The sequence below is a fragment of the Stegostoma tigrinum genome, chromosome 18 (assembly GCF_030684315.1).
Source record: "Stegostoma tigrinum isolate sSteTig4 chromosome 18, sSteTig4.hap1, whole genome shotgun sequence".
NCBI lineage: Eukaryota > Metazoa > Chordata > Chondrichthyes > Orectolobiformes > Stegostomatidae > Stegostoma > Stegostoma tigrinum.
In genome coordinates, this window is record NC_081371.1 from 23,759,838 (window position 1) to 23,882,635 (window position 122,798).

The 122,798-nt window shown below is 41.1% G+C and overlaps 1 protein-coding gene across 3 annotated transcripts; it reads left to right on the top strand.

The window, feature by feature from the left end:
* Window positions 1–4,365: 4,365 nt before the first annotated feature.
* On the top strand, window positions 4,366–103,256 carry LOC125460821 (protein kinase C and casein kinase substrate in neurons protein 2-like). 3 transcript variants are annotated; one of them, XM_048548842.2, is made up of 11 exons: window positions 4,366–4,473; window positions 58,787–58,890; window positions 69,304–69,460; window positions 70,724–70,959; window positions 71,823–71,978; window positions 79,352–79,524; window positions 83,668–83,788; window positions 94,831–94,958; window positions 96,293–96,400; window positions 97,953–98,143; window positions 102,336–103,256. In XM_048548842.2, exons 2-11 carry the CDS (start codon window positions 58,837–58,839, stop codon window positions 102,446–102,448), a joined length of 1,437 nt encoding a protein of 478 aa, XP_048404799.1. In that variant the 5' UTR covers window positions 4,366–4,473; window positions 58,787–58,836; the 3' UTR covers window positions 102,449–103,256. The 3 variants fall into 3 exon arrangements, with proteins under 3 accessions (XP_048404799.1, XP_048404801.1, XP_059508381.1); XM_059652398.1 differs by lacking the exon at window positions 4,366–4,473 and adding an exon at window positions 4,621–4,726; XM_048548844.2 differs by lacking the exon at window positions 96,293–96,400.
* The last annotated feature ends 19,542 nt before the right edge of the window (window positions 103,257–122,798 follow it).

Here is a 122,798-nt window from a genome sequence, read left to right on the forward strand (position 1 = left end):
TTTTGAGCAGTTAGGCATGGGCAATAAATAAATGCTGACCTAGCCTGTGATGACCACATCCTATGAACATTTTCTTTTAAAATGAATACAAAAGTAGGGACGTTGTAGAATGTACAAAAACGGTGCTGGAGAAAGTCAACAGTCTGGTAGCATCTGAAGTGAGAAAAACAGTTAATGTTTTGAGTCAGTGATCCTTTGCCAGAACTGAAAATACCTAAGAGGGGGTGGTATGTATGCTGCTGATGGGATGGGGGCAGGAAATGAATAGATTATATGAGACAAAACATCTAGGGTGTGGGGGTAGGTAATGAAAATGGAAGGGAATGTTTACGTTCTGAAATTATTAAACTCAATGTTGAGCCTTGAAGGCTGTAAAGGTACTTAGGCGGAAGATGAGATGTTGTTCCTGCAGCTTGTATTGAGCCTCACTTGGAGCATGCAGTAGGCCTGAGACACACATGTTGGCATGGGAACATGGTGTGTTGAAATGGCAGGTAATTGGAAGCTTGGGATCATTTTTACAGACACAGCATAAGTATTTAACAAGCAAACCCCAAATTGAATGGAGGACACCACGTTTGAGTAGCGAATGGGGTAGATTGAAGAGGTGCAGGTAAATCGTTGCTTCACCTGACAGCTGTTCTGGGACCTTGGATAGTGAGGTGGGAGGTGGTAAATGAGCAAGTGTTACACCTTCTGTGATTGCATTGTAAGGTGTCATGGGAGGGTTGTTCAAGGTGAAGGAAGAGTAGATCAGGGTGTTCTGGAAGAAATGGTCCCTGCAAAATTAGGATAGGAGAATGGGAGGGGAATATATGTCTAGTGGTGGTACTCCTGGAGATGTCAGAAATGGCAGCTTGTGATCCTTTTGGATATCGAGGCTGTTGGGGTTGAAAGTAAACACTGTTGAACCATTTGTTGCTGTGAGAGAAGGGAAGGGTTTGAGGGTAGACGTGCAGGAAATGTGTCGGACACAGCTGAGGGTCCTGTAAACCCAGGTGGTTGGAATCCTCAGTTGAGGATAAAGATCGGCAATTCTCTGAGGCCCTTTTGTGGAAGTTGGCACCATCAGATGTGATGGAGACAGATGTTGGGTGAATGAAATGGAATCCTTACAAGATAATAGGAAGTACTGGGGCTTCTCCTGTGGCACGTGTCCTGGCAACACAAATTGGCTATAATGTGATTGACGAACAGGGGAATACTTCCTAAAATGCAAACGTTTAGCTATAATGTAGTTCCATTGAGCAGGCATTTTGCTGTCAGGAGCTAATGATACCTATAGTGTACTTGTGATCAGGAGGAGGCTGGAAGAAGGACATGGAAGAGAACATGACAATGATCAGAGGATGACACTTCCTACAGTTGACTGACATCTACCTGCGCTCAGGCCAACACTCTGTGGCTTGTTGTGGCTCTACTGGCGTTGCTGCCCTTCACCCTTTTTGACTAGCCCTTCAAGCGAGTTCTAGGAGGTCATGGTTGAGATGTACCTCAATTCTGTTTACCTATCTTTGCTCCATAACCCTTACTTGTAAAATTCTCATTCTTCTTATCAAATCTTCTGTAGTCTCGCTCATCCTGATTTCTGTAATCTCAAACAATCCTACAATTTGCCTTATAGATCTGTGTTAATTCAATTCCAGCCTCTGGCACACATGATTTTCATTACTTTACCATACTTGCCTTATTCGTACCTGCCCAACTCCAAAGTTTTGTAATTTGCTTAATAACCCTTTCTCGCCTTCTCAAAAACATTCCTGAAACTGACTTTGACCATCAGCTATCCTCATCTGGTTTGGCGTTGATTCTTGTTTAATATTCCAGAGTAACTGGCTGCTTCATTAGAAACACTGGTGAAGAATATCCTGAAGGAGAAAAAGGTCCACGGTAAGGAAAGCTGTACCCAATGTGCTGGCTCATTACACGTAGGGTTGGCGGAAGTTTGAACTCAGTCTCACCATCATTGATTTCAAACTGCTGCAAAGCTGCTGTCATAGTTGGGCCAACTTGTCTGAACAGCTGCTGACAGTATTGTTACCTTTTTGTGTTAATGCTTCTTTGGTGGTCTGTCCCTAATCCCTCTTTTTCCATAAGCCCAATTGTTTACATAGCATGATTTTCTATAACACAATGTTGCATCAGAACTTGATAGCAGAACCCTTGTATAGTCAAGGTAACTGTGGGATTAAGTAGATTTGTAATGGAAATCAGTGATCAGTCTATACCCAGATATGGGAACAGGGATGTCGAGGAAGGAAAGTCGGAGATGGAACAACTGAAGGTGCGAACAGGTTGTAAATCGGAAGCAAAATTGATTATTTGTTCCAATTGCAGATGAGGGGGAAGCATCACCAAAAATACATTTGTACCGGAGAAAGAGGTGTGCAGAGGGACCATGTAGGACTGGGTCAAGGAATGGCAGAAGAGAGTGATGGTGGGTGGAGACCTTCTAAATCTCCTCTAAACCTGCTGCCCTTCACCCTAAAAGTATACCCCATTGCTATTGACCCTTCAGCTGAGGGGAGAAGCAGCTTTCTACTCGCTCTGTCCATTTTCCTAATGCACCTTAATTTCTATCTTCTTTGTTCCAAGGCAAAGCAATCTGAGCTTATCCAGCCTCTCTTCACAGCCAAAATACTCCATCCCATGCAGCATCCTGGTGAATCTCCTCTACACCTCATCCCGTGCAATCACATCCTTCCTATAGGGCGGTAACCAGGTTGCACACAGTACCCACATGTGGCCTAACCAAAGTCTGTACAGCTCCAACATACCTCCCTGTTCCTATAATTTAGCCATGACTGATAAAGGCATGTGCCTGTATGCTTTTTAATTACACTATTGACTTTTCCTGCTGCCGTTAGAGATCAATGGACAAATCCCCCAAGATTTCACTGTTCCTCTGAGCTTCCTAGTGTTTTGTCATTTATTGAATATTCCCTTGTAACTGCCTCCAAAATGTATTACCTCACACTTCTCATGATTAAATTCCATCTGCTCCTGATCTGACCAATCTGTCTCTATTCTCCTGTAACTTAAGACTCTTACTCAATGTTGACCATCCAGCCAGTTTTTGTCATCTGCAAATTTAATTATACTTAATATTTTCTTCCAAATCACTTTATATATAGCATGAACAATAAGGAACACAATTCTGATTGCCATGGAATGTCATTGTATGTATAATGTAGTTCCATTGAGCAGGCATTTTGCTGTCAGGAGCTAATGATACCTATAGTGTACTTGTGATCAGGAGGAGGCTTCTGATTTATTTTAAAAAGTCTTCAACCACCTGTCTCTATCTCTGTTTCTGTAAGCCAATTTTGGATCCAACTGGTATGTCACCTGGGATCCCATGGGTTTTTAACCTTCATTTTCAGTCTTAGATGTGGGACCTTGTCAAAAGCTTTTCTGAAATCCATATAAACCACATAACTGTACTTCTACACATCTGGTCACCACCTCAAAAATGCAATCAAATATGACCTCAGACAAAGCCATGCTGACTCTTCCTGTGGCCTCATCTCCTGCAGCACCTGTGAACCAACTCACCTGAACATGGAGGTTTGTTCATTCCTCTGTTAATCTGAAGAAATTTTATTTTCCTTTTGCCTGAGTTCTATACCTGTGTTCTCCTCCTAAGTGAAAACATGTGAAATACTTATTAAATACTACCACAATCCTTCAGTTCTATTTTGTATTTCCCCTTTGTCTCTGGCTTCATTTGTTCCCTGGTTATCGTCTTCCCCTTGATGTGCTTGTAGAATATTTTGGGATTCTCCTTAATTTCACCAGCGCTATTTTCATGCCCCTATTGGGTCTCCTAGTTGCGTTTTTAAGCTACCCCCTGCATTTTTATACTCCAAAAGGGCAGTTTAGAAGAGCTCCTCAAGTCTTTCTAAGGTCTGGTGCCCTGAGTTGGATGCAGTATTCCAGCAGGAGGCAACACTAGTAATTTATAAAGGTTGAGCATAACTTTATGATCGATGAAGAAGTCCAAAAGCATTAAGTATTTTGTGTTTCTCAACTTGTTCTCCTATCTTCAAATATTTGGTTTCCTTCGTTCAGATCAGCGTTGTATATGAACAAGTTGGCTAGAAGTAAATGAAATTAATAATACTCGAAACAAAAGTGGAACCTTTAATAGTATGCGGCTTCCTCCGGCCAGCGGCGATGCTATGAGGCTGTCCATATTGTATATAAGTAACGCACTAGCTTGCTGTTAATTTTCGCGATGCTTTATCGTCAAAGGTATTAAAACATTCGCAGAAGCAGCTTTGTTGCCCACATAATTACAGGGCAGCCGGAGCGCGCACCGCTCTGTAAGCGGCTTGAGTGCGCGCGCGGGGCGGGGCGAGGCGCGGCATAGAGAACGCGCGGACGCGGTGAGAGCTGGAAGTGGCTGAGGGGAGTGGATCTTGTCAGTCAGTGCGGAACTAACCCGGCGGACATAAAACCAGCCTTTTGTCGGTGAGATTGTGGAGATTTTAATAATTCGGGATTTGATCTTCGAGCTGCTGGGTGGTTTTGTGAGAGAGTTTCTTGCTGTAGGGAGTTAGTGAGGTGTGGAAGGGGAGAGGGAGGGCAAAGGCCTCGATAACTCCTCGTGACTGCAGAGGGGCAGGTGATCGTACTGGAGAACAGGATACTGTAAGCGAATGTTTTACAGTGTTAATGAATTGAATCCATAGTGCCCCGTTCTACCAGAGGAAAAAGTTTAAAGGTACGAGTTTGTTCCGGAAGTTTTGTAGTTGCATCAGGTGACGCAACTGTATTGGTATGTTCTGGGCTTGGCTGTGCCTTGTGTGCTGCAAGCGCCGTGTATGTTACAATCTACATACTGTACTGTACTGACACTGCTCACCAGATTGTATAGTTTCAAATAAAAATGAAGGCTTCTTATTTATTCCAAGGTCACAGATCCCTTGGCTAGGTCATAAAAGTGTATTTGAATAACAGGAATGGAAGTTCTCCGCCTCTTTAGATCTTGTGCACAAAGGTTTCAAGTCCACTTCAAGGACTTGGACGGAATGTGTTTTTGGATGCCAAAAAAACGGCAGTGCAGCGTTGTTTAAAGGCCGCCTGCAAAATGAACTAGCACGTTATTAATTTCCTCATTTTAGTGAAACTGAACTTAAAGTGGGGCATTCATTTATTTCCCCGTGGGGAAGAAAAAACATGCTTTTGCGATTCTTTCAGAAAGAACGTGCTCTTATTTCAAAAGTGTATGTTTTTACAATTCTTTTGCTCAAGTATACAGATAAATTTCGTACATGGGTGTCTTTAATGTTGATCAATAATCAGATTAACTGATGTTAAATAATGCGTCAGTACTCCACCTTTATTTCTCAAGTAGATCACCTTGAACTTAAGTATTTTCATAGCTGTAGCGAGGTGTGTTCCATCGAGATCGTATTACATTCATAGGGATGATTGAAACTGTAACTCGTATTCACTGAGATTCTAACTTTTCTTTTACTATACTACCACTATGTTTTGTATACCTTTATTCAGTTGAGATTTTTTGTCATTTTACTGGCACCATGCATTTATGCTCGAAGATCTACATGTTTTTTAACAACAGAAGCTGAATTCGGTGTTCCTGAGATGCTGCTGGGCCTTCTGTGTTCATCCAGCCTCACATTTTATTATCCTGAATTCAGTGTCACCTGATCTGTTGGTTCTAAGTTCAAGCTGATTCTCTTATCCAAACATGCTCCTGTATCAGGATCAAAACTGTGCTATTCCTTGTGCCAATATTACAAAAAAAATGAAATTATCTCAACCAAATGTACACAGGCTATTTCCACTTATAAGCGTGGGCAATTTGGAAATAAGATTGAGATCAGGGACATAAATTACTTGTTTTAGTTTTGTGGTTTAGGATATCTTTCAGAGATGTTGATGAAACTGAAGATTAAAATTTCTTTGAGATCTCCATTGTTTATGCTGTCAAGTAATTTTGTTTACATTCGTCAATCCTCTGAGTTGGATTTTATTGTAGTAATGATGGTGGAACTTGGTTCATGCTGTCACTGTTTTTCCAAAACTACACCAACTTCTGGAGGCTGCTTGTACACTGTGTGAATATTAGAGATGTAGAAGTTGCTGGGAGTCCTTCACTGCATTTTCAGGAATAGGCTATTGAACCTTTTCCATGTAAAAAACAATTATAGAGTCATAGAGCTGTACAGCATGGAAACAGACCCTTCGGTCCAATTTGTCCATGCTAACCGACTATCTTAAAATAATCTAATCTCGTTGCATTTTCCAGCATTTGGCCCATAACCCTCTCAGCCCTTCCAATTCATATACCCATCCAGATGCCTTTTAAATATTGCAATTGTACCATCTTCTGCCATTTCCTCTGACAGCTCATTGCACACACACATCACCCTCTACATGAAAACGTTGCCCCTTAGGTCCCTTTTAAATCTTTCCCCTCTCACCTTAAACTTATGTCCTCCTAGTTTTGGACACCCCCACCCTAGGGAAAAGACCTTATCTATTTTACCCTGTCCATTACCCTCGTGATTTTATAAAGGTCTATAAGGTAACCTCTCAGCTTTTGATTCTCCAGGGTAATAGCCTGAGCCTATTCAGTTTCTCTCTATAGCTCAAACCTTCCAACCCTGGCGATATCCTTTATATCTTTCTTGAACACTTGCCAGTTTCACAACGTCCTTCCTGTAGCAGGGAGACCAGAAATGCACACATTATTCCAAAAGTGGTCTAACCAATGTCCTGTACACCCGCAACATGACCTCCTAACTCCTATGCTCAAGACACTGACCAATAAAGCCTTAAAAATCACTGACCGCTTCCTATTTTTTAAACTGTAGCAAACCTTTGAATTCATACAAATTTGCCTAATTGGTGAAATCAAATTAATTTTTTCATTTACATGAAGTCATTATCACAGGTGAAAAATCAGTTTTTTTTAGTTTAAAGATAATTTAGCAATCAATCTATATTTTTTATTTCACACTTCATAATTTCTAAAATGTTAAGGGCAATCAGTGTATTTTACTTTGTGGATAGCAGGATCTGCAGATGCTGGAGAATCTGAGATAACAAGGTGTAGAGCTGGATGAACACAGCAGGCCAAGCAGCATCAGAGGAGCAGGAAGGCTGACATTTCGGGCTTAGACCCTTCTTCAGAAAATGAAGGGTCTTTTCTGAAGAAGGGACTAGGCCTGAAACATAAGCCTTCCTGCTCCTCTGATGCTGCTTGGCCTGTTGTGTTCATCCAGCTCTACACCTTGATATCTCTATTTTACTTTAGTGTCTGAGAATTCTTTAATGTGATTGCCTATGTTGATGACATCATTTTTGTGGAACACCTCAAGATCCCTTGGTCTTGCCTTCGGGTTCAAGTGTGTTGGAAAAGATGCAGCAAAGAATGAAATTGGAAGGAAGGAGACTGTTTTGACCCATAATTCCTATGTTGGCATTTTCTAGGTACTATTTTTCTGCTGTATATCCCATTTTCAACCAGAAATGTTTGTCCACTTCACTGTTAAGAGTCATTATTGAATTTGCTTGCTTTTATGTTATGCATGTCATACCCTGAACTTGCTGTTTTAGTCATGTTTTCCAGTAATTTTAACTTTGCAGAAAGGCTGGTAAAAAGAAGACAAAGTCACATCACTGAGATTGTTAGAACCAGGCAGCTTTCTTCAAGATTAGCAGTTACCTTATCACTGACAAAATCCAGGCCACTTTACAAAGGGTAAATAATTTGACTGCAGAGGAAATGTTGTGTATCTGCATGGTTGTAAGCAAAATAGCTACATTAGTGAGCGGTTGTGAATTTTTTTCGACCATCCAGTGTGTTTTGCTCTTTTTAGGATCCCATTTTGCTGTGCAAGGTTCAAGCTTCTCTGGACTGCCTCCAATGGCAATAGATCTTTTGTTGTATAACAGGCCCAAACCAGTTCACAGTATTCCAGTATTAGTTAACCAATCCCCTACCCTAATAAACTACCTCCAACATCATGAACCCTTATTATGTGGCATAATGTATACATTTATTAAATGCCTTCTGAAAATCAAATATTTTACAACCACACCTTACCCCTTATTAATCCTGCATATTACCTTCTCAAGAATTCTAGCAAGTTTTTCAAAAATGATTTTTCCTTCATTAAGTCGTGCTGACTCTGCTTGGTCATTTCTGTATGGCCTGCTAATACATGCTTTATGGTATACGCTAACATTTTCACAATAATGGCTGTCACCTACTGTTCTGTAGTATAAAGGTGGGCTCAACTTTACGACAACAGGTACATGTTAGATAAGTCATTTAATAGAACCCTCCAAACCATCATAATATGACCTGTTGATGCTTTTGTAGTTTTGCTGGGAACAAATGATGGACTATAATGTTTGAGGTTAAATATAGATAATTGATTCCTATTTGTACACCACATTGTGCTTTCTAATATTTTGTCATGCTATGAGGAGATCCTTAAAAGAATTTGTGCTGCTGGACACAAAGGCAGGAATGACTGTACAATGTCAGTCACTTTCAGCATTTGAAAGTATCTTTGTAACAGTACCGTGTTTGAGTATTAATTAAAGGGATGGAGTTTTATCTATTATGTATAGGCCTGAGGTTTTTGTTAAAATAACAAGCTTGTCAAGTTTAAACTTGCGCTAGATTTTCTTTCTCAAATTTGAGATTTTTGGGAGAGAAAATAAAATACGCTGATATGGGAAAGATTAATTTTATTTTTAACTGTTCTGTCATAAGGCTTGATGACTCATGGCGATCTCTTCAAGTTGAACTACATCACCTCTCGACTCTAAATTTTGCATCCTTACTTTAGTGTTTTGAGAAAATAACTGAAATATTACTACTCAATTTATTCTTTCCATGCTATTTTGTACTTCAAAAACTCTTACTTCAAATTTCACTTCTTGTTATGTTGATCAAATTGGATTGCAAATCAGTTCAGTTGTGTAATTTATGTAACTTAGCAAATGAATTTTCATTCTAATCTGCAATGAAAAAGTGATATTTATAAATTTTTTTTAGAAACTTCAGCTTTCTTGTGCAGAAAAAACAGCATCAGGTGTTTCTTCTCTATTTATCATTCATTATTTTAATTTAGTTACTGATTCCAGAAGCAATTCTTTCGCTATTAAATGCGTGTGGTGTTTATCCTGCAGATTTTGTTTAGTTGAAACTGTGACTTTACACTGACTTCGGTTGCATTGGTGAAGCTATCTAAATTAAAGAAGCTTATTTGTTTTGCTGTGTATAGGAACCTTTTCATTGAGCACTGATACAATTATATAGCTTTATTTGTTCTATAGAATACAGAATGGTTCAAACTGTAATGACCATTAACCTTGAAAGATTTAAAATATTCTCTAATAATCTAAGAATTCTTGTTTTTATAGTGTAATATCGTAAAGGATAATGTAGCCTATAAAATGTGGCAGTTGTCCCCATGTAGCAAAAATAAGAGAAATGAATGTTGTGAATAGTTTAAAAATAAGGAGTCTTCTATTTAAGAAAGAAATGAAAGGAAACCTTTCTCTCTGAGAGGGTCATGAGTCTTTGCCACACTCTTCCCCGGAGAACAGTGAAGCAGTATCATTGATTGTTCTTAAGACAGAAGACAAATGATTCTTAAGCTACAGTTCCCTTGTTTGTTATCGTAGGTAGGCAGGAATGTGGAGTTGAAGCTGCAATCAGGTCAGCCATAATCTAATCAAATGGTAGAGCAGGCTTAAGGGCCAAGTGGCCTACTCTGAATTCATATGTTCATATTTGTTTGCTCCAAATCTTAGATTTCAGTAATTGCTGCACATGTAGGCTATACAATCTCTCAACTTATCTGACAACTCTTTATCACAGATCTTTTTTATAAAATGCTTTTAAGATTAAATGCATTGTTGATTTTTCCATAACACAGAACAATCTCAGTATGTCAGTTCTCTTTCAATTCAATATATATATCCATCAGTACGTCAGGGTATGATAGAATTGTGTTTACGTTAGCTAACTACTAAAAATTTCTTAGGCTAGTACTCTTGCTTACTTCCTATATCTCTGCAAAACGTTTTGGAACATTGATATTGATATGAATGTGCATCCTGTTAATCATTTATTGCCTTTTTAGAATAGCTGCATAAGTGGTGTGGAAATGATTGGTAGCCAAGTAGCACATTACCTGAGATAATGGGAACTGCAGATGCTGGAGATTCCAAGATAATAAAATGTGAGGCTGGATGAACACAGCAGGCCAAGCAGCATCTCAGGAGCACAAAAGCTGACGTTTCGGGCCTAGACCCTTCATCAGAGAGCTTTTTTTTTAAAGATAGAAACGGGCCGTGCGGGGTTGGGGAACAATGAGGTTGGAGGCTGTGGGTGGGAGGTCCCCTGAGGTGATGAGGTCATGAATGGTGTTGGAGATGATGGTTTGGTGCTCGGGTGTGGGGTCATGATCGAGGAGGCGGTAGGAGGTGGTGTCGGAAAGTTGGCGTCTGGCCTCGGCGATGTAGAGGTCAGTACGCCATACTACCACTGCGCCACCCTTGTCTGCGGGTTTGATGGTGAGGTTGGGGTGGGAGCGGAGGGCTGCCCGTTCTGCGGGGGAGATGAAGGGTCTAGGCCCGAAACGTCAGCTTTTGTGCTCCTGAGATGCTGCTTGGCCTGCTGTGTTCATCCAGCCTCACATTTTATTATCTTAGCACATTACCTAATGTGACTGGGTCAGGTGGAAATTTTTCAGTGTCATCTTCTGCTAAACTTTATCATAAACTTGCTTAATGTTAATTGGTGACTATCATTTGGCTTTTGTATAGCAATATTTACTCTACAAGAATTTTTTGCTTGGCAGTGATGCGCTTGATATCTTGGTGATGTGAAATCCTGAGATCAAGTATTAGCTGATATAACAGAGGGAAATTTGTCTTTCGGTATGCCTGTTTAAGCAAGCCCACTTTATCAAGGTCACAAATCGGGCTTTGTCTTTGTCAGTTCTCTTTCAGGGCATTGCAGTCACTTCCAAGTCTGTGTAAGTGCCTAACTTCAAAGACATGGATTAAAAATTAAAACACTCTGCAGAAAATAAACAAAAGTATTTTTTAAAAAAGCACAAAATTCTTGAAGTACGCCTGTCAGGCAACGCTTATGGAGAGGGGAAAATGTGTAATGTTTCACATTTTTGCTTTTTTCATCTGTAGCGTCTTTCCAATGTTTTCTTCAGATTTTTATCATTTACAGTATTTTACTTTGGAATAAAACATTGTTTTTACATTTCCAAGGCTATAAAGTAAAAACAACAAATGCGGGAACTATTTGTCAGGCAGCATCATTGGAGACAAACGATTCATATTTAAGGTTATTGATTTTTATCAGAACTGAAGAAAGGTTGAAATCTAAGGGTTTTTAAATTAATAGAGGAGGGCAAGGGGACAGGAATAATAAATAATTTCATTTCATTTGGTTGTGTAAAAATCAAAAGTGTAAGGAGTGTAGTAAGCTTTTGTGTCCAGATAAGGCTTGTTTGGTTATATAGTAACCGGCTGAATGCGTGATGTATAGTTCAGTTACAAGCCAGCAAAGGGTTCTGGTTGCACAGCAGTAATGCCTCTGCCTCTGAGCTAGGAGGCCAGGGTTAAAACCTCACCTGCTCCAGAGGTGTTTTAACCTGGAAAAAAAATCACTGATTTCAGGAAAGAACAATTTCCTCGCTGATGCCTTGCCCCATGTGTAAACTCTCAGAATGCAGTAGAGAACTGTCATCGCACCCTGATAGTTGTCTGTTTGACTTTCAACAGTGAATGACAGAATTAATCTGTTTCTGCAAGAAAACCTGTTCTCTAAAAATAAAAATAGAATGTTTCTGAGTTTTGGAGGAATGTCATGTTCACATATTATGAAGCCAGGTCATACGTTTAGAAAAGCTGTACTTTTCTGGTTTAAATTTTAAAATTTACTTCAAAGAAAATTACAGCACAGGAACAGACCCTTTAGCTCTCCAAGCCTGCACTGACATGCTGCCCGTCACAACTAAAACCCCCTACCCTTCCGGGGACTCTCTCCCTCTATTTTCGTCCTATTCATGTATTTGTCAAGACGCCCTTTAAAAGTCACTATTGTATCTCCTTCCACGACCTCCCCCAGCAGCGAATTCCAGGCACCCATCACCCTCTGTTTTTCAAAAAAAAACTTGCCTCGTAAATCATCTTTAAACCTTGCTTCTTTTACCTTTAAACCTATGGTCCCTGGTAACTGACTCTTCCACCCCAGGAAAAAGATTCACACCGTCCACTCTGTCCATTTCATTCATAATCTTGTAGACCTTTATCAGGTCGCCTCTCAACTTCCATCGTTCCAGTGAGAATAACCCAAGTTTCTACAGTCTCTCTTCATCGCTAATGCCCTCCATACCAGGCAACATCCCGGTAAATCTTTTCTGTATCCTCTCCAAAACCACCACATCCTTCTGGTAGTGTGGCAACCATAATTGAACACAGTATTCCAAATGTAGCCTAACTAAGTTTCTATAAAACTGCAACATTACATGCCAATTTTTAAACTCAGTGCCCTGACTGATCAAGGCAAGCATGCTATATGCCTTGTTGACTACCTTCTTCACCTGCATTGCCACTTTGTGTATCTCTAAGTGTACACCCAGATCCCACTGCCTATCAGTACTCTTAAGGGTTCTGCCATTTACAGTATATTTTCAATCTGGATTAGACCTCCCGGAATGCATTACCTCTCATTTTTCCGGATTAAACTCCATCTGCTATCTCACTGCCCAAGTCATCAGCTGATCTATATCCAGCTGTATCCTTAATGGTCCTCATTGCTACCTGCAATTCCATCAACTTCTGTGTCATCAGCAAACTTACTAATCAGACCAGTTACATTTTCCTGCAAATCATTTATATAAAATACAAACAGCAAAGATCCCAGCACTGATCCATGAGGAACACCACAAATACAGCCCTCCATTCAGAAAGGCACCCTTCCACTGTTGCCCAGTGTCTTCTATGACCAAGCCAGTTTTTAACCCATCTTGCAAGCTTACCTCTGACCCCATGCAACTTTACCTTGTGTTGCAGCCTGCCATGAGGGACCTTGTCAGAGGCCTTACTGATTTCCACGTAGACAACATCCACTGTCCTACTCTCATCAATCATCTTCGTCACTTCCTAAAAAAAATTCAACCGAGTTAGTGAGACACTGCCTCCCCTCCACACAACCATGTTGCCTTTTACTAATACACCCACTGATTTCCAAGTGGGAGTAAATCCTATCTCGAAGAATTCTCTCTGACATAAGGCTCACCTACCTGTAATTAGCTGGGTTATCGTTGCCACCTTTCTTAAATGAAAGAACAACTTTGGCTATTCAACAATCCTCTGGGACCTCCCCTGTAGCCAGTGAGGATACAAAGATTTTCCACAAGCCCCCAGCAGTTTCCTTCCTTGCCCCTCTCAGTATTCTGGGCTATATCCTATCAGGCCCTGGGGGCTTGTCTACCTTGTATAAGTGATAATGGGAACTGCAGATGCTGGAGAATCCAAGATAATAAAATGTGAGGCTGGATGAACGCAGCAGCCCAGCAGCATCTCAGGAGCACAAAAGCTGACGTTTCGGGCCGAGACCCTTCATCAGAGAGGGGGATGGGGAGAGGGAACTGGAATAAATAGGGAGAGAGGGGGAGGCGGACCGAAGATGGAGAGAAAACAAGATAGGTAGAGAGGAGAGTCAGGACATGGTCGAGCAGTTTCAAGGCTGAAGAGATTACAAGAGAGTTGCAGTGGGAGAGAGATTCCCTGAGGTTGGTCAGAGGGAAAAAGTCATGTCATTTCTGACTAAATCCAGAAAACCTGTGGAGGTTCTATTCCATAGGAATACGAATGCAGGCAGGTGTAGTTGACTAAAAGCAGAATTGTGGCAGAATTCCGTAGTGATTAAATTAGCAGCAATGAGGTTAATCCACCTTTCAAATGAATAAAATAAAATATTCCTTCTGGGTTGACATAGTGAGATCCAGAGATTACAGTTAACCTTTCCAGAAATGAGGCATGGTTTTATCATGTGACTGACCCTGGATGAGTCAGATCTCAGTCTAATAAGGAGTATCTATGCCTCTGGTCAGGATCATTGTCAGTTTGCAGAAGATCAAGGGCGAGTCGCTTTCACCACTTCAAACATCATGAAGTTCAATAGCTCCCTTTTATTCAGTATTGGCTGGGGGAGACATTGCTTCTTCTGGACTTCTTATATTTGTGGACGGCACGGTTCACACAATACAACGGTGAGAGATTACAGGAGGATAATGTTGGAGTTCTGTCCTGGCAACTGATTGGAACCTTGACCGGAAGTAAGTAATAATTTGCATCATGTGATCAGTGAAGGGTGTGTAGATAGTTTGGGTCATGTTGAGAACAAAAGGAATGAGGTATTGGGGATCTTGAAAAACATTAAGGTAGACAAGTCAATAAAACGTGGGGCTGGATGAACACAGCAGGCCCAGCAGCATCTCAGGAGCACAAAAGCTGACGTTTCGGGCCTAGACCCTTCTTCAGAGAGGGGGATGGGGTGAGGGTTCTGGAATAAATAGGGAGAGAGGGGGAGGCGGACAGAAGATGGAGAGAAAAGAAGATAGGTAGGGAGGGGATAGGTCAGTCCAGGGAAGACTGACAGGTCAAGGAGGTGGGATGAGGTTAGTACGTAGGAGATGGAGGTGCGGCTTAGGGTGGGAGGAAGGGATGGGTGAGAGGAAGAACAGGTTAGAGAGGCAGAGACAGGCTGGACTGGTTTTGGGATGCAGTGGGTGGAGGGGAAGAGCGGGGCTGGTTGTGTAGTGCATTGGGGGAGGGGACGAACTGGGCTGGTTTTGGGATGCGGTGGGGGAAGGGGAGATTTTGAAGCTGGTGAAGTCCACATTGATACCATTGGGCTGCAGGTTTCCCAAGCGGAATATGAGTTGCTGTTCCTGCAACCTTCGGGTGGCATCATTGTGGCACTGCAGGAGGCCCATGATGGACGTGTCATCTAAAGAATGGGAGGGGGAGTGGAAATGGTTCACGACCTGGAGGTGCAGTTGTTTATTGCGAGCCGAGCGGAGGTGTTCTGCAAAGCGGTCCCCAAGCCTCCGCTTGGTTTCCCCAATGTAGAGGATGCCACAACGGGTACAATGGATACAGTATACCACATTGGCAGATGTGCAGGTGAACCTCTGCTTAATATGGAAAGCCATCTTGGGGCCTGGGATAGGGGTGAGGGAGGAGGTGTGGGGGCAAGTGTAGCATTTCCTGCGGTTGCAGGGGAAGGTGCCGGGTGTGGTGGGGTTGGAGGGCAGTGTGGAGCGAACAAGGGAGTCACAGAGAGAGTGGTCTCTCTGGAAAGCAGACAAGGGTAGGGATGGAAAAATGTCTTGGGTGGTGGGGTCGGATTGTAGATGGCGGAAGTGTCGGAGGATGATGCGTTGTATCCGGAGGTTGGTGGGGTGGTGTGTGAGAACAAGGGGGATCCTCTTTCGGCGGTTGTGGCGGGGGTGGGGTGTGAGGGATGTGTTGCGGGAGACGCGGTCAAGAATGTTCTCGACCACTGTGGGGGGGAAAAGTTGAGGTCTTTGAAGAACTTGGACATCTGGGATGTGCGGGAGTGGAATGTCTTGTCATGGGAGCAGATGCGGTGGAGGCGGAGGAATTGGGAATAGGGGATGGAATTTTTGCAGGAGGGTGGGTGGGAGGAGGTGTATTCTAGGTAGCTGTGGGTGTCGGTGGCCTTGAAATGGACATCAGTTACAAGCTGGTTGCCTGAGATGGAGACTGAGAGGTCCAGGAAGGTGAGGGATGTGCTGGAGATGGCCCAGGTGAACTGAAGGTAGGGGTGGAAGGTGTTGGTGAAGTGGATGAACTGTTCGAGCTCCTCTGGGGAGCAAGAGGCAGCACTGATACAGTCATCAATGTAACGGAGGAAGAGGTGGGGTTTGGGGCCTGTGTAGGTGCGGAAGAGGGACTGTTCCACGTAACCGACAAAGAGGCAGGTATAACTGGGGCCCACGCCCACCCCCTTTGTGGAGGGTGAGGACGAGTTCGGCTAGGCGGATGAGGGTGTCGGTGGAGGGGGACTGGTCGGGCCTACAGGACAGGAAGAAGCGGAGGGCCTTGAGGCCATCTGCATGCGGAATGCAGGTGTATTAGGGACTGGACGTCCATGGTGAAAATGAGGTGTTGGGGGCCAGGGAATTGGAAGTTCTGGAGGAGGTGGAGGGCGTGGGTGGTGTCACGGACGTAGGTAGGGAGTTCCTGGACCAAAGGGGAGAAAATGGAGTCCAGATAGGTGGAGATGTGTTCGGTGGGGCAGGAGCAGGCCGAGACGATGGGTCGACCAGGGCAGGCAGATTTGTGGATTTGGGGAAGGAGATAGAAATGGGCCGTGCGGGGTTGGGGAACAATGAGGTTGGAGGCTGTGGGTGGGAGGTCCCCTGAGGTGATGAGGTCATGAATGGTGTTGGAGATGATGGTTTGGTGCTCGAGGGTGGGGTCACGATCGAGGGGGCGGTAGGAGGAGGTGTCGGAGAGTTGACGTTTGGCCTCGGCGGTGTAGAGGCCAGTGCGCCATACTACCACTGCGCCTCCCTTGTCTGCGGGTTTGATGGTGAGGTTGGGGTTGGAGCGGAGGGCTGCCTGTTCTGCAGGGGAGAGATTGGAGTGGGTGAGAGGGGTGGAGAGTTTGAGGCGGTTAATGTCTCGATGGCAGTTGGAGATGAAGAGGTCGAGGGAAGGTAGGAGGCCTGGGGAGGGTGTCCAGGAGGAGGACTTGTGTTGGAAGCGGGCGAAGGGGTCAGTGGAGGGAGGGTTAGGTTCCCGGTTGAAGAAGTAAGCGTGGAGGCGAAGGTGGCGAAAAAACTGCTCTGTGTCCAGCCGTGACTGGTATTTGTTGATGTGTGACTGGTATTCATTGACGCCAACGGAACCCTGCCCACGGCCACTGACCTCATCGCTCTGCGCACAACCTCCACAGCCAGCAACCCCAGAGATGACAGCCACACTGAGCCCTGCCGCATCTTCACCATCCCCCCAGACCTCCCACTGACTGAGGACGAACGGTGAGTCCTAAGCAAAGGGCTCACCTTTGTCCCCCTACAACCACACATCAACGAATACCAGTCACGGTTGGACACAGAGCAGTTTTTTCGCCTCCATGCTTACTTCTTCAACCGGGAACCTAACCCTCCCTCCACTGACCCCTTCGCCCGCTTCCAACACAAGTCCTCCTCCTGGACACCCTCCCCAGGCCTCCTACCTTCCCTCGACCTCTTCATCTCCAACTGCCATCGAGACATTAACCGCCTCAAACTCTCCACCTCTCTCACCCACTCCAATCTCTCCCCTGCAGAACGGGCAGCCCTCCGCTCCAACCCCAACCTCACCATCAAACCCGCAGACAAGGGAGGCGCAGTGGTAGTATGGCGCACTGGCCTCTACACCGCCGAGGCCAAACGTCAACTCTCCGACACCACCACCTACCGCCCCCTCGATCATGACCCCACCCTCGAGCACCAAACCATCATCTCCAACACCATTCATGACCTCATCACCTCAGGGGACCTCCCACCCACAGCCTCCAACCTCATTGTTCCCCAACGCCGCACGGCCCATTTCTATCTCCTTCCCCAAATCCACAAACCTGCCTGCCCTGGTCGACCCATTGTCTCGGCCTGTTCCTGCCCCACCGAACTCATCTCCACCTATCTGGACTCCATATTCTCCCCTTTGGTCCAGGAACTCCCTACCTACGTCCGTGACACCACCCACGCCCTCCACCTCCTCCAGAACTTCCAATTCCCTGGCCCCCAACACCTCATTTTCACCATGGACGTCCAGTCCCAAATACACCTGCATTCCGCATGGAGATGGCCTCAAGGCCCTCCGCTTCTTCCTGTCCCGTAGGCCCGACCAGTCCCCCTCCACCGACACCCTCATCCGCCTAGCCGAACTCGTCCTCACCCTCAACAACTTCTCTTTCGATTCCTCCCACTTCCTACAGACAAAGGGGGTGGCCATGGGCACCCGCATGGGCCCCAGTTATACCTGCCTCTTTGTCGGTTACATGGAACAGTCCCTCTTCCGCACCTACACAGGCCCCAAACCCCACCTCTTCCTCCGTTACATTGACTGTATCGGTGCCGCCTCTTGCTCCCCAGATGAGCTCGAACAGTTCATCTACTTCACCAACACCTTCCACCCCTACCTTCAGTTCACCTGGGCCATCTCCAGCACATCCCTCACCTTCCTGGACCTCTCAGTCTCCATCTCAGGCAACCAGCTTGTAACTGATGTCCATTTCAAGGCCACCGACTCCCACAGCTACCTAGAATACACCTCCTCCCACCCACCCTCCTGCAAAAATTCCATCCCCTATTCCCAATTCCTCCGCCTCCACCGCATCTGCTCCCATGACAAGACATTCCACTCCCGCACATCCCAGATGTCCAAGTTCTTCAAAGACCTCAACTTTTCTCCCCCACAGTGGTCGAGAACATTCTTGACCGCGTCTCCCGCATTTCCCGCAACACATCCCTCACACCCCGCCCCCGCCACAACCGCCGAAAGAGGATCCCCCTTGTTCTCACACACCACCCCACCAACCTCCGGATACAACGCATCATCCTCCGACACTTCCGCCATCTACAATCCGACCCCACCACCCAAGACATTTTTCCATCCCTACCCTTGTCTGCTTTCCAGAGAGACCACTCTCTCTGTGACTCCCTTGTTCGCTCCACACTGCCCTCCAACCCCACCACACCCGGCACCTTCCCCTGCAACCGCAGGAAATGCTACACTTGCCCCCACACCTCCTCCCTCACCCCTATCCCAGGCCCCAAGATGACTTTCCATATTAAGCAGAGGTTCACCTGCACATCTGCCAATGTGGTATACTGTATCCATTGTACCCGTTGTGGCATCCTCTACATTGGGGAAACCAAGCGGAGGCTTGGGGACCGCTTTGCAGAACACCTTCGCTCAGTTCGCAATAAACAACTGCACCTCCCGGTCGTGAACCATTTCCACTCCCCCTCCCATTCTTTAGATGACATGTCCATCATGGGCCTCCTGCAGTGCCACAATGATGCCACCCGAAGGTTGCAGGAACTGCAACTCATATTCCGCTTGGGAACCCTGCAGCCCAATGGTATCAATGTGGACTTCACCAGCTTCAAAATCTCCCCTTCCCCCGCCGCATCCCAAAACCAGCCCAGTTCGTCCCCTCCCCCCAATGCACCACAAAACCAGTCCAGCCTGTCTCTGCCTCCCTAACCTGTTCTTCCTCTTGCCCATCCCTTCCTCCCACCCTAAGCCGCACCTCCATCTCCTACGTACTAACCTCATCCCACCTCCTTGACCTGTCAGTCTTCCCTGGACTGACCTATCCCCTCCCTACCTCCCCACCTATCTTCTTTTCTCTCCATCTTCTGTCCGCCTCCCCCTCTCTCCCTATTTATTCCAGAACCCTCACCCCATCCCCCTCACTGATGAAGAGTCTAGGCCCGAAACGTCAGCTTTTGTGCTCCTGAGATGCTGCTGGGCCTGCTGTGTTCATCCAGCCCCACGTTTTATTGACTTGTCTACCTTAATGTTTTTCAAGATCCCAATACCTCATTCCTTTTGTTCTCAACATGACCCAAACTATCTACACACCCTTCACTGATCACATGATGCAAATTATTACTTACTTCCGGTCAAGGTTCCAATCAGTTGCCAGGACAGAACTCCAACATTATCCTCCTGTAATCTCTCACCATTGTATTGTGTGAACCGTGCCGTCCACAAATATAAGAAGTCCAGAAGAAGCAATGTCTCCCCCAGCCAATACTGAATAAAGGGGAGCTATTGAACTTCATGATGTTTGAAGGGGTGAAAGTGACTCGCCTTTGATCTTCTGCAAACTGACAATGATCCTGACCAGAGGCATAGATACTCCTTATTAGACTGAGATCTGACTCATCCAGGGTCAGTCACATGATAAAACCATGCCTCATTTCTGGAAAGGTTAACTGTAATTTCTGGATCTCACTATGTCAACCTAATAAGTAGTTTGCTGTTTACGTATCATTAATTGATATGATGACATCATATCCAGACTCGCTGCTTAGCTAAGCTGCCTTCTAGTTGAAACCTCAAATTTGTTTCCAGAAGGAATATTTTATTTTATTCATTTGAAAAGTGGATTAACCTCATTGCTGCTAATTTAATCACTACGGAATTCTGCCACAATTCTGCTTTTAGTCAACTATACCTGCCTGCATTTGTATTCCTATGGAATAGAACCTCCACAGGTTTTCTGGATTTAGTCAGAAATGACATGACTTTTTCATAGAATCCCTACAGTATGGAAGAAGGCTATTCAACCCATTATGTCCACAGTGACGCTCCAAAGAGCTTCCCACCAAGACCCAAGCCCTGCATTTCTCAGACTAGTCATGATGGGCAATTTAGCATGGCCAATCCACCCAACCTGCATATCTTTGGACTGAGGGAGGAAACCCATACAATCATAGGGAGAATGACTATCTGTGTGGAGTCTGCCCACCCAAGGCTGGAATCGAACTCAGGTCCCTGGTGCTGTGAGGCAGCAGTGCCAACCTCTGAGTTACTGCATGTTTTATATTTTAAATTATTCTTTCATTTTCTTTTTGTCTACTTGTATATGTTGTGTGACAATCATCATTTGGGTTTGAATGTGTGAATAAATTATGCTTCTATTTTAATGCTAAAAACAGTTTGTTGTAGGTCATTCAAAAATTGGACTTCCCAGTTTAGAGTTTGAGAGGGGAACATGCCATGAACTATTTTTTTAAAAAGTTAACATTTAAAGAATGCTGTCTGCTTATGGTCAGGAGTGGAATAAAAGAATTGAATTCACTGCTCCCTGCTCCTTGGGGAGGGGTTTAGGAAGGAAACCACTGAAACCAGAAAAGTCTGAAATGGCTAGCACACAGTGTGTAACATCAGCAGTGAATATTAGTTGGTAGCCTGCTTTTGAGAAATGGAAGCCAAGAAGTTGATAAAGGGAAGAATTAGAAGATGAGCAGGGTGGACATTTAGAACAAATTCAGTGAAGTCTTCCAGTTCATGGCAAGAACAGGAAGGAGCATCAATGTATTGGAAAAACAGATGAGGACCCCTGAGTAGTACTGAAATAATGAATGTTCGAGGAACAAACAGAGAATCCTAAGACTGTTGTGCTGACAGTGTTTTGTCAAAGAATTGAATGCTGGTTATGATAAAATGGTTAGGCCAGGAGAGATCATGGATGTAGTTGGAAATGATTATGCAAGGGAGTAGAAAGTGGATGGGTGGGGTGGGGTGTGGGTGGGATGGAATCAAGACCAAAGAAATAAGTTCTGTGGAGATGGAAAAAAATCTGCAATAATAGATTGACTGGTGCAGACTTCTCATGGATTTTTAAGGAGGAGTTAAAAGTAGACAACTAGGGTATGGTGAATGTTGAGACTGTAGCCTTCAGAAGGAATATGTGTTAGGTTTAGGTAGTCCTGGGCACAATTATTTGATGGCCAGTAGAGTGGTCATCGCCTGGGGGTATACACGTAGTTGTCAGAAAGTTGGTATTTGACTGCCAATGTTCTGAAATCTTAGATTTTCTGTCCCTTGTTTCCTTTATTTCCATCACAATCAAAATGAAGAAAGTGAAGCATTTGAAGAAAATCTCATCTAAAGGGCTCCTCATCTTTACCAATTTCACTCCTGACATATTTAAACCTCCAGTGGGAGCCATGATGCTGTTGTTCCTCTTTTTCAACTAATCCTGTAATGATGAGCTCTAGAAACACACATTCTGCCAAATCACATCTGTATATATTTTTATGATTGAGATGTGAGTGTAAGAGATTGCTATCTCTTCCTGTATGATTGCTTCCACTCTCTAGGAACTGTAGCAATTTACTAATTATTCTAAAGTTCTATCTGTAATTTACATAGGTCTTTAGGAACAAGGAAGTGAGAGCAAATTGAGATAAGTAATTTCAAAGTCAGGTGTCAGATTATTGATTTGCCTTAATTTTATTTTAAACTCTTTTCTACTTCAGCATTTCATTATCAACTCATCAATTTGAGCTGTTGTCTATCAATATTGAGCTTCTGTTTGGGATTTTTAAAACTTGTTTATCATTTTATGTGAGAATGAAACTGAATATGCACACAAGGTTAAACAGTTCCAATAAAAAAGAAAACACTCATTCCACAGTTTTCTTTTTTAAGATACTACTAATATAGATTTCACTTAGAAATGGCATATGTAAGTTGGAGTTTGTGGACTATTTGATTGCTAGTACTGATTAATAATTGTTGCGGCACGTGTTTGCTTGTTCATTTTAATTAGAGCAACCCTTAATAAGCAGACATTAATTTACTGAAATGATGACACAGTTTTGGTTTGGATCATGATAATGATGCTGAACAATTCAATTTTTTAAAAAAGAAATGTGGTTTTCGTGCTGCGATGCATCCTGTTTGATCTACTGAACCACTTGAGAGAGAAATACTTGCTTGAGATGTTAAAAAGCATTGTGTCAATGACTAAATTAATTCATTTCTTGATTAAATGGCATTTCCTGTTAACCACCAACAGTGGGAGGTACCTGCCCTCTATTTTGGAAGACTGTAAATCACACTTTACTGTATCCTGCTTGTCCCAAGTTCATTTTAATCCATTGCCTCTGCTTACTGAATTATGTCAGTTCCTAGCCTGACAGTACCTTAATTTTGAAGTTCTCACAGTAGTTCTCAAATCTGTCTCTGATGTCAATTCTACCTGTCTGTGTTCTCCTTCAGTCCTGTCAGATATCAAAGTTTCTTCAGTTCTAATCTGTCGTGCATGTTTTATTTTAAATGTTTCACCATTGACTAGCTTAGTTTTAATCTGGTTGTAAACTTTGACATTTTCTGCCTCAACCTTCCCTCCTTTCTCCATCTCTTTTCTATCATATAACATGTCTACCTTGCTTTTGGTCTTCTGTCCTAACATCTCTCTTTGGCATGGTGTCAAATTCTAGCTGATTTCCATTGAAACACATTGCATTTTAATGTCGTAAAGCATATCAATATGTCATGATACAAGACTGTAATTCATAAATGTAGGTGCTTCAGATTAGCAATTTACTGGATAACAGCAGAAAGAACTATATTTAGCAATTCAGAAAACATTTGACTGCCTTCAGATTCAAACTTGAGAGCTCTGAACATCATGCTGCACTCACTGTTCACAGTTGAGCACATTGCATGAACAGTTGTTATGGAAGACATTATTCAAAGCATTATATAGGGTGCATCGTTTGGGTTAACTTTAGTTCCTCCAGCTTGAGAATGCTTTGAATTTTCCTTATGTAAAAAGTTTAATAAAGTACATTGGTGAGTTGATCAAAATAATGTTTCGGTTCTGAAGGAGTAAACTCAACGTTAACTCTGTTTCATGCTCGACGGATGCTGCCAGATTTGTTGAGTTTTTCCACACTGTTTTTATTTCACTGTGGATGCTGGTTTGTTGCTTTTATTTGAAATTTTTGATGTAATTTAGTAATGCTTACATTTTTGCAGCCTTTTTCCCTGAAATTTTTAAACAAATTATTTCATGGGTACCGCTGGCAAGGACAGTAAGTGCTGCCCATCCCTTAGCTGTTCTTGAGGTAGTGGTGAGCCACTTTCTTGAATTACTGCACTTCACCTTTTGCAGGTACATGTTCACCACCTTAAAAAAAGGAGTTCTAGGATTTTGATCCATTAATCATCTTGTCCTTCTTCTCAATGGTGGGAGTGAAAGATTTGCAAATTGCAGTTGAAGGAGCTTTGGTGAGATGCTGCTGTGCATTTTATATGTCGTATGCAACTCTCTCCGTTGATGATACAGTGGCAGCAGTGAATATTTAATGTGGTGGAAGAGGTGCCAACCAAGTAGGCTGTTTTGTCCTGGATGACATCAAGCCTCTTGGTGTTGCTGAAGCTGCACTCATTCAGGCAAGTAGAGAGTATCCTACCAGGACAGGCTTCAGGGAGTCAGGAGCTGAGTTACTTACTACAGAATTTCCAGTCTACGACCTGCTTTTATAGCCATAGTATTTATATGCTTGGTCTAATTCAGTTTCTGTTCAATGGCAACCCCCTAGAATGTTGATACTGGGTGATTCAGCATTGGTACTGCCATTGAATATCAAGCAGAGGCAGTTAGATTTTTCTCTGCAAATGGTCATTGTCTGGAACTTAGTGCAAACGTAATTTTAAACTTTGTGCAATCAGTAGACTTTTGAGTAGCAGGAAGAACATTAATGTGTTAGGGAGAAGTCTGTGGTCTGAAGAATCTGTGATTTGAAGCACAGACTTGGTCACTCCTTTCAGCTTCTTATGCTGTGGGTGTGCATTTTGAGTTTCCTGAATGATGTAAACTTCAAGTACATGTATTGTGCAATTATGCACAAATTAGAACATCTGCAGCTGTCAGAGTCTAATTTTTAATCCTAAAATGTACAGTTAAGGTAGTTGTTTAAAAATACATTTAAAATTTAATCTGACATAAAAATGCATCGATTTTTGTATAAAATTCTTAAGGGGTGTTGCTACTTGAAGTTTGGCTGCAAAAATATTCCTTTTGTGGCACAGTAACCTGGTATAACCATGGACTATTGAATACACTGGATACATTTGGAGTCGTATTAAGTTTAACTCTGGGCAATGATGTAAAAAAAACTTTATCCATTTCAGTGCTGAATAGGCACACAGCCCATTTCGAAGGTGTGATTTGCAATGAAGGCTTAAATCTTGTGCTGATCCATGTGACTGAAATATGGTTTTCATTTCTACTTAATTTTAAATGAAGGATGAATCCTATGAGTAATTAACTTAAAGTTGTTAGTTTCTGGCTTAAATGCAAATCACATTCTATAAAGACAGGTGTTCAGAACTGACTGTGTCCTTTATAGCCACTGGATTGTCAGTATTGGCAGTGAACTTCAGGTTGACTTTCCAATGAGTTTAATTTGAACATTTTGAGTGATTTGTTTTCCATACAAGGGGATTCTTTTCTCATGAAATTTCTGAACTATGATTCAGAGCTTGCAATCTTGCTTATGCCAAATCTAGTATATCTATCAATATCCTTTATGTATAATTCAAACAAAGTGAAATTAGGTCTTCAGAATCATGTAACATTCCAAGTGTTAATTTGCTGCTTAGCTTAGTTAGTATCAACTGACCTTGAAGACATTTCTTTATCCTTTGTCACAAGACCTGCTATGTTGTTTGATAATCTACACAATCTAGAAACTAGCAAAATCTGGCTCAGCACATAAAACGTAGCCAACTTCAATACACTTGACACCAGTGATCAGTCAACTGGAGTGTGATCTGATATTGCGTATTCAATTTAAATAAACAATATTTCATCACCTGTTTGAAAAAAAAACTCAACTGTTAAGCAAATGCAAGTGGGGAAAAAGAACAGGTCAGATATCATTTGTGGAAAGAATATTTTGGGTTACAGTATTGTGGGCGAAATAAGTAAGGTATTTCAGTTGGTGATTTAGATGTTTCTGAAGGGAGATATGAGCACTGAAGGTACACAATTAATTTTCTTAGGGTAGCAAAATGACATGGTCCCAAAATAAAAGATAATAGGTGCCAGTAATTTGATGTAGATTTTGTTTTTTCGACCTTAAAAAATCTTTCACTTAATGGAAGTGAATGTGAACCTTACTTCCTGTGGCACTAACTTATGTCATTTTCACACCTTTGCTTACCTTTTGTTCACCACATGTGTCCTCCCACCTTCAATTCCAGGGCCACTGATACAATTGCATGCAATTTTATCCATTTCAAGCTTGTCAAAATTGAATAAAAACTGAAAGAACATTGGATGCTGTAAATCAGGAACAAAAGCAAAGTTGCTGGAAAAGCCCAGCGGGTCTGCCAGCATCTGTGAAGGAAAAAACAGAGTTAATGTTTCGGGTCCGGTTCTGAGGAAGGGTCACTGGACCCAAAACGCTAACTCTGTTTTTTCCCCTCACAGATGCTGCCAGACCTTCTGGGCTTTTCCAGCAACTTTGTTTTTGTTGTTGGTTAAGTTGAAACTTCAGTGTGACGTGTACCTGATGTGTTCGCTGATGTGGCCTTGCCTCATTTACTTTCAAAGTCACTGCTGTCACCTGACTTCTTAAAAAAATCTCCCCATTGCCACTTTATTTTTTCCAACCATCTCTTCCTCCCTCAAACTCTAAAATACATTTCCATTATTGAACTCTGTTTCCACTTTATGGATCCCTTCCTGTTGGAATCTTTCAAATCTGGACTCTGTCTCCCGCAGTGCTGAGACCATCATTGTCAAAATCATCATTGCCATTCTGTGCAGTCCAGCCTAAGGAATGTTAACCCTTCTGAGATCTTTGACATTGGTCATAACCATCTATTTCTATAATTTCTGTGCTGTTATCTGTCTCCTCCTCCTCCTTTAGCAGCTGCTCAGTCAAAGATGACTTGCTTCTACTCGGGCAGTGGGGACAGGTGGGGGTTTCTGCAGTGGCTAAATAGTCCAATCCTGAAGTGGCAGACTGATACAAGTGGGTCTAGTGGTGTTTGATCACATGGGTGGGACAGCCTGGATTGTGTGTGCTCTTTCTGTTGCTTGTGCTTGGCCTCTGTGTTCCATTTTGTGATGCTCGAAGTGGTTGGTGCCTTCCTGGGTGCTCCAGTTTATGCATTTTTGGGCAAGCGCTTCCCACGTGTTGGTAGGGATGTTGCATTTGCCTAGGGAGGCTTTCAGGATCTCCTTCTAGTGATCACTTAACATCGTGGAGCTCAGAGTAGAGCACTTGATTAAAGAATCTTGTGTCAGGTGTATGGACAATATGGCCCATGCATCACAGCTTGTGTGTGATCAGTAACTCTGTATTGAGGATATTAGCCTGGGAAAGGTTGGTAACATTAGTATGCTTATCCTGCCAGTGGATTTGTTGGATTTTGTAAAGGCAGCAGTGATAATTCTCCGTGGCTGTTCTTTAGACCATGAGTTTGATGTTGGGTTTGAAGTCTCAGACTTTAAACACTCTTGACTCCAATGTGCCAGTACAGCCCTTGGACACCAGAGGAACAATGTTGGATTTCATCAGCAATGTCTACTCATAATTAGAGGAGGCTACTGAGGTATGGGGAATGATTCACGTTGTCCAGATCTCATTTTTGATTTTTGGCAGTTGGAGCCGTATTGTATTTCAGGAGCACACTGGTAGTTGCCATTCCTACCTTTTGATGACGTAGCTCTTGCAATAAGTTCCTAACTTGAATTAGCATGATTAACGCAAGTATATCATAAGTTTCCATCATTGGTTGCTTCTATTGTATCTTTGTCAGGCTTAAGTAACATGCTAAAAGCTATAGTTTTCAAATGAATGTTGACGATATCTGTCCGTGATTGTTTTATTTTGCCATTGTCTAGATTACTTGCCGTAAAGCTAACAATGAGCCTGGTTGGTAGTACTGTCACCTCTTGAGTTGAAAGGCTTGGGTTCAAGTCCCTTTTGAGAGCTTGAGCATAAAAATTAAGGCTGATACTTCAGTGCAATTTTGAAGGAGTGCTACCTGTCTAGGTGCTGCCTTTTGGATGGAAGTTTCATTTGCTTGCTGGAATGGATGCCAAAGATCCCATGGTGCTATTTTGAAGTGCAGGGGAATTTATCCCTCAGTCAACATCACAATAAAAAGAGATTATCTGGTTTGCTTATATTACTATTTGTTGGAGTTTGCGTAGTGATTGTTGTGTTTCTTACAATGACTAAATTTCAAAAGTGCTCCACTCTTTGCTATGTTGTTGTTATGAAATATGAAACATAATATTTTTTAAACTTGCACTTACATACTAACAAGTTATGAGTGAGACAGATTTTTTTGAAGGCTCAACATCAGCAAGATTGAAGATTTCGGTGTAGTCCCCACCAGAAACATTCTCTTTCTGGACACCAATTCCTGGTCATCCTGATAATACATAGAGGTCTGATCAACCTAAAGTGAAATTCAAGCTCTGTATCACTCCTATTATCAACCCGAAAATCACCACAGTACTGCTGAAATTCTCATCTACCCAGTTTTCGCCACCAATTTTGGTCTTTTTTTAAATGCTGTTTGTCCCTTGAGCCTTTACAAAGTTCTACTTGTCCAAAATTCACCTGATCACAATCTGTTTTTACCAACCCATGTTGGCTCATTGTCTTTTAGCACATCAAAGTCCAATCTATCTGACATCACCTTCCATATTTTTACGCCTCCCTGATACCAATTTGTGCTCCTTGCTCTTTTTAAAGCTCATCCATTGCCTCTGAAGACTTCCTCTTGCTGTGTTTCAGTGCTGCTCAGCATTTGCCCATATCCCCCACCTCAACATCGGAAACCTCTAAGTAAATAAATACAGTTGCCAGAGACTTGGAATTCTTGCAGAAAATACCACGCCACCTGTCTTTCCATTTCCTGACCACCATGTACATGGCAGAGGCCAAGATAGTGGTGGAATATCGTTCAGATGCTTGGATGGGCGCACCTTGAATAACAATAGTCAAAAGAACTTGGCACCGTCCAGGACAAAGAGGTCTGTTCCATCCGTTACCTTTCAACATTTACTCTCTTCATCACCAGCATGTAGTGGCAGCTCCATCTATAAAATATACTGTTGCAATTCACCAAGGCTTCTGCAGCAGCACATTCCAAACCCGCAACCTTTCATCATCTGGAACGATAAATAGATCATAGAGTTATACAGTATGAAAACAGACCCTTTGGTCTAACTCATCCACGATGACCAGATATCCCACTTCTGTTCCTATAGCCGCCCAGATGCCTTTTAAATGTCATAATTGTACCACTTGCTCCACTTCCTCTGACAACTTCTTCCATCCGCACAGCACCCTCTGCATGAAAAAGTTACCCCACAGATCCTTTCTAAATTTTTTCCTTCTCACCTTAAACCTGTGTGCTCTAGTTTTGGACACCCCAGCTGAGGAAAAAGACCTTGACTAATCACCCTGTTCCATAAAGTACATGAAACTCTACAACTTGCAAGTTCCTCTCCTAATTCCCACACTCCAGACTTGGAATTTGGATCACTTGCTAGGCCAAAGTTCTGAAACACCGCTCCTAACAACACTTCTCTTGTTCCTACGCCGAAGGGTTGCAGTGGTTTAAGAAGGCAGCTCATCACCACCACTGCAATCAGGTTTGTGCAATAAATAGTGGACTAGCCAGCAATGTCCACATTCTGTCTATGCCTTTTGTAAATGGAGTTTGGATGAGTTTAGTAAGAACATAGTTATGGGCAGCTTGCCCAAAGAAAAATGCATCTCAGCATTTGCAGTGTCTTCATTTAATCTTGTTTTTTCACCTAGTAATTACTTTAAATTATATGGCTGCATTTCAGAGATTCAGTTTCTGCTATAAAAGCATCTGTCTGAGGCTTGAAACACCGACTGTTGTAGGCTTATTTTGAATTTGGGGAGTGGCCACACCAGGCCTAGGCTGATGAAGTCTTTTGTATAAACCCTTGTTTATTTGACAAAGCAGACAAGTTTTGTAACCTTTAACAGCTCTGAATGAAATTGTGGCTGTCAGGTATCATCTCGTAGTTACTTTTTATAATAACAAAGCAATCAAAGGTAGTAAAAAGTTATTTAGCAAATTTGCTAATGTGATTATTGAACTGAAAGTTTTAAAAAATGCGCATCTACATCAAACAAAATTCCACCAAAATCTATCTGATTTAATCCATGTATCCATCTATCCTCTATCCATAAAGGAATGCACAAATAGTTAACTATCACCAATTGTGGTGTTCTTGCATTGTATGGTCATGTCTCTGTATTATGCTGACTGGTGCAAAATGTTTCAAAAATTCCAAAAATCATCTGCACACAGCAGTATTGCTGTCTGATTGAATCACTTTTGAGAAACAGCAAATGATTTGCATTGCATGTTAGACCGGTGAAATAAATTAGTTTATCTACATATTTAAGGTGAATTGTCCTAATAAACATTTTATGTTTATTAGGACAATTCACCTTTAAATATGTAGATTTTATTTCACTAAAATTCCAGTAATCCATTTTATTTCCAATTTACTAAAGCTTGCTGTGGTAAAGCACTGTTAATTATAATATACCGTTATATATAATAAAATGTATTAAGGCTCTTGGAGTGAAGAAACAAAACATGACATCAAACTTAGAAATATTAGAGAGAACAGGTCAAATGATCAAAAGCATGTCAAGGGCAAGCTTTAAAAAGCATCATAAAAAGGATAAATGAGGTAGGTAGACAGAGGTGTAGGGAGAGTATTCCAGAGTTTTGTGTTGTTTTGAGCAGTTTTATTTTTTAAAATGCTTGATGTTAGTCATTACAATAGCAATCAGTTGCTGCATTGAATTTTTAAAGCAATTTTCTAAAACTGAAAAATATTCCACAGAGAGGTTCATATTAGACTCGAAATGTGAACTTTTCTGTCTATGCAAATGCTGCTAAACCTGCTGAATTCCTCCAGGATAATAAAATGTGAGGCTGGATGAACACAGCAGGCCCAGCAGCATCTCAGGAGCACAAAAGCTGACGTTTCGGGCCTAGACCCTTCATCAGAGAGGAGGATGGGGTGAGGGTTCTGGAATAAATAGGGAGAGAGGGGGAGGCGGACCGAAGATGGAGAGAAAAGAAGATAGGTGGAGAGGAGAGTATAGGTGGGGAGGGGATAGGTCAGTCCAGGGAAGAGGGACAGGTCAAGGAGGTGGGATGAGGTTAGTAGGTAGGAGATGGAGGTGCGGCTTGGGCTGGGAGGAAGGGATGGGTGAGAGGAAGAACAGGTTAGGGAGGCAGAGACAGGTTGGACTGGTTTTGGGATGCAGTGGGTGGAGGGGAAGAGCTGGGCTGGTTTTGGGATGCGGTGGGGGAAGGGGAGATTTTGAAGCTGATGAAGTCCACATTGATACCATTGGGCTGCAGGGTTCCCAAGCGAAATATGAGTTGCTGTTCCTGCAACCTTCGGGTGGCATCATTGTGGCACTGCAGGAGGCCCATGATGGACATGTCATCTAAAGAATGGGAGGGGGAGTGGAAATGGTTTGCGACTGGGAGGTGTAGTTGTTTATTGCGAACCGAGCGGAGGTGTTCTGCAAGGCAGTCCCCAAGCCTCCACTTGGTTTCCCCAATGTAGAGGAAGCCCTCTTTCTTCTTGTCCCGCAGGCCCGACCCCTAGCTGAACTCGTCCTCACCCTCAGCAACTTCTCTTTCGATTCCTCCCACTTCTTACAGACAAAGGGGCCATGGGCACCCGCATGGGCCCCAGCTATGCCTGCCTCTTTGTAGGTTACGTGGAACAGTCCCTCTTCCGCACCTACACAGGCCCCAAACCCCACCTCTTCCTCTGTTACATTGATGACTGTATCGGCGCCGCCTCTTGCTCCCCAGAGGAGCTCGAACAGTTCATCCACTTCACCAACACCTTCCACCCCTACCTTCAGTTCACCTGGGCCATCTCCAGCACATCCCTCACCTTCCTGGACCTCTCAGTCTCCATCTCAGGCAACCAGCTTGTAACTGATGTCCATTTCAAGGCCACTGACTCCCACAGCTACCTAGAATACACCTCCTCCCACCCACCCTCCTGCAAAAATTCCATCTCCTATTCACAATTCCTCCACTGCATCTGCTCCCACGGTGAGGCATTCCACTCCCGCACATCCCAGATGTCCAAGTACTTCAAAGACTGCAACTTTCCCACCACAGTGGTCAAGAACATCGTTGACCGCGTCTCCCGCATTTCCCGCAACACATCCCTCACACCCCGCCCCCACCACAACCGCCCATAGAGGATCCCCCTCGTTCTCTCACACCACCCCACCAACCTCCGGATACCACGCATCATCCTCCGACACTTCCACCATCTACAATCCGACCCCACCACCCAAGACATTTTTCCATCCCCACCCTTGTCTGCTTTCCGGAGAGACCACTCTCTCCGTGACTCCTGTGTTCGCTCCACACTGCCCTCCAACCCCACCACACCCGGCACCTTCCCCTGCAACCGCAGGAAATGCTACACTTGCCCCCACACCTCCTCCCTCACCCCTATCCCAGGCCCCAAGATGACTTTCCATATTAAGCAGAGGTTCACCTGCACATCTGCCAATGTGGTATACTGTATCCATTGTACCCGTTGTGGCATCCTCTACATTGGGGAAACCAAGCGGAGGCTTGGGGACCGCTTTGCAGAACACCTCCGCTCGGCTCGCAATAAACAACTACACCTTCCAGTCGCAAACTATTTCCACTCCCCCTCCCATTCTTTAGATGACATGTCCATCATGGGCCTCCTGCAGTGCCACAATGATGCCACCCGAAGGTTGCAGGAACAGCAACTCATATTTCGCTTGGGAACCCTGCAGCCCAATGGTATTAATGTGGACTTCACCAGCTTCAAAATCTCCCCTTCCCCCACCGCATCCCAAAACCAGCCCAGTTCGTCCCGTCCCCCCAATGCACCACACAACCAGCCCCGCTCTTCCCCTCCACCCACTGCATCCCAAAACCAGTCCAACCTGTCTCTGCTTCCCTAACCTGTCCTTCCTCTCACCCATCCCTTCCTCCCACCCCAAGCCGCACCTCCATTTCCTACCTACTAACCTCATCCCACCTCCTTGACCTGTCAGTCTTCCCTGGACTGACCTATCCCCTCCCCACCTATCTTCTTTTCTCTCCATCTTTGGTCCGCCTCCCCCTCTCTCCCTATTTATTCCAGAACCCTCACCCCATCCCCCTCTCTGATGAAGGGTCTAGGCCCGAAACGTCAGCTTGTGTGCTGCTGGGCCTGCTGTGTTCATCCAGCCTCGCATTTTATTATCTTGGATTCTCCAGCATCTGCAGTTCCCATTATCACTGAATTCCTCCAGGACTTTGTTTTTATTTCAGATCTCCAGCATCCAAGGTATTTTGCTTTTGTACAATAACATCATCATCTTTCAGTGCAGAGCAGTTTCAGAGGTCATGAACACCAAGACGATGGAGTAACTTGGAAGCAATATGGGTAAACTATCTCCCAAATATACTGGAGTAAAACAATATGAGAATGACTGTTGGATTGAATGTGTATAATTTCAGTTCAGCACAAAGCTGTATACTTTTTGAGCTATTTTAATACAAGAAGGAGACAAGCTTTATTTCTGTTTGCTTTTTTTCCTTTATTTAAAACAAAAGGAACCAACTAGCTAATGAGAGAATTCTGTGCAAGTTCAGAGCGCATTTATTACAAATCTCTGTACAAGCTAGCAGCAACCTTGTTTGCTATATTTTGCTCTGTTTTTCAGTTGACGCTGAAGTTTTTATTTATACAAGTGTCACAGCGTTTTGTTCCAGAGAACATTTTGAATGTTCTAGAACAGTAAAAATAAATTACTTTGTGGATAGTAGGAACTGTTACGCAGATATTACAATGATGTAACAAAAGCTATGTTGCGGTAGTTGTAATGAGGTATCAGATTGTAAGCAGTTCAGATCTGTTAAAATCAAGATATGTATCATCAATTCATATTTAAATCTTACTAGCCAGCAGGCATTGTTGGTGCGACATTTAATGTCTGCTTTTTTAAAAAGTGGCATCGTATAGACAACTGCCCCCGACCTTTGCACTTGAACTTTTAATCAATCTATTTGCTTCCACCGTAGGAAGTTCTGCATCAGAACTTTTGATTTACAAAGGCTATTCCAGTGCATCATTAAATAAGTTCAAGAAATATTTAAATACATTTAATAAGCAGATGTTTTCCCTGTAAATTTAATGCATTTTGTATTTTTGATTCACCAGCTAAATATGTTGGGATAGTCGGACAAATGAGCAACTAATTTGGCTGCTGTTCAAAAGTTCATATTACTGATACTGTGTAAAGTAATTTTTGTACTATTTTAGGAAGAAAATCCCTACAGTCCCATTTAAACTGTACCATTAAAATGGTTGCAACTATTAAAATACTTAGCTTTTAAAAAACGGTTCGTCTTAATCCAATTGATACCTCGAGCTTATGAGTCATGATTTTTTAATTCATACAGTTTGAAATGTGTTTATCACAAAAAAAGCCTTGGGTCAGCATAAATGTAGATTGTTGTATAGCCCACCTTCATGAATAACCAGATTTTAAATAACTGAGAGGAACTATTTATTGATTTCACTGATGCACAGTAGTAATTTCTAAACTGCTTGAAAGTGTTAAAATGTGCATGCCAATACTTTTTCACCAAAAATCCAGCTTAATTTGAAGTTTCAATTAGGCACCATTGGCAGAAGCATGCCATGATCATTAATCTGATCCAGATTTTTGGCCAGTTTTATGAATAACACTGGTTTCGAATGTGACATTGTTAAATCAGCATTAGAAATCTCAAACTAGATATGTGTTGGCTGTTACTTAAATTTGAAATTGCTTGATTTTTTAAAAAAAATGCTAATTGGCTAATTTTGAGTGAATAGTATCAATTTAACAAAATTTTATCGCAGTGTGTTGAAAGAAGTAACCAAGCATTTAGACACCAATCCTCAAACTATTCCATGCTTAAGTGCAAGATGGCGGCAGAGTAAGGCTTTTCAGCTGGAAGTCCTGTTCTTTGTCTTTCCTTTTTTCTTTCCTGTTGCTTTTTTTTTCTCTCTTCTTTCTTCCTCCCTGATTTTTTTTTTCCCCAGCTAATGACTTCAACTTCCCCTGAGGGGAATGCAAAAGTTGGCAAGCTCCAGAGGTGAATTTCAGAGCTATGGGGAGGCATCCCTGCAGTGGAGGCCAGCAAGGGGAATTGCATCTCTGGGTGAAACCTACCTTGGAGCAGCTGAGAGCTGATGTGGAGCGGACTGGAGGCTTGGACTGGAGTGGGCACAGTTGTTGGGCTGGGGTTTCGCGTGGGTGATCAGACTACATGTGGAAGCCTCTGTACTCAGCTACTGCAGCATAATGTTTATTTGTAATTTGTTTATATGACTGGGACGACTATCCTTTTAACTCTGTCTTATTTTTGTAAAGTAATGCAACTACTTTTTTTATTCACTTTTTTATATCTAAGATTTGCACCTAAGATGGCACCAAAAGAGGTGACATTGTAAGATTTTTTGCTATAATCCTGTACATCTGTACTTGGTTATACATGACAATGAAAGGATATTCTAATTCAAATTCTAAGAGAAGTGATTGGAGTGTAAATCCTTGGATGAGGAGGAGCAGTCATTAATCAAACTTAGTGATTTGGTGAAGTCATGTGCCATATATACTCAGAAATGGAAAATGTATCTTGGGTCATGTTGAAATACATATTGTAAATACTTACATTGCAGAAGAATACAAAATAACAACTTTATGTCTGCAAAGTAGTAGACACTTAATGTCCTGTACCAAGAATTTAATAAACAATTAAGCATAGTTCTTCACTAAGTGTTGGCTGTCTATCGACTTTTCCTCATGCCTTCCTCCTGATGTGTTGTCAGATAAATTGTGGGTGGTACCTTGTGAATAGGGAGTAGAATCCTTGCAAACTGAGTTAATGCTTTATTACTTCAAAACAAGAAGTTTGTTTGGAGAGACCATTATGAGGACTGGGAATTATAAAACAGGAAGATTTTGATTAAACAGGAAGTGAGAATGGGTTGGAGTGTAGAAGAGAAACAAAGGATTCAAGAATTTGTTTCCTTTTGTTTTTCTGGCACTGCAGGTTGGACTTGTGGCATTAAGTGATTCCCGCAGTGGTAAGTTTGCTCAGGTATGCTGGACCTTGCGGCTATGTTCGAATTAAATAAAAACGTTGTGTTTCCTTCTGGATGCATAGTTTTACTTGCTATGTTTCTGTGTGTAAGCCTTGCTAATCAGCCCTCGCCATATCTATGCTTCCAACAGATCCTTATAAGTCTAGCTAAATGTTTTTGCATTGTAATACTTCTAATGCCCATTTGCTATTTGTATGTTGGGGATATTCTCTAAATGAAACTTGAATTTTTAAGCATAACTTTGTTGTAGTGGTCAGACCTAGTAAGTGCAGTCACCAGCTCTAGTGATATCCTATGTAAAATGAAAATCCACCTGGTAAAATCTAAAGGGTTTAGGATGGTCTGTGCTGGCTGCAGATTTTGGCTTTTCAGCTGGAGGTTAAGCACTAACACCATAAGATGTAGGAGTAGTAGATAGTCATTTGGTTCATCAAGTTTGTCCTGCCAGTCAATGAAATTGAGTGATCTGATAATCCTCAACTCCATTTTTGTGCTTATCCCCATTACCCTTGCTACCTTTACTGATTAAAAATCTGTCACTCTTTGAATGTATTTAATGACCAAGGCTCTACAGCCCTCTTTGGTAAATAATTTCATAGATTCACTCTCCCCTGGGAGAAAAAAATCCTCTTCTCTGATTTAATTGCGACACCCCTTACTCTGGGATTATGCCCTCTGGTCCCAGGCTGCCCCACGAGGGAAGACAACCTTTCGGCATCCACCCTGAAGAATCGTACATGTTCCAATAAGGTCACCTCATTCAAGGTGGTTTAACTACTCTGCATAACTGCAGGAAAGGCACCATTTTTCTTATTTCACCCCATGCAAAAGCATAAAAAAACCGCAGAATAACTCAGCACAGTGGCTCAGTGGATAGCACTGCTGTCTCACAACACCAAGGTCCCAGGTTCATTCCAACCTCTGGTGACCGACTTTGTGGATTTTACATGTTCTTTCCCTGTCTGCGTGGGTTTCTGCCGGGTGCTGGCGTCTCCTCCCATGCTGCAATGATGTGCAAGTTAGGTGGATTGGCCATGGTACATCATCCATAGTGTTCAGGGATGTGTAGGTTAAGTGCATTAGCCATGGGAAATGCAGAGTTACGGGTATAGTATAGGATAGGATAGGGGAATGGATCTGGTAGGGATGCCTTTCGGAGGGTCAGAGTAGACTTGTTGGGCCGAATAGCCTGTTTCCACACTAAGGATTCTAGGATAACTCATTCCTTAACAGTATTCCATACAGTTTCAAACATAAGTATTGTACACTCGAGCTCAAAACTTTAAAGTCAATCAGATTAGAAGAAATATCCCCAGCTATTTAAAAAAATAAGGAAGTAATTTAACAGCAATTTTGAGTGAATTAATGGCTTTGGAAAAGTTTGAGCTGGTTTAATCCCAGGTAGGTGTAGTTCACATATTTGGAACAGATTAATCTGATGGCTGTAGGTCTCTTGATCTGCCCATACTATTTAGAATTAATAATCAAATAAAAATACTGTGTGAAAATAATTTATTGACAACCAGATCTTTCCTGATGAACTTATGTCTATTTTTGTGGAAATGACATGCATTGATTGTAGAAACCCTGTGTGATAAAATTGCAAGTTGCCACATATGTTTCTTTTAGTGAATTAGCATAGACTCTATTATAAATCAGCTAGTGCATCTGGATGGTTTAAACAAAAATTCTTCAACTTGGGCTAGTGACTTGGCTTATGCAAACTGTAATTGTCCATCACAATCAAAGGATGTTCTGAGTAAGGTAAAAATGCTGGCCTCTTCCTACTATTTGTAAGTAGCCTAGTTTTGTAGTTTTTTGAGAAAGTTGTTCTATCGATTTGAACTTGAGGTGATCCATATCAAGGGAATGATTCTGATGATGGACTTGAAATGGTTTTACTGTGTATAGTGGTGTCATAAGTTGGAGGTAAAGGTGTGGTTGGACTGATTGACAACTGCAGAAATCTTGTAATGAATGGAGAGCCAAAACTTGACAAAAGATTGAAAATATAGTTTTAAATAACTTGAGAGAGTTTATTACAGGGCTGGATGCAGCAGGAACTGAGGCTGTAAGGGTGGGATGAATGATGACATGTTGGATAGTGGTTAGAAATATTTTTGTCTGTGATTGAGTTATTAGGAGCAGCATTGATTATCTGAGTAAGGTTGAAGGAGTTTATTTTGTGGGCATGGTTAAGGTAGAAACAAGAACCTAGGTAAGATCTGTTGTGATGCAGGTTGAAATTGTTGATGTCAATAATTGAGCAGAAAAAATGTAGCTGTAGGCTTATCCAAGGAGATTTTAAGCTTAGGATTTCAGTGGGAAGGCAACAGAGTGGTGGTTTAAAGTAGGTATTTTGAGCAAAGCCCTCAAAAGGAGAACCCAGCAAAATGACTGAGTAATAGAAAAGGAAGAAACAGGAGAGAGAAGAAAATTGCAGGGTACACTTGGGTGAAGTCGTAGACGGATTTGAAAATAGGCATGAGAATTTTAAATTTGACTTGGTTGACAATGAACAGTATGTGTCAATGAGTATGGGGGCTGTTACTGAATGATGTTTGGTGAAAGTAAGAATGCTGGCATTATAGATTTGGGTGATCTCAACTTTAGAGGGTAAAATGTCAATGAAGGATAAGTTAGAATAGTTAAGTTTAGAGATAACAAAGGTACATCTTGGCAATGTTGGATGTAGTAATAATGGTGTTACTAATGGCACATATCTAAGGTTGGTAGCTTATTTTGGCACCAAAATCAGGCTAATGTTCTGAGTAATATGGTTCATTCTCGGATTATTGTTGGGGGTGTGCTGGATTCTGTAACTAGAGAATTGAGAAGAATAGAATCAGGTGAATGTACGTCCCAATAAACTTGAATACAGTTGAAAGATACTTGAGGAGGGTGGTGTGCCAACTATTTCAAAGGCTGCAGATAGGTAGAGAGTTTGGCCAGAGATAATTTACCTTTATCACAGTAATGTAGGATACTATTTGTGGTGTTGATAAAAGACCCACTCAAGGAGATCTTTGTGATAATGAAATTGCGTGCTTTGATTTTTTTTCGGTCTTCACAGTCTACATTATATCCATATAGGAAGGGCGTTTCACTGTGGTGGACTTCTTTTAATGTGAGTTTGTTAAATTGTAATATTTGTAGCAAGCCTTTGGCTTTCTCAACTGAACAAAGTTTTGAATCATCTGGTTTCAAAGCTGAAGTTTTGTTGATGGAGTGTAATTGCTGTTGTCAAGTCTTGATGAATATAAAGAATGTGAGTCAGTCTATGCCAACATGCCCACAGAGTGAAATCTTCAGTTTTGCTTCAAGCCTAAATCATCTAAAGTATTCCGACCAGATTGCAATCATTCTTGAGAGATGTTAGGTGGATTGGCCATCCTAAATTATCCAAAATGTTCAGGGATGTGTAGGTTAGGTGCATTAGCCATGGGAAATGTAGGGTTACAGGGAAAGGGTTGGGGGATGGGTCTGGGTGGGATGCTGTTTGGAAGATCAGTGTGGAATTGTTGGGCTGAATGGCCTGTTTCCAGACTGTAGGGATTCTACCTATGAAAAGAATCTTTACCATAGTGACTAAAATGTGAAGAGTTACTGCATTGAGGACAATTTCCTGAGTAGATGGTATTTGCATCAACATCAGTATAAAGTCTTTGGACATCATATGCCATCAGTGACTATGAAGTGACCAGTCCTTAAGAAACAAAATCCAATGTATATAGCTTGGAATGCCTCAGCCTAAAATTAATTAATTATTTTTGTTCATACTTATAAACAGAGGACTTTTCAGTTATTGACTAAGCAGTTGCAAATATTTGGATAGATGATTCTCCTGCCTTGATGTGCCTTAATATTGAATTATAGTAGGCTCAGGACCTAATTCACTTTAAATCTTTGAGCAATGTTTTAAAGTCCCAGTTTATTATTATATTTAAGAAAAACAGGTATCCACCTGCAAAGGCCCTCTCTCCATCTGAATTTCTTTGTTGACTTCATTCTTTCAGTTTTCTTCATATGCTAATGTTTGGTTTATTATTTGTTATTTAATAATGTTCAATATTTGCTAAGTTCAAAGAAATAATAGTGCTACTCACTGCTGCAAAGTAACTTCAAGTTATGTGACAAGGGAGGTGACAGCCTATTGGTGTTGTCACTAGGGTGTTAATGCAGAAACTGAGGTAATGTTCTGGGAACTGCATTTGAATTCAATAACTATCTGGAATTAAGAGTCTGATGATAACCAAGAAACTATTGTTGATTGTCAGAGGGGAAAAAAAACTCTGGTTCATTTAGAGATAGTAAGTACTGCCAATGCTGGAGTCGGAGATAACAGGTTCACTAACGTCTTCAGGGAAGGAAACTTCCATCCTTATCTGACCTGGCCTTCGTGTGATTCCAGACCCACAGAAAAATGGCTAAGTTTTAACTGCCTTCTGGCCAATTACAGATGAACAATAAGCACTACCTTAGCACCCCTCATCCCATGAATGTATTTTTAAGAAAGTCCATGAAATGTAGAAAATAGGAACTTGTGTGTGCTATTCCCCTATCTCAATGCCATATTCCCCCATCTTCCTAAACACTTTTAGATTCTAGAAATCTGTCTGTTTCTTTCTTAAATATATTCAGTGACTTTGCCTCCACAGCCTTCTGTGGCAGAGAATTCCACTGGGTCACTAATCTCTGACTGAAGCAATTGCCCCTCATCTTGATCCAAAATGGTCATTGGGTATCCTGCGACCATGACCCCTTGCTCTGGACCCGCTGGCCAAGGAAAAGAATATCCTGCTTCCAGTATGTTCCTCGAATCTTCCAAACTCCAGTGAATACAGTCCCAATCAACTCTGATTTCATCATACGACAAACTTGCTATCCTGGGAATCAGTCTGATACATCTTTGCCGCACTCCCTCGATAGCAAGTAATACTTTTCTTAGGTAAGACGTTCAAATCTGCAAACAGTACTCCAGGTGTAATTTCTCTAAGACCTTGTATAGCTGCAGAGAGATTTTTGTTTGCCCCTCTATTCAAACCTCTTGCAATGAAGGCTAACCACCTGTGTTCCTAACTGCTTATATGCCTGCTTTCAATAACCAGTGTATAATGGCACTTGGGTCCTTTTGCAAATCAATCTTTCTCAATTATCTCCATTTATGTTATATTTTGCCATTCTTAAACTTCACATTTATCCATGTGATTTAGTATCTGCCATATATTTGTTCACTCACTTGCTCAACTTGTCTAACTCATCCGATGGCCTCTCTACATCTTCACGACTTCTACCCCCATCTATTTTTTTGTAACAGCAAACTTGGAAATATTAACCTTTATACCAATGATTTTGATGAAGGAATAATTTTTGAAGAGTTGCGGCCAAACATGGATCCTTGTGATACTCAATTTTTCATTGCTTTCCATTGTTAGAATGACCCATTTATTGCAGATCCATGTTTCCTATCTGCTAATTGATTTGCAGTCCTTACCAGTATATTCTTACTGATTCCATCTAGTTTGACTTTGCACAGTAATGTCTTATGTGGGACTTTATCAAAAGCTTTCTGAAAATCTGAAGACCACACATCCACTGGTTCTCCCTCACCTATTCTACCAGTTGCACCCTCAAAAAAAGTATGCAGGTTTGTCAAACACAATTTCCTTTTCATGAATCTACTAAACATAGAGATTCACTTAGGTAATAAATGTTCAACCTCATTTTTCCACTGAGTGAATAATGCCCATAAGTGTGGAGATGCTTCTTCTGGGAGCACACAGGCAGGAGGTACAAGATACTGTTGCATCCAACTCAGTTTCAGTGCTGAATTCACTGCCACAGAAAATGGTTGAGGCCAAAACAGTATTTTCATGGAGGGGAATGTGCAGTTCTTGTCACTAAAGGGATCAAGGAATACGAGGGGAGGGTGGGATTAAAGTATTGAGCTTGATGATCATCGTGAACTGTGGAGCAGGTTCAAGGAGTTGAATAGCCGACTCCTGCTCCTGTCTTCAATGCTCCTGTGTCCTCCCAGTGGTTTTTTAACTCCTCTTAGCCTAAGCTCATCCAAAACTTTGCCCATATTGTAACCTGTTTTCTTCACCCCCAGCATCCCTTTGCCCACTGACTTATCTTCCGAATTTCACAGAGCCTTGTATTTAAAATTCTTCTCTGTTGTTCCAAGGCTTGCACTTTTCCTTCTTGGCATTTCTCCAATGCTAGCCTCTTGTGCATCCTTGATTTCCTTTTACCCTTCAATCAGCTCTGCGTCAACTGTCTAAGATCCATGCTATGGGATTCCTGTTTAGAACTTCCATATCTCTTTAAATCTGCCTTCAAGGCCCTCCTTAAAACTAACCTTTTTAGCCAAGCTTTGTTTCACTTCTGGTATCTACTTGTGTGTCTCATGCCACATTTGAAATACGTATAAAGGTATAAATGAGAAATATAATAAAATGTGAGGCTGGATGAACACAGCAGGCCAAGCAGCATCTCAGGAGCACAAAAGCTGACGTTTCGGGCCTAGACCCTTCATCAGAGAGGGGGATGGGGGGAGGGAACTGGAATAAATAGGGAGAGAGGGGGAGGCGGACCGAAGATGGAGAGTAAAGAAGATAGGTGGAGAGGGTGTAGGTGGGGAGGTAGGGAGGGGATAGGTCAGTCCAGGGAAGACGGACAGGTCAAGGAGGTGGGATGAGGTTAGTAGGTAGCTGGGGGTGCGGCTTGGGGTGGGAGGAAGGGATGGGTGAGAGGAAGAACCGGTTCGGGAGGCAGAGACAGGTTGGACTGGTTTTGGGATGCAGTGGGTGGGGGGGAAGAGCTGGGCTGGTTGTGTGGTGCAGTGGGGGGAGGGGATGAACTGGGCTGGTTGAGGGATGCAGTGGGGGAAGGGGAGATTTTGAAACTGGTGAAGTCCACATTGATACCATATGGCTGCAGGGTTCCCAGGCGGAATATGAGTTGCTGTTCCTGCAACCTTCGGGTGGCATCATTGTGGCAGTGCAGGAGGCCCATGATGGACATGTCATCAAGAGAATGGGAGGGGGAGTGGAAATGGTTTGCGACTGGGAGGTGCAGTTGTTTGTTGCGAACTGAGCGGAGGTGTTCTGCAAAGCGGTCCCCAAGCCTCCGCTTGGTTTCCCCAATGTAGAGAAAGCCGCACCGGGTACAGTGGATGCAGTATACCACATTGGCAGATGTGCAGGTGAACCTCTGCTTAATGTGGAATGTCATCTTGGGGCCTGGGATGGGGGTGAGGGAGGAGGTGTGGGGACAAGTGTAGCATTTCCTGCGGTTGCAGGGGAAGGTTTCGGGTGTGGTGGGGTTGGAGGGCAGTGTGGAGCGAACAAGGGAGTCACGGAGAGAGTGGTCTCTCCGGAAAGCAGACAGGGGTGGGGATGGAAAAATGTCTTGGGTGGTGGGGTCGGATTGTAAATGGCGGAAGTGTCGGAGGATAATGCGTTGTATCCGGAGGTTGGTAGGGTGGTGTGTGAGAACGAGGGGGATCCTCTTGGGGCGGTTGTGGCGGGGGCGGGGTGTGAGGGATGTGTCGCGGGAAATGCGGGAGACGCGGTCAAGGGCGTTCTCAATCACCGTGGGGGGGAAGTTGCGGTCCTTAAAGAACTTGGACATCTGGGATGTGCGGGAGTGGAATGTCTTATCGTGGGAGCAGATGCGGCGGAGGCGGAGGAATTGGGAATAGGGGATGGAATTTTTGCAGGAGGGTGGGTGGGAGGAGGTGTATTCTAGGTAGCTGTGGGAGTCGGTGGGCTTGTAATGGACATCAGATAAGACATTCCACTCCCGCACATCCCAGATGTCCAAGTTCTTTAAGGACCGCAACTTCCCCCCCACGGTGATTGAGAACGCCCTTGACCGCGTCTCCCGCATTTCCCGCGACACATCCCTCACACCCCGCCCCCGCCACAACCGCCCCAAGAGGATCCCCCTCGTTCTCACACACCACCCTACCAACCTCCGGATACAACGCATTATCCTCCGACACTTCCGCCATTTACAATCCGACCCCACCACCCAAGACATTTTTCCATCCCCACCCCTGTCTGCTTTCCGGAGAGACCACTCTCTCCGTGACTCCCTTGTTCGCTCCACACTGCCCTCCAACCCCACCACACCCGGCACCTTCCCCTGCAACCGCAGGAAATGCTACACTTGTCCCCACACCTCCTCCCTCACCCCCATCCCAGGCCCCAAGATGACATTCCACATTAAGCAGAGGTTCACCTGCACATCTGCCAATGTGGTATACTGCATCCACTGTACCCGGTGCGGCTTTCTCTACATTGGGGAAACCAAGCGGAGGCTTGGGGACCGCTTTGCAGAACACCTCCGCTCAGTTCGCAACAAACAACTGCACCTCCCAGTCGCAAACCATTTCCACTCCCCCTCCCATTCTCTTGATGACATGTCCATCATGGGCCTCCTGCACTGCCACAATGATGCCACCCGAAGGTTGCAGGAACAGCAACTCATATTCCGCCTGGGAACCCTGCAGCCATATGGTATCAATGTGGACTTCACCAGTTTCAAAATCTCCCCTTCCCCCACTGCATCCCTCAACCAGCCCAGTTCATCCCCTCCCCCCACTGCACCACACAACCAGCCCAGCTCTTCCCCCCCACCCACTGCATCCCAAAACCAGTCCAACCTGTCTCTGCCTCCCGAACCGGTTCTTCCTCTCACCCATCCCTTCCTCCCACCCCAAGCCGCACCCCCAGCTACCTACTAACCTCATCCCACCTCCTTGACCTGTCCGTCTTCCCTGGACTGACCTATCCCCTCCCTACCTCCCCACCTACACCCTCTCCACCTATCTTCTTTACTCTCCATCTTCGGTCCGCCTCCCCCTCTCTCCCTATTTATTCCAGTTCCCTCCCCCCATCCCCCTCTCTGATGAAGGGTCTAGGCCCGAAACGTCAGCTTTTGTGCTCCTGAGATGCTGCTTGGCCTGCTGTGTTCATCCAGCCTCACATTTTATTATCTTGGAATCTCCAGCATCTGCAGTTCCCATTATCTCTAAATGAGAAATATGTTTGTTTTATGACACAGAAATTGGCTGGGCAGTTAATAGTGATGAAATAGATCTTGGATGCCAGGAAGATGTAGATAGGTTGGTCAGATGGAATTTAACCCTGTAAAAAGTGTGAGATGGTGCAGGACACAATGAAGCTCAAAGGACCATAAAGCTTTTGGGATGCTATTTCACAGATTCCTGAGGGGGCAGGACAAATAAATAGGGTAGTTAAGAAGGCATATGGGATATTTGCCTTTATCAGTCATGCCATAAATTATAAGAGCAGGGAAGTTGTGTTGGAACCGTACAAAAGCTGGAGTGCTTTGTACACTGATAATAAAATGTGAGGCTGGATGAACACAGCAGGCCAAGCAGCGTCTCAGGAGCACAAAAGCTGACGTTTCGGGCCTAGACCGAAGGGTCTAGGCCCGAAACGTCAACTTTTGTGCTCCTGAGACGCTGCTTGGCCTGCTGTGTTCATCCAGCCTCACATTTTATTATCTTGGAATTCTCCAGCATCTGCAGTTCCCATTATCTCTGGTGCTTTGTACACTTCTGGCTGCCTCATTTTAGGAAGGATGTGTATGCAGTTGAAGGGGTGCAGAGGTGACTGACCAGAATATTGCCTGGTTTGGAGCATTTTAGCTATGAAGAGAGGCTGGATAGGTGTGGATTGTTTTATTTAAAACAGAGAAGGTTGAGGATGGACCTGATTGAAGTATATGAAATTGAAGGACGTAGTGTGGCGAGGAAGCAGCTGTTCCCCTCAGTTGAAGGGTCAATGAAGAGGGGTGCATACTTTTAAGTTTAAAAAGCAGATGCCTACTGGATTTGAGGAAAATGTTTTCATCCAGAAGGTGGCAGAAATCTGGAAGGCAATGCCTGAGAAGGTAGCAGTTAGAAAACTTGCAATCTTTCTTAAAAAAGTGGATGACCATTTGAAATATCCTAATTTTCAAGGCTATGGGCCAAGCCCTGGAAAGTGGAATTGTTGCAGATAGGATGGAGCACACCCAGTAGCCAAAGAGTATCCTCTGTCCTGTATGACTCAGTTATTCTATTTTGACTGTATTTAATACATAAAACATGTATCTGGGTGTGTATGTGCATAAATCATTGAAGGTGACAGGACAGTCTGAGTAGTTTAGAAAAGGCATACAGTATCATAGATAAAAACGGAAACAACTGCAGTTACTGGAAAATCTCAGCAGATAGGGCAATATCTGTGGCAAGAAGTCAGTCAGCATTTTGGGTCCATTGAACCTTCCTCAGAACTGACACAGCATCCTAGATCTTGTTAATAGGACCATGGAATATAACAAAAGTGAAGTTATGCTAAACCTGTATAGAACATTCGCTCATCCTTGGGAAGAGTACTGCATTCAGTTCTAGGCATTACACCTAAGGAAAGATATGAAAGCATTGGAGGGAATGTAGAAAAGATTCATGAGACATGGTCTCAGGATTGAGGAACCTCCGTTATGTAGTTTTGAGAAATTGAGACTTGGCCTTGAAAGGAGATTTTATAGAGGTATTTGAAATCAGGATGTGGCAGGACATGATAGATAGGGGAAAAAAGAACTGTTGCCATTGGTAAAAAGAGGGCACAGATTTACTGTAATTGGCAAAAGAAGCATACTGCATGAAAAAGCTTTTCCTCTCAAGTGGTTAAGATCTGGAATGCCACAGCTAAATGTAGTTAGAGGCAAGTTCAGTTGGATGATTTGAGAGGAAATCAGGTCATACTCTGAAAATGTAGAACGTGCAAGGATACAGGGAGGTTACAGGTACATGATAAATTGACACAGACACGATTGGCTGAATGGTCTTTTGGTGCTGTTACTGTTCCAGGATTCTGATTGCTTTTTTGAAGGGCTTTTTTGAGTTTTATTGTGTTAAGGGTGCTTTGCAAACAACGTGGTTGAAGGTGTTATGGTGCCTTTCATTATCTAATATAGCTTCAGTGTAATTTCAGTCTACTAAGTAGATTGAAATAAACCGAATCAGTGATTCATCTTGTTGAAGATGATGATGAATTTCAGTTGCAGAAGGTAACTACTGTGTTTCAGTTCAAATTTAAATCTGTTTGAAAGGTAATCAATAATGATAGTCATGACAGCCGTCATAAATTTATTATAAAATCCGATGGTCTTTATATGACTCTAGATTAAAGTGTTGTTGACTCTTAATTACCCATGAAAAGGCCTAGCAAACCACAATCAGTTCATTGGAAGTTCGGAACAGAAACAGAAGTTGCTTGAAAAGCTCAGCAGGTCTGGCTGCAATGGTGAAGAAAAATATCAGAGTTAACATTTTGGATCTGGAGACCCTTCCTCCAAAATGTTAAATCTGATTTTTTTTCTTCACAGATGATGCCAAACCTGCTGAGCTTTTCAGCAACTTTTGTTTTTGTTCCTAATTTACAGCATCTGCAGTTCTTTCAGTTTTTATTCACTGGAAGTTCAGGATAGATGATAAATACTAGCCTTGCTAGCATAAGTATAACAAACTAGATCGTAAGCACTTTTGTTCACATTAAAAATGCAACTTAATTTAAGCAGTAGATGCTGTTCTCCAGATTGAACTGGACGGATTATTTGCCTCAGCTGGCCAATTAGAATAAAATGAATGAGTATAGTGCCTTTCACAAACATAGTGTTCCAGAGCACCCTATTGCCGGCTAAATACTTTTGAAATATTGTCGCTGTTCTACTCTTGCGGAAAAGATGCTTAAAAAAAAACGAGATGGATAAAATCATAAATCCATTGTCATAGAAATTAATGCCTCAATTTCATTATTGTTTACTTTTGCCAAACATGCATGTCATGCGGCTCTTTTGGTCCAGTGATCGTGTTCCCTACCTTTGGTCAGAGGGCCCCAAGTATGTGCCGTTACGCACCTGAACAGGTTGATTTAAAAGAATCTACATGTTTTATAACATCTCATTTATGTGTTGTTTGGAAAAACTGAGAATTTTCACAAGGAGGTAGTTGCTAACTCTGATTTTTAAGGGTGATCCACATTTGTTTTGTAAAAGCTGAGAAAACCCCTTTTTAACTAATGCTTCCAAAATATTTTGGGTAATCATGTCATTTTAGTAGCGTTACCAAATTGCAAATGCCTTCTCTTAGCTTTCTAATTGTACTTAGCTTAAAGAAATGCCCTTATTCTGTGACTAACAAGTAACTGAGAATCGTTCTAAGAGTTAATTCGTACTTCATTTTTAATGACATGTGTAAGATGATGTATAAGTAGAATTGATGTAGATCAAAATAGTCTGAAGAATTTTCTGTGAAGATCCCTGAAAGTGTTTTGAAATCCCGTCTGCAGTTCTTTGACAACGTAAAATGATCTGTAGCTTGACCTACCCAGAAATAAGGCTGAAAATGTTTTTTTATGTGATAATTTAACTGAAGTATTTTGTGCATATGTGATGTCACAGTGGTAAAACAGCTGTAGAAATTCAGAAGCTTTTCCAGTAGAATTCTCTAGTCTGCATGCAAGGATGTAAACACAGGTCAAAAGACTCACCAGACTCCAAACTTGATAAATTGGATATGGAGAGGGAGAGTGTGAGGGGTAAAGTACTAGGGAAGGAGAGGAGCTTTTCCTCACTCCCAAATGCTTCTTTCAGCTGACATCCAAGTTCTCGCATACTGCTTGGTTGGTCATATGACTTCTCCCCCACTGCCATCAGAAGTTTAAAATTCCCTTGAATGTTCCAAAAGGCTTAATCTAGCCCATGTCTGCATGTCATGGTAGCCATGTTTTCAAGGTCCCAAATAATTGTCCTGTTGCATACTTGGAATTTCCATTTTCAATAAGGTAGAAAAGAAGCCGTTCTGTTTCCATGGATCTGTTTGTTCTGGAGACTTTCACGGATCCTGTGCCTGCATGCAGTGGAATGTGGTTTACAGTGACATAAATTGAGAACCATCTTGATATGGATTGGTGACTCTTTTGCTTCAGCAAGACCCTTTTTAAAAAGTCTGAAATGTAATATTTATTGAGGAACATTTTTGTAATAGTAGGTATACACAATATTCTTTCATTTGTGTCTGTGGAAAAAGCTGATACCTGCCTTTTAGAGATTATGAAGGTTTTTAAAAAGCCGGTGTTCATGTGTGTCAGTTTATTTGGTGTTATAACTAATGCTAATGAAGCCAAAAACTTACAATTTATAATTACAATAAGAACTGACATAAATGCTCGAGACTTAGTTGATTGTGTAATATTTTAATTTAAGTCTTTGGTTAATATAACAGTTTGTAAAACCATTTGAGATTCAATAGTCAAGGCATATGCCGTAATCAGCATTTTGTTTTGTTTGGGATGCAGTTGCGCACAAAGTAACTTGTTAATTACACCTCTTGTAACGCAACCAAAATTATAAAATGACAGTATTTTTGTTTGTACAGATTTTAGTTTCAAACAGGGCTTTAAGTTTAAACATTAGCTTTGGAGTGAAATGAAACAACAATTTATCCATCCCTAGCAGCAAATTTGCAGAGAATTCCTGATACAAAATAGAATCGAAGAATGTTTCTGAAATTCTGACAGAATGCATAATAAATTCTTATTAAATAATTAATAAAATTTTTAAAATCTTCATGTGTTGACTTTTTTAAACAATCTTTTGTAGGCCTGTATATGTCTCTTGTTTTTACATTCTGACCTTTTAAATAAGATTATTTTACAGTTTGTATTGCCTTCAGTCATTAAAGCAATGTCTTTCAGTAGAGATCTTTTAAAGCTGTGGGGTATAAAGTTTTTCTGTCACACGTAATTCCGAGTAAAGTGATGCCATGTATGGGCCACAAAGCAGATGTGGTCCCCAAGCCTCCGCTTGGTTTCCCCAATGTAGAGGAGGCCACATCTGGAACAGCAGATACATTAGCAGATGTGCAGGTGAACATCTGCTTGACATGGAAGGTCTTCTTGGGGCCTGGGATGGGGATTAGGGAGGAGGCATATCCATTTCAAGCCTATTGACTCCCATAGCTACCTAGAATACACCTCCTCCCTCCCACCTTCCAGCAAAAATGCCATCCGCTATTCCCAGTTCCTTTGCCTCCGCCACATCTGCGCCCAGGATGATGCATTCCACTCCCAAACATCTCAGATGTCCTTGTTTTTCAAGGACTGCAACTTATCCCACCCTCAGTGGTCGAGAACACCCTCGACCATGTCTCCCACATTTCCTGCAACTCATCTCTCACACCCCCTCCCCACAATATCAGCCAAAACAGAATCCCCCTCGTCTTTACGTACCACCCCACCAACCTCCAGATCCACCAAAGACATTTTTCCCTCCTCACCCTTATCTGCTTTCAGTAAGGGTGCACTCTCTCCGTGACTCCCTTGTCTGCTCCGCACTCCCCTCCAACCCCACCACACCTGGCACTTTTCCCTGCAACCACAGGAATACTACACCTGCCCCTTCACTTCCCCTACCTTACCCCTATCCCAGGCCCCAAGAAGACTTTCCAGATCAAGCAGATGTTTACCTACACGTCTGCTAATGAGGTATACTGTATCTGCTGTTCCAGGTGTGGCCTTCTCTACATTGGGGAAACCAAGCGGAGGGTTGGAGATCGCTTTACGGAACACCTACACTCGGTTCGCACTAAACAACTGCACCTCCTGGTCGTGAACCATTTCGACTCCCCCTCCCACTCCTTTAACGACATATCCATCCTGGGCCTCCTGAAGGTTACAGGAACAGCTCCTCATATTTCGCTTGGGAACCCTGCAGGCAAATGGTATCAATGTGGATTTCACAAGCTTCAAAATCTCCCCTCCCCCAACCACCCAGCTTGTCCCTGCCTCCCTAATCTGTCCGCTCGTCCCACCTCTATCTCCTACCTTACTCGCCTCATCCCGCCCCCTTGACCTGTCCGTCCTCCCTGGACTGACCTATCCCCTCCTGAACTCCCCACCTACACTCACCTTTACTGGCTCTTTGACCTGTCTGTCTCGTCTCCACCTATCTACTCCTCTATCCATCTTCTACCCACCTCCCCATCTCTCCCTATTTATTTAAGAATCCTCTTCCCCTCCCCCATTTCTGAAAAAGGATCTAGGCCAGAAACGTCAGCTTCCCTGCTCCTCTGATGCTGCTTGGTCTGCTGTGTTCATCCAGCTCTACACCTTGTTATCTCATGATAGTAATGTGTTCCTAGTTAATGGTAAATTTCTTGAATGCAAAATCTAAATTTGCAAAGTGTTACTTCAGTGAAACATATATTTGGAAGAATGCCTCATTGCCGGAACTTACAAATAAGTACCAAGACGTAATTTGGCTGGGTGTGAAAAGCCCATCCAATTAGATCCTTCCTAAATACCTGAAGTCTCTTAAGTTTCTTTACTGCTCTTACACACATACCCCATCTCTGGCCCTCCCTCCTTCACATGATAGTTGTCCTCAAGGTGTTCTTGAGAGAAAGAAACTTGACTTGCCTCATTTTGAAATGTGCAACAGTCTGAAAACAGATGGCAATAATAAGGTGTAGCGCCGGATGAACACAGCAGGCCAGACCACAGAGGACCAAGAACTTGGTGAAAGGGAGTGCATGAAACTTGCTGATCTTCCAGTACAAGGAGATGTCCTCAACTAGTGTTCGAGACTAGCAGATCTTAAGGTCCAAACCACATGTTGAAGGATGCCCGATAGCTTGGGGAATCTGGGATCGAGGTGCAATGGGGAAGGGTCATTGTCTAAGGCCTTTCAGCCACAGTATACTGAGGGACTGGAAACCTTTGAACCCTTTGGTCAGTGTGCTTTGCAGAGAATATATATGATGGGAAGAGAATGTTGGAAATGTTTTGAAGCAGTTCAGAATGCAACGTGGTGTATAGAGGAAATATTTACATATTTTGTATATTTATTTACATGTAAATTTACAGGTATTATTATACACTCATATTGAGTGGAATTTGCTTTATGGGGACATGTTGAACATTCAAGTTGCGTAGGTCTCAAGTTGTAATGTTTGCTATTTTAGAATATTTAAAGTTTGATGTGAAGGTGCCAGTGTTGAACTGGGGTGGACACAGGCAGAAGTCACACAACACCAAGTTATAATCCAACATAGTTCTGAGGAAGGGTCACCAGACCCGAAACGTTAACTCTTGTTTTCTCCCCCACAGATGCTGCCAGACCTGCTGAGCTTTTCCAGCAACTTTGTTTTTGTTCCTGTTGTTGTTTATAGTCCCACATGTCTATTTGAAATTGCAAGCTTTCAAAGTGCTGCTCCTTCGTCAGGTGAAGTGACACTTCCATGTTACATTCTGAACTGCTTCAAAACATTTTCAGTATTCTCTTATTATATATATTCTCTGTTCTTCATCTTTGTCTGATGGTTCACTTTTTGTATTTTAAAGTTTGCCTACTGTTTAAAATTTTGACTGCATATTAGTCTCAGATTAGTGTGATCAAAGTCAAAATGCTGACATTTTGTTTAGAATGAAACTTTGTGTGCATGATATCATTTCTAAACTAAGTTTCTTCTGAGTCTGTTTGAACTAAAACTTGCTCCTCATTCAGTACTAAATTAGTAATCTCAATGAGAGAAGCCTCCATGTAGCTGAAGTGAACATATTAAGCTTAGGATTGAAACAAACTATTGTGAAATTTCAAGAGCAGTATGCAATAATCATGGTTATCGTATAGGAAATATTTATCTATTATCTGGTATTACCTGTCATCTATTCTGCAATATTAGTAGTGAACAGGTTTCTTTTTTAAAGCTTTGGTATGTCTTAAGATATGTATACCAGAATGACCTTGAGGAGAAATAACATATCTTCCTAATGAACACTAAGGAATGTCTGCAACACACTGTATAGCATTTTAAAAAATATTTATGTAAAAATATGCAGACCATATTTTTCCCCCTCCCGAGAATGGGGATAAATGGAAAAGGAAAAGGGTGCACATTGTTCTCTAAGCTTTTCTGTCCATTATTTGATTTCCTAAGAATGTTTCATTTGGAAAGTTGGTGCCACTGCAGAGCACGTGGGTAGGGCTGGGGAGACAGGCATGTGTGCAGAAAGATTGCTGAAGGAAGGTGAGGATGTGACTCCTCCACCCAATCGAATACTAGTACCCTAACATCCTGGAAGTAATCTCTGATATTCCTTTTTTTTAATCCTATTTTCTCTGAGTAAATTGTGTTGAAAATGTTGAGCGTGAAGTTGTAAATGCAATTGCTGTTTACAGAATGACTTTTTGTTTCCTTCCCTGCAGAAAAATTATTTAGCTTAAAAAAAATCCAGCACTAAGTATCAAAGTCAGAGTAATTTTCATCACCCCATATATTGGTTTAGATGATATTTAGTGAACTGAAAGAAATGTAATTTTTACATATATTTTGTAATTTCCTAGGTTATCAAGCTTGCATTCTTAACATACAGACAGACCACAGTAAATGTATTTGATTTTGCTCATGAATTACTTTTTTAAGACAAAACTGCCTGCTGAAGTGCTGTAAGGTACTTATCTCCATTTTTGGTAATGCAGCATACTAATGAGCTGGTATTCCTTAGTCATTGCTGGTGTTAGGCCAGAAACAAGAGGAATATAAATCTGAACCCTATTAACTCTAAGCTTTTTTTGTGCAATTTTCAGTTGTCATTTCTTTCTAAAGGGATATGTTTCCAGCAAGTTTTTCAGGGAGAAAGGACACGGTGTTTTCATCATAATAATTTCATATGTAACTGACATGGTAATTTCCGTACAGTTGTCATGATTGTAAACAAAGGATATGAGTGTTTGTGAAATATTCTTCCGTAAATGATACTTTTTAGTTGAAATATTTTTGCAGAAAAGATTCTGAAATTATTGGCTTTATATAGTGCCTCAAGAGTTGCCTTCGCTCATCTGTAACACTTAACTCCATTCTTTTAGTTCACGTCGGTGTAACTTGTAACTGCTTTTCTGGAGAGTCTCCTATTGCTGATATATGGAACACCAACATATTCAACAAATAATGCTGTTTATTTAACTAAGAAAGCTTCTACGTTATTTGCATATGAAAAAGTTCAACAAAGTTTTCATGAAATGATTGGGTAGAAACAGAACAATTCAGAAGATAGTTAAGATGTTAAGATTGAATACAGTTTATACTTGTATGATTAGCTTTTGTTGCTTGCCACAGTTTTATGTAATGGAGCAGAGTGGTATTCATAGGCTTTGCATGAGTTAAAATATTTGATCTATAACTGAGTTTTCTTTTTGCTCCTCTTGCAGCTACTCCATCTGATCCTTGTCAGTCTTACTGATTCTCTCACATTTTCTGTTTCTGTTTTTATTTCAGATTTCCAGCGATTTGTGTTTTATTTTAATTTGTTAGAAAATATCTATCTGCCCAACATACAGTACATACCACTTAATTTATCAAAAGCTTCCTACCTATATGTATCAGAGATAGTAGGAACTGTGGATGCTGGAGTCTGAGATAACAAAGTGTAGAGCTGGATGAACACAGCAGGCCAGGCAGCATCAGAGAAGCAGGAAAGCTGATGTTTCCGGTCTGGACCCTTCTTCAGAAATCTGTGTCCAGATCCAAAATGTCAGCTTTCCTGCTCCTCTGATGCTGCCTGGCCTGCTGTGTTCATCCAGCTCTACACCTTGTTATCTCTACCTATATATATCGCTTGTTGATATGCAACTTCAAGGAACCCTGAAATTTGCCCCACAAATGAGGGGCAAGTCAAGTATTTAATATCGTTTCTATGTGTAATACCTCTCAGCAAACATTTAGTGGGTTACAAATGACTTGGGAAGGACAAAAGAGCTTTTTTAATCTGTAGTTTAGCTACTGGTTGTATGAAGTTAATATTTGTGTGCTCTAACTCTGCTTCTTGCCGAAAGTAGTGGTTGTTTCCTTTCAGCTCTTGCATGTGTTGAATTATGTTGAAAATCTGTCTTGTCGTCCCTATGCTTCATTTCTCCAATAAAAATATGTCCAATTGTTTGTATGTGTTTCATAAAATAATCCATTAAGGCCTGTAATAACGAGTACTATCCCATATCAGTTGTTAATTTGTTACTCATTTAATTCAATTGTCCTATGTATTTCAACGTTATCTCCTACTATTTTAATTCTTACCATATAACTAATCTTGACCTTTGGATGAGACTTTAAACTGAAGACCTGTGAGATAAAAGATCTTCTGATACAAGTTGAAGCAGAAAGCAGAGGAGACTCCCACAGTTTCATTCAAAACAGGTTAACTGGTTATTTAGATCATTCTTGTTTGTGAGACTGTGTACAAATTGCTTGCCACTTCAGCCTGTACAACAATGACAATGTTTTGGAAATAATTAATTGTCTCTAAAGTACTTTACCATGCCTTACAGATGTGAAATGTGCTGTTATAGTTCAATCTCTTGCATACTTGCCACATTTGTAGAATTATGGAATGGAGGGAACGATGCCCTTTGGCCCAACATGTCTACATTTGTTCTTAGCAAGAATAACTCTGCTAATTTCACTCCACTGTCCTTTCCCTATAGCTCTGCAATTATTTTGTTATCTGATGCTTAGATAATGCCCTTTTGAAAGCTCCATTTGATTGGCATCTACCATACTCTAATGTAGTGTTGCAGATCTTAAACTCCCTCCGAATGGAAACGTATTTCCTTATACCACTGCTGGTTCTTTTGCCAGTAATCCTTACTTGGTACCCACTGGGTACCTCTTCCGCACATAAGAATAGTTTTTCTTTAACTACATGGTCAAGACCCCTCAATTTTGGACTTTTCCGTCAAATTGTGAAGGAATAAGGGAAAAATATAGTTGTGAGAAATGAATTAAAAGTTACTGGTCAGTAAAACCTAAAGCAAGCAGGACATGGCCAACTCCCTTTACAATAATGTGAAATGGCTGATAAAGATTACACACACTTAAAAGCCAGTCTGCTAAGGATCTTTTGTGATGATAACTATAACTAGCATGCAGTGCCGCTTCAGATAAGTAACACCATAATCTGAAAAAGGAATGCTGTGTACCAAGTCTTAGTATTATTGTACATGGTATATTGATCTAAAAGATTGATTAGTGTGATTGTTTCCCAGCTTTAAGAATGAATCTTTAAAAAATTCTGGGAAATTGAATGGGCACCGTAATTACAATGGGAAGACCCTCTGACCTAATATGAGGGATGGCCTATTATTGATGGAATGGGACTGTCTTTGACGCCACCTTTTCAATTTTACAACACAAAAAATTTCATTCTAAGTATCTCAACTTAAATTATTCAATTCATTAGAAGAGAAATCAGTCAGCTGCGTTTCAGACTTGGACCAGAAAGTCCGAGTTCCATGTTCACCTGCTTCAGAGGTATGCCATAAGGTGTCTGAACAGGTTGATTAAAAATATATTTGCTTCAGACTCTTTCAGGACCTAATGGAACTCTTGCGATTGGAAATCAACATAATATTGCTTGATGTTTGAATATCTTTGTTTTAAAGTCTTGTATTTGTATCAAATAGGGGTTAAAATTCAAATTCTTCTGTAGAAATAAGAACTGGCACGTTTTTAGGATATTATTTGGCTTTACATTTCCTACTGTTTGTATAACCAAAATCACATGCTGTCTTACAATAGATGTGTTTACTTGAAATTTAAATTGTCACCTGATCTTCTGTATCAAATAATCACCAAACTCAGCGCCTAGTCCCTTTGATGAGGGAATATTTTGAGCTGTTTCACTTGGACTCTTGGCATATCTGAAGAAATTTGCAAAAGAATTCTAGAAATGTATTTTAGACTGTTGTGGAGAAAACGTAACGTCTTTAACTGGATTTTCTTCCTTTTCAGTCAGGGACTAATTAGAGCCTACAGGCCTAAGTTATATGTCCTGGAGTCTAACTCCCTCTTGCTGAAGTTGAAGGAAATACATTGAGAGACAAAGCTGATTTAACACTCCAAGTGAAGAGTAAATTCAGAGGACAGAACCCCAGCTTTTGCAGCCTCAAATTGTTTTATTTTGTCATGGGATATAGATGTTGCTTGCTAGACCAGCATTTATTGGCTATCCCTAGACGCTTTTGAGAAGGTGCTGGTGAGCTACCTTCTTGAACCCACTAAAGTTCATTTGCTGTACAAATCCCACTCTGCTGTTGGGAAGGGAGTTCCATGAGTTTGACCTAATAACACTGAAGGACCAGAGATAAATTTCCGAGTTGGGTTTATGACATCATCTGTGCAGCTCCTGTAAATGTATCTTGGAACTAGGACCTCCACTACCTCAATCTTGTGCTAGCTATGATTCTAGCTAATAGAGTCCTCCCTCCCTGCCCCACCAACACCGCCGCCCTCTCCCCCTCTCCCATCCACCTAATTCCCATTGATTCCAGTTTTGATAGAGTTCCTTGATGCCACATACACAATTGAAAGTGCCCTTGATTTTAAGTGGGGATGCAGCACAGCATGCATTTGGTCTTGCTGATATGTGGGAAACTGTATTGTGAGCAGCAAATATCGTAGACTAAGATAATAAAATGTGAGGCTGGATGAACACAGCAGGCCAAGCAGCATCTCAGGAGCACAAAAGCTGACGTTTCGGGCCTAGACCCTTCACCCCTCTCTGATGAAGGGTCTAGGCCCGAAACGTCAGCTTTTGTGCTTCTGAGATGCTGCTTGGCCTGCTGTGTTCATCCAGCCTCACATTTTATTATCTTGGAATCTCCAGCATCTGCAGTTCCCATTATCTCTAATATCGTAGACTAGTTTGAATAAAGTATGATTAAAACACTACTTCTTGTGGAAGGTCTGTTTGACGAAAGAGGTGGTGAAAGGGCAAGCAATATTTGCCCTTGTATGCTTGTATGAAAAGGTGCCATGAGAGAGTAAGTAAGGAGGTTTTAGGCATGATGGAGGAATGCACCAGTGTGTCGCGAAAGTAATAATCCCAGTGGAATGCTGAGAATGAAAGGGGAAGAAAGATGTGGTTGGTGGCGATATCTCGAATTCTTTATTAATTTTCTTTATTCAAACGACACTCTATCCAGCCCTGTTTGGACTGCTGAAGCAAAATGAGACATTTTTCAGCCTTGATGGTCTGAAGACTTCTTTCCTATTCTTCTAGTCTAGATCACAGAGCATCCCAAAACTGCATTATGCCTGATCTCCATTTTGTCTTCATTTCACCATCAATGGAAAACATAGTCATGCATGTTTCCATTATTGTCTCTGAATTGAGAAACGAGCAAGGTAATCTTAAACTCAATCTCTCTGTTTTGTCTTTGGCTGCGAATGTCAGTACTGCACTGTACTGATACAGGTTCCAGTATTGGTGATGAAATTTGTTTGGTTATGCATAACAATTTGTACCTGCAGTGATTTTCCTTAAGGACAATAAAAGTGTGTGTATTTCCTGCGTTTTGCTGCATGTAACCGCCATAAGTTGGTCTTTGATTTCCACGTAAATGACAGCACAGTCAAGGCCCACCTAATATATTTACAGCAGAATGCTCCCACCTTTGTTTACTTTTGATGGAGAAGACTCAATGGGCTGAATTGCCTGATTTGGTTCCTATATCTTATTGCTTAAGTAGCTCCAACTTTGCTTAAATGATGAACGTCTCAGTTAGAAAACTAATGCTAGGAAAGTATTGGGGGAAAGTAATTACTTTATTAAATTCAGAGATAATGGGAACTGCAGATGCTGGAGAATTCCAAGATAATAAAATGTAAGGCTGGATGAACACAGCAGGCCAAGCAGCATCTCAGGAGCACAAAAGCTGACGTTTCAGGCCTAGACCCTTCATCCAGGGACCCTTCATGAAGGGTCTAGGCCCGAAACGTCAGCTTTTGTGCTCCTGAGATGCTGCTTGGCCTGCTGTGTTCATCCAGCCTCACATTTTATTACTTTATTAAATTCTAATGTTTCCACTAATACTTATTTTTCACAATTTTTGCAGCTTTGGAAGATCGCTAACTGTCAGATCTGGAACACACTCTAAACACAACCATGTCATATGATGAATCAGTTGTGATTGAAGCACCCAGTGATAGCTTTTGGGAGGTATGGCTGCATTATGGTCTTCCTCATATTTCATCTTTTCATTTTTTCTATATTGTTTAGTCTGGTATATTTTGCAAAATTTGTGCTTTGAAGTTGTGTAATTTTGTTTTACACTTTATCGTATTGGGTTCTGTCATTTTTTTTAAAAATGGGTAGGACAAGCAAATGCAATATTAATTATGTGCTTTGAACTGGATAAATATTTCATAATGAGATATGTACATCAAGAGGATTATGCCTTTTAGAGAAAACTGCCAGTTTTGGTCCTGTGAAGGATAGCTAACTGTGTACATTGGTATTAAGAAAAACATTTGACAAGTTTGTGACTTATATATTTGTAGTGGCTGAATCAAAATCTACTCCTTTTCTATTTTGTTGCTTTCTGGAGCTATCTCCAGAAAATGTTTTAAAACACTGCTTAACATAGGTTTGCTATTGCATGAAGGACAGAAAACACAGTTGGTCAATACCATTTAAAAGATAGTGTTACATTTCTTCATTTATTGATCGCAGGATTAGAACAAGATATGCATTGAGAGAATAATCATCAATATTTGGCAGTTGCAGGTTCTTGAATTCCCAAAATGGCCACATAGTTGTTTTAGGCTATTTCCTTCACAGTATCCATCAAACATTTTGCTGTAATTTTAAACCTTTTATATTTTTAATCCAGATTTATTGAGTAGATTTGTAACTTTATGTGCACTTCTAAAATAATTATATTATAGTTCTCACCTTTATATGGACAAATATTATGGTGTCTGAACAAACTGCCAAATTGATTTGTATAGCATCATAAGCTAACTACATGTAACCCAGATATTTCTGTGCAGGTTGTGTCCACGTCAGTGTCTTTAGATTACTGTGTGTATATGTGCAGTCATATGAAAAATGGGTCCACATGCTGAAACAAATTGGCAGTACAACAGAAGTTAGCGCGCAGTCTGTTCTACTATAAAGCGTGTTCTGGGAACACAAATTGGCTATAATGTGACTGACAGATAGGGGAAAGCTATTTCTCAAACACGAACTTGTGTTGGCTATAATGCGATTCCGTTGGTGCAGGGAAGAGTATGCATCAACATCACATGATCATTTTCTTTATTATTAGCTTATTATTTAAGGTGCATATTTAAGAGGCTGATTGCAGCCACTGGGCAGGATAAGGACAGTGATCTTCAATTTTTAAAGAGCTTTAACATCAAGAATGTAATTGACATTATTGTGGAGGCTTGGGTTGATGCAAGGACTGCTTGTGTGCAGTTTGGCAGAAGCTTCTCCCATGGTTTTTTTTCAAGAGTTTAAAGGCTTTGATCCATCAGAGGAGCGTCCAGGTATCAAACAACATTGTGTTAATCATGCAGAGCAAGTTGGGTTTGAAGAAGTGGGGAATGAGGCTGTTGAAGAGCTGCTTGAGTCCCACAATGAAGACTTGTCTACAGCAGATCTGCAACAACTTGTTGCTGAGGGGGAAGTGGAAGCTCGAGATGAAGTAGTCCAGGATGCAGCACCAGAAGGCCTTTCCACTTCGTTTTGTCTTCTATCCTGAGGGAAATTGAGAGACACTTGTAGCTGTTAGAGTTCAACAATTATAATGCAGAATACAGCAGGGTAGTGGTTTATGGAATGAGATCTTATTTGACACCCTATGGAACAGCTTCTTATTGAAAGAAGAAGAGCAAAGCAGCAAAAACTGGATGTCTTTTTTAAGCAACCCCCAAGAAACAATGAACCACAGCCTGCCATTTCTGAATTAACTATTTTTCACCCCAACCCTGCAACTACAACTGCACCTGAAGGTGTTGATGATGGTAACCCTCAACCCCTGCATTAACAACAGCAGCCTCAAAACCACCTTCCCCCATCAAGTCATCTTGACATTTTTTAAGGTATGATGTTAAATTTACTTCATTATTAGATGTGAAATAAACATTTATTCAAACAGTATTATCCTTTGCATTATGTTTTGGAGTGATTTTTAAGTGATTTTGAGTGATTTTTTTTTGGTTGATAGTCCCTAACCCTGCTTTTCCCGTAGGCCCTGTTATTTCTGTGGCACAATTTTCTATAGCAGTTGTAGCAGAACTGACTGTATGTTGCTCACCTTGTTAGAACTAAAATATATCCAGTAGTGAAGAAGCCCCAAATTCTGATTCTCTCTTAAAGTTGGAGCAATCTTGCCATTAGCTTCAGTAAAACTAAAAAAAACTTTTGTCATGAGTTTCCTCACTTAGATTAATTGTATGTAATGAAAATGTTGGGTTTTTGCTGAAAATGTAGATACATCTTGTCACTATCATTTAGAGCTGGCACTGGTCTCTACACTGCTGTTCTGAGGAAGGGTCACTGGACCCGAAACATTTACTCTGACTTTTTCTTCTCAGATACTGTCACACCTGCGGAACTTGTCCAGCAACTTCTGTTTTTGTTACTAGACTTGACTCTCCTCCCAATTTCAAATTTTTGCATCAGGTGTTTATTCCAGTTCCCTATTGAAAAACATTTTTAGTTAACCCATTTTTCCAATTAATCTGTTCAGAGATGTTACCACACACCTCTGGAGCAGATGGAACTTGAAACTGGGTCTTCTTGTCCTGCAGTAGGGATACCACCACTGTGCCTTAAGAGAAAGCTGTTTTGTACACATGGGCAAGGCATTTCGGATCCTAACCACTTGTTCGATAGTGAACATTTTCACCCTTTCATTCTTTGTCATTCAATGAGATTCTGGGCGAGCTTGCCAGTTAGATACGTAATTGGCTTAATGGTAGGAGACAGAGAGTGGTTGGCAAGAGTTGCATTTTGGACTGAAGGCCTGTCACCAGTGGTGTTCCACGAGGTTCAGTTCTGGGTACTCTTTCATTTGTCACTTATTATTTGGATGAGAATATGGAAGGTATTGTTAGTAAGTTTGCGGATGCCCTGAAATTAGTGGTATAGTAGGGAGTGAAGAAGGTTTTCTAAGTTTACAAAGGGACCTCGATCAAATGGGTCAATGAGTTGAAAAATGGCAGATGGAGTTCAATCTGGATAAATACGAGGTATTGCATTTTGGTATGGCAAACAGGGGCAGGACTTATACAATTAATGGTGGGGCCTTGGGAAGTGTTTTAGAACAGAGGGATGTGTGGGCACAGTTACGTAATTCTTTGAAGTTTACGTTACAGGTTGGCAGGATGGTTAAAAAGACCTGTCTTCATTGCTGAATCCTTTTGATTATTTAGATTAGATAGATTCCCTACAGTGTGGAAACAAGCCATTCAGCCCAACAAGCCCACACCACCCCTTGAAGCATCCCACCCAGACCCATTCACCTATATTCCACACACCCCTGAACACTACGGGCAATTTAGCATGGCCAATCCACCTAGCCTGCACATCTTTGGACTGTGGGAGGAAACTGGAGCACCCGGAACAAACCCATGCAGACACAGGGAGAACGTGCATGCTCCACCCTGACAGTCGCCCAAGGCTCGAATCGAACCTGGGTCCCTGGAGCTGTGAGGCTGCAGTGCTAACCACTGAGCCACTGTGCTGCCCATTTATAGGAGTTGTGAAGTCATGTTTAGATTGTACAGGACATTGGTGAGGTCATCTTCTGGAAAAGTGCGTCCAGTTTTGGTTGCCCAGATATAGGAAGGATATTATTAAACTAGAAAGGGTTCAGAAGAGATTTACCAGGATATTGCAGATATGGAAGTACAAGTTACAAAGAACGGTTGGATTGGTTGGGACTTCTTTCACTGCAGTGTAGGAGGTTAAAGGCTAACCTTTACAGAAGTTTCTAAAATAATGGGAGTATTGATAGGGTTGATAGTAAATCAAGGTTGAGGGATTTCAAGACAAGGGGCATATTTTTAAGGTGAGAGTAGAGAGATTTAAAGACGATGTGAGGGGCAAATTTTTCATACATAGGCTGGTTCACATGTGGAATGAACTTTCTAAGGAAGTGGAAATTTCTGAAGGAGGGCCCAGACCCGAAATGTCAGCTTTCCTGCTCCTCTGATGCTGCCTGGCCTGCTGTCTTCATCCAGCTCTACACCTTGTTTTCTGTTTCCTAAGGAAGTGGTGGATGTGAGCGCAGTTGAATGTTTAAAAGACACTTTGATAAATACTTTCACTCTATCTACTCTCAGTCTGGACCCTTCATGATTTTTAATCACTTCTAATAGATCTCCTGTCAACCTTTTATTTTCCAAAGTAAACAACCCTGGTTTCTCTAATCAAGTAACTGAAGTCCATCATCACTGAAACCATTCTCAAAATTTTTTTTGCACCCTCTCCTTTCATATCTTTTTAACAGACAGAGCCTCGTACACAATAATCCAGTTGAGGCTGACCGTTTTATGAAGGCTCATTATGATTTACTTGCTTTCGTACTTTATACATCTTTTTATCAAGCCTAATATTCTGAATTCCTTCTTAATTACTTTGCCAACCTGTTGGTACCTCCTTCACCTTTTTGCTTACATACACTTCAGGTCTTCTGTCCTGAACCACCTCTAGAATTTTCCTTTTCTATATTATCCCCCCATGTTCTTCTCATTAAAAATAAATTTCATCCACCACATGTGCACCAATTCCGTCAATCTGTCAACTTGGAAGTTTATCAATGTTCTCCTCCACAACTCCTCATGCTTCCAAAATTTGCACCATCAAATAATTTTGGAATTGTTCCCTACACACTGATATATAGTCAACAATAAATTTGGAGCAAAAGTGCTCTTTGCATTGACCTTTGGAGAATCAGTCTGAAAAACAACTCTGTTGTTAACATTTGCACCTTGTCATTCATCCCAACTTTGTAATCATGCTGAAACTGTCTCTTTTGTTTCTTGGATTCCAACTTTGCTGGCATGGTTACAATGGGGCACATTATCGAATGCTTAATAGGGGTCGATGTACATGGTGTTAACTATAATGCATTAATCAGCATTTGCAGTTAACTAATCCAAAAAAATTCAATCATCATTGTTAAACACAATTTACCTTTAATAAATATGTGAGGTAACACCTTAATTAATCCATACCTGGCTAAGTGACTTTTAATTTTGCTTCAGATCATTTGTTTCTAAAAGCTTTCTCTCTCTGATTTACCTGTGTAGTGGCTGGATTTATTCTCTCACCCTTTTTTGAACAAGGGTGTAATACTTTGCAATTATCCAGTCCTCTAGCACCACCCCTGCGTCTAATGAAGTTTGGAAGATTATAGTCAGTATCTGCAGAATATCCTTCTTTTCTTCCCTCAGCATCTTCTGTTGCATCTTATCTGATTCTGCTGGCTTATCACCTTGAAATATAGCCAGCCTTTCTAATTCCTTCCATGTATCATTGAGTCTCAACGGCCTCTTATTGCAATGGTATTAATAGCATTTTCCTTGAAAGGCTGATGCAAAATACTCAGTACCTTAGTCAAATCCCAGGCTTTCGTGCAAGGTCCCCTCTTAAATACTTGATCAGTTCCATGCTGCAACTTGTTACCCTTTTAATTTATATATAACCAATGAAGACTTTTGGATTCTCTTTTGGATTAGCGATCAGTCTCTTTTCAAACTTTCTCTTTGTTTCTGTCATTTTCTATTTCACTTTGCTTCTGAACTTTATGTATTCAGGCCGATTCTAGCTATTTTATCAACATGACATCTCATATATATGCTTGTACTGCTGAATCTTACTCTTCTAACTCTTGCTTTCTTCAGGATGTTCTAGTTTTGCTTTGCCTTACTTTAGAGTTACTATTTAATTTGAATAGATATAAGTTAAGTGGTAGAGGCCAAGAGGAGAGTTGAAGAGAAATTTATTTCACCTTACAGGTGGTGAGAGTCTGTAACTCTTGCCTGAAAGAGTGCTCGAGTCGAAAATGCATCATAACATCTAAAAAGTATTTAGACATCCACTTGCATTGCCGTTGCCTCCAGAGCAGTGGACCAATAGCTTGAAAATGGGATTAACGTAGTTAGATATTTTTGACTGGCATGGGCAAGATGGGCCAAAGGCCTCATTCTGTGCTGTAAAGTCAGGGAATGTCTTTCTCCCCCTTAACAGAAATGTTCCACAGCTGTTCCTGAACTATTTCCTTTTTAAAGGCAAGTCTAATGGTCAACTTGAGGTGAGCCTGCCTAATTTCAATTCAAATTTACCTACTCAGTATTCATCCTCATCCCACTGGAATTTTCCTTCTTTAATTAAGTGTTTTTATTTTAATTGCTTCTTGTGTTTTTCAACAAAACACTTAAACTTTGAGCTGTTATGATCACTCTTATTTTAGTGATTTCTGACAGCCATTTGATGCACTTTGCTGCATCTCGCTCTGAGGAATAGTGCCTCTTTCCTCTTTTGGTGAAAGCATTCTAGAAAATTCTCGAGCACAATTCAGCCATTCTTTGTTTTCTTGGCCTTTTATGCTGTTTATAATTCCCAGTTGTCACTCGAGTATAGATTTTGCATCTGAAGGTAATTTTCCCCATCCTCTTTCCCTTCATTGAAAAGGATCTTGCAGTTCAGTGGTAGCGTCTTTGTCTCTAAGCCAGGAAATCTGGGTTCATGTCCCTATAATAGCATCTCTCAACAGGCTGATTAAAATATCTTGCATCATTGACGCACTAGCCTACAGATGCACCCAGCAGTGTAATAACACATCTTTCTTTTTCCCCAGTACTGTAATGACAACTCTTTCTTCTCTTCCCCTTTAACTGAAAAATGTTGCCCTTGTCCTTTTGAGGACTTCATCTCTTCCAGCACTATAAATTTTCTCTTTCGTCAATTTGAAACACCTTCTGTCAAACTGAGGAATCACATCAGAATGCGTCAGAAAACTGGAATTGTTGGACACAGATTAATAGGATTCATATGAAATGCACAACTATTTTGTAGCAAGTAGCATAAGTAATTGCAAAAATCCACGCTAAGCCGTTTGGCTCTTAACTCTGCAGTCTTCCCTCAAAGAGGTGTGAATAGTACCAAACAATTAAAACAACTGGCAAGGAGAGAAGACTCCATGAGTATCCTCATCCTCAATTATGGGGAGCCCAGCAGGTCAGTATAAAACACAAAGCTGAAGCATTTACATCCGTCTTCAATCAGAGGTGTTGTGTTGATGGCCTCTTGAGGTTTCCAACATCAAAAATGCCCATCTCAAGCCACTTCTCATTTCTTGATATCACCTGCAACGAAATGGTGGAAACCACTGGATTCTGTAAAGGCTGTAGATCCTGAGAATATTCTGGCAATAGTATTGAAGACTTGTGCTCTAGGATTCAGCCATGCCCTATACCAGCATGTATCAATACAACAATCAGTCTAGCTATGTGGAAAATTGCCCAAATATGTTTTGTCCGCAAAAAAGCAGACAAATTCAACCCAGCCAATTACCTTTCCAGTTTAGCAAAGTGGTAACACTGTCAAATCTACGATGCAGAATTGCTACAACAATAACTCACTCACTGATATTAGTTTGGGTTTCGGTAGGACCACTTAGCTCCTCACCTTATTATAACCTTGGTTCAAATATAGATAAAAGCTTTGAATGCCAGAGGTGAGGTGACAGTGACTATTCTTGACTTCAAGGCATTTGAAAGAGTGCAGCATCAAGGACTCCTGGAAAACTGGAATGGATAGGAATCAGGGTAAATTCTCTACTGGTTGGAGTCACACGTAGCACATAGGAAGATAGTTGTCTTGTTAGAGGTCAGATATCTCGGCTTCAAGGCGTCCAGTTCTGAGGAAGGGTCACCGGACCTGAAATGTTTACTCTGATTTCTTTTCTTCACAGATGTTGCCAGACCGGCTGAACTTTTCCAGCAACTTTGCTTTTGTCCCTGATTTACAGCATCCACAGTTCTTTCAGTTTTTATGTGCTCCTCATGGTAGTGCCTATGGTCCAAACATCCTTCACTGCTTTATCAGTGATTTTCCATCCATCGTAAGGTTGGAACTAGAGTTGTCTGCTATGTCTATACAATGTTCACTATTTGCTACTCCTCAGATACTAAAGCTATCCATACTCAAATGCAGCAAGTCCTGGACAATATCCAGACTTGACTGGTAAGTGTAAACTAACATGTATGTCATTCAAGTGACAGGCAATGACCATTTCCAAAAAGAAAGAATCTAATCTTCTCCCCTTTACATTCAAGATCATTAACTTGGCCGAATCTACTACTTTCTCAGTGGTTACAATTGACTAGGAACTAAACTAATCATATAAATACTGTGATGACAAGCTCAGATCAGAGGCAAGGGTTTGTGTGATGACTAACTTGCCTCCTATCTGTGATGTCTGTCCACAAGTCACATGGCTCAAGTCATGAGTGTAATGGAATGCTTTCAACTTGCCTGATTGAGTGCAGTTGCAAAAGCATTTAAGAGGTATGATTCTATCAGGAGAAAGCTCTCGCTTGATTGGAACTACATCCATTCCTGTTGTCACCAATTACACTGTGGCCACACCGTTCCATCTATAAATTGCACTGCAGAAAACCACCATGGCTTTGCGGACAGCACTTCTAAACTCACAACGACGACCATCTATAAGGACAAGGGCATCAGAAACACAGGAGCAACACCACCTGCAAGTTTCCGTCCACTCCAAACACCTCCCTCACTTGGACCTGTATCATCTTCATTGTTCGTGGCTCAAAATATTGGAACTCCCTTGCTAAGTGTTGATATATCGTCATCACATGGACTACAGCGGTTTAAGAAGGCAGCTCATTGCTACCACCACCTTAAGGGCAATTAGAGAAGTTCAATGAATGTTGGCCTAGCTGTCATTACCACATCATTTTGTTATCATGGTAAATGTGACTCTCAATTTCCAAATTCCAACCTTTCCAGGTTTCTTAAAAAAAATAAATAATAGGGACTTAAAACAATTGAACTTAGCATCTGTCTACAAATTGAGGCAAGTCCTGGAAACCTATGTGGAATAAATGAAATGATTGCACGGCAGTGACTGTCTTATCTAATGAGGGTGAAATGAGACAATTAAGTTAACATTGCCTCTTGCTTTGCTTCAGTTTTGTATGATTAGTTGCACGTATTTAGATGAAGAGTTGCAATTATCTAGCTGATGAAGCCAACAGTACCAGATTCTTGGAAATATAAAACTCTCTTTCTCTCACTCCTGTTTTGAGAAAAATCATTAGCTGAGAACTCCAAAGATATCTACAAACTGTACACTCCTAAAGATATAACTCCCAACTCAAGAGTTTTAAACTATCGAGATTTATTCACCCTGTGTGTCTGTATAGAATCAGAGTTTTACCGTACAGTACATTCCATGCATCGTGCCCATACCAGCTTCCTGAAAGTGTCCTTTTACCTTACTAACATTTTGCCTCTGTGTATGCCGTCTTCCATTATTTTTCTCAAGGTTAGTAATAAACTTTCGCTCTGTTTTGTTCAAGGTAATCTTATAATTAGCTCCTTAGTTTGACAAGGTCTGTGTTTAATTAAAGCCTGATAGGCTGTGTGTTAAAAAGAAATAAAAGTATTTGTTGTCACAAATGTGTGTTAGAAAGAGGGCAGCCAATTTAAACCTCCTCACCTTATAATCAGTAAATATTTTGTTACCAATAAAACTAGAATTTTAAACAATGTTTTTATGAAATAATATTTCTGCCATTTATTTCTTTGTAATCATGTATTATTTACCAGATTCAGAACACTTTTAATCATGTACCTTAAAACAAAGTAGACATTCAGAAACATTATCAATGCAATTAGTGTTTTCAGTAAGTCATGGAATGAAGACCTGACAGCCCTCTCATATAGAACAGTACAGCACAGTACAGGCCCTTCAGCCCGTGATGTTGTGCCGAACTTTTACTCTAAACCTATGGTCTATCTGACCTCCATCCCTACCTTAAGACTATCGTCCATATGTCTATCTAATAGCAGTTTAAATGCCCCTAATGAGGCAGAGTCCATTACTCTCTCCGGCAATGCATTCCACGCCCCACCACTCTCTGAGTAAAGAGATCCTGTTGCACTATTACATTGAGCAGCAGCTAATTCGAGCGCAGCAAAGTTCCACAAACAGCAATGATATCCTTTTTTTGAAAAGGATAATCTGCTTTATTTTAGTGATAGAGTTTGAGAGGTAAATATTGGCAGAACACCAGGGAGATGCCCTTACTACACAACTTCAACTTGGGAACATTGGAGCTGCCATGTCCCCCAGTCAAAGCACCATGTGGTATTGCGTCCAAAAGATGGTGTATGCAACTGTCAGCACCCACTCGCTAATACATTTTATGATGAGAATGCTGTCCATTTTGATTAAAGGAGTATTACAATTGAGCCAAAGCTGCCACTTTGCTAACTGTTAATACATTCATTTAATTTTTCTTTTAACTGGCATTTTTTACTATGTAGCAAACACTATTGATAAATTTTCCCTGATATTTGTAGGTTGGAAATTATAAGCGTACTGTAAAGCGCTTCGATGATGGCCATAAACTCTGTAATGACCTCATGACTTGCCTCCATGAACGTGCTCGGATAGAGAAGAGTTATGCACAACAACTTTCAGAATGGGCCAAAAAGTGGAAGCAGCTGTTAGAGAAAGGTAAAGTTAGAGTTTTAAACCCTATGATTACACATGTCTAAAGCTTCTGAGAGGACTGTATTGTCAATTAAAGCTTTGTCAATTAATTTATTGATCACATTTGTTATTTGAAACTCATTTATGTTAGTAAATTCAGTGATATTCATGTGGAATCAATCAAAACAATGCAAGTAATTGGGGAATTTGAGACTTTGCAGTTTTACATAATCCTTTACTCTAGTTCAAGATTAAATTTGCCAGAATAAAATGCTGTTCACTAACTGGAAATTGAAATATTTCACCAACTGCATAAGATTGGAAGGCTTCTCAGATTGTACTTGAATCAGTTTTTGATTTTAAAATCTAGTTTCTTATGGAAAGAGGGTGAGATGTTGCTGTGATTGATGTTACTAGACAAGTCAGATCCCAGACTGAAACCTGGATTTGATCATGCTGTGCTTTATTTTGGTTTTACTGAAGCGGTGTCTCATTGAAACATAAGCTCACATTCTGATTCATGATGATTGCTAACTCTTTTAATCTAAATTAATTTAGATTTATACTGTATACTCTCCTCTTCTCAGGAGCATTGTTGTACATAACAATGTTCATCAAGGGTTTAACGGAGCTACCCAAAACAAAGCAAAACTGAAAGAAAACTCACAAGCTGAGACATAGACCCTATGCTTTAATGAAAAGAGCTCAACTGTCAGCCTCGCTCATGCTCCAAGTCCCCAGCTGCTGTTCCAGCTCCAAAACATGGGCTTCCAGGAGCTGTAGTTGGAGACATATTCAACCCACATTCTGGCCCCAGGCACTGGGACTAGAACTGTACCTGACTTCCTACACCGACCAGGAGGCATACACAGTCTTGAGTTCTGCTCTCATTGACTTACCCCTCTCAGTTAAACCATTATTAATTACTCCAGGGCCCTCCTTTGGTGAACCAATGCACTGTTGCACCTACAAAATATGAATCCAAAATAAAGACTTTTTGAAAGTTATAAGTGATTTTAAAAAAAGCATAAATACTGAGCTGATCTTACTGATCCAATCAGCTGATTCCTCTCAATTAGAGGCCCAAGTAGAATTGTCTTTTGTACAGATTCTATTCTTGTTATTTCTGTTAAGATCATTCTGTCTTTTTGTATTTTTAATAGAAATAGAACTTTCATTTGCTAAAATTTAATAGAATTTGAGTGTGGAATGCATGAATTTCAGGAAATACCAATATAATTAACAAAAGTGCTTGAACCTTTGTCTTTTGACATGTGATATTTGCAGGACCACAGTATGGAACTTTAGAGAAAGCATGGGTGGCATTAACGAATGAAGCAGAAAAGGTCAGTGAGTTGCACCTAGAGGTCAAGTGTGCATTGATGAATGAAGACTTTGAAAAAGTCAAGAACTGGCAGAAGGAAGCATACCACAAGCAAATGATGGCAAACTTCAAAGAAACAAAGGAGGCAGAGGATGGATTCCGTAAAGCACAAAAACCTTGGGCCAAAAAATTGAAGGAGGTACAGAATGACAGATGATGTGTCAAAATTAGGCTGGTAAATGTTAGCATTAAATAAATCTTTAGAGTTACATTCTGAGCAACCCATTCAAAGTGAGCTTCTAGATTCTGAGTGGAGCCCAAAAAGGAGAGAAATCCAAAGATTGTTCTGCTCCACCCTGGTTACAGAGTAAGAATCATTTGATTTATCTCCAGGTGACACTGTTTTTAAATTAGGTTAAAATTTAAGAAAGAGAACAACCCAGCAAGTTTCCTGTTCATTGTTTTGGCTAGAAGAGGGGAGGGAGAGCTATCATGCAATCATCCTCTACAAGTTTAGGGGAAGAAAACTGAATCCACTGTACACCAGATCACAACTGACCGAAAGATATCCAAACAGCAGGACTCGAGTGCACCTCCAATGTCAGATTTGGTGTTGACTTTAAATGCAGTTTCTGTACAAAGTGAAACCACATTGCACCAATACTAGAGCTTATTGTATGGATGCACCCTAAAATGGAGGGGAAAAATTCCTTAGAAGAGAATGTTTCACAAACCAAAATAGGATGAGATTAAGTAAATAGATTGGAAGACGGCCCTTATTTCTGTGCTGTGTTTTCAATATAATTCTCCTTGTAGCTTGTAAAAGATAACCATTTGAGAATTCCTTAAAACATGATGTATAAAAAGTGGTTGCCATAGTTTTATTCATTGTCAGATATAAATTGATCAGAACTACAATTTATGAACTAATGTTTGCCAAATGCATCTTTTTATGACTCATCAATTTACATTTGGTAATTGAGGAGCCATACCTTGTAAGTTTTTTTTAAATGTTTAATTAGTTATTAATGAAACAACTTCTTTTTGATCTGCTTTTTTGAGGTGGAAGCTGCCAAGAAGGCCTATCATGTAGCTTGTAAAGAAGAGAAAATAGCAATATCCAGAGAATCAAACTGCAAGGCTGATCCAAATGCAAATCCGGAACAACTGAAGAAAGTGCAGGATAAAGTAGAGAAGTCTAAGCAGGATGTTCAAAAGGTAGTACATGTTCTGAAACAATCCCACGATGACAAAATGGATAACACAGTAGAATGTGCAACCTCTTCACTCGCGTAGATTATGCTTCTAGGTCATGGATGGGTGTACGATATTGCAGAATAATATATATTTGAAATTTAAGATGTACTCAAGTGACAATTTACTCTGGCAAAACAGCAACAATACTCTTTCAGGATTGAGTCACCAGGGATTAAAAATTTCTACCATTTTGGTAGAACTACAACTTTTGGATAATGAAATTTTACCCTTTTAATTGTTTTTCTGACTTCCATTCCCTTTGGCTATGGAAGGAGAAACTCTCACAGTCTGGAAAATCCTTGCCAGTAATGAAGTAGGTAGCAATCAGGGGAATTGCTCATCATCCCAGCAGGGGTCTTGGCTCGTAATGGCGAGCGCTTGAGCCTGATTCTTCTTTGCAGCATTCGGCAGGTAGGTGAATGCAACTGGGACTGAATAGCCCGAGGTTGTTCTTTGTGAATATAAGCAGAATAGCGGACCTGTGCAGGTTGGACCATCAGTACTCAAACCTGTGTCATGGACAGGTGGAGCACTGGAACCCAGGGTTCAGATGTTCACTAAGGTAAGGGTTTGTTGCTAAGTGATAGGGTAGATCTGGGATTTACAAGAAGGTCACAAGAGGGCACAAGAAGTTTGAGAAGGTGGTGGAAGCATAATGGCATTTTCACTGCAGACCCAGGTATTGGTCTGAATGCTTAGAATCCCCATACAGCAGATTTTGAATTCAGTACAAACAAAATCTGGAATTAAAATATTGTCAGTTGTTGTTTTTAAAAAAATTAGTTGTGTGCTTGTGTAAATATGGTAATGTGTCACTTTGAGACCAATCATGTACTGTAATAATGTCATTGGTCATTTGGCGAGATCAACAGGCTGTCTAACCTTGCCTCAACCTTTGGTCTGATTGCATAAGGCAGTCATTTTGCCTTGCAACATTTTGCTTGATTCTCATCCTTGATTTTCAGTTTGACAGGTACCATTTCCATGCTTCCAGATCCTCATCGAAACAATGACATGCTGCTTTAGAAATAGTGATAGATCAATCTCAGAATCTGACAAGTGCTTTACTTCAACCTAGTTGAGTTTGATTTCCTCCAATCACTTTCTTTTCAACAAAGCTGCAACATTTCAGTTGGTAACATGCAAAGACAAATCTTCATACTGACCACATTACTGAACATTAAAAGTGATACAACAGTTCTTGAGCGTTGTAGCATAATGCGACTCAACTGCTTCTGATATGCACATCCCTAGTCACTACATACAATTTAGAAGGCCAGTCCGCCTATCTTTCACATCTTTGGACTGTGGGAGGAAACCAGAGCATCTGGTGCAAACCCACACAGGCAATTGCCTGAGTCTAGAATCAAACCCAGGTCCCTGACTCTGCAAGGCAACAGAGCTAACCACTGAGCCATTGTTGCAACTCTAGATCAGTACTTTATACAACCAAAGGTCGAAGCAAAGTTAGAGAGACTCTGTTTATCCCTAGAAAATGACCAATTACATCATTGTTAGATCATGATCGTACTCTAAAAGTAACAGTCCACCATACTTACACAAACATGTTACATCATTTGGTGCTTTGATCTACTGTTTACCTGGTCTAGCTTGTATGTGATTCCAGACCCATATAAATGAATCAAATGGGTTTTCACAGAAGTTGACAATAGTTTGATGGTCATCATCAGACTTTTAATTCCAAGTGTTTTTTTTAATTGAATTAAAATGTGGTTCACCCTTGATTGGAAATAGCCTAATAAGTTGTTACAAAATCAGTAAAAATTTCTGAAAGGTATGAAACCAAGTGGACATTTTACTTCAATCCCGGTGATGGGAAACTCAGCCCAGTCAGCCCTGCAAGTTCTACTTACCAATATGTGGGCTTTTATGCCAAAATTGGGAACACTGCCCTACAGGTTAATCAGCCTGACATAATTGTGCTCTTAGAATCTCCTCAGATTAGATCTGCTGAGTTTATCCAGGACTTCTGGTTTTCAACCAATTTGATTCTCCCCAGATATACCCCATAGTGCCTTCAGCCGTGTCTTGGTACCTTTTATAGTTAAATGGTACTTCCTTAGAGAGCTTAGCAATTCCTTGTGAGATCTAGATGCTTTTCTCAGATGGTGTTTCGCTCTCTCACCTAGTTTGAAAAACCCTCCCCTTATATGCTTTGGATGACCTATCAATTTTCTTACAATAGCATTGGCCAGAGGTTATCAAAACCTTCAGATTTAAATTTGTTTGGCTTTCAGTCACTAGGTGCTTGGTTTAAATTAATTGGGTGATTCCAGCCAATTGCCAAAACATCAAAACAAGCCTAAAGTTTCCAAACACACAGCCAGTTGATACATGTTTCAATTTTAGACCTCAGCTGCATACAGACACTTTTCCCCCCTGTAAAATATCTCAGCATACAAAAGCACTTCACCTCTAAAAAGGGGCCACACATTCCTTTCCCTTATCATCTTTTTACAAAAATTCTAGCTTCCTGCCTTCCAATTCATGGTTACTCTACACAACTTCATAAGACCTCCCGCCAAGAAAAATTGAACCATCATTATGAAAAGATGGCTTTTTTTAAAAATCTAAACACTATTAACATGGGATACATAGGTTAGTAATCTAAAGTTATATGTTTCATACTAATTCTGCATACATATATAACATTGGATTGTATTGGTTGTATGTTATCTACAGATTTTATTTTAAGCCCGTGATAATGCATCTGCAGTAACATTTTTACACCCCCCAACATGTACAAGCTGTAAATTAAAAGCTTGTAAATTAAGACTCCAATGAAATAGTCTTGAATTCTTGTCCTTAAATCTTTCCGAAGAGGTGAGAGGGTTGTGTCTGTATACACAGCTGTCTCCGAATCATTGTTTGTAACATAAACATGAAAATGTTGTTAAGGCCAGTACCAAACTCAACAATTCTTTTTCAATGTAAAGTATTTTCTCAGGTGGGTATTGAGTTTCTTTGAAAAGTAACCAGTTGACCTTTCAATTCCACTATCAGTATAGTTCCAACCCCTACATAGCTGGTGTCAACAGCAACCTTAAAGGTTGTGAAGAAATTTCTGGTGCTAAAACTGGTGTGATGGTTAACATAGCTTTTCAATTCTTAACTACCTCCGAGCATTATACTGTTCACTGAAACTTCGCGTTCCTTTTCAGCAAATCCATCAGCAGTGCCACCAGGCTTCTAAAGTCTGGTACAAAGTTCCGGTGGAATCTGCTCAGTCCCAAAAATGGCACCATACGATCTTTCCATGAATGGCTAAAGATCACTAAGCCATCAATATAGGCAGCAATATTAGTCAATCCTGCCACAACTCACCTGGATTTGATTCCTCACTCTGAGGGGCAGTAACGTATACCTGTTTGCCCTGTTCCCTGTCCCTTTCAGCATATTCACATCATATATCCTCCAAAGTTTTTGACTATTTGGTATCTTTACCAGATAATTCACCTGACTCAACTTCTTCTCGATCTGGTAAGGACTACTAAACCTTGCTTTGAAGGGATCTCCTACCACTGGTAACAGCACCTATCCTTTATCCCCATGGGCAAATGTACAAATTTTAGATTTCTTATCTGTTTCTTGCGTCATTAGATGCTGTACCACCGTCAGTTGTTATCTCACTAATTCACCTCTGTTTCATCTCTCGCTCACCTCAGATATTTAATCCAACTGTGAATTCAGACCTACCAACTTAATTTTAAAGGCCGTTTTACTTCATGTCTGAATAGCAACTCAACTGGTGTAAACTGAGGCAATTCATTTGGGACATCTCTAAAGGCAAACAATATAAATGGGATTACCTTTAACCCAATCATTTGCGTAATCCTGGCAATACGCCTTCAGCATGTTCTTTAGGGCCTGATGCCATCTTTCCAGTGCTCCCTGGGATTCAGGATGGTATGCACTTGATTTAAAGTTTTGGATGCCTAAACTATCCATGACCACCTCTAAATAGTACGGCAGTAAAATAGGACCCTTAGTCTGACTGAATTTCCCAGGGTAATCCATTATAGGTTAAGATTTCCTTCACTGCCTAAGTGTTTCAATTTTATAACTGGCTGTACATCTTCAGCTACATACAGAGGCATTTTCTCCCCTGTATAAATCTCTAAGCTGAGAAAAGTGCTTTATCTCTTAAAGGAACCACACACCCTTTTCCCACATCATTTTTTACAAACAAATTCTAGCTTCCGGCTTTCCAGTTCACAATTACTTTACACAACTTCATCACAAATGAGAGAAGAGCATCTGATCAGAATGTTGTGGAGGATCTGCCCTAATCAGGGAAAATAGAGAGAAACATTAAGGCTGAAGAGTACATAAAATAAAATAAAACTTTTAGTAAGTATTTGTATGATGTGTTATTATATCTTGATATAGGAGTGGAGTAAGCAACTTAACCCCTGAAGCTTGCTCCACCATTTGAAAAGATTGTGGCTGATTTGGTTGTGGTTTCAAATCCATCTTCTTATTTGACACAACATAATCCTAGACTCCTTTATCTATCAAAAATCTTTTCTAATTCATCCTTGGGGAGGAAAATAATCAGTGGGTCAGTCACCTTTGTTTTCTCAGGAAGAGAAATCTACAATAACTTATAATACACACATTTTAATTACATACTTCATAGTACTATACATGGTATCAAAGCTTTCCATCTTGCCGTCGTCTCCCATTAGCTGTTCATAACAATCGAAGTACTGGCCGTGCTCAACCATCCTGTACATGTAAATCTCTGAACGTGAGATCTTATTGTAATTGGGTGTCAACACATGCTATGCAATACCATGTGTTTCAAGATTAGACTGTTCACAACCGATTTAAGATGAGTAGTCTGGCCTGCAACATGACTTACCTAGCCTTGCTAGAAGCTACATGTATTCACCTGCAGGACATTGTTCTCTGTAGACAAAACAGATCTGCCCAGGCATTATGCCTAATCATTTAAACAACGTTTCCTGGTGAAATCCATGCCTCGACCAAACTGAGTCCATCTGCTAACCAGTCAACACCCCGATTCACATTGAGTATAAATTATGGTCCCCTTTGAAATGTGGCAGTCTTGCATCTATCCTGAGGTTACAGGATGAAAAGATTCAGCAGCATATCTCTCTCAGCAATGCTCAAATTCTGTTCCACCAAGTGATTGTTCATACATTGAATATAACTAAGCTACATTATTACCACTTTGCATTTGATCATTTGAAATGCAGTATTCACTTTGGTGATTTGATGTGGACCAGTGTATCTGCAATCTTGATAGTAGTAGAACAAACGCCGAGGTTAAATCAATGTCGCTACCTACTTGAAGTCTAATAATTTGATCTATTTGAAATGGCCTACAAGCATTTCTATTCATTTTAGATCATGAAAGTGTTATAATTTCATTGTTCCTCATCAAAAAATACTTTAGGCCTTTATTGTTTTCAAGCACTGATTTTCATACTCTTGTTTGTGACCACACTTACTCCTGTGTTCCCACCAGGATTTGTCAGTAGCAAATTTGGAAATATTGTGGGAGGCACGGTGGCACAGTGGTTAGCACTGCTGCCTCACAGCACCAGGGACCCAGGTTTGATTCTGGCTTTGGGTGTCTGTCTGTGTGGAGTTTGCACATTCTCCCTGTGCCTGCATGGGTTTCCTCCAGGTGCTCTGGTTTCTTCCCACAGTCCAAAGATGTGCAGGTTAGGTGGATTGGTCATGCTAAATTGCCCGTAGCTTTCAGGATGTGTAGCTTAGATGGGTTATAGGGGGATTGGGTCTGGGTGGGATGCACTGAGGTTCGATGTGGACTTGTTGGGCCGAAGGACCTGTTTCCACAATGTAGGGATTCTAATTCTAATTGCAATTGGTCCTCACATCCAGATTGTTTCAGTAGTTTGTGATCAATGTTGAATCAGGATCAACATTATGTCAGGAACCTCAGTCATACAATTCCAATCCAGTTGACTCTGCAGAATCCCCTTAATTGATATTTGGGCAATGGGTCCTTTGTAAAATAGTGCATGTAAGAGTGCAAGAAGACATTAGCATTCTCTTGCTGCAGTTTGAACATATTTTTTACACAGGCATTAATTCATATGGTGTGAAACTGATTCTATTAATTTTGATAATTTATTGGCTAGCAGTAAGAAAAGTTGTTTTCTGAACCCACCTCATTTATTATTTTCCTTAAGAGAAGGAAAATGGTCATCACTAATAGGTCTATAGTTCAGGACGAGTTAGCCCAAAGGGTCTGTTTCTCTGCTGTACAACTCTGACTGCAGATTCATAATGTATAGCTGACTTTGAGGGAAGCTGCAAGCCATCCCATTCTTAAAAATCACTAAGACACTATTGCAATGAAACTATCAGTCACTTAATGTGACCCAGATGTTAGATAAGCATTAGCTACAGACCGTCCCAGCCCAGTTGATTCTGCAGAGTCTTCCTTAATGGTATAATAATAACACAATAATGCAGGTGACCAAATTAGATGAACTGTTCCACAAACAAGTCAAGCATCACCCTGACCCAAATCTCTCCACCGCTATCTGTGGCATTGTCCCCTGTGAAGCAGAAGAGTCTCATCTTGGGTTGGGACACAGTAATACATATTCAGGCAGCCTTGATTCTAGGAGTTCTTGACCTTAATGAATAATTCCATGAAGTCACAAGGCAGGCAAAGCCCAATAAAACCTCTGCTTAGTCTACATAACACTCACACCCACCATAAGTCCATTTTGTTGAAAGAACCAAAAATTCTGATTGAATTGAGGTCTTTTTAAATATCTAATCATAAAATTTTCAGCACACTTACCGTGACTTGCATCAGATAGCTTAAAAAAAAATCTAATCTTGGCCTTATGAATCAATGCTGTTGCAATTATGCCTGCCTGTAATAACACTGGCAAGAATGCCTGTGAAAGAGAGCTAAAGGATCAGTTCCAAAGAAATGTTATCAGTCTTGAACTGAACTTCATTTCTATCTCAACAGACTTGCTAAATTTCTCCAGAACTTGTTTTTTATTTCAAATTTTTGGAAACATGATGTTTTGTTTCCCTACAGAAGATTGCATGGTTCTATTTAGGTAATAATGAAGATCATCATCTTTTCTTTTTTGTCATGCTGTCAAATGTTGTACAGAAACAAAGTTTTAAGACAGCGTAATGTTTCTTACAGTTGAAATAGAAATTGCAATTAGACTATTGCGTGCCAGCCATTTACGTTTAGTCCTGCTCTTGTACTTCATGGATCATACTAATTGAAGTATGGTACATTCGTTACTGTGGATTTCACAAAAAAAAGTTGTTTTGCATTCTAGACAAAGGAAAAGTATGAGAAAAATCTAGAGGAATTGAACAAGACCACACCACAATATATTGAAAACATGGAACAAGTTTTTGAACAGTGTCAGCAATTTGAAAAAAAACGACTAGATTTTTTTCAAGAGATTCTTTTGGAGGTGAAGCAACATCTTGACCTTTCTACGACCAGGTAAAGTACCGTAATGTAATATTGTATAATGAGTAATATGTGAAGTGTATGGAATTTAACCACTACATATTTATACTATTTATAGTAACTTCAAATTAAACTTGTGTCGGCATTTTAAATGACTTCTAAAACATACAAAAGAAGTATTTTCATTCATATATTTAGTGCCTTCCACAACCTCAAGCTGTTCCAGAACACTGTGGAGCCAATGAAATTCTCTTTTTAAGAATAATCACAGCAATATAAGGAAATCTTCTTTATTACCAGATACAACAAACATTTCGATAACTGAGAAATGAAACAATCTTTTTGTAGCTTTGATAGTTGGGTTGCTAAGTAAACCAATTGTCCTATTTGTCTTCAGATAGTGCCTAGCTCTTTCATTTCCACCTTGAGTGTACAAGTAAGTACTTGGATACGTTTTCCAAAAGGTAGCATCTTTGACAGTGCAGTGGTAACTCAGGTGTCAGCCAAAATAACGGACTTCTAAAAGTATACTAATATTTGCCTTTCTAGACTAATTGTTTCTGCATTGCCCAGTGTGTGACTGTACTGGTACTCCTGAGACTATTATATTTGTGGTCATACTTCTTAGTCTGGTTCCTAACATCTGAAAGGATCTACTTTTTTACTACATTAGTCTTGTCTGTACGCGTGTTTTGAAATTGACCACAGCTTGTGTTAGAGTCATAGAGTAATACAGCATGGAAGCAGGCCCTTCGGCCAAAACTGGTCCATGCTGACCATGGTATCCACTCAGCTAATTGCAATTGCCTGCATTTGGTCCATATCTGTTTTAACCCTTCCCTTCCCTTCCCATAGAATCATAGAATTCCTACAGTGTGAAATCAGGCCCTTTGGCCCAACAAGTCCACACCAACCCTCAGACTATCCCACCCAGACCTATCCACTACAACTCACCTAATCTACACATGCCCTAAACACTATAGTCATTTTAGCCTGGCCAGTCCACCTAGCCTGCACATCTTTGGACTGTGTGAGGAAACCCATGCAGAAAACCCACACGGACGGGAAGAACGTACACGGCTAGTCACCTGAGGGTGTAATTAACCCCAAGCTCCTGGCACTGTGAGGCAGCAGTGCTACCCACTGAGCCACCTATCCAAATGTTTTTTAAATGTTGCTAGTTTACTGCCTCATCACTTTCTTTGGCAGGCCATTCCATATCTGTTATTTACATAAATGATCTGGACGTGAATGTACGAGGCATGATTAATAAGTGTGTGGGTAATACAAATTAGGAGGTATTGTTGATAGGGAGGAATGTTATTAAAAATTACAAAAGGATCTTGATCAGATAAGGAAATGGACTGAGAACTGGCAAATGCAATTCAATATAATAAGTCTGAGATGTTGCGCTTTGAAAAGTCAAACCAAGGTAGGAATGTTTTGGAACAGAGACATTTAGGAATACAAGTACATAGTTCATAGAACATAGATTCCAGGGCTAGAAATTGAATACTGGGAGACCAGACCTCACATTCCCAGCAATCCTGGGAGACTAGACCCCACATTCCCAGGGCTCATGATAGGATCCTATCAGACCAGGTCAATGTGCCCAAGGATAACTGAACAGTCCTAAGATACCGAGCCCATAATTCTCAGATCTATGAATGATGGCATCCTGGGACACTGCATCAAATATTATGTTCCAATCTGGCTCAATCAGTCTCAACCTGGATTTCAAGACTAGGAGACACATTTTTAGGGTGAAAGGAGAGAGATTTAAAAGAGACACGAGGGACAATTTTTACACAGAGGGTGGTTTATGTGTGGAATGAACTTCCTGAGGAAGTGGTGGATGTGGGTACAGTTATAACATTTAAAAGACATTTGGATGGAAACATGAGTGGGAAAGGTTTGGAGGGATATGGACCAGGAGCTGGCAGGTGTGATTATTTTAGTTTGGGATTGTGTTTGGCATGGGCTGGTTGGTCCAAAGAGTCAGTTCCTGCACAGTATGACTCTCCGTGATGGGGCGAAACGGTGTCTCAGTGGTTAGCACTGCTGCATCACTGCGCCAGGGACCTGGATTGAATTCCAAGCTTCTGTCTCTGTGGAGTTTGCACATTCTCCCTATGACTGTGTGGGTTTCCTCTGGGTGCTCTGGTTTCCTCCCACAGTCCAAAGATGTGCAGGTTAGGTGGAATGGCCGTGCGAAATTGCCCCATAGCGCCCAGGGGTGTATAGATTAGGGGAATGGGTCTGGGTGGGATTCTCTAAGTGTGAACTTGTTGGGCTGAAGGGCCTGTTTTCACACGTTTCTGTGAATTCTATAGAACAGTACAGCACAGGACAATTCCTTCGGCCCACAATGTTGTGCCGACCTATTCTCCTACTAAGATCAATCTACCCTGCATACCCTACATTTTACTGTCCACCGTGTGCCTATCCAAGAGTCGCTTAAAAATCTCAAGTATCTGACTGCACTACCACTGCCGGCAGAGCATTCCACATGCCCACCACTCTCTGTGCAAAGAACCTACCTCTGACATCTCCCCTATACCTTCCTCCAATCATCTTAAAATTATGCCCCCTCATAATATTCATTTCTGCCCTAGGAAAAAATCTTTGACTATCGACTCTTGCTATGCCTGTCATCATCTTGTACACCTCTACCAAATCACCTCTCATCCGTCTTTGGTCCAATGAAAAAAGCCTTAGCACCCTCAACCTTTCCCCATAAGACCTGCCCTCCAGTCCATGCAGCATCCTGATAAATTTCCTCTGTACCCTCTGTAAAGCTTCCACATCTAAATCTCCACATTTCCACATCTTATTGAAAGTGTCATAGATGGACAAGGGGGTGAAGAAGACATTTCGCATGTTGGCCTTCATTGGTCGAGGCATTGGGGATAGGAGTTCGAACGTTATGTTACAGCTGTATGATTCATTGGTGAGGCCACGTTTGGAGTACTATATACAGCTTCAGTCACCCTGTTATAGGAAAAAAAAAGTTGAACTGGAAAGAGTGCAAAGAAGATTTACAAGGATGTTGCCAGGAGTAATAGGACTGAGTTACAGGGAGATGTTAGCAGGATAGGACTTTATTATTCCTTGGAAGGAAGGATAATGAGGGGTGACCTTATTGAGATGAATTAAATCTTGAGAGGCACGGCTAGGATGAATGCATATAGTCTTTTCTTTGTCCCAGGGATAGGGAATTGAAAACTAGAGGGCATAGGTTTAAGATGAAAGGGGAAAGATTTAAGAAGGACCTGAGGGGCAACTTCTTCACGCAGAGAATTGTGTGTATATGGAACGGGCTGCCACAGAAAGTGGTTGATGCAGGTACAACAGCATGTTTTTTTTAAGTGTTTAAAAAAATTTGGATAAGTACATAGATAGGAAGAGTTTAGAGTGAATTGGACCAAATACAGATAGTTAGAACTAGCTGAGGGGCACCATGGTCAGCATGGACCAGGTTGGACTGAAGGGCCAGCTTCCATGCTGTATTACTGTATGATTGCGTATATACACCATTCTTGATATCATATTTCTAAAGGCCTTCCATTGGCCAATCGTTCCTTTTCCTTAAAACAGATTCACCCAATCAACCTCTGCTAGATCCTGCCTAATGGCCCCAACATTAGCCCTGCACCAGTTCAATACCTTAACCTGTCCTATCTTTTTCCACAATTATGTTAAAACTAAGAGAGTTATGGTCACTGGGCCCAAAGTGCTCGCTATCTGACACTTTAGTCACTTGCCTGACCTCGATTCCTAAGAGGAGGTTCAGTGTTGCACCCTTTCGAGTAGATCTCCCTACATATTGATTTAGGAAGAGTTTAGAGTGAATTGGACCAAATACAGACAGTTGGAACTAGCTGAGGGGCACCATAGGAAACTTTCTTGGACATACTTGACGAAAAAATGCTTGCTAATTCTTCAGTATTCTGTTAGAAAAGTAGTTTTCACAAATACATTCTGATTTATGTCCTCAAAACCGTAGGTTGGGGATGGGGGATGCCCACGGATGGAGAGTCAGAATTCACACAAATATAGCAGTAGTTTTGGATGCATATGGCTAAAACAACAGAATACATTATTTTTAATAATTGTGTAAACTCAATGGGTATCCATTCTTTAGACATATTTAAGCTTTTTCTTTCATTTTCAAAGTTATAACACTATATATGAAGAACTGGAACAGTCTGTTAAGTCAGCAGATGCCAAGGAAGATCTTAAATGGTTCAGATGTACACATGGTCCAGGAATGCCCATGAACTGGCCACAATTTGAGGTAAGACAAATGAATTGAATCCAGCAGCAAAGTTAAAAGTTTACCTGCTCCATTGCATTTGTGGCTTTATTATATAGTAGCTAATTACACTTGTATGAAGAGTAGATGTTAGTTGCAGCATGTTATCCGGAACAAAGGATGAAACAAGACTATTTTAATTATTCAGCATTCTCAAAGAGGTGCTTAATCTAATGGCACTTACTTTCCTATAATACTTAATTTAAAAAGAATCTCTGTTGCTTTGCTTGTTTGTGTAGTCTTTCTTATGATTGTCACTTAATTTAGGCCTAATGGTACTCATACTGCACTATTCAGTAGTGATGTAACTTGTCAGAATTCAGTTACATTGTGATATTCTTTGATCATTAAAAATTAAATCTTAAAACATGATTAAAAATAATCTAATTACAAAAAAAAGTGGAAACAATCAATAATCATTTTTTGTGGAAAAGTAGAAAACCTTTTTACATTTACAACCTTGAGGAACACTAGGAGTATTTTTAAACCCTCCTATTTCTACTCTAATGTTTTACTTTAATAAAACAAATGAAAACTTCAGGTTCCACATGTATGCTGACAATACCAAATTTTACTTTACACCTCTTTCCTACTCAAGTCTTCGTGTTATTAAACGGTGCCTCCAAATCTAATTCTGGAATAGCTGCAATGTACACCAAATCAAAATTAGAAAAAATGAAGCTATTGTCTTTTTTTGCAAGTTCCTTTGCCACCAATTTCATTTCTGTCCCTGACTGTTGTACTGTGCTGAACCAGACTGTTTGCAACTCCAGTGTCTTAACTGACCATAAACTGAGCTTACAACACTGTATCCTCTCCATTATTCATTTCTAGCCTCGCTTCAGTATGTTTGCAGCTGAACTGTGAATTCTTGATTTTTATTAACTTCAGATTCACCTAGACTTGCGCTCTCTAAGCTGTTTCTCTTTTCGGACCCACCATAAATCTGATCTCAACCAGTGTGAATCATTTCTCATTCTTCCATCATTAATATGATTGATTACTGGCCCCTGATTATGTGCCTGTGAATGATTTTGTTTAGTTTTAAAGATGCTTTGGAAATACAAAGTTGTTATTTATTTGAATCCTTGAATTCATGCCTGGCATTACGCATCTGGAATGGTAACTTGTTATTAAGTAATAGCAAGTTAACCTGTTAATTGAGTGTTAGATTTCCATTTTATCCCTGTGTGGCAATGGTATTATTAGTCTGAAAACAGGTAAAGTCATTTTGGCTGGTTTCGATGTACAACTTAATATAGTATTTCAGTAAGTTACTGATGTTGTGAGATTGTGTAATGATTTTTATTCCTACAAAAATTCTTAAATGCCCAGATATGATAGAAATTGAAAAAGATGTTTCCCATGGCTGAGGGGATCCAGAACCAGGGCATAGACTTGGAATAAAGGGTGAGCTATTTAGAACTAAGATGAGGAGGAATTTCTTCGGTCTGAGTCCAGTGAAACTTTGGAATTCTCTACCCTGAAGGGCTGAGGGCATAGGGGGAGGATATAGGGAGAGCATGGAAAACTGGTATTAAGTTGGGTGATTGACCATGGTCTAGAATGGCAGAACAGGTTCAAGGAGAAGTCTGCTCTTGCCACATTTGTACAAGCTGCCTGCAATTTTAATTTTAAAAAAGCCAATGTTTTGATCTACATTTGGCTGTCTCTAGACTTTACTGGTTAGGTTTGTATCTCTGACATGCTTTGTTGGCTGTCATTGATAACGTGGGTCTTGGGCAGATAGTGAAGGCAAACATGTTTATCAAGTTTCTTTAATATATTCTCTGACATGGGGAGGTGATGGCCTAATGATATTATAAACTGACTATAGAGGTGGCTTGGTGGCTTATTGGTTATTACTCTCCTCACAGCACCAGGGACCCAGGTTCGATTCCAGCCTTGCATGACTGTCTGAATGGAGTTTACACGTTCTCCTGCGTGTGCATGGGTTTCCGTCAGATGTTCCGGCTTCCTCCCACATCGAAAGATGTGCAGATAGGTGGACTGGCCATACTAAGTTATTTGTAGTGACTAGGGATGTGCAGGGTAGCTGAATTAGCCATGGTAAATGGGTGGTGGGGGAATAGGATAGTTGTCTGGTCTGGGAGGGATGCTTATCAGAACATCACTGCAGATTCAATGGGCTAAATGCCTTGTTCCGCACTGGAGGGATTCTGTGTCCATTCCAAAGTCAATGGGCATTTATTTAGAGCAATGTTATGTTACATTCAATGCCCATCGTGTGTAGAATGTCAGAGTACTTGTAACTTTTTAAAGATTTCCTAGAGAACCTACGTGAAATTATTCTTAACAAGTAACCATTTCTGCACTTTCAAATCAGCATTCGAATGTTATCCTAAGTGAAAGGATTGTGAAGTGAAATGTGAGGGTCAAAATGGTCAAAGATTGAGTTTCAAACAATGGACGGACAAAAGCAGAATATGTCAACACCAGGGAACTGTTACAACCAGTAACACTAAGTTTGGCACTGTTTGACGTTGTCCTCCACTTTCTGGGCCTGTGTTGGAAGTGTTTAGTCACAATGTAATATAGTTTCAAGGGTGATGGCTGCTCTGCAGTGGTGAACCTCATCCGTTCTTCTCCTATATGCAAATATATTGTGGTAATACTCTTGATTTGCAAAGCAGAGAGTCACTAGTAGAACTGATTGTTCAGACTGTGTTGTCCCCCAGCTGGAAATTCAACCATGCAGGATTTTCTAGGAGTTTCCAAAAATAGCACATTGACATAATAACCACTATTAGCATTTGGTAGAAAAGAAAGACAAGCCTCTAAAGTGAAACAAAGGACTGCAGATACTGGAAATCTGAAACAAAAAAAAAATTTCTAGAGAAACTCAGCAGGTCTGGCAGCTGTGGAGGAAATGCAGAGTTAGTGACCTTCAAACTGATAGAAGCTAGGCAAAGGTAGTATGTATGTTGAAGACAATTGCGCTGGGGGAAGGTGATGGTCAGCGGACTGGCAGATATGGAGCTAAGAGAGAGAGAACAACAGTTAGGCAGACAGAGGGATAGATGTCACTATGCCGGGGGAAGAGCAAAGCTGATAAGTAGGACCAGAAGTTTGAGAAAATTGGTTGGATGTGCTGAAAGCAGCCTATATCATGATAGGGCCTGAGGTTTCGGGGTGGGTAAAGGACATCAAAGAAGGTGTTGCGGTTCTAAAATGATTGGACTGAATGTTGAGTTCTACAGGCTGCACCCTTTGTCTCCCTAACTGTGACTGTCACTATTGCTGTGGCTCTCTCTTCCACAACATCTGTCTCTCCCTCCCTCTCTGTCTCTACTACCCACTCCCTCCCCTTCACTTCACCCTCTCTCTCCTCCCCACTTTGTCTCTCCCTCTGCCCACCTCTCACTGTGCACCTCCCTCCCTGTCGCTGCATCTCCCTCCTCTCTCTGTACCTCCCCCTTTCACTCTCTCTGCACCTCTGTCTCTCCCCATCTCACTGTCTCTCTGCATCTCTCGCATTCTCTCTCTCTCTCTCTCTCTCTCTCTCTCTCTCTCTCTCTCTCTCTCTCTCTCTCTCTCCCTCTCTCTCTCCCCCTCTCTCTTTGCATGTCTCTCGCTCTCTCTCTCTTTGCATGTCTCTCTCCCCCTCCCCCTCCCCCCCTCCCCCTCCCCCCCTCCCTCCCTCCCCCCCCTCCCTCCCCCCCCTCCCTCCCCCCCTCCCTTCCCCCCCCTCCCTCCCCCCCTCCCTCCCCCCCCTCCCTCCCCCCCTCCCTCCCCCCCCCTCCCTCCCCCCCCGCTCCCTCCCCCCCCGCTCCCTCCCCCCCCGCTCCCTCCCCCCCCGCTCCCTCCCCCCCTCCCCCCCTCCCTCCCCCCCTCCCCCCCTCCCCCCCTCCCCCCCCTCTCCCTCCCCCCTCCCTCCTCCCCTCCCTCCTCCCCTCCCTCCTCCCCTCCCTCCCCCCCTCCCTCCCCCCTCCCTCCCCCCCCTCCCTCCCTCCCCCCCTCCCTCCCCCCCCTCCCTCCCCCCTCCTCCCCCTCCCTCCCCCCCCCTCCCCCCCCTCCCCCTCCCTCCCCCCCTCCCCCCCCTCCCCCCTCCCCTCCCCCTCCCTCCCCCCCTCCCCCTCCCTCCCCCCCTCCCCCCTCCCTCCCCCCCTCCCCCTCCCTCCCCCCCTCCCCCCTCCCTCCCCCCCTCCCCCCTCCCTCTTTTTTTTCTCTCTCTCTCTCCCCCCCTCTCTTCCCCCCCTCTCTTCCCCCCCTCTCTTCCCCCCCTCTCTCCCCCCCCTCTCTTCCCCCCCCTCTCTTCCCCCCCCTCTCTTCCCCCCCCTCTCTTCCCCCCCCTCTCTTCCCCCCCCTCTCTTCCCCCCCCTCTCTTCCCCCCCCTCTCTTCCCCCCCCTCTCTTCCCCCCCCTCTCTTCCCCCCCTCTCTTCCCCCCCTCTCTTCCCCCCCTCTCTTCCCCCCCTCTCTTCCCCCCCTCTCTTCCCCCCCTCTCTTCCCCCCCTCTCTTCCCCCCTGTCTCTCTCTGTACCTCTCTCACTTGGCACCTCACTATCTCACTCTGCACCTCCCTTCTACCCCACTCTCTCTCTCTCTCTCTGTACCTCTTTATCTTAAACAATCTGTTCACTTGTCCTATCACTGTGACACCCAACCATCTAACCCCGCCCCCAGTATATATACCACCTTTACTTACCTGGTACCAGTTCTGAAGAAGGATCACTAGACTGCAAAAGGTAATTCCACTTTCTTTTCATAGGTGCTGCCAGACTTGCTCAGTTACTCCAGCAATTCGTTTTGTTGCAAAATTGTCAATTGTCTTGGCATTTTCTCTTTTATTAGTTATAAAAGTATTGAAGAAGGGGGAAAATGCTGAGAACTGAAATCGGCTGATGTATGAGGAGCAAATGTGGTGAGTTGTGGCTTTGAGGCAGGGATTCAAATGGCTGAGGCTTGGGAGGAGACTAAGAATGAATGGAATAGATGTAAAGGACCAATATTTTTGGGAAAGTAGCAGCTATGGCATGGTACAGGGAGCAGAGTTGAGAAAATACTTATGCGGAAGAAATATTTAAGTTGTAGAGGGTCTCTGGAATTTTTATAACATGGGTGGGGATCGTCAGAAGCATAATAGTTGATATCCCTGCTGTAATGTAAATCCTACAAAATTTTGAATCTGTCCTCAGTCACTACAACACAACAGACACACTAAGTTTGAATACCACTGAATCTGGGGACAAATGTAAGAGTTCCAAGTGTTTTTTAACTGTTTCTGTGCATTTTGAGATGTGATTTATGTATATTTTTATATTATTTCCATTTGAAAATGCATGCTGTCTTGACAAGTCTATGATTGCAACTAGCATTACTGCTGTGCATGCTTTAAAGTGCTTACAAAGCATGCTTGCATATAATTGCATGTTATACAAGTGTGAACTCCTAGTCTGTGTAAAATGCTATATTGTATAGTTTTATGTTGAAGATCACCAGGTTTTTTGGTGGTAAAATAGTTCAGGATTGTAGAACCTAGAAGCTTGCAAATAATAATCCAGAACCTCATATAAAGTTCTAAAGACCCATGTTTGAATCTTGTCATTTAAAATCGTAGCATTTGAATTCAGTAAATATGTTGAATTAAGAGCCTAACGATCAGTGTTGTTGAAATAACACACCTGGTTCACTAATGTCCTTCAGGGAAGGAAACTGCTATCCTTACCTGGTGTGGCCTATATGTGACTTGACACCCACAGCAATGTGGTTGACTCTCAGCTGTCCTCTGAAATTGCGTAGAAAACCGCACAGTTGCAACAATTGTTACAATGTCTCAAAAAAGAAATGAAACCATATGGACTACCTGGCATTGACCTAGGTACTGGAAAAAACAATGACAAAAAGAGCTGTATAACTGCCATCTGAAGGCTAGCGCCATATTAGGAGAGTTGTCTTACAGACTAATTAATCTACAGCCTGATATGGTCATACTCACAGAACCATACCTAACAGACAATGTCCCATACACCACCATCACCACACCTGGATATGTCATAGAATCCCTGTAGTGCAGATAGAGCCATTCAGCCCATCGCATTTGCACTGACCCTCCAAAGACCATTCGACTCAGAACCACCTCCAAACTCCCACCAACCCCATTACCCTGCATTTATCGCGGCTAATCCACCTAGCCTGCACACCTTTGGCCAGTGGGAGGAAACTGGAGCACCTGGTAGAAACCCATACAGACAAGGGGGAGAAAGTGCAAACTCCACAGCATCAGTCGCCCGAGGTTAAAATTGAACCCGAGTCCCTGGCACTGTGAGGCAGCAGTGCTAACCGTTGTGCTACTGTGCCACCACATCTTGCCCTATCCCATCCCACCACCAGCACCAGCTCAGCAGGGGTGGCAGTACAATGGTATACGGTCAGGAGGGTGTTGGTTTGGGAGTCTTCAATATTGACTGTGGACACAGAGGCTCCTGGCATCAGACCAAACTCGGGCAGGAAACCTTGCTGTTTGCCTCATACCATCCTTCTTCAGCTCACGGCTCTGTGCTGTTCCACATTGGACAACACTTAAAGGAAGCACCGAGTACAGGAAGGGCTCAAAATGTAAACTAGGTTGATAGAGGCTATTACATATTACGAAGAGTAATCAGTCGCAACATTACTGACCAAACTGGTCGGGTCCTAAAGGACATTGCTAGACTGGGTCTGGGCAAGTGGTGGGGGAACCAACAAGGGGGAAAAAAACATATTTGACCTCATTCTCACCCATTTGCCTGCCACATTTGCATCTGTCCATTATAATATTGGTAAGAGTGGCCACTGGACAGTCCTTGTAGAGATGAAGTCACACCTTCACTATGATAATACATTGCAACGAGCTGTGTGGCACTATCACAGTATTAATTGGGACAGGTGTTGATCATCAGCAGTAGGAGAATCATACTTCAACACAACTGGCAACCTGGTATGTCCCCCACCCTACCATTACTTTTGAGCCAAAGGATCACCCCTGATTCAGTGAAAAGTGTAGGAGGGCATGCCAGGGACAATACCAGGGATGCATAAAAATGAGGTGTCAATGGTAAAGCTACTAAACAGGACTACTTACAACCCAAACAACATAAACAGCAAGTGATGGACAGAGCTTAGCAATCCCACGACCAATGGATCAGAACCAGGTTCTGCAGTTCCGCCACATCCAGTCATGCGTGGTGGTGGACAGCTAAACAACTCACTGGATGAATGGGCTTCACAAATATCTCCATCCTCACTGAAGGGAAAGCCCAGCACACTAGTGAAAAAGGTGAGGCTGATGCATTCGCAACATTCTGCAGCCTGAAGTGCCAGTGAATGATCCATCTCCGCCTCCTCCAGAGGTCCCCAGCATCTCAGATGCCTGTCATCAGCCAATTTGTTTCACTCTGTTGATATCAAAGAACAGTTGGCGGCCACTGGATACTGTGCAGGTTATGGACCCTGACGACATTCCAGCAACAGTGCTGAAGACTTGTGCTCCAGAACTTGCCACACCCCTATCCAAGCTTCTCCAATATAGTACAGCACAGCCAACTACTCAACAATGTGGAAAATTGTACACACAAAGCAGGACAAATCCAATCTGGCCATTTACTGTCTCATCAGTCTATTCTCTATCATCAACCCAACGACAGAAAATGCCATCAACAGTGCTAACAAGGAGCACTTGCTCAGCAACAACTTGCTTGGTGATGCCCAGTTTGAGTTCAGCAGGGCCATTCAGCTCCTGACCTCATCACAGTCCTCGTCAAACATGGGCAGAAAAGCTGAATTCCAGAGGTAAGGTGAGAGTGACAGTCCTTCGCTGCATTTGACAGAGTGTGGCACCAACAAACCCTAAAAGAATGGAATCGGGGAAAACTCTGCTGGTTGGAGTCATACCTGGCACACAGGAAGATTGTTGTGGTTGTTGGAGGTCAGACATCTCAGCTCCAGGAAATCTCTGCAGGAGCTTTTCAGGGTAGTGCCCTAGGCCCAACCAACTTCAGCTGCTTCATCAATGATCCTCCCTCCATCATAAGGTCAGAAGTAGGAGATGTTCACTGATGATTGCTCAATGTTCTGCACGTTCATGGCTCCTCAGACACTGAAACAGTCCTTGTCCAAATTTAACAAGACGTAGACAATATCCAGGCTTGGGCTGAAAATTGACAAGTAATAAATGCCACACAAATGCCAATCAATGAATATCCCAGTAACATAAATCAAACCACTGCCCTATAGCATTCAATGGTGTTACCATCACTGAAACCCTCACAATTGGGATTTTCCATTGACCAGAAACTGAACTGAATTCCACATATAAATACTAGCTTCTGGGCTAGGAAGCCAAGAATAATGCGACTAGGAACTCACCACCTGATTTCCCAAAGCCCTGCGCCATCAACAAGACAAAAGTGAAGAGAGTGATGAAATATCCCCCACTTGCCTGGATGCAAGCTCCAACAACACTCAAGAAGCTTGACAGCACTCATGATAGAGTATACACTTGATTGGCACTACATCCATGAACATTCAGTCACTCCAGCACTGACACTCAGTAGTTGCAGTGTATACTATCTAAAAGATGCACTGCACCAAATGCTTCAAGAGCATCTTCCAAACCCACAACCATTGCCATTTAGAAGAACAAGGGCAGCAGATACGTGGAAGCAACCAAACCTGCAAGTTCCTCTCCAAGTCATCCACCATTCTGGCTTAGAAATATGTCACCATTGCTTTACTGTCACTGGGTCAAACATTCTGGAATTCCCTCCCTAATGCCGTTGTGAGTCTGCATATTGCACATGGACTGCACCAGTTCAAAACTGCAGTTCACTACCACCACCTTAGTTAGGGATGGACAATAAATATTGGCCCAGCCAGTGACATCCAAGTCCCATGAGTAATTTAGGGGGAAAAAAGTACCTGCCAAATTCACTTTTAAGATTTGATGGGTTAAAGGGCCTTTTTTGTACTGTATGATTCTATGAAGATTATTTACAGAATCAGCTCCCGCCGTCTTATTGTGGTAGAAAATTCCAGATGTCAACAGCTTCCTACATGGGGAAAAAGAATCCTTCATCCTCTTAACCTCTTGGATGAGTAAAAGTTTGTTCTTTCAATCCATTTGAGATCTTGTGTGATTATGACTGAAGAAAATGATCTCCCAATTCTTCTTGACCTGTCTGCAATCTTTGACCCAGATGACCCTACACTCCTCTTGCTTTGTCTTTTTTTGATTCATTCTTGGAAATCACTATCTGGGTCAGCACTTATTGCTCATCACTAGTAGTCAATGGTGATGGAAAACTGACTTCTTGAACTGTTGCAATCAATTTGGTGTAGATAGACCCACAGTGCTTATAGGGAGGCAGTTTCAGGATTTTGACACAGTGACACCCAGGATATACTTTTAAGTCGAAATCGTGACTAGTTTTGTGTTTGGAAGGAACTTTTAATTTATGTAGTATATCCTGTAGGTGGTGCACACTGCTGCTACTGCTGTTTGTGGTGTAAGGAGTGAATATTTGAGAATGTGTGCAAATCAATGAGCTACTTTGTCCTGGATGAAGTGAAGCCTCTTGATATTTCTTGTCATTTGTCAGCTCAAACCTGGATAATCAATTATCAGCAAACACTGTTGACCTTGTGTTGAAGGGAAGATCATCGAAGCAGCTGAAAATGGTTGGGCCTGGACATTATCCTGAGGAACTTATACAGGGATGTTCTTGAGTTGATGTGACTGATCACCAACAACCACAGCCTCATATTCCTTTTATGCTGACTATGACTCCAACTAGTGGAGTTTCTCCTGATTCCCTTTGACTCTAATTTTGCTGGATGCCGCATTTGGCAAATGCAGCATTGATGTCAAAGACAGTCCGTCTCTACTTCTGGAATTCAGCTCTTTTGTCCATGTTTGAATGATTGAGGTCAGGAGGTGAATGACCCTGACAGAACTCAAACTGAACGATAGTGAACAGGTAAAAGTGCTATTGATAACCCCTTCTACCACTTCGCTTACAAGATTCTAGGCTCTTGACAGCCTTTCCTAAACTGTACCGTCACAATGTATCTTTTCTTCCTTTAAAATTCACTTAAAACCTAACCCTTTAATGAAACTATTTTAATCTGTAAGATTTCTGTGGCAGAACATCATGTTTTGCATTATAACACTCGTATGAGGTGCTTTGGATATATTAATGCTGTTAAAGGCATTATTTGTTATGTATTGATTTTTTTTTCCCAAGAACTTGCAAATTAGATTTTTATCGGAGATCATATCTTCTGTAAATGAACTATGAACTGTAACACTTATCAACATTAGCTAATGAATAACTGTTTTAAAAGAGAAATAATCTTAATAATTTGGAACAGCATTTTTAAAGGAAACCATTAGCATTACTGAGTGGAATTTTGTGTCCCTGCAAACCTATGGTTCAATTTGCAATGATTTCTGTATTTGTACTCTGAGACCCTTTGTTCCTTTGATTCATAAGGAACACCACTCCTAACGTTTGTCACTGTCAGTAACTACCACTTACTCCCACTTTGCTTTCTACCTTGAACTCAGTCATCAATTCATTCTGCCATGGTGCAACATTGTCTGACCTAGTACATTTGTCTAATTGAGCATGTTACCAAAACACCAGGAAAAACTAATTTTTGAAGCTTGGAGTTGTAGGAAGGAATCAGGCTGTCTTTTGTGTGTCATACCTTTTAGTCACATATGAAAGATTAAATTGAATGTAGCAAGTTTTAACAGTGAGGCACACAATATCTTAACATTTTAAAATTCAAGAGATATGACAATAGCCAAGATAGTACTACATTTTATAACATTCTGTTCTGATGTTTATTCTGGCTCACACTTACCAGGATGAAGTAAGTATTATTTCACCTGTTGAAATTGCCCCTAATTTTAATAGTTTTGAATATGTTCACTATTTGTAAAACAACACTTAAATACTGCAACAACACTGCGGCCTCAAAATTCTTTGTTTTTCTTATACTCTTTTCTGTAAATAAACAGGAATGGTGTGCAGATCTCAATCGTACACTTAGTAGGAGGGAGAAACCTAAGAAGACCGGGGATGGCGTGACATTAACTAGTATCAGTCAGACAGGTGATCAAGCATCCCAGTCTTCCAAAGCTAACAGGTAAGAGATTCAAAATTTCAAGATTATTGTCACTTTTACAGGAGACAAATAACAAAGGGCATTCATCTAACAGGGCAGCCATTTTATAATTAAACACGAGGTTTTATTTTTAATCCAATTATACACTGCTTATGAATAAAAAGTTTTATAATGAGGCCTAATTGTTTCAGTCTATCCCAGCAGAATTTAACAGAACCTGATTATTTTGTGATGAAGATTCATGCTTCAGTTCTTATTTGTTATGTTATTAGTAATTTTGAGATTCATTTCTGTACAACTTGCAGTCAAAATTTAAATTGGAGATTTTATAGTTCTGTTTCATTTTGCTGCAAATGGTTCTGTCAATTCATTATTAAAATTGCTAGTGTGCAGAAATCTACAATTTCAAAAGTCGTAGTATATTGCTTGACTAACTAGAGTTTTCAAATAATGAACAGTTCTATGACTAGTGCAGGATTGCTGTTGGTGCCTGAATCAAACTCAGAAAATGATTAGATTAGATTCCTACAGTGTGGAAACAGGCCCTTTGGCCCAACAAGTCCACACCGCCCCTTGAAGCATCCCACCTAGACCCATCCCCCTATAACCCACACACCCCTGAACACTATGGACAATTTAACACTGGCCAATCCACCTAACCTGCACATCTTTGGTCTATGGGAGGAAACCGGAGCACCCGGAGGAAACCCATGCAGACACGGGGAGAATGTGCAAACTCCACACAGACAGTTGCCTGAGGCGGGAATTGAACCCAGGTCCCTGGCGCTGTGAGACTGCAGTGCTAACCACTGAGCCACTGTGCCACCCCTAAAGGCTCTTCACTAGTGTATGTGGCTTGGAAAATCATAGGCACTCAGAAACATCCAGTGAGTTTCCTTCTGTGAACAAGGCCATGCTGGATTGAAATGGAGTCGCAGAAAATTTACATTGAAATCACTTGGTGGTGGATCACACTTTTTTTTAAAAAATTGAGATAAGTTTGTTCTAATAGCTGAAATTTGATGAAAATGTATAATGCAAGTAAAACTTTTGAACCCAGAATACCAAACTTTTGCTGCCAGAGGTTTTTCTTCAGGCTGCAGGAGCAAACTTAATTTTCAGATTTGTATTAATCAGCAAGATATTTTGCTGTTAATACAGGGTGACCTATGTTGTTCAGGCAAACCATTTTGCCTTTAGACAAAGTACAGCAAATTTTTTTTAAACAAACATGATTTATGAAGTGGGTTAGTGGCATAACTAATATCATTTATATCGGCTGATGGAATATAATATGCATTGAATTTCATTGTATAAAGAGCACACTCTTAATGATGTTATTTCCTAAATGGCAGTCTTAGTGTCCGGAGTACCACTAACTCGATACGTTCCAGTTGCAATCCATTTGAGGAAGAGGAGAATGGCAAACCTGTCAATGAGAAGGAGAACACATTAACCAAAAAGTTGGTGAAAGATTGCTTTTGATGAGTTTCATGATTTCATGCTGTTGCTTCATGTTTCCTTTATCTAGGTGCCACACAATCAATGTATTGAATAATGCATGGATTTGTGCAGTGTGACTCAATGTTCCAAAGAGCTCTAAATATACCTTTCTTTCCTCAAAACAATTTTTACTTACAGATTTACTATCTTTACACTTACCTGCTTGTATTTTTTTTCTCTATTAATGTTGAACTATTTAATGTTTTCAAAATTATCTTAATTCCTTTAGCTTTTCTAATCTTGTGAAATCTGTCTCTTCCTTGAATTTGAATAATCATTGTGTGTTCGCATGCTGAATGTGAAAATAGAAACTTGAAACTTTGTTTTCTTTTAGAAACTTCAGTCAGCTTGATGGGGAGAGAGGGCAAGAATTACTGCTGTCTTTGTACTCATCACTAGATTTGAAGAATATTGCCTTAATACTCGTAATTGGGCGTGTTTCACCACAAATGGCTTCTCTTGATTTTTTTTGTTTTCATTTTAAAAGCCTAGCTTGATATTGGAATCAATCAGAGCATGTAAAGATGTGGTTTTTGTTCTCCTATTTTAGTTTTTCCTCCCCTTCCCCCATCGTTATTCATTTAGCTCAGTCAGTTACCGTCTCACTACATTGTTGAAGTCCTGTTCTTCGCATGAACATGTGGGAATTAGGAGTAGGTTGTTCGGTCTCTCAAATATATTCACCAGTGTAATAGATCACAGCTGAATTGTACCTCAACTTTTAATTTATCCACCTTCATTCCACATCCATCAGCACAATTACTTATTTCAGGCTTGAAAACTAAATTGGCCCTAGCATCCACAGCTTATTGGAGGAGTGAGTTCTCCATGAGCCTTTGGGTGGAAAAAGTACTGACTGATTTCACTCCTAAATGACCTAAATCTTAACTTTAACATTGTGATTTCTTATTCTGGATTCCTCCACCAGACAAATGGCAGTGACACTTAAACTGTATTTATTCTGTTGAATCCCTTTCTCACTTTAATGACCTCAATTAGATCACCAACCCAGCCTTCAAACCTCAAGGTATTAAAAGGCCAGGTTTGTACAGCTATCATCACAAATTGTTACTGTATTTCCCAGTATCATTCTAGTCAACTTGTGGTGCGCCCCTTTCAAAATCTATTTTGTGATTAACAGTTTGCACATATGGGAGTCTGGAAACCTGCTCCAAGCCATTAAAACCAGCTACTCAAAAATGACTGGGGTGATTCTCCTTACTTTCTTAGCCGTTTTTGTTGAGTGTTCACTTCCACATGATAATGTCTGACCACCCTTTCCTGTGAATATGGCAGGAGTTAGAATGTGAGATCATTCTCAGCTTGTCTATTGCTGATGTTGGAGCACCATTACGTTATCCCATCCTTTGTTTAGTCTGGATCAAAATTAGAATGTATGGATAGTGACCTAATTTTTAAAAGTTCTTTTCAATTGATCTGGTAGAAGTACAGTCTTCAGAAGATTAGTAATTTAGTTACAACTGTAGTAACTTCTTATACATTGGAATTCAGTGTTAGCAGCTATGAGAAGAGCCAGAATTACACCACAGAATGGTCAGATGATGAGACCAACAATCCCTTCAACTGCAATGAAACAAATGGTGACAATCCTTTTGAAGAAGACCATTCAGGCTCAGAAGTCAAAGTGCGAGCATTGTATGATTATGAGGGGCAAGAGCATGATGAGCTTAGTTTCAAAGCTGGTGAGTATCCATTATATTTCAAAACTTGAATCTGTACAGTTTTAATCCTGTCATGCGCAGGCATTATTAGAGTAGTTTTTATTTTCAGTTGGCCTGTAGTAGGAAGGATGCTCAGAATCAGTGGTTAGAGAGGTGATTTGTTTTTTCTTTTAGCATTGAGATGTTTGGTTGAATCTAAAAGCCTGCCACTTTTTACAAAGTTGATCTCTGAACGATTCTAGGTCATATGTCTTTGCTAAAACTACAGTAAATGAGGATGTTGTCAGAATATTGGATGAAATAAAATTAAAGGTGTATTTGAAAGCCTGGAGTTGGTTACCTGGTCTAGATGAGATGTACCTAGATAGCTGAAAGACATAAGGGCAGAAATTGCAGAGGTGCTGGCTGCAATCTTCCATACTTCCTTCAATGATGCCAGAGAACTGGAGAACAGCAAATGTTACACTTTCTCTCAGGACGGGAAAGAAATGATAAACCTGGCACTTACAGGCTAGCCTGATTTAATGTTAATGGCATACAAGCTTTTGGACAGTAACAGCCACTTGAACAAGTATAGACTTAAAATGAAGAACAACTAAAGATTTGTTGAGGAGCAAAGTACTGCAGATGCTGGAATCTGTACTGAAAACAAAAAAATGCTGGAAATCACAGCGGGTCAAGCAGCATTCGTGGAGAGAGAGCAATTAATGTTTCACGTCTAAATGCCTCTTCATCAGGGCTGTGAAGAGTCGTCTAGTCTTGAACGTTAGCTTGCTCTTTGTCTGCTGATGCTGCTTGATCTGAAGTGATTTTCAGCATTTTTTGTTTTCAATGTGGATTTGATTAGTATAAGTCATATGTTTAACTAATTTGATTGAGTTTTTTGATAATAGAAAAGATGGATGAGGATTGTGCAAGAAGATGATCTTTTGGAAGATGTTTGAATATTATTTAAAAACTGGTAGGGAAGAAGAAGCCTATGGAATACAAAGTTGACTGAGGAATACAAAATATTTCCTCTGTTTTGGACTAGAGGAAGATAGATAGTGGGTGCAATGCCATTACTAAGGCCACAGCAGGTTCTAATATACATTAAGAGGCACAAATTCAAAATTTGCATACAGGATGACACTAAATTTGGAAGTATAGTAAACAGTAAAGAAGACAGTGATTGATTCCAAGACAAGATAGTGAAATGTGTGGATATGCAGCAACGTAAATTTATTGTAGAAACATGAGGTGATGCATTCTGATAGGAAAAATGAGGAAATACAAGCTAAGTAGAACAATTTTCAAGGAGTACAAGAAAAGAGATGCTGGGAGGTGTCTGTACACTTGTGTTTGATGGTGGTAGAACTGGTTAACAAAGCAGGTAATAAAATATATGAATTTTTTGGATTTATAAACTACAAAACAGGAAGCATTTAAAATGTACAGAAAACACAAGTTCAGCCTGAGTTGGAAAATTTTGTCAAACTTTGGTCACCAAAATTTAACAAAGAAATGAGCACCTTCTAAGAAGAAGCCCAGAAGTGAGGAATTACAGTTAAGTAACAGAACTGCGAGGTTTGAGGTGATTGTTCTTGATGCAGATCAAGTTGAGACAAGATTCGGTAAATGTGTTTAAAATCATGAAAGATAAAATAAGAAGATAAATTGTTTTCAGTGACTACAGGTTTGATAACTGGAGGGTACGGATTTAGTGTGATAGGTAAAGGAACCAGACATGACGGAAAGAAAATCATTTTTATGGGATTGTTGTCAGAATTTGGCATGTGCTGCCTGAGAGGGTGGTGGAAATAAGTTAAATAGTTGCTTTCAAAAGAGAATTTGCTAAGTACTTAAAGGAAAAAAATAAGTAAGATATATGGGAAAGGCAAGGGATGGTGATTAACATGTTGTTCAGTGTGAGTTCATACTGGTACCTATTCTTCTGCAACCTTAATTCAATATCAAACAGGTGCCAATACTTTTGCTATCATACATCCACATCTGGGTTGTTGTAGCTAGTTTGTCAAGGTTGTGGAATTCAGCACAAGCACTTAAGTTTCAGAATTAAATAAATAATGTCTTTTAGTTTACAGTAAATCAGAACAATGTCTTTAATTGTGTTTTGCTGTTGTGTTGGTTTATGTTTCTCATGCAAGTTTTTTCTGTGCTTTCAAATGAACTATTCAAATTTGTATCATATTGAATACTTTGAACTGGACCACAGCGAGTTCCATTTAAAGCCCTGATGTAACATTAGGTTCATGATTCCAAACAGGCAACCAAGTTTCTTTCAAATTTAAAATATCATTTTTTTTCTTGCTTTTCATTGTTATGCAGCAAAAAAAGTTTGTCATGGAAACTGGCATTGCTAAGTGAGGTGTTGTACCATGTCAGTATTTCTCATATCTGATATTGAAGGTTTCTTGACTCAAATCTTCAGAGCTCCAGAGTGTGAAATCATATCCGTGATGTGTGCCAGGACCTTGTGGAAGTCTTGACATGCACATTGCTCCTGTAATTAAGATTGAAACTTCTGAGAGGATGATTTGTATTGCCAAGGACACTGAATATTTTCAGCACTGATTTTAGCGATGGACAGTTGGGCTAAATCTATACTTTTCACTTGAATTCATACTCGAGAAACATTATCTTAATGTCTGGCATAACTCAACCCAGCCCTGCACATTAACTGCAACCCCCCACACCAAAAAACTTCACTCATTCATACTTCTACCCACTCTGTCATTCACGTAATGATCCGTCCAGTCGCCCGCTCGTCCGTTAATCTATCCACGCACAAACTCATCCATTTAATAATGTATTGAAACATGACATCTTTGAAAAATTGCCTTAATAAAACTGCTAATGTCATACAAAGGAATTTTTTTTCTTCATGTATTCTCACTTCCCTGTGTGCAGTGCCCCTACACAGACACACACAGACGTACATACCCACACTCTCCTCACACATCCTCTTCTACCCCAAACACCTGCCACATCCAACCCACACTGCATGCCCACCCAACACTATACTCCTCTCTCCCTCTAACATGCTCCCCCGCGCTCTCTTGCAAGCTCCCCCTTCTCTGTCTATCACTCTCACACGGGCCACCTTCTCGCTCTCTGTTGCATGCTCCTCCCTTTTCTCTCTCACGTATGCTCAGTCTTCTCTCTCTCTCACATGACGCCCCTTCTCTCTCTCTCTCTCGCAAGCCCCCACTTCACTCTGTCTCGCATGCTCCCCCTTTTTTCTCTCTCTCTCTCTCTCTCCCTCTCGCAAGCTCCTCCTCTCTCTCGCCCTCTCGCATGCTCCTCCTTCTCTCTCTGTCTCTCACATGCACCCACTCTCTCTCTCTTGCATGCTTCTCTTTCAGTCTGTCTTGTACGCTTCCCCCTTCTCTCACTCACACACGCTTCCTCCTCACGTGTGCACGCTTACTCCCTTCACTCTCGCACCTATGCGTGCACCCCCTTTCGCTCACGCGCGCACACACTTCCCCTTTTCTCTACTGGACAAATCAGATCCTCGAATAAAGCCTGGTTTGATGCATCATTTTTTAAAAATTTTGGTTAATATGGTAGTCGTTCATTGAATATGGTCACAGGAAGCTGACGAGTATTTTTAAAAACTAAACAGAAGTTTTTTACACCTAAAAATTGATAAATGAATGAATGAATAAATAAAACTAAACTATTTAAATATAGAGTACCTTTTAAAAGATCTTAAAACCAACAGGTAAATAAATCCTATTTCCTAACCCTATCCAGTACATTTGAAGGTATTTTTAAAAGTATAAATTCAACACTATTTTCTCGTATGATGCCTTTAAGCAACATGGAGCAGGCATCTGCTTTCTTCTCAGCTCGCTAATATCAATGTTAATGTGGACGCCCAACAGTTACAGTTGTTCAAGAATAAAATAATTCTGAGCAACTAAGAGTGTTTAAATAGTAATTCATTTCATATTTTAAAATGTTTGCAGTTCTGTAATTTTACTAAAATACAACATTTCCCTGTGCAATGTATATAATATGTTACTTTATTCATTTTAATTAATTCGTACTATGGTGATTATTCATAGAATTGAACTTTGACTTGATTAACTAATAGTGAATTAATTCTTGATGAATACGATTTAAGCTTTAGGTATGTTTTTCATTCTTTTTAAAATCACTGAGTGTGTTGCAATATCCTTACTAATAACTTATCTTTTTGTGAAAGGTGATGAACTGACAAAGATAGAAGATGAAGATGAGCAGGGCTGGTGTAAGGGCAGGCTGGAGAATGGACAAGTTGGCTTGTACCCTGCCAATTATGTTGAAGTGATCCTGTGATGTGAAATGAACCCAAAGAAATGCTATTTTTCATATTTCAATGTGCTGTTACATCAACTTAAGATGATGATTTAATGTAGAGAATGTACATATTCATTACGTTGGGCAAAATGGTTACTTCTGGTAATGCTTTGCTTTGATAAGATGAATTTAGTCTTTGGAGTGAAGAATGTGCATTCTAGTATACTCCTGTCTTGCATTTTGAAGTTCTTAACTGAAGCTTCAATGATTACTGTGACATCAGTTTTAAATACTATCTACAGTAAATAGCTACAGCAGCTTCAGTTTGCATAGAGAAAAGGATTGTAGAATTTGATTTGATAACTTGCCTTGTAAGTGCTGAATACTAATTTTAAATGTTTGTCTTCGACTTATCGCAGTCTTCATATGTTATTTAAGTAATGTCCCCAATATTTATCATTTTTTAAAGCAAATGGCATATTTGTTGCCAGTTTTAAAAATTTATTTCAAAGGTGAAACTCCCAATATTTACCTATCAGTTAGCCATTTCGCATTCAACATTCTTGTAGTTTTTGTCCTTTCTTTTACATACATGAAGTATAGATAAGGAAAATGACATCATGCCATGCTTTAACTTCTTAACTTCAAATCTGTTCAATCATTTCTATGCAAGACTATGTGCTACTTTGCTGTGCTTCAAAAACTTTGTAGCCAATGCATGTAATTAGCATGTCAGTGAAACACTGGGATGTTTTTAGTTAAATACTACAATTGTCTGTTTCTTTAATGTCCCTTTCAATAGAAATATCAAGTACAGCATTAAAATGCAACCGTTCTATATTCTTAACATTTTGTAGGTTTTAATTTATATGCAGAAATTGATTTCCATGTATATTCAAGATGCCATAATTCTCCTAAAGAGAGCTGCAGATGGCAAGGAGCTCCTTAAAAATGGACAATGTTGAAGAGAATGCGAACCAGTGTTTTCTTTATTTCCAATTGTTACTACACCTTCTCCTCATATAATTAGATAGCTTTTGAAAGGTTTGGAGATCTTGGAATTCTTTAGAGAAAGGACAACATAAACGTGTGCATGTACAAAACATTCAACATGAACAAAGATAATTGGAAAAGAGTATGTCTACTGCATTCCTTTCTGTATTCAATCTGGGAACTGGTGAACATAAAAATGTTTTGATGATGTATACTTTGCTTTATCAATGTCATAAAATATTCTGATTCAATTTATTCTGTAATATATATAATATATATGAAGGGTGGGGAGAATCAGAGTGGGTTGTAATCACTCTTAAGTGTGGGTGAATTATATGCCACCTTTAAATGAATGATTTTGTGTTAAATTTTTGTTCTGTAAGACCTTCAATCTTCACCATGAAAATTAAAATAGAAGTTATATGTTGTAACAATGATGGTGACTTGTGATTTAAAAGCAAAACTGGGCAATTCCCATTGTTCACAGGAATAGTGGTATTGTATTATGTTAGCTGAGTAGCCACCTTTAGTGAGGTAAAGTGGATTATAGAATCGTATGGCACAGAAGCAGACCCTTCGGTCCAACCAGTACATGCTGAACAGAATCCAAACCTGAAGTTGCACCACCTGCCTGGTCCTGGCCCATATCCCTCCAAACCTTTCCTATTCATGCACTTATCCAAATGTCTTTTAAACATTGTAATTGTACCCACGTCCACCACTTCCTCAGAAAGTCCATTCCACATGCGAATCACTCTCTGTATAATAAAATTTGCTCCTCGTATCTTTTTTAAATCTCTCTCCTCTTGCCTTAGAAATGTGTCCCCCAGTCTTGAAGTCCTCTATCCTTGGGGAAAGATAATTACAATTAACTCTACCTATCTCCCTCGTTATTTTATAAGCTTCTTTAAGGTCGACTCTCAACCTCCTGTGCTCCAGTGAACAAAGTTCCAGCCTATCCAGCTTCTCCTTATAACTCAAACCTGTCATATCTGGCAACATCCTGGTAAATGTCGTCTGAACCCTCACCAGTTTAATCATATCCTTCCTATAACTAGGCGACCAGAACTGCACACAGTATTCCAGAAGAGGCTTCACCAATGTTCTGTACAACCTCAACCTGACTTCCTAACTCCTATACTCAAAGAACCAAGCAATGAAGTGTGTCAAATGCCTTTTTAACCACCCTCCCGATATGTGATGTAAATTTCAAAGAAGTATAGCGCAGAACCACAAGATCCCTCTGTTCTACAACACTAGCCAGGGCCCCTCCATTAATTATATAAGCCCTACCTTTGTTCGTTGTACCAAAATGCAATACCTCGCATTTATCCAGATTGAACTGCCATTTTTCAGCCCATTGACCCATATGATCAAGATCCCTTTGTAATCCTAAAACCTTCAATGTCCGCTATTGCCACCAATTTTGATGTCGTCAGCAAACTTATTAACCAGGTCTTCTGCATTCTCATCTGAATCGTTTATCTAAATGACAAACAAAAGAGGACCCAGAACCAGTCCCTGTGGAACACCTCTGGTGACAGGCCTCCAGTCCAAATAGCAGCCCTCCACCACTGTCTTCTGTCGTTAAGCCAAATATGTATCCAGTTGGTAAGCTCACCCTGAATCCCAAGTGACCTAACTTTACTAATTAGTCTCCATGCGGAGCTTTATGAAAGGCTTTACTAAGGTCCAAGTAAAGAATATCTACTGCTCTGCCTTCATCAATCTTCCTGGTAACTTCCTCAAAAAATGCAAACACATTTGTGAGACACAATTCTTCTAGCACAAAACCATGCTGGCTATTCCTAATCAACATTTGCCTCTCTAAATGTTCATAAATCCTGTCTTTTATGATCACCTTCAATAATTTACCCACAACCAAAGTCAGAATCACAGGTCTACAGTACCCCATTTTCTCCTTAAAACCTTTTTTAAGCAAGGGTACAACATTAGCCACTCTCCAGTCATCAGGTACTCACCTGTAGTTATAGATGATGCAGATATTTCTGCAAGAAGTCTCACAATTTCCTCCCTTCCCATGATGTTCTGGGATTCATTAGATCAGGTCCCAGACTTTTATCCATCTTTATATTCCCCAAGACCTCCTGAACTTCCTCTTCTGTAACGTGAACTGTTTTTAAAATATAACCAAACTAACCTAGAACTATATACAATCAAGTGGTTGTTAACTTGAACATCTAAGATTTTTATTTTCTTCTCCCTTATGTGGAACTCTGACAATGCAAAATGCTGAGAAGTATCTTAGAAATGATTTGTAGCAATATGTCTTATTTAATTCACTGAGAATTTGGAGAAATGGACTCAAAAGAATCCACAATTCAATTCTGTTGTTAGCCGCTGGTATACTATCTAGAGGAGTAAAATCTTTAAAATTAAACACATCTTTATTTCTAACATGTTGCCTTTCCAGTAAATAAGGTACTTTTTAAAATGTCCATTTTTGAACACATTTTGTAGCTTCAAACAATGATTGAAGATTTAGTGCCATCCTTCATGATAAATTGCCCTGTAGAGTTCATGGTTGTGTAGATTAAGCGGGTTATCAGGGGATGGGCCTGAGTGGAATGCTGTAAGGGTCAGTATGGACTTGTTGGGCCAAAGGGCCTGTTTCCACACTGTAGGGATTCTATTTATCTATTCAGATGTTTGCAGTATTGACAGTACTCAATGTCAAAATTCTTGTATGATTCCAAAGTATGAATGGAAAGATGTCTTGTGAACAGAGCTGTATTTCCTCCTCCTTTTTGAGCCAGCAGCATGTTCATAGAAAAGTTCTCTTTAGCAATAACTTTATATTAGAATATTATCAAATATTGCTGATAGTCCAGTAACAAGCATTATGCTGCCACTCCCTAATAAGCTAGAGGTCTACATTAATGATAAGAGACATGAATTTTTAATTTTAAGTTCATGAAGAATGAGAACTATGAGGTGTGTACTGGGGAAATTATGCCTTGAGATAATAAAACTCATGATTGGATAACATTCTCCAAGAAATATGATAATGAAATCAGTAGAAATCTCTTTACCAAAGAAAATAATGATAATGAGCTCACTAACAATCGATTGAGTGAAGCAAATGGTTTAAATGCATTTATACGAGGGAACAAAATATTGACAGAGAATGGATTTGAGAGTTTTGCTAATCAGATTAGATGAGACTGGTAGGGCTTAAAATGTTGGTAGTGGATTAAAATGTTGGAATGGCCTGGTCGAATGTTTGGAGCTTTTGTGTTGTATATCCCATATACTATTATTTCTCCTGATTTCCTCTCAGACATACAATTTTATATAACAGACTGGGAATCTCGGTATAGATAGCAGGCACAGAATCTCTGTATAAATCAAGTGTTGTGCATGATGCTAGTGACAAAAATACTACACAGCATCTACACCAATCCTGCAGTTTTCTAGATTTCACTAATAAAACATCATCCTATTGTTAGGAGCTGTATTGAACATGATTTTTGGTTTAAAGGGATAGAAAAAATATTCAGTTGTTTGTTTTGGTCAGGTGTTAGTGTAATTCTTCCCAGACTACCAGGATCATTCATACTATTATCAATCTACTGTACACGGGGACAGTAAACATGTGCCTTGCTTAATATAATTGCTTACATCTGAGACAGCCAACTACAGTACGGAAAAGACAAATTTATTCCAAGATTGCACAAGCCCAGCATATCAATAGCAAACATGCTCCATTGAATTCTTGCACAGAAGCTACACATTCAGTAACAGACCTTCAATACAGAATCATGCAACTAAATGTTGCTTGGCAAGTCATTATGCCTTTTCCTTAAAAAAAACTATCTCATTATTTGTGCTAAAATGAAAAGTATAATGTTAATTTCTAAGATAAAAGTTTGTGCAATATAGCACTGCCTAGTAACAGCTTCATGTTAGCTGTATATACTTGTTGAACACATAGATAATTTGTTATAAGCAGTTACCTTAGGCAATTAAAGCAATTTCAGAGACATTGACCAATTAGAAAATATCTTACAATTCAAAGGTATCTTGGATTGCCATGCTGCAAGATTTACAGCTTTGTGTGAACCATATTTCTGCCAATGCAGAGGAGGAAGGTAGCAACTACAATGAGAGCAAAGCAAAGAAGCCTTTACTGAGTACAGTCACATTCTCATTTGACAAAATTGTCTCTATGTTCACATTTTACATCAATTACCCTTACAGTCCTGATACACTGGCAACAAATATACTTTTTAAGGTCTTAGCGAAAACTTTACTGACTTAGTTGATTTGTGGATGACGCAAATACGTTCCAATTTTTATATTTAACATGGTGAAATACAGTCCTTAATGAGCAATATCAAGATATTTTTGACACTAAGACACAAGATGACATTGGGCAGGGTTAATCAGCATAGGATCTTGGCATACAGGTCCACAGATCCCTGGAACTGGCAGAGCAGGTGGATAAGGTGGACAAGAAGGCATAGAGCACACTTGCCTTCATCAGCCAGGACATTGAATACAAAAATTGGCAAGTTATATTCCAGCTGAATAAAACTTTAGTTAGGCTACATTTGGAATATTGCATGCAGTTCTGGTCACCACCCTACCAAAAGGATGTGGAGGCCTTGGAGAGGGTGCAGCATGTTGCCTGCGTGGGAGGGTTTTATTTATGAGGAGGGATTAGATAAATTCAGATTTCTGGAAAGACAGAGGCTGAGGAGTGACCTGATAGACATCTACAAATTTGAGAGGCACAGATAGGGTTGATAATCAGAGACTCTTACCCAGGGTGGAAATGTCAACTACGAGAAGGCACAGGTTTAAAGTGAGAGGGGGAAAATTTTTCACACAGAGGGTGGTGGGTGCCTGGAATGCACTGCCAGTGGATGTGGTGGAAGCAGGTACATTATCAACATTTAAAGCATGTCTTGATACACACATGAATGGGAGGCAAACAGAGGGATAGAAACTACATATGGGCAATAAGTAGTGGGAAAAATAAAGACTAGGAGTTGGTGCAGGCTTGTGTGGACTAACAGACCTTTTCTTATGCTGTATTGCATTGTACGTAATAGGTTTTAAGAAGCGTTTTGAATGAAGTGAGAGAGATGAAGTGAGGTTCAAGGAGAGACCTCCAGAGCTGAGGGCCAAGGCAGCTGACATTATGGCCACTTATAAAGAAATGAGTAAAATTGGTGCTTCCAGGGCTGCACAAGTCTATAAAAGTAGGAGCAAGATCATGAAGGGGTTTGAAAATGTAATGAAGATTTAAAATTAAGTGCTGTTAAATGTAGAGCCAGTGAAGTTCAACAAGCACTAGTGATAGGTGAAGGAGATTTGATGTAATTGAGAATGTAAATGAGGTAAAGAGAATTCCAGAGGTAACAGCAGGAAAAGAAACTATTGCTGGTGTTTCTCCAGTTCTAATTAGATACAAATAAAACTAAGTTACAGTAATTCCATCAAGTTGAGCATTGTAAAAGAGGTGATGGAAGAGGGTGGTGTGACCACGGTGTCAAATGCTGAAGACAAGTTGAGGAAGATGTGGAAGGATAGATCAAAGTCACATTTCCCCAAGTATGAAGTGTATCTCTACCAATGATTTTGTATAGCTTTTGCAATCCTTTGGTTCCAGAGTGTGACTAATTTTAAAATATGTAGCACTTTGCATTTCTTACAAATAATTTTTCCTTCTGATGTGTTTGTGACTGTCTTGGGATTGAGGTAGTCATGGAACTCTAGGAACTGGGTTCTGAAATGGCCCAGCAAGTTATCTTTGACATTCCAATATTTTGGAATGCATTTTATTTATGTCAGTCATTAGTAGAGGTTCCCAAAGTATTGAGTCCTAAGAGAAAACATCATACCTCTTCTGGCTACATTCCTCATTTTGCTAGCCAACCTCTGTGACTGCAGCCCTAATCAGATGTGTGAAACTCTGAATATACAAAGTGTACAGAGATGAAGTGGAACAATTTTATAGAATATTCATACAGGAGAGGTCAACAGTTCACAGAAACTAGCGGCAGAAGTAGGCCATTAATAATGGTCATGGCTGATCCTCTATATCAATGCCATATTTTTGCTTTCTCCCCATATCCCTTGATGCCTTTAAGAACTAAAAATTTACCTATCTCTTCATAAGTATATTTAGTGACTTGATCTCTACAGCCTGTATGGTAGAAAATTCCACAGATTCACCACCCATTGAGTATCTTTCCTCATCTCCAGCTAAACGGTCTACTCCATATCCTGAGACTGTGTCCCCTAGTTGCCCCACTCAGGGAAAAGTCTACCCTTCATTGGGTGTGTTAGTAGAACTTTATGTGTCAATCAGGTTCTTTATCCTTCTAATCTCTAGTGAATACAATTCCAGTCGTGTCAATCTCTCCTCAGTCCTCAAAGCAGATCTGTTATCCAACATATCAGCCTTGACAACCTCTACTGCATTCCTTTATGATAAGTATATCCTTTCTTAAATAGGGAGGCCAAAACTGCATACAAAACTCCAGGTATGGTCTCACCAAGACCCTGTATAACTGCAGTAATACAACCTTACTTCTGAACTCAAATCCTCTTACAATGAAGGTCAATATACCATTTGCCTTCCTAACTGCCTGCTGCACCTACCTTCATTGCCAAAAAAGCATAATACTGCTGAAACTGGAAATTGAAACAAACACGTTCTGAAGAAGTGATGCAGGACTCAAAACATTAACCTTGTTTCTATCTCCGCAGATGCCACCAGACCTGTTGAGTTTCTCCAGTATTCTTTGTGTTTGTTTTACTTCCATTGACTTGTGAACAAGGACACCGATATTTCTTATAATCTCCACTTCCCATAATTTGACCATTTAAATAATGCTTTGCTTTCTGTTTTTCCACACTGAAATGTATAACTTTGCATTTAGTTACATTGTACTGCATCTGCCATTTATTTTCCCACACTCAACTTATCTAAGTCACTTTGCAGTCTGTCCTGAACTCAAAATCCTGCCCAGTTATAGATAAGGTGAATGTCAGCAAATTTGAAATGTTGCATTTGATTCCCTCATCCAGGTAATTTATGTAGATCGTGAATAGCTGGGACTAAGCACTGATCCTTGCAGTGCCCCACTAGTAACTGCCTGCTACTCAGAAAAAGGCACATCTTTTCTTACTGTTTCCTGTCTATCAAATAATTCTCAATCCTTGCGCTATATTACCCAGTATGTTATGCTCTTCAACTTTGCTTGCTGATGTTTTATGAGGGAACTTATCAAAAGCCTGCTAAAAATCCAAATACTCAGCTTCCACCAGAAATGCTTAATGGCCATACTATGATTAAGAAGGGCAAAATTGAGAACAAGAGGAACATGAACATACAAACTGATTATAAAAGTTTCTGTAGGCATATAAAGAGAAAAATTTAGTAAAAACAAATGTAGGCCCCTCACTGTCAGCAACAGAGGAAGGTGTAATGGGGACAAAGAGACAGCGGGTGAATTAACTACATATTTTGTCTTCATCTTTCGTTCTTCCCTTGATGAAGGGACTAGGCTGGGAAAGCTTATGATCTCAAATAAATCTGTTGGGCCATAACCTGGTTTTGTGTGACTTCTGACTTTGTCCAAAAATATTGGGGAACACAGGGTCTAGTGAGATGGTGGAACTGAAGGAAATCAGCATTATGAGGGAAATGGTATAGGGGAAATTAATGGGATTAAAGCCTGATAAAGGCCCAGACATGTAAGGAAGTGCCCCTGGAAAAAGTGGACACATTGATGGTCATCTTTCAAGAATCTACAGACGCTGAAACATTTTGTATCTATTGGTGGGTAGCTAATGTTCCACAGGGATCAGTGCTGTGTCCACTTTTTTGGCATTTATATAAATGATTTAGATGAGAATACAGAAAGCATAATTAGTAAGTTTGCAGATGGCACCAAGCTTGGTGGTAAAGTGGACAGTGAAGAAAGTTAAGATTACAAAGAGATCTTGATCAGTTGGGTCGATGGGCTGAAGAGTGGCAGATGGTGTTTAATTGGAATAAAAGCAAAGTATTGCATTTAGGTAAAAACAAAGGCAAGACGTATACAATTATAAGTAGGGCCTTGAGTACCGTTGTAGAACAGAGAGACCTCGGGGTTCAGGTACATAATTCTTTGAAGTTTGCATCACATGTAGATGGGGTGCTTGAGAAGGGTGGTTCATTGGTTAACACTGCTGCCTGACAACACCAGAGATCAGGTTCGATTCCACCCTCGGGCGACTGTCTGTGTGGAGTTTGCACATTCTCCCCCGTCTGCATGGGTTTCCTCCCACAGTCCAAAGATGTGTAGGCTAGGTGGTTTGGCTGTGATAAATTGCCCGTAGTGTTTAGGGATGTGTAGATTAGGTGGGTTACAGGGGGAATGAGTCAGGGGCAGGAAGCGTTGAGAGTTGGTGTGGATTTGTTGGGCCAAAGGGCCTGTAGGAATTCTATGATGATGATGATTCTACGGAAGTTGTTTAGCATACAAGCCTTCATTGCTCAGATCTTTGAGTACAAGAGTTGGGACGTTGTGTTGAGGTTGTACCAGACAGTGAGGTGTCTTCTGGTGTACTGTGTCTAGTTATGGTCTTCCCTGTTATATTGAAAGATATTATTACGCTAAAGAGGGTTCAGAAGAGATTTACCAGTACGTTGGTGGGAATGGAGGGTTTGAGTTATTCAGAGAGGCCAGATAGGCTGGGACTTTCTTCACCGGAGCACAGGAGGTCAAGAGGTGATCCTATAGAGACTTATAAAAGAATGTGGGGTATAGATAAGGTGAATGTCAAGTGACTTTTCCCGAGGATTGGGGATTTCAAGTTGGTGGCTTATTTTTAAGGTGAGAGGAGAAAGATTTAAAAAAGATATGATGGCAAATTTTTTTACACAGAGAGGGATTCGTCTGTGGAATGACTTCTGGACGACATGGTGGATGTGGGTACAGTTACAAAGTTTAAAAGACATTTGGATAAGTACATGAATATAAAAGATTTGGAGGGATATGGGTCAAGTGCAGGCAGGTTTTTATTCCCTTATTCATTTACAGGATGAGGGTGTCGCTGACTAGGCAATGTTTATTGCCCATCCCTAATTGCCCAGAGGGCTGTTAAGAATCAACCGCATTGCTGTGGGTATGGAGTCACATGTAGGCCAGACCAGGTAAGGATGGTAATAAAGTGTGAAGCTGGATGAACACAGCAGGCCAAGCAGCATCTCAGGAGCACAAAAGCTGACGTTTCGGGCCTAGACCCTTCATCAGAGAGGGGGATGGGGTGAGGGTTCTGGAATAAATAGGGAGAGAGGGGGAGGCGGACCAAAGATGGAGAGAAAAGAAAATAGGTGCAGAGGAGAGTATAGGTGGGGAGGTAGGGAGGGGCTAGGTCAGTCCAGGGAAGACGGACAGGTCAAGGGGGTGGGATGAGGTTAGTAGGTAGGAAATGGAGGTGCAACTTGGGGTGGGAGGAAGGGATGTGTGAGAGGAAGAACAGGTTAGGGAGGCAGAGACAGGCTGGGCTGGTTTTGGGATGCAGTGGGGGGAGGGGATGAGCTGGGCTGGTTGTGTGATGCAGTGTGGGGAGGGGATGAACTGGGCTGGTTTTGGGATGTGGTGGGAGAAGGGGAGATTTTGAAGCTGGTGAAGTCCACATTGATACCAGTGGGCTGCAGGGTTCCCAAGTGGAATATGAGTTGCTGTTCCTGCAACCTTCGGGTGGCATCATTGCGGCACTGCAGGAGGCCTATGATGGACGTGTCATCTAAAGAATGGGAGGGGGAGTGGAAATGGTTAGCGACCGGGAGGTGCAGTTGTTTATTGTGAACCGAGCAATAGTGTTCTGCAAAGCGGTCCCCAAGCCTCCGCTTGGTTTCCCCAATGTAGAGGAAGCCACACCGGGTACAATGGATACAGTATACCACATTGGCAGATGTGCAGGTGAACATCTGCTTAATATGGAAAGTCAACTTGGGGCCTGGGATAGGGGTGAGGGAAGAGGTGTGGGGACAAATGTAGCAGTTCCTGCGGTTGCAGGGGAAAAAGGGCATTAGTGAAACAGATGGGTTTTTCCAGCAATCAACAATGGATTCACAGTCATCATTAGACTCTTAATTCCAGATATTTGTTGAATTCAAATTCCATCATTTCCCGTGGCAGGATTTGAACCCAGGTCCCTGGAATATCATCTAGGTCTCTGGATTAACAGTTCAGCGATAAAACCACTAGGCCCTCAGTTAACCGGATCAGCTAGGATAATATTCACTGCTGTTTAAAAGAACAAGGAAATAGAAATATGTAAAATTCTAAAAGGACTAGACAGAGTAAACACAGGAAGGATGTTCCCAATGGCCAGGGAGTCCAGAACTGTGGTGAGGTGGGGGGTCACTATCTAAGGTTTGAGGAGAAATTTCTTCACTCAGAGAGTGGCGCACCTGTGCAATTCTTTGCCACAGAAAATAATTGAAATCAAAATATTCAATGTTTTCAAAAGAAGTTAACTGTAGTTCTTGGGGCTAAAGGGATAAATGGGTACAGGGAGAAAGCAGGACCAGAATTCTGAGCTGGATAATGAACCATGATCATATTGAATGGCTCCCTCTGCTCCTATTTTCTATGTTTCTTTGATTTTTCTATGTTTCTTCTATTTATTTGCTTGTCCCATAATAAAATCATAATTGAAAAAAGTATCTCTAATTAAGAAATTGTTTACACTCTAGTTTCCTTAAAGTAATGAATACGTTCTACATCTCGAGAAACGTGTCATTTGATATATATTTCTTCCATTTCTGCTTTCAATTTTATTTTTCTAGAACCCTTTAAAGGTTTTATTGTTCATCTATGCTTTGAGCTTTTCTTGTACTCATCAATTTCAATGCATTATTTACCCCTGATATCTTAATATTTCTCCTTTCAATTGACTATTGGATCATCATGCCACTCACATATATTCTCTTAACATTCTATTTGCTACTGCATCCTTTTCGACAATATTTTATGCATGTTGTTGTTTATCCCTTTTTTCTATCAAATATTCATATTTTGATGTTCCCTGTAACATAACAAGTCTCTAACATCCAATACTTCATTGCATATCTCATTAGAACATTTCACTTAAGCCTGCCTTTTCTTTTAAATGTCATGTTATAATATTTTAATATTATAATAACATTTTTATAATATTTTAAACGTCACGCTTAGCTGTGTTTAGTTTCTTTCCCTTTTCTTGACCATTATTGCTAATATCTGTTATCTATTCCTCAACTGTTTTGCGTTTTATATTTGGGTAATATTTCCCTTGCAGCATCTTTCATACTCTTTTAATATTTTTCCATTTGCTGTCTATTTCTTGTCCTGATTCTTTGATTGAGAATTTTTTTTTCACTTCAAAAGCAAATGTTTCTCTAACTTTCTGATCCTTCAACCTGACAAGGTTTAAATGGTCATAGCATTTTCTCTTAACATTATCAGTTTCATCGTAATTTTTTTCCAAAGGAGACATAGTCTGAATTTAAATCCATGCAGGGATATGAATGAATGCTGTTCACATTGTTTCCAAAGCATCTTTTTCATTGTCACTGCATTTACTTGATTTATGTACACATTGCCTGGGCTTCTACAAGTGCATAATCATCCTTTTGATGAGTTTAAAAGTGTGTGACCATCAGAAAGTTTTTGACAAAATTTCATCAGTCTCTCAGTCCTTTCAGACAACTGGCAGATGGCATTTAATACAGAGAAGTGGAATGTGAGGCATTTTGGCAGGAGAGATAGGAAGATACAATGCAGACTTGATTTTTTAAAAAATCATGTGGGTTTTGCTGGTTAGGTCACTATTTATTGCTCATCCCTAATTGCACTTGAGAAGGTGACAATGAGCTGGCATCTTGAACCATTGCAGTTCTTGGGGTGTAGGTACACCCATAGTACAGTTCAGAAGGGAGTTCTAGGTTTTTTACCAAGCAGCACTGAAGGAATGGCAATATAGTTTCAATTCAAACTGTGTGTGGTTTGGAGAGCTTGCAGCTGCTAATATTACTGTGCATCTGCTACCTTTGTTGCCCCAGGTGGTAGAAATTCAAACCCATGTCCCCATTCATTTCTTGGAGCTGTGGGTACCTATCCTATTGAGTTCAGGAGCTGAGAGGTCCTGACAGAACCTAAGCTAAATTTCAGTGGGCAGCTTATTGCTGAGCAGGTGCTGTTTGGTAACACTGTTGATGACACCTGTCCTTGAGAAGATCAAGTAGACTAACGGGGCAAAATTGGCCCGGTTCCATTTGTCCTGCTTTTTATTTACAGGACACAGTTGACCAATGTTCCACATCATTGGGTGGATGCAAATGTTATAGCTATACCAGAACAGTTTGGCAAGGGGTGCAGCAAGTTTTGGAGCACATGTTTTCAGTACAATTGCTGGAATGTTGCCAGATCCCTTAGCCTCTGCAATATCCAATGTCTTCAGCAATGTCTTGATATTGCATGGAATTGGCTGAAGACCAACATCTGTGACGCTGCTCACATCTAGAGAATGAAGATTGATGCAAATACTCAGCTATGCTTGCTGACACTAAGGAGCATGTGCATTATCCAGGATACATTTTATAAATAAACTCACAAATATTATTACAATTACTAATATTTTAATGAAATGGTATATTGGGTCACAGAAATAAATTGTAAAACAAAGGAGAATTTTTATTTTAAATTTCAAAAATCAGCTTAATACATGCACAGTTGGAAATAATCGGCAGAGCTTTACTTAAGAAAGACAATTTCAATAAACCAGTGTTTGTGGCATTATTATTTTACAGTGATCACTTAAATAAAATGCAAATCAAAGTAAAAACATTTATTTTAATTTTCACAAAGTGTCTTAATATTGTGTGCATGTGTGTGGTCCATCAGTATTATAAGGTGTTGATGTCAGCGAACAGATCCGAATACTTCAGGCTTATCTTTTGTACTGATGTGCTGGGCTTCCCCAGCATTGAGGCTGAGGAGGCTTATGGGCTCACTTCCTCCAGTCACTGTTTAATTGCCTGTTACCATTTATAGCTGGATGGTATGACAGCTCAGTGGTTAACACTGCTGCCTCACAGCACCAGCAACCTGGGTTCACTTCCACCCTAGGATGACTGTTTGAATGGTGTTTGCACATTCTCCCTCTGACTGTGAGGATTTCCTCCCACAGTCCGAAGATGTGCAATTTAGTTGGATTGGCCATGCTAAATTGCCCATGATATCCAGGGTAGGTGGATTAGCCATGGAAAGAGCAGCATGATAGGTTTGGGAGTGGAATGCTCTTTAGAGAGTCGGTGTGGAGCTGAATAGCCTGCTTCCACACTGTGAGGAACCTATGATTCAATGTGGCAGGACTGCAGAACTTAAATCTGATCCATTAGTTGTGGAGCTGTTTAACCTTGTCTATCACTCGTTGCCTATGCTGTTGGCACACAAGAAATCCTAGTTTTTTGTTCCTTCACCAGGTTCGCACCTCATTTTTAGTTATATCTGGTGTTGCATCTGAATACCCTGCTCTACTCCTAATTGAACCAGGCCTAATCCCCTCCTTGACAGTAATGGAGGAGTAGGGGATATGCCAGGCTACGAGAGTGTATATCATGTTTGACTACAATTCTGCTGATGCTGATGGCTCACCATGCCTTTTGGATTCCCAGTCTTGAATTGCTTGATCTATTCAAACTCTGTGCCATTTAGCAGACTGGTAATGCCACACAACACAACGATAAGTATACTCATTATGAAGAAATGACATTATATTGATCTTGTGGAAACTATGCGGAGCTGGAGGAACACTGCAGGTTAGTCAGCATCAAAGGAGCAGGAAAGTCAACATTTCAGGTCAGGTGCATTCATCATAACTTGGTAGGGGGAAGGGAGCTGGGAAATAAAGGCAGGAGGGATGGGGTTGGGGGAAGGTAGGTGGGATGCTGATAGATGCATGTAGGTAGGGGGTAGTGGAGATTGGTCAGTGGGAAGGGTCGGGGTGGATAGTTGTGAAGAAGATGGACAGGTTGTGTCAGATTAAGGAAGTGGAAATGAGAGGGAGGGTTGGATGAGGGATGAGGCCGGAAGTGGGGAGGTTTTAAAACTGGTGAATTCTATGGAGCTGATGAGTATTTATTATAATTGGTAATGGTTTCATGGTCATGATTAGAATTTTAATTCCGGATTTGTTTGAACTCATGTCTCCAGAGTATTGTGTGTTTCTGGAATTCGTAAAGTGATAGTGCAAATATACCGACACCTTTCTTCAATTCTCCAACAGAGTCAACCTGCCTAGTTTAAAATCTAAATAAAGCCTTGCAGTTAACTGTCAATCACTATTAACCACTGGATTCTCCATAGCAACACCTCTACCATTCAGAATCTATTTGCTGAACAACCAAGACTGTCTTCTCAAATGATACAAATGATGATGAGTGCAAGCCAAAAAGCTTCAACAAGATGAGTTGTTTTCTAGAAAGACTAATTATTCTGTGATATCAATGTCCTCCTTTATTCTTTCCTAACCTCATCATTCCTGTTGTTTTTACAGGAAGACTGCTTATTTCACTTGTCAGTTCTCAACTCATTTTAACAATTAAAACCTTTGCTAGGTTTCTATTTGTGCTTTCCATGAGGAAATTGTCCCAATACAGCCCCTTCCTGTCCCAAAATTGGTGTCAGCATACCAGTGTTACAGAGATGGGGAGGTTAAATGAAAAAAAAAACCTGATATTCACTTTATGAGTAACAAATAACAATTTATTTATTTGACCCTAACAGTGAACAAATTAACAGAACTACTAACAAACTGAACAATTCCCCACAACTCCTAACTATTCCCTAACTCAATACAATTCTACTGGTATGCTGTTCCAATAAACACAAGTCCCACTTACATAAACCCAAGTAAGAAGAAAGTAAATTAAAACTTAGTCTCTCAAAGTCTACACACCTTTCTTCTGCTGTTCTCAAGTTTTAAACACCTTTCTTCTGCTGATCCAGCTCTCAGGTTTCTCTATGAAGTCTTCTGCAGGGACTCTTAGCTAGAAGTATTGGATTGATACTGCTTTCATAGAGAGCTTAGCAATTTTTTTGGAGAGCCATATGCTTATTTCTCAGATGGCAGTTTGCTCTCACACTAATTTTCAAAAACCCTCTCCTTATATACCTTGGATGACATATCAATTTTCTTACAATAGTATTGGTCCAAGGTTGTTAAAACATCAGATTTAAATTCAATTAGTTTTCAATCACTGAGTGCTTGCTTTAAATTAATTGGCTGATTCCAGCTGGTTACCAAAACATCAAAACAAGCCTGAGGTTTCCAATCACAGAGCCAATTGGTACATGTTTCCATTTCAGAACTGGCTGTACATCTTCAGCTGCATACAGACACATATTTTTTCTGTAAAAATCTCTAAGCTTAGAAAAGCACTTTACCTCTTAAAGGAACCATGCACCCTTCTCTCAATTTTTTTACAATCAAATTCTAGCTTCCTGCTTTCTAATTCATGATTACACAACTTCATAATACAATGCAAGGGCCTCTTTGATAATTCTCGTGATCTGATTGCTCCTTTGTAATTTACATTTGGCATGGGCAAAAATCTACAGATTATCAGTCTTGTGGTTCTGTAGATTTTTCTATTTACAGCCTAATGCCTGACACTTTTTCAGCAGAACATTCTTCCTGCTCCTACCAATCCACTTTGTTTCAAAATGGACACTCAAATTGGATTACCCTTTTCCCTTCATCCTCAGCCATCATGAAATATTCTTTGTTCTGGTGACGGAACCTTCAAAATGAGCATTCTTGGCTGCAGAGGAACTAATTATACAAACTGCTTTCGCTACATATTTCTCTTTTGCTCTGCTATATCCACCAACCTCCTGAGCCATGCTGCTTTGGTCTGCATTGTGGCCATCCTTTCTTCAGTCTTTCTCCTTAGTGGGTACATCATACTGTTGGACAGTACCAATATCTGCATTATATAGCTTCTTATCACCAGTTACCATGTCCTTTTGTCACACTCTCCCTTTTGTGAACCTTTATTTTCCCCATGATAACACTGTCCAGAAGTTCCTCCGCTTTATTTGTGCATTGAAGTCTCCCTAACTCACTCTCTAATCAGAAAGATTTGAAATGGAAGCGTTCCTGCAAATGTGTTAGTTCAGAGAGTCTCACGATCCACAATCAGTTCTGCAGCCCAGAGAAAGAAGTTGCTCTATCATAATTAAGATGAATTATATTTTATTAAGTTAATTAAAGCCTTTATTCATATAGAGTCATAGGGATGTACACCATGAAAACAGACCCTTTGGTCTAGCTTGTCCTTGATGACTGGATATCTGAAATTAATCTCTTTACCAGCATTTGGCTCATATCCCTCAAAACCCTTCCTATTCATATACCCATCGAGATGCTTTTTAAATGTTGTTATTTTACTTCACTATCTCCACTACTTCCGCTGAAAGCTCATTCCATGCATGCACCACCTTCTGCATGAAAAAGTTGCCCTACTCATCTTAAACTTATGCCCTCTAGTTTTGGAATCCTCCATCCAGGGAAAAGACCTTGTCAATTCACCATATGCATGCCCCTCATGATTTAATAAACCTCTATAAAGTCACCCATCAGCCTCTAACTCTCCAAGAATAGTAACCCCAGCCTATTCAGCCTCTCCCAATACTTCAAAGGCTAAAACCCTGGCAACATCCTCGTAAATCTTTTCTGAACACTTTCAAGTTTCACAACATCCTTTCTACAGCAGGGAGATAAGAATCCTATGCAGTATTCCAAAAGTGGCCTAAACAATGTCCTGCACATCTGCAACATGACCTCCCAATTCCTGTACTGAATGCACTGACTAATAAAGGCAAGCATACCAACTGCCTTCTCCACTATCCTATCTCCCTGTGACTCCACTTTCAAGGAACTATGAACCTGCACTCCAAGTTCTCTTTGTTCAGCAACTCTCCCCACCTTGCCATTAAATGTATAGCTCCTGTCCTGATTTGCCTTTCCAAAATGCAGCACCACATGTGTATCTAAATTAAACTTCATCAAGCAGTTTAACTGCTTATGCAATTATTATAACATTACTGGTCCGAGTTTAAACTACAACTCTAGTTATGAGAGGTAAATATTTTAAAATCTCAACAAAAGCCTATCTGCTTATGAAAGTAATGTCTCTGGACTTCAATTCTCAGATCTCCCCCTCCCTCTCTTGGAATACTCCCTATTTCTCTAAAAGCCTAGCGCAACAGCTCTTAACTCACTACACTGAATCATTTAAGTTAAATACTCTTGAGGCAATTCTCTGTCAAACTAGACTTTGTGCTATTTTTAGTTGCTTTTGATCAATGATTAAACAAATATTTGTAATTTTTAGTGACAACCAGGCTGAATTTTTTTTTATCATGGCAACATGTCATTATTGTTGAGTTTCAAGGAGGAATTCTCTCCACAAAGCCTTATGAGAGTTCTCATGCTACAGTCCCAAGCACACTTCATTAAGAGGGGGTGGCATGTTGACTCAGTGGTAGTTAACTCACCCATAGTTAGCGAGTTTTGAGAAGATTTGTAGCTCAGGTTGAGGTTCTGGATGTAAGTTTGCTCACTGAGCTGGAAGGTTTGTTTTCAGATGTTTCGTCTAAACACATAAATAGAAAGCAGGACATAACACCAGCGCTTCACCAGAGGCTCACTGATGATGTTACCTAGAATGGTAATGAAACGTCTGAAAACGAACCTTCTAGCTCAGCGAGCAAACTTACATCCATTACCCATAGTGTTCAGGGATATGTAGATTAGGTGCATCAGCTATGGGTAATGCAGATTTAGGTGGATAGGTCTGGGTGGGATGCTCTTTGGAGGGTCGGTGTGGACATGTTGAGCTGAATGACCTGTTTCCACCCTCTGGGGTTCTATGATATGATGATGATGAAGAAGAACCTGCCATGGAGCTATAGCAACACTGTTGTCTGATGCTAGCCCAAATTTCCTACTTGCCGCTGCCGGAGTATCCAGTGTCACTGGTGCTATCTTACATGGACTGATGCGTACCCAGTCAATCATTGTTAGTTCAGAGCTTCCCTGCACAGTTCTGGTGTTTGCCCTAGACATAGTAGATATGTGGAAACTATATTCCTGCTTTATGGGCAGGTAACAGGAGGTCGTGGCAGATGGGGTGGTGTAAACGAGGGATGTCCTCTTCCTACAGGATCATCAAGGAGTTCACAATACCAAATCCTGCCAGCCTGGTCTGGCATTGCCACTAAGAACACTGTGGACTCAGCCATCTGGAAGAATGTCCAGTGGTATGGGAACATGGTCAATGATATTCTCAGGTCTGCCAAGGTAGAGTGCCACTATCTTCTCTGCTCTCTACTCACTCCATCTCTGCTATTGCCCTTACCTCTCTCCAATACTCATGCTTTACCATTCTTCCTACTATACTTAGATACCATCTACCCTCACTCATACTTACCCACCAGTGACTTCCACACCACCAACCCAGCATGGCCACTATGATGCCTATTTACTCACTCTGACATCCCAACAACTTTCCCCACCTACATTAGCAGTAACAGCTATACCACCCACTTGCATCTCACCCAATCGCCCTTTCTTTGACTCCAGGAGACAATGGCCCACAATTGTGCAAAAAAGAACCAAGACTGGTTGTGGAATGCCCATTATTAGTGCAAAACCCACTATGAGGAGAGGATCCTGATCCTGTGGATAGAGTGGTTGAATGATCATTTCCGTGCCTGGGAAATGATATTGGAGGCTGCCTTTGATTTACTGGAGTGGGAACCCTTGATTGAAGGATGTCTTCTTGACTTCACTGGGAATAGTTCCCATTGGACTCAGAGACATGGCCATTTGCTTGAAGCACATACATTATGTACACGGCTAGCACATGGTGTAGACGCATCATTAACATGATGCCTATACAGGAACTTTTCCATCCCCTTGACTAATCACTACTCACAACCATGAACAGCTTCCTGGCTTGGCATCTGCACTACAAGGAAGTTATGACAGCACTACTGTGGACCTGTTAGCTGATGGGACAAAACATTAAAAGGCAAATCAAGCCAGGGATTCTGTGAGCATTAAGTCAGCAAGCTCTAAAAACTTAAGCAAGCAACTGTGAAATTCAGCCTGGTCCAATCCATGAGCTGCATGCCTGTTCCTGCAGGCAAAATATTCTGGTAGCAGCACAGTGCAGAGGTGTACTGGGAGGGATTTGGAGACATGCCAGTATAGTGCAGAGGGGCTGGCAAAGGTCAGATGCCAGCACCCTTGGATGTGGGCTGTGTGTAGTGTGGTGAAGCTGGCTGAAGTACTTGTGGGCTGGAAGGCAGGACGT

Coding starts and splice junctions, on each gene's coding strand:
- LOC125460821 (XM_048548842.2), top strand. CDS start 58,837: ATGTCATATGATGAATCAGTTGTGATTGAAGCACCCAGTGATAGCTTT. Junction 94,959..96,292: donor CAGTCTTCCAAAGCTAACAG/GTAAGAGATTCA, acceptor CCTAAATGGCAG/TCTTAGTGTCCGGAGTACCA. Junction 98,144..102,335: donor TGAGCTTAGTTTCAAAGCTG/GTGAGTATCCAT, acceptor TTTTTGTGAAAG/GTGATGAACTGACAAAGATA.